The sequence below is a fragment of the Lathyrus oleraceus genome, chromosome 1, assembly GCF_024323335.1.
Source record: "Lathyrus oleraceus cultivar Zhongwan6 chromosome 1, CAAS_Psat_ZW6_1.0, whole genome shotgun sequence".
NCBI classification, from domain to species: Eukaryota; Viridiplantae; Streptophyta; class Magnoliopsida; order Fabales; family Fabaceae; genus Lathyrus; species Lathyrus oleraceus.
Window position 1 is genome coordinate 3644863 of NC_066579.1, and position 144179 is coordinate 3789041.

Genomic DNA, 144179 nt, shown 5'->3' on the forward strand with positions numbered 1-144179 from the left:
TTGAAAGTTTTAAGTTTCGAAAACGTCGATGTGACGCCCTTTTCTTTATATGCGTGCTTATTTACTCTGATTATATGATAAATAATTTGGGGTAGAAAAAGGGGTGTTACACATACACTGCATGTCTGGAATAGGTAATCATGTCCTAAAATTTCTTTGCATATTTTAATACAGACAGGTTGCCTTGCTTGAACTGCTAAAGCTTACATTCCTTCTCTGCACACAGACTTTTATGATAGTATTTCTCCAAGAAAGTCGTCTTGAAATACCGACAATGATTTGGAATTATCTAAGTCAAGTAAGCGGATGCAATATCCCACCAACTACCAATCATTCCTTCAATCATTTGGGCCGCAAAGATTACTTTCTCCTCTTATGTACAACTGATGGCCTATAACATTATTTCCATACCAAATAACCAATCATGAGCAGCTACTGGGTCTAAGCATCCTAGAAACTCGGGTGGTTTCATTATGAAGAATGCACAAAAGTCTGACCATGCTTTATTCTGAGGAACCATAGGAGGTTGAGGTTGTCCCTCTCTATCCTGCATCATCAACATCATCAACTGACTTTGTTGTTGCATTTGTTGCAATATTTGAGGCCATGATACCTCCATATTCCTAATTCCAACTTCTCGTACCGCCTTCAAGGACCTCTATGTTCATCATCCATTTTCATGTTTGTCCTACACATGGAATTAATTTGACCAGGCTCAATGCCATAAGTAAGACATAAGGAATCATGCATACAATTACATGGATGAGGCATAACCGAATGGGCTTATAATGTTTCATGGCTAAGATGAGAATCGACATGCTCTAATACCAACTGTAACACCCCATACATATATGTATAGAATAATATGTAGTGGTGTTATAAATGTGGTACATGAAAGTCATACATAAGCAACGAGAATAACATAAGTATTAGTACAAGGAACAAAAACAGAAAAAGTCATGGCCAAAATACAACATCAAAAGTACTAATACATAAAATCCAATAAAAGAACGCTAAAGAGCTCAAAACGAAACAGATGATAAGCCACATAAACATCTTTAAGCCGACTATGACATCTTACCCTTGCCTTTGTCCTACTCAAGCAACTAGAAAAAGATAAATAATATTGGGGTGAGATTACTAAATCTCAGCGAGTCCCCCTATCTTATGGGTCCACTCGGCTCTACAGGATGCATAATCATATACAGATCCACGATTGACCAGAGGTTTCCTTACTTACCATTTCAAGAATGCACAAATATCACATAGTATCGGATTGGAAGTCCCTTGACTATCCTATCCCAAATCACCAACATAACATCGAATTGGAAGTCCATTGACTACCCAATTCTATATATCTCTAACATACAATAAAGTTAGCACAATCACATATGCATACCTTTACCTGTGTAAGAGAAAATTCGAGAGTAATAATACACCTTCTACTAGGCCACGCAAGCACACCCTCGATGAGTAACCAATTGCATAGCGTCAAGAGACTTGAACAAGCTCACCGCACGATAAATCAGATGAGTAACAAGAGGTTTATGCATAAGTGGCTACAAAACCCCATCCGTGATGAGTAATGAAGTGTCGTTTCCTATACGACGACAAAACCCCATCAATCATCAATACATAAGTGAGTAACTTCAAGCTCAAAAATGCATACATGACTGCACAAGCCCACCGGGAGATAGCGTTGGCGAGTAACGATCGATTTACACCTAAATGGTTACACAACCCTGCCAGTGGCGAGTAATGAATTGTCATTTCCTGTGTGGCAACACGACCCCACCATACCGATACTCAAGGTGAGTAACCAAGTGAGTAATACACCTCGTCAGAACCCACGAGCCACCTTATGAATAACTTTGGTGTGTAAACGCAGGCAAATTACCATCTAGTACCACAAGCCCACTCCGAATTCTAGCATACTCAACCAAGTCAAGTATGAACATTCAACCGGAAATAACGGACAATGGGGAAAGAAGTGGGAAGACACCATAGTCTCCACTAAGTTATAGCACTCTAAGTTAGCTTTGCAATGCAAGAAACGACACTCTGATCCAAGTTACGGAACATAAGTTATGAAGAAAACAAAAACAATATTTGGACAAAATCTGCCTCATCATTCGAATGAAGTGTAAAATTTGATTTGAATCAATTCAATCAGTGGCGTGACATCATTCCATGATTCGAATCAAGTGTTAAATTTAATTTGAATCAATTCAACTAAGGATGCGATAACAAAAAATGAATCGAATCAATCCAACTAGAACAAATCCATGATTCAAATCATTTTACCCAAAATCCAAACAAAAGGCTTCTGATTCGAATTAGAACTTCTCTGATTCGAATCAAACCTGCAAAATTCCATATTTTGCATATTTTCATAGTTTTCCCGGTCCAATCCAAGGGAAACACCTACAACACAAATTTTAAGGGTATTAACATGTTAGGGCAAGTTATAAATCAGACATACAATCAGCTTTTAATGCATTTTTCAAAGAATCATCTCATAACCATTTATCATATTCATAGATGCATAGACCATATTATGAACAAGATTCAAATTCCAATATGCAAGTATACTTTAGGTCACCTTTGGACAATAGAATCAACAAGAATGACATATTTCATGGTATTACTCATAGACCTCATAGTTGATGTTGAATGAATATGAAAATAGAGAGCTTGAGTTGGTCTTGTTGCGTGCAATGTAATCAGGTTGAGGTTAATGCTAATCTTCTTGCTTCTTGCTCCCGTGTGTCTCTTTACTCACTCTCTCCATAAATTCTATTTTTGTCAAGGAAGAATGAGAAAAACATCTTAACACCATCTCAAACTCTTATTTAAAAGGTAAATGTCACTTATGCCTGTTATACTTACTAGCCATTCAATTGATCATACTAACTAGATCATTAGCGCATTAATGGATTGGTAGTTGTGGGTGTTACATATTACACTTTATATATCCTCTGACTTGACTGGATATTTATTAAAGTATTACAAAAATCAAAATTTATTTGTTATAAATAGATGATATTTTCTTTTTTTAATAGGTCAAAAATATTGTATTTTTATTTCAGAATTAAAGCATCCTAACATCAATAGAGTGACTATTCATCCCAACTATATTGACACCAATTTCTATCCCAATCAATCACTCGTCTCTAACTCATATATTAAATTTAAAGTATATATATTTACTAGGGGGCTATACCAAAACCTAGAGCAAAACAAAAGTGAACAATAACACTACGAAAAAAGATATATTTGAAAACCTAACTTATCTCTCAAGACTCTACCTTTTTGAAGTTAGAGAATGTATTCCACCAAATTGTTGAAGTAATCAAATGGCCATAATTTACAGCTTATCCCTAGTAGAACCACCTTCTCTAAAAACAATGGGAATAATTAATATTCGTCATAATTTGTGAACATGAATAACTTTTCAAGGCAATTTTAGACCCCCCTTATGTTCCAATAAAGCAGCTTCATAGATGCATTTGACAACGTACCAGTTCCTTTACCTTGTTTTTCCTCATTTAAAGGCATATTTTTCTGCATTCTGTTACACACCTTGACTGAATGATCAATGGACTTCTACTGCCTTAGAGTTCCTGACCCCGTGCAAGAAAGATTTAGAATATTTGCGGCGGCCTGCGCCACATGATTCAATTAATTCATGCACTTGCATGCTTATTGAAATTATTGCTTTAGGTAGCATAATAGAATGACATTGAGTATTGTAATTAATTGTGACGATGAATAAGGAAGCAAATTTTTGTAGGTAACTTGTTTAATGTGTTAATTTATTGGAAAAATATTTTTAAACTAGATCAATTTATAAAATATTTTATTATAGCATAAATCTAAATGAAGAAAATTTGACTAGGTTTGGTTTAATTAAAATATTTGGTGTTATTAAAATTACTTGATTGGCTGAATATTGGGTTTGTGTAATTTTTTTTTTTAGTATTGGACTTCTAGCTGGAGCACATTTTATACATAAATATAAGGTTCTCCTTATTTGAAGATTTATGTTTTTTAATAAATATTTTATATGTCTTGTAATAGTATATCTTTTTAGTCTTTGAGTTTTTTTTTTAATACTCAATCTCATAGAGTCTTTCATATCTAAGAAAGATAGAATGTTTGATCTGTAATTGTGATTTATATCACATCATAAATCATTGGTTCTTGCGAACACTTAATAAAGTGCTTGAGTGAAAGTGAGAAATCTCATACTCAAAGGGAATTTGAATTGAAATTCACGGATAATATTAGGAAAAAGAAACTGAACTAGAAGCGTTCAGATGAGACTGTTATGTACTATTGACTACTTAAATTAATGAACTTCATTTTCTCTGGATTGATACTCTCCAGAAATAGATAACGTTGCAGTTTAGAGAGGATGAAAATCGTGCTGGAAATTTCATGGATGTTTTTGGGCTAAGAGAGGATGAAAATCGTGCTGGAAACTTCAGAAAAACAGAAATTTTTTAGTAACGCATTCGTGCACGATTTTGATCATAATTTTGAACTCGTAAATCATTTTGGGACGGGGTTTGAAGTGTTGGGTATCTGAAACAGAGGAAGTAACTTTGTTTTAGAGGTAAAATATTTTGGGTGATAATTTCATGGACGTTTTTATGGTTGGAGAAGATGAAAATCTTGAGGGAAATTTCAGAAAAACAACAACTTTTTAGTAACGCCTTCGTATACGGTTTTGGTCATAACTTTCAACTCGTAAATCATTTTGGGACGGAGTTCAAAGTGTTGGGTAACTGAAACAGAGGTCTATAACTCTGCTTTAGGGATAAAATGTTTATAACGATTTTATTAGAGGTTAATAACATGTGGGAAAGAAGTGTATGATGTGACGAATATGGACGAAATTTGTATCGGTAATTTAATCGTTGTGTCACGAATGATTGGCATGTGTGTTAATGACGTTAGTGGTAGTCCAGAATGATTAACTATGTATTAGATAAGTTTATTGAGTGATCAATGATGGACCATGATGTATTATAATATTTGCGTGTGTTAGAATGAATCATAACGAAGTTCGTATCATTAAATTGTTGTGACATGGTGCGTCATTTGAATTGTTTGTTCACTTGTGATTGTGATAATCTAGAAGGGTGGATTATGTTGTGCATGGCTGTAGTTGTATGATCGACTATGGATCACGATATGAATAATGATAAGTATGTCAGTTGCATATTTTCCATGCCATGCATTCACAAATTGTTGAGTTGAGGAGACAAGTTTAAGTTTGAATGGGAACATTAAACTTATCCGGAACTTCAAAGGGGAAGTTCGGGATTCCGAAGGGGGAATCGGGTTCGTAATAAGAACCAAATGTTAAATTAGTACCACATGCATATGAGTCATTGTCATTGTCGTGAGTCGCATAGCATGAATGAATTATATGCATGAGATATGATTGTGTGTGATGATGGTGTTGTTGTATGTGATGCTGATGATAATTTAGGCGTGAGAATATGATATGTTATTATGCATGATGATATAGATGTTGTACTCTATTTTATATTCTATGTTGTTATTATTGAAAAAATTCCCACCTCATCTATTTGAATGTTGCCTTTACATGGGCATCGTGCAGATACTTATGAGTAGAGACGCCGCTATGAGTGGAAGTTAGCTCGTGGAACTATTTATTTTAGTTTATTCGTGTTAGCTTTAGTTATGCTCTGATACGTAACATTGAGGAGAGAATTATTTATTTTTTGTTGATATTTCCTAAGAGATAATGCATGCTCTCGTATTTATTTTATGTTTTGGTGTGATAGCACTTGGAGAAGACTCACAAGTTGATGCTTTTAATTTTATTATGAAAACTATTATGAGATTTTAAATTGGTATGTTTTTTATTATGATTTCACTGCAAAGATATTCAGATAAGTTGGAGGTCGTGTAAACATCTTAAGTGCAAATGTATGCAGTAAAATGTTTTGTTTTAACCCGTGTTATAGAGCAGGCTATAATTGTTGTGGGTGGCACCCTAGTGTGGCGGTTAAACCCAACAATATTTACACCAAAAGAACACCATTATTTTTAATGTATATTATGGCGGTTTTCACGGAGGTCAATGTAGAACTACGTTATAAGCATTCATGCCATTTTCGTTAATTCGGTTGTAACCGTCACAAAAGCAGTTTTTAACCATCATAATTCTATTTTTTTTGTTGTCTATAGTTGTTATAAGTAATTTCCTCAAGTATCTTGAAAAATATGGAGTAGTTGATTGGATTTATTATAGTTCACAAGATTAACTTTCAAATATCATGTCCAAGCCTTTAAACCTTAAGTTATTTTGCAAGTTAGTAAAGAAACTTGGTGTAGCGGTAAATTCATGATCATCAAGCTATGGATAAGCTAGACATAAAATAACAAGAGTCGCCACCGCGCTTTTATTGTTTCCAATGGAAAAGGGAAAAGTACAAACAAAATCCATAAATAAGAAGTTTTCAAATCAAAACTAATAAAATGCCAGAGATTACAGGTAAGGGGGTTGGTTACACAGAGGGAAGGTGTTAGCACCCAAAGTGTCCTAGGTACTCATATGGAGCCCTTTTTTGTGTGCATATGTGTTTTTGTACAAATGATGTTAGCAAGCACATAGAATGGGGGGATGAGAAAAGAATTTATTAATTATAATTTTGTGTTTGACAAGTCCTTCGGACTTGTGCCTATGTACCAACATAAAAATGAGAGATCAAAACCTCGTAGTTCGTGGTATAAATTTCAAAATGGATGCATTGCTTTTAACAAAATTTAAGTTTGAAAGGCACAACGGTCTAAAATGGTTTGAATGAGTTAGTCTTTTTTGGCTTTTGAAAATTTTAAGTCAAGTATAATTAAGTATATTTACATGTTTGATTAGGAAAATGAATTTTAAAATGCAATGGCATAAGGCCAAAGTTTCTAATTTGCAAAATGGTCTAAGTTTAGAAAACAAACACAAGCAAAGAAGTTTTTTAAAAAGGAGGGAGAGATTTTGAAATTAAATAAATGGGGAGGAGATGGAGAGACTAATCCTAAGCATAAATTTAAAAGTTGAGAGTTGAAAAGATCTGACCAATGAACTGCAATCCAATAGACAAGAATGTCATATAGAAACCCAAATTCCCTTGGACATTAGAATCAAGCAACAAACAATGCATAAAATATCAACATGAAGAGCAAGGCATAAAATAAATATAGTCACATCCAAGCTTAACAACTCCATGATCTTTCTTCAAATTTGCCCATGTAGCAGATGAATTTCAAGATGCCATAAGTCACAAGTTCAAAATAACAGCTTCATAATGATCATGTTGCAGATGAACTCAAATGGACCTCCAATGATGTATCAGATGAAGTTTCAAATCATAAACACTTAGTTACATAAAAGTTGGCATTGGCCAAGTCCTTTGCATAGAGAGTGTTGCCTAAATTATAAGTCCAAAAGTCTCAGATCAAACCAAAAGTCCACCCAAGATATTTTTTAGGGTTTTTGTTTTTATTATGTACATTAATGGTCAAAGACCACACAAACAAACACACTATACACAAGCGAAATATATCACAAAGTATGGTCCAAGTGGACAAAGTGAAAATGACATTAACATAAACAATTAGAATGGTATGAATAATGGAAAATGAATAAGGCTTAAAATTAAATTGCATTGAAAGTAAATGACTTGAAATTAAATGTTAACTGTTAATAAGTTAGAAGTTAGTATTGCTTTTGTTTTTTTTTTGTTTAAGTCATTCTTTGGAGAACACTCAACCCACTTATCACAAGCATTGATCCTTGAACCAAGACATCTTCCAAAGGAAGGAAAAAAGACCAAGTTTCCACACAATACCATGAAAGAGGGGAGACTTACAATCTCACTAACTAGAATGCTATGCCTTTTGTGTCAAAATTTAGCGATATGTTAAGCAATCGTAATTGGACTTATGTAGAAGTCACAACTATTTGAGGTCAGGCAATAGAATTTTGGTGTTAATACATGTTAGAGACATAGTATAATGGACTATGCTCATGAAACATACCACACACAAAAAGAATATGCAAAAATGGTGGTCTAATCTCATCCATACTCATGTTGATTTTGCAATCAACTAGCCTTAGGATATAGAGATATCATAGGACCATGACATGAATGCATAAAGAAGGGGAGTGAGATGAAGAGGGAGGAGAAGTGGATCAAACTCAAATTGGACAAAGGAGGACTTTTACCAAATTAAGATCATTCATTCATTTTGGGAGATGGAATGTATATTCCATCAATCCCCTAAATCCAATGATCTTAACCTAGCAAAGTCAAATCAACCTTGACCAAGACCCAACAACACAAGTCAAACTTACAAAAATCAATCAAAATGGCTCAACACAATTATTTGGCATTTATTCAATTTCAAAAATACTAAAAATAATGCATTAATTTAAATATGGTTGGTCAAATTCCTAAAACCTCATCAAAGCACTAAAGAAATGGCCATGAGACTTATCATAGGTCAAACAAGGTCAAAGGACCTTGGAGAAATTTTTTCAAAATTTTTGGAAACTTAAAAGTATTTTTAAACAATTAAAAATAATCACAATATCAACTAAATCATGAAAAATATTAATAATGATCCAAAAAATAATTTTAATTCAGAATATGAAAGAGGATTTTATTTTAAAATTTTTGGTGAAACTCTCATATTTTTTGGATCAATATTAAAATTAATATGAATTAATGAAATGAAAATGAAAATGAAAATGAAAATCAGAAATTACAAAAAAACGTGGACCACTTGATCTCCCTCATTAATTGAGGTGGCAGATCAAGTGGACACAAACGCACATTCCATGATGGAACTCAGGCAGCGCGCCACACAAGTGGTAATCGAAACCAACGCTTGTGATTAAAACAAATTGAAATGGATCAATGGTTCTGAACCGTGCCACCTCACTGGTGGAGCCAAAGGTCGGTCACCTTCTCAGGAGAACCTCACTGGACTGGTTCAACCATCACCATGATTAAAATAAAATAAAAAGGACATGATCTGAAATAGAAAATGGTGTTGAGCATGAATCTGACCTCAATTTTAACTAACTCCAAATATATAGAAAGATACGAGGAGTTGAATTTTGAGGTGTGTCAACTGAGTTGCTTCGATTTGACCTCAAAGCAACTCAATCTTCTTGCCTATATTGGTAGGACTTCAGACAACCAAAGATCCAAGAGAATTGATGAGAATTGAGTGAGAATTGAAGAGAAGAAAAAATCTGGAAAATACCTTCAATGTTGTGCAGAACTTGGTGTCTCTTGCTTCAATTCACGTTTGATCTTGCTCCAATAGCTTGCAGAAGTGGTTTATGATTGGTACAAAGCTTTGGATTTTTGAATCTCCAAACAGTGAGATTCAAACTCAGTTTTCAAGTGAAAATTATCAGGTTTTCCTTTGAATTGTGAGGGTTTGAAGAGTGGAGGCAAAGATGGTGCGCAAGGATCCCCTCAAATGAGCTTAGATGGTCTCTATTTATAGCAAACTTAAGTGTTATTTGCACACTTGAAATTTCTTCCAAAATTGGCAATGTCATGTTCATGCTTGCATGGGCGTGTACATGCCCATGAAGCAATGCACTAAGGTCCAAATTCAACTGTGCTGAAGTTTGAATGATGCTTGAATGTCAAGGCAAAGTGAAATGGTCATTTGAAGTTTTTATTTTTCCAATTGATGCAAGCCAGTTAACACCATGCGCATCCCTAGAAAACCTCATCCAAAATGAATGAATTAGGACTTTTTAGAAAGCTTAGATCAAGAGGAACAACTCTTATGTTGAACATTTTTTCATTTGGAACTTGGATCATGATGAATGTTGAGGTGGAAGTTTGGAAATTTCAACATGTTGAAAACATTTCTAAGTGTCAAGTCATATACTTCAATATTCCACCTTGCTTAATTTTTTATGTGAGCTCCAAATGAGAAAAGTGTCTGCATCAAAGTTGTATCTATTTCAAAGAAATTCAAAATTGTCACCAATTTGACATAATTTGGATTTAGAATGAGAGAGTTCTGCATTTTTGAAGTTGAGGAAAATCACTTGTTCAATGGTATTGGTCCAAAATGACCTATAATGTATCCTCATATCACATGCTCATAAAAGTTGATTTAGCTTTCACTCCAAACATAAAAGTTCAATTATACATCTTGAATTTGATTGTGAAACTTGGAAATCTTTCATATCAAAAAAAGTGAGCAAGTTATGGCTTTGGGAAGTTGACTTTCAAATTAGGGTTTCGACAAAATGACCTATAACGTTTCAACATAGAAAATGACTTTCCAAGCAAAACTAGCTATAGACCTCAACACTAGAGTTGTTTTGAATGCCATTTATAGTAACTTTTCTCTTGGAATCATTTGCATAGGATGAAAAATATAGGAGATAGGGTCTAGGGAGACCCAGTTTTGATCAGATGAATTCATCTGGTCAACCACCATCAACCAACTTGCTAACTTGCAATTATCTTGACTTTTTAGGCTCATGGTAGATAATATATGCATAAGATGATTAATTTTGAAGTGCCCCTTGAGGAATTTGATCAATTGATGAGGAAGCTTGTTGAAGAAGTTACTCAAGATACCCAGACAAACTAGGGTTTCCAAGGCAAACCAACTCCAAAATCTTGAAGAAATCCTGATCAAAACAACATGCAAAGATCATTGGGACTCATATATTATGCTTAGAGAAATTGTGGATTATTCCTTGGTTGTGCTCTTAGCCATGAGGGTCTTAAACCCTGGATATGAACTTGATAAATCAATGGGGATCATGCTCTACCTACAAAAGAGTTAGACAAATGCAAAGACATATTTTTGGTTTTTTGGTTAGTAAAACGATAATGTACAAGTATGATACAATCACATGGTGCTTGGTGATCTCTCCCAAAACAAACCCAATGAAAGAGGGGTAAGGAGGATGCCAATGTGTGATCCCAATGTTAGTGCATATGATGAAATTGCATGAGGGATCTTAGGGTCAAAATTGGGGTCTTACACTTGGCATATGATATCTATCAAGTTTAGATTGATTCATAGTATTGTCTAGTTTATGGGTGACTTGTTAGGATTAAAATTTAGTTAACTTGTTCGCTACTTGTTTGGGATATATCTACTTACATGTGTTATAAGTTATACTTACTTAGCTTTCAAGATTCTTTTCTTGTGATGGTAACTTAGCTTTCAAGTATTGCCTATACCCACGTTCCATATGAAAGAAGAACAAAGCTAGATGACAAAAGTGAGAAGTATGTATCTATGGGTTACGACTCAAGCTCCAAAGGTACAAGCTCTATAATCCAAATAGTGGAAAGATCATCATAAGCCGTGATGTGGAGTTTGAAGAAGAAGATTGTTGGGATTTTAGTGTTCAAGAAGATAGGTATGATTTTCTTCCTTACTTTGAAGAAGAAGATGAAATGAAACAACCAATGATAGATGAACATATTACACCACCGACCTCATCGACACCAAGGTTGGATGAAACAAGATCAAGTGATATGACACCACATATAAGGAGTATTGAAGAGCTTTATGAGGTAACCGAAAATAGAAACGACATTAACCTCTTTTGTCTTTTGAGTGATTGCGAGCCTCTAAGCTATCAAGAAGCAGTTGAAAATGTAAAGTGGAGAGACACCATGGAAGAAGAAATCAAGTCAATCACGAAGAATGATACATAGGAACTTACTACACTTCCACGAGGACACAAAGCAACCGGAGTAAGATGGGTGTAAAAGGCGAAGAAGAATGCAAAAGGAGGTGTGGAGAGATATAAAGCAAGATTGGTGCATAAAGGCTATAGTCAAAGACAAGGAATGGACTATGATGAGGTATTTCCCCCCCGTTACTCGTCTTGAAACTATTAGCCTGATCATTTCTTTGGCAGCCCAAAATGAATGGAAGATCTAACAAATGGATGTGAAGTCGGCCTTCTTGAATGGTTTTCTCGAAGAAGAAGTTTATATCGAGCAACCACAAGGCTATAACTAAAAGGACAAGAAGAAAAAGTCTTGAAGTTGAAGAAGGTGTTGTACGGACTCAAGCAAGCACCGAGAGCTTGGAATGTTCGAATCGACAAGTAATTTCAAGACAAGACCTTCATCAAGTGTCCATATGAGCATGCACTATATATTAAAGCACAAAGTGGAGATATTTTGATTGTGTGCTTATATGTTGATGACTCGATCTTCACAAGGAACAATTTAAGCATGTTCGAAGAGTTCAAGAAAGACATGTCAAATGAATTTGAGATGAAAGATATGGGTCTCATGGTATATTATCTTGGCATTGAAGTAAAGCAAGAAGACAGAGGAATTTTTATCACTCAAAAAGGTTATGCCAAAGAAATACTTAAGAAGTTCAAGATGGATGGTGCTAATCTAGTTGGCACCCCGATGGAATGCGGCATCCAATTGAGTAAGCATGAAAATTGAGAGATTGTGGATCCAACTCTTTACAAAATTTTGGTTGGAAGTCTGCGTTACTTGACAAGTACAAGGCCGAATATTCTCTATGTTGTAAGAGTCGTAAGTCACTACATGGAAGCTCCAACAACAACTCACTTCAAGGCGGAAAATAATCCTTTGATACATCAAAGGTACAACAAACTTTGGCTTGCACTATTACTCTTCTAACAATTACGAGATTATTGGCTATAGTGATAGCGCTTGGATGATAGAAAGAGCACTACTGGTTTTGTGTTCTTTACGGAAGATATTGCTTTCACTTGGATGTCAAAGAAGAAACCTATTGTCACACTGTCAACTTGTGAAGCTGGGTATGTCACCTCTACATCATGTGTTTGTCATGTAATTTGGCTAAGGAATTTGTTAAAAGAGTTAAAAATGCCACAAGAAGATCCAGTGGAAATATGTGTTGACAATAAATCAACACTTAATTTGGCAAATAATCTTGTATTTCATGAAAGAAGTAAGCATATTGACACCCGTTACCACTTCATAAGAGAATGCGTCGAGAAGAAGAAGGTGAAGTTGAAGTATGTGATGTCTAGAGATCAAACTGCCGACATTTTCACCAAGCCACTCAAGTTGGAAATTTTCGTGAAGCTAAGGAATATGCTTGGAGTCACAAATCAAGTTTAAGGGGGGTGTTGAAATATTAAACTTGATTTGGGCCTAACCTTATTATTTGATTTTTGGGCTTAGTTATTTTGGATTTAGTTTATTTTGGGTAATTATTCTAGAAAACTCTTGTAGTATTTGGAGTGTCTAGATATTTCTTAGGATTGTAATATTTTCTATAATATTCTTTGAATGTCTAGAGTTGAGAACTCTCTAGAATTAGTGTGTCTGAAGTTCTCCTTAGAGTATATTGGAAAAAATAGGTAAAAGTTGTTATATTTTATTCGTCATCCTTATGTTGGTTTATATAGTGAGGATACAATTATTAAAATTAATTTTCTCCTTAATGGAGAATAAAGAAAAATAAAGATAATATTAAAGGCAATAGTAAAATCGGAAATAATATATTTTCCACCCCCCCCTCAAGTTGGTGCATAGATATCTATCATGCCCAACTTGTCTATCAAATACTCAAAAGTAGGTTTTGTCAAACTTTTGGTTAGGATATCCGTAGTTTGTTGACTTGAAGTCACAAAGGGTAGACATATGATTCCCGCATCTAACTTTTCCTTTATGAAGTGTCAATCAATCTCGATATGATTGGTTATGTCATGTTGAACTGGATTTTGAGCTATGCTAATAGCAGCTTTACTGTCAGAGTACAATTTTAATGGAAGCTCAATTTTCATCTTAAGTTCTTCTAGGACTCTAAGGATCCATAATCCTTCACAAATACCTTGAGAAATAGCTCTAAACTAGGCATCTCCACTACTCCTTGCTACAACTCCTTGTTTCTTGCTCCTCCGTGTCACAAGATTACCCCAAACATAAGTATAATATCCAGAGGTTGATCTTCTATCTGTGACTGAACCTGCCCAATTGCCATCGGTGAAGATAGACACATTTCTTTCACTAGTCTTCTTAAAAAATAATCCTTTTCCAGGATTTCCCTTCAAATATCTCAGTATCCTATAGATTGACTGAAGATGTTCCTCGATAGGAGAATGCATAAACTGACTCACTACACTAACTGAGAAAGCAATATTAGGTCGGGTGTGTGACAAAAAAATCAATTTCTCAACCAATCTCTGATATCTCCCACTATCAACAGAAACATTACCTTCTCCCCAAAGTTTAGCATTAAGATCCATAGGGGTATCTGCCGGAAGACATTCCCTCATTCCTATTTCTTTCAACAAGTCTATAATGTATTTCTGTTGTGAAACCATAATACCATTTTTTAACCGAGCAACCTCCATACCTAGAAAATATCTCATGAATCACAAGTCCTTGATTTCAAAGTCTACTGCCAATTTCTCTTTTGCTCTTGCCATTTCCACTGTATCGTCTCCAGTAAGGACAATATCATCAACATAAACAATCAGGACATCAACTTTCTCATCATGGAAGAATTTTGTGAACAAGGTGTGATCAGTCTGTCCTTGGATGTACCCTTGTTCCTTCATGGACTGAGTGAATTTTTCAAACCAAGCTCTAGGGGACTTCTTTAATCCATACAAATACTTATTTATTTTGCACACATTTGATCCAAATTTTTTTCAAATCCAGGAGGAATGTCCATATATACTTCTTCTTCTAGATCGCCATTAAGAAATGCATTCTTAATATCTAACTGATGCAAAGGCCAATCCATGTTAGCAGCAAGAGACAAAAGAATTCTGACAGTGTTTAATTTTGCAACATGAGCAAATGTCTCTGAGTAATCTATACCATAGGTCTGAGTAAAGCCTTTAGCCCCCAAGCAAGCCTTGTACCTTTCAATTGACCCATCTGAATTATACTTCACAGTAAACACCTATTTGCATCCAACTATCTTCTTGCCATTTGGTAGTGACGTAACACTCCAAGTTTTGTTCTTTTCAAGAGATTTCATCTCCTCAAGTAAAGTTTCCCTCCATTTTGGAATTTCTAGAGCAACCTGTACACTCTTTGGAATTTCTACACTAGACAATTTTGAAGTGAAGACAGACATAGATGAAGACAAATTTGAATATGATATAAAATTGGACATGGGATGTTTAGTGCAAGATCTGACAGGTTTTCTAATGGCAATAGGATCATCTATATCAGGATACAAAATACGACTCTCAGAAACAAAGATAAACTTACCTTTTCTTATGTTAGGAAATTGATCATTCCCGGGCTCAGATTCCTAATAGTGTTGAGATGTGGACTGACCCTTTCCTTTATGGTGCTTTTTTACAAAAACCTTTCCTTTCCAAATCTTGTTTTCTAATTCAAATTTGTTTTGTTGGAGTGACTCATTATTTTATGGCATTTCAATTAGATCATCATTATCATCGTTTTCAGGATTCTCATTGTTTTCTACAAGAGAAAATGTAGGCTCGGATTCACAAGGTTCCTTACTCATAACAGGAGTAGGATCGGAGAAAGAATCATGGCCATTTTCTGTTGGTGCAGGTGTAAAAATCTCAAAATTTTGTGATACTGGTAAAGATAAGTTATTTAAAAAACTCATGTCCTCAATTTGAAACGAGACTTCGTTTATCTCCCCCCCTTGAAGATGAGTGTCATAAAAGAAATGTTTATTTTTAAAGAATGTAACATCCATAGTGACAAATATTTTCTAATTTTTTGGATCAAAACATTTATATCCTTTTTGGGTTGGGGAGTATCCAACAAAGACACATTTTATAGCATGTGGCTTAAGTTTTCCAACATTTTCATGTTCATGAACAAAGGCTGTGCAACCAAAGATTCTTAAAGTCAAATAAGTTAAAACACGAGTACTAGGAAAACATTCTTTGAAGACATTAATAGGAGTTTGAAAATTCAGAATTTTGGAGGGCATTCTGTTAATTAAGTACGCATCTGTTAAAACAACTTCGTCCCACAAATAATTTGGTAATTTATTTGAAAAAGTAGACTTCTAGCAACCTCTAGTAAATGTTTATTTTCCTTTTGGCCACTCCATTTTGTTGAGGAGTATTAGGACATGAACTTTGATGTACAATCCCATTGTTTAGAAAAAAATCACCCAGGATAGTGTTAAAATATTCTTTGCCATTATCACTTCTAAAGACTTGGATATTTGTTTGAAATTGGTTCTGCACCATTGAAAAAAAAATCTTTACATCCTGACAAATATCTGATTTCCTCTTTTACAAGTACACCCAACATACTCTTGTATGATCATCTATAAATGTGATAAACCATTTTTTTAGAGAGAGTGTACTTGTACGGTTATGGCCCCAAACATCACTATGAATAATAGAAAAAAAGTTTTGATGGTTTATAAGGCTGTATTGAAAACTGGGAACGATGATGCTTTGCAAACTCACATGCTTCACATGTAAATGAAGAAAAGTTTTTATTGTGAAATATCTTAGGAAATAAGTGTTTTAAGTAACGAAAACTAGGATGACATAATCTTAAATGTCATACCATAATGTTGTCATCTTTATTATTCAAAACAGAAAAAGACTCAAAGCAGAAACTTATTATTTTTTAAGGTAGTTGTGATGCAGATCCATTGTCAAGGTAGTAGAGTCCTTCACTCTCCTTAGCACTGCCAATCATCTTTCCCGAGTTCAAATCCTGAAAGACACAGTGGAATCGGAAAAAATTAGTTTGACAATTTATATTTTAGGCTAATTTATTGACGAACATTAAATTACAAGATAAATTTGGAACATGAAGGACATTTTTAAGAGTTAATATTGGAGACAACACAACCGACCATTTACCTACAATGGCTGAAAAAGAGTCATCTGCGATTTTTATTTTTTAATTACTTGCACATGGACTATATGAAGAGAACAAAGTAGATTCATCTGTCATGTGATCGGAGGCACCTGAATCTACTATCCAAGTATGACTGGGACTAACACTAAGAAATGCAGAATTATATTTTGTTGCTATAGAGCAAGAAGGGGTTGTAGACTCAAGGAGTTTGTACAGTCTATCTAGTTGCTTCATAGTGAGTGGAAACTGAGACGGAGGAGGTTACTGCCCTTGATCAGAATTACTAGCCTGAAATGCACGACCACTTTTCTTCTTCCAGTTAGGAGATTTACCTTTGAGCTTCCAACAAGTTTCACGTGTATGTCATTCGCGTTTGCAGTGATAACACCAGGGAAATTTGTCTGATCTTCTTCCCTCGTCAAAGTTCCTAGTTCGTACGCCGTTTCTGCGGCCGACGTCTGACTCAGGTTGTAGTTGTTCGCCATGGTTGGATCCAATGTAGGCCTGTGATGGGGAAAGCCACCTGTTGTTGTTATTCTCCATAAGAGGCTAAACGGATATGTGAATCGGGTCGAGTAAGAAAGCGGGTCGAACAAAATAATATTGAGGAAAGCTTTATGGTGACCCCTAACCCAACAAAAATAGGTTGAGAAAAATTTTATGGTAATCTCATAACCCAACAAAAATAGGTTGAAGAAAGTTTTACGGTAACCCCTAACCCAGTGCTCTTAACTCAATAACAATAGATTGAGGAAAGCTTTACGGTAACCCCTAACTCATTGCTCTTGATACCATATTGGAAAAATAGGTAAAAGTTGTTATATTTTATTCGTCAGCCTTAAGCTGGTTTATATAGTGAGAATACAATTATTACAATCGTTTTTCTCCTTAATGGAGAATAAAGAAATATAAAGATAGTATTAAAGGAAAAAATAAAATCAAAAATAATATATTTTTCAACAGAGTACTATAAATAGAGATGTAATCCTACACTTTTGTATCAAGCAAAAAATACAAACTTCTCTCTTCCATAAATAATTCTTCTACCTATCAAGTTTCTATTCAAGCCTCTAATATTCCCACACAATTTCCCTAAACATAAAAAGGGTTTATTTGCAACAACCACAACCAAACACTCCGAATCAAAACAGTCACAAGGTTTCGATTTCTGTTTCGAAACAAACACAATAGGAACACAATTTCGATAGCGACCAAGTGGGTTGTCGTTGTTAAGCCAAGGTTTCACATGTTAGATCAAAAACATTTTTGTATCATGTCATAAATTCCAGCTTCACGCCTTTTCTCATTGTATTCCTTCTGTTTATAACAACATGAACATTTACATAATTGATTAAAAAATGTTTTATATTTGATTTTCTAGACTATTCTAGAAATGGAAAATATATACAAGTAAGGATGACTAAATCATTCCTTATATATCTGATTTTCCAATCTATACTATGAATGGAGAAAATATTATTATCTGGGAGAGTTTTCCATGTTTATATGATGTCTTTCTAGCTAGGACTTGGCATTAGATTGTGTACTCTATTTGAACATATCGGAATGATGATGTTTTTTCAAATACAACAATTAATGTGATGGATCTTAAAGACAAGAGCATTTTCTTTGTTTGGAAATATATATTGGAATGTTTATGTTTTACTTAGGTCCTTTCTCCGTCTTCCTTAAAAAATCTATACTCTATTTGAGTCTCTAGCGATTTGAGAGTCTTTGACCTCGTTCTTAGGGAGCGAAGTTTTCTTATTGTCTTTTCTAAGGTTAATGTTCATGTTGATGGTGATTCTTAGTGCTAAGATCTATCATGTATTTTCGACAATGGTGCAATGATTTTTGGTTTTGGCCTTTCCTTTTGGTGAGTGGTTATTTCATCTTTTTTTTATTGTTTTTTTTTTAGTTTATGTGATTTTTCTTTTTCTTTTTTTGGTGTTTTTTTTTCCTTCTCTTGTCTTGTCGTATGTATTTTTCAGATTTTTTTTTTGTCCCTTACACTTATATATAATAAATTTGCTTTTAAAATATTTAAGTGAAAGAAAACATTATTACTCCTAAGAGATTCATGTTTCTAATTAGAATATGATATTTTTAACAATATAATAAAATTCACACATTATATCACCTTACAATAATTAAGTTTTTATGTTTCCACTTTACGTATAATAATTTGAGCACCATATTGTGGCTGAAGAGTAACCACAGGGGATGGAGCATGAGCATAGGTTGGTGAAAGTTCAAATGAGAAATATTGCAAAATCATTGCAATTGCCATCTTTGCTTCCAGTAGGGAAAAATTTTGTCCGATGCAAATTCTAGGACCCCATCCAAATGGAAAAAATGAAACTCTACCATTTGTTGCTTTGGAAATTCCTCCAGAAAATCTCTCAGGATTGAAAATCTTAGCATCATCACCCCAAAGTTCACAGTCATGGTGAAGCAAAAGTATTGGTAAGAAAACTTCCACTCCAGCGGGTAATATTAGGTTTCCAAGTTTCACATCTTTCTCAATATTTCGAGAAAGACCAACTACTGGAGGGTATAACCTAAGAACCTCGTACAAAATCATGGTCACCTGTCACAAAAATGTTCACGCCACCATTAAGTATTAAGGTTATAAGCTTACAATCTTCAAATTATAGTAGAATACTTACAATCTTCAAATTATTTAGGCCATCAAAGTCTGGTTTTTTGTTGCCAAAGATTTGTAACACCTCCTCTCTTGCACGTTGTTGCCAATTAGGGTATCTACTCAACAATATCATTGTCCAAACAAGCAAAACTGAAGTAGTCTCTTGTCCTGCAAAGTAGAACAACTTGCATTCTTCAACTACATCTTCAAGAGTCATTCCCACATTTTTGTTGTTTGCATTTTCTTCAATTTCTTTGTGATTTGATTCAAGAAGAATACTCAATAAGTCATTCTCAGTAGATTCGCCTGTCTTTAGTGCTTTTTCCCTTTTGTTAATTATATCTTTAAGTGAAGATTTTATATCTCTGTCAATTTCATTCATCTTTCTATGGACAATAGCAGGTAGGAACCTACAAGCAAATTTACAAAGATTATAGAGAAAAAATGAAAATACTAAATGAATAAGTATACAATAGTTAAAAATTAGTCTTACATCCATGATGGAATGACAGATTTTGTTACAACTTTTATCAGTAGTTCAGCTAGCTCTCTTTGAAGTTGAAATATTCTTTTTCCTTCTTCATAACTACTTCCGAATGCTGTTCGAGAAATAGCATCACTAGCCAAATTCTGAAGTGAAGGCCATATGTCTATTTCACATGACCCATCTGAAGACAGCATTTTTTTCCATTCGCTAATCATGTCATTGCAACTTGTGAAGAAAGATGGTGTCATGATCTGTGTGTAATCATTAAAAATAACAAAGTTTAAACTACACGTCAAACTGAGTGCATAAATACTCATATTCTAAAGCATATTTTTTATAAACAAAACTATGTAGTATGGACAGTGTACTTCGCATAGTCAATCACACAAACTTTGTCACAGTTGAATACATTTTTGAGGGAGCAACACAAAATAAAACTGAAAAATAGACCTCATTGCATATGTTCATGCACAATTTTAAAATGCTTATTAAAGGAAAATTGTTAGAGATATGAGAAGTTGTAGAGAATTTTTTTTTTGTTATTAATTGGTTAACTTATATAAAGACTTTATTTCATTAAATATAGTTAATCTTTTTAGATAACTGTTATATTTTAATTAGTTAATAGAAACATAACATCCTAAAAACATAAATATTAAAGGAAATATAAAATTAGGTAGAGTATTTTTATAATAAAAAATAGTATACCAAACTTTTGTGAAGCAAGGGGAATAGAAGAAACTTTAAATTAAATATATTTACCTCAGTTGAAAAAAGAATTATTATCGGCTTCCACAATAACTCTCTTATCAGATATTCAAAATATCAATGTCTTACAAATTAATTACAATGTGTGCACATTGTTTAAAGACTTGATACATGGTATCATTTATCCTCTTGGATAATTTTTATCTAATAAAAGATGCTGTCGTTACCACTAATTCCTCGTATGGACTAAACAGAACCTACAAAAGGTGTGGGATGAGTCACAAAAGTTGGCACTTAGAGTGTTTGTGGAGGTTTGCCAAACTTGTTGTCAAATTTGAAAATTAGTTGATTTGACTTACTAATAGATCTCACTAGTTATCTCATTTTCATTAAGTAATTACATTTAGAGAGAAAATTTTAGTATTAGTTATGCGTTGCTCAATGTTAGATTAGAAGTAATCTATATTAAGTAGTAATAGTAGTATTAATTTTGTTGAGTTAAACCTAATTAGTGTGCGTTAGTATTTTCGTCTATGTGACATTATTATTTGTGTATATAACAAATGTAGGTGCCAATAATGGTGTGTGTAAGCATTTGCTATAATCGTTTGAAAAATGATAGAAATTTGTTATTTCAATTCTCTCTCTTCTTCCATCTTCATCTTCTTTATCTTGTGCACCAACACTCAACAAAATCAAAGTGCGTTACTTAATGTATAAAAATATATTAATGTAAAAGAGATAAAAACGATATAGATAAATTCCCTTATCAAAAGATTACAAAGTATAGACAAACCCTAATCATATCTAGATTGTGGTGGCCTAAAAAGTTTAACCTTGTTTTCCTGTTTATGCAAGTAGTGCTGTAATCCTCTTTTATGAGTAGAAGCAAGGCCGACACAACTCATTTAGAGGCCTAACTCTTTTTTTAAAAGTCAGTCCTTTAAAATGAAAATAAAACTAATAATTTTGATGGGAACCAGGAGTTGAATTCAAGACCAAATATACGAGACATTCTTTTTACCAACCCAAATACGATTAAATCCTCAAGGTTCCTGTTAGATAAAATTTTATAACACTAATATATTTGTTTATATAGAAATTATTTTAGGGGCATATTAAATCTTAATATTTTGGCTAAATTTCACCACTTTCAACAAATTAGCTATTAAAAAAAGTAACAACTTACATGTAAAGTTTTCCTATCTTTTTTATCTTATTTATAAAAAAAAAGAAATTTAAACTCATTTAATAACTGATATATTTGATTTATATTTTGTCCAAATATATTACTTATTCAATATATTTAAAAATAAACTTTTTTTTTACAAATAAGAGCAGCGATAGTATTATAATATGTATAATAGAAACTAACCTTCAATTTTTCTAAATGGAAAGCAGGGTTGATCAGTCTTCTATGTTTGCTCCACTTTTCTCCCTCATGACTAGCAAGACCACTGGCTAGTAACTTGAAAATTTTATAATTAGTCTTTGGAAATTCAGATATCTTGTTCAATACATCTTTTATTTGCTCAGGTTCTGTGAGAGTCACCCTTGGTTTTGTTCCAAACCAAATAAAAGAATTCTTCCCTGCATGCAATTATCAATTCTATAAGATTGGAAAACGTTGAAAAAGATATATACAAGGAAACAAAAGAACAAACATACCATGAATTTTAACACTCTGTTGGATGTAAGGACTGACACGTGGAATAATATCATCGTAGAGATTCATGGGTTTGGATTTAGCTTCCTTTTCCATCTTAAAAAGATCCTTAACATCCCCAACCAAGATCCTATATGAATTACCATGAAGACCTTGTTCTCTTAACAGCTTCTCCAGCTTCCTTGGCCTAAGCCACAACCAATTCAACAACTTCCAAGCACATATCAAACCAAGTGTCAATAGGATGAAAATTATGCCTGAAACCCATTCCATTTCTATGAAAGTTATTGGTGATGGAAAAGAAGATAGAGAATGAAACAAAAGGAAGTGAGGGTGTTTACATATTAGTAAATGAGGACCATGTATTTTTATAGAAATTGGGTGGCTAAAACTATGATATCCGGCACTACTCTCTATGTTATCTTTTTGTTGTTTTCTCTTTGACTTTGTTGTTTTGTAGTAGCGAATAAGGATCCACGTAACAAACAATCGTCAAATTAATAAGTTTTTTTTTTTGTTTTTTTCCTCATATTTTATTGTGAACCTTGGCTATCCCACGATGAATTAGGAGTAAAACATATCGGCGATGATGTGTGATTCGTGTTTGTAAATTAAATTTTATTTATTTTTTATTGAATTATAATTATGTTAAAAATTTATTATTTTTTAAATAAATATGATCGATAATTTTATATTACTAATTTTGTTAAGAATTATAATAAATTTATTAAATTAATTAATTTAAAAAATTTAATAATTTAATAAGACGTCACTTGTGCTTTATATGATTATTTTTTTTAATTTTGATTCTCATATATTTTTAATACTTATTTTTTATTAAGATATTTAATTTTAAATTGTTAATGATATATATTTAATATTAGTTCTGAGTAAAGTTTAAATTTTATTTGTAATTATTCTCGAATAAAATTTTCAATTTTTTTTCAAATTTATATTTATATTATCAAATATTAATAGTATAATGAATAAAAGAGTTTCAAAGTTGATTATCTTAGTTTTAAAAAAAAGAATTATTTTAATTTATTATGAATAATATTGTAAAATATTTATGTGATTTTGTTATTTATATTAGTTGAAATATGAAAGTTATTTAGAAATTACTCTCCTTATTTTTTATTATATTCATTGAGATCATGATATGAAGAATGTAGAATAGAAAAAATTTAAAATTATTTTAGAGATATTTTATTTAAACGATACATCAAAATTGATTTTCTTTCATTTTTATAATTTAAAAATAACTGCAAGAAAATATAAATATTTTTTTTATAAATTTTAGGAAAATAATATATATCAAAGTATTTGTTAGGTTAATATATTTTTATGCTATTTTTCTAAAAATAATTATCTTAATTTCTTAATAATTATATCGTTAAAATTTTATATGATTTTATTGTTGATACTAGTTGAAATATTAGAGTTCTTATTTTATAAATTACTATCTATTTTTTTATTATTATACTCACTATGATCAATGTAAGGAAATAAATTGTACAAATTATAAATCAATTTTGACAAATTATATATCTTTATACGTGAGAAATCAAGAATGTTGGTATTTGTCTTTAATTTATTTGTCCAACGTGATATGAAGAATAGAAAATAGAAAATAAATTTGAAAATATATATCAAAACTTATTTCCTTTAAATTTTATAATTAAAAAATAATTGCAGGAAAAATAAAAAATAATATTATATGAGTTTTATGAATACAATATGTATGGAAGTTAATAAGTAATTGTTATCTTAATATATATTTTGCATTTGTCGGAACTTGAACCGCTGACCACTAATACTATGTGATTGTGTCTTTTGAGAAGTGAAGATCAAATTGCCACATAGGAATAATGGCGACGTGGTACAAATTATGTTGAAGTGTTAGCATCATAGTGTGTGATTCTCATTTAATATATTATAATAGATAGATAATACATATATAAATTAAATTTTACTCTTAGGTAAATTTTATTACTTTTCAAATTGATGATTTCTCGACAAGTGTACCGATAATGTCGGAGTAATAATAAGATATTGAATTCACATAGATTGATATTTAACAAAACAATAGTTGTGCAAGTAGTAGAAAGTAACAATTGGGGGGTAGAGTTTGAATGTGAAAGATAAAAGTTGTTGTGAAATAATGCGAAAGCAGTCAAGTTTTGTATAGAATCATTTATTTATTCTCTGCCGATGTTTAATGCATTACACGAATAATAACTTTGTTATATTTCCATGATGAGTTAACAGAACCACTATACCCAATCCTTTGGTGTATAGCTCACTAATTCCTACTCAGGGTCTCACCACTATTCAACCACCGTAAGTAAAATTAGGCAATGCAACAGTGCGTTAACTCAAAAGCCACTACTCGGATTGTCATATCTCTATTCAACCAGCATAAGCACAATAATTGCCCTAGTTCCAACGCATAGACTAATGGTCAGTATTCCATGTGCACCCATGATCAGATTAAAAGAGTATCTCACATAAAAGGCATTACGCATAAGAAGTAATTAAATAGAAATATAACTTCGATTATTCATGCAATGACAAATTAAACATATGTCCCAACAGGTTCAAAATAAGTTCATCAAACAAAACCTAACTTAGAGATGTTTAGTTACTCATAACAATATAATAAAATACCAAGCAATAAGATGAAGATTACATCTAAAAATCCTTGAACAACTGACCTCTAATGGCTTCCAATGCTCTCAAAATCGCCCTTTTGGTGCTCTTTGTCGTCACTTTCAGTCAAAATTTGCAGAACCCTTGGAAAGATGCCAAAAACTCCCTTTTATAGATGTCAAATCAGTTCAGGACGTGTTAGAATAGGCCCAGAAAGAGGCCTATTGTGCGTGTCATCCTTTTCATCATGTGCGAGATGCTGACAAAACAAATCTATCACGTGCACGATGTTGCACATGATTATTCCAGTAGCTGCATGTTTTTTGCTCCTTTTTCCATCAGATTTTCAGTAAGTTCTTATCTCTTCATACTTTGTCATTTTTGCATATTTCCTTCGTCTTTAATCTTTACTTTATCTCCTCTTTGACTGGTTTTGATTCGTTTCTTCGACCGAAAATATGCAATGGCAGAGTGTCATCACAATCCCAAACTTGAACAATTGCTTGTCCTCAAGTAACTTGTTCTCACTGCAAATTTCAAACAGAAAATAAGTTGCAACATGACAATTGAACATCATCATATGAAAATTTCTTTATCTGACCATCATTCTAGCTTCAAACTACAATCCGACAAATTCAAAAAACCACCTCAATCTTTGACAAGTACTCAACATGTCTCTCATATCACCATGACTCACTCAATTAATAAGGTAGTCTCTCAATCAACATGCAAAATAGTTTATACTGTGTTTGATTATGTTCTAATAGAATTCGTCAAAGCAATCCAAACACACACATATGAGGACCTTCTCGGTTGTATATTGGCTTACGTTCGGGTATGACATTTTTGGGAAAGTAGGTTTAAACCTTTGGAGTTAGGTGCCTAGTTCTCCTTTTGTTATCATACCACTCTTTTCCTTATTAATGGTACTTGTAAGACCCCAATTTTGACCCTAAGATCCCTCATGTTATCTCATCATATGCATTAGCATTGGGATCACAACTTCGCATCCTCCTCACCCCTCATTCATTGGGTTTGTATTGGGAGATATCACCAAGCACTTTTGATTGTATCATATTTCATTTTTACTAACCAAAATATCAAAAATATGTCATTGTATAGTTTGTTGCTTTTGTAGGTAGTGTCCATGCTCACCTATGCTCTATTTAGATCATATATAGGGTTTGAGACCCTCAATGCAAGGAGCTCAATCAAGAATTAGTTTACCTTGGCTCTAAGTGTCATATATGGATCCCCATGATCTTCACATGTTATTTTGATCAAGAAATCATCAAGAGTTTGGAGATTGTTTGCCTTGGAAACCCTAACTCATCTAGGTATCTTGTGTGACTTCTTCAACAAGTTTCTTCAACAAATTGACCAAATATTTTAAGGGATACTTCACATTACATCATCTTATGCATATATGATCCTCCATGATTCCCAAAAGTCAAGGGAATATCAATCTAGCAAGTTGGTTCATGGTGGTTGACCAGAGAAAGTCAACTGATCAAAACTGGGGTTCCCTATACCCTATCTCCTACAATGTTTGTCATATGAAAATGATTCCAATATTAAAGTTACTCTAAATTAAATTCCAAACAACTTTAATGTTTAGGTCTAGATCTAGTTTTGCTTGTAAAGTCATTGTTTATGGTGAAGGATTATAGGTCATTTTGTCTAAACCCCAGTTTAGAGGTCAACTTCCCAAGACCATAACTTGCTCATTTGTTATTATATGAAAGTCATTAAAATTTCATGATCAAATTAAATATGTCTACTTCGACTTTTATGTTTGGAGGAAGTGCAAATTCAACTTGAAAATGCATGTGCCAAGTGAAAACATTATAGGTCATTTTGGGTCAATACCATTGAACAAGTGACTTTCCTCAACTTCTAAAATGCATAGCTCCCTCATTCCAAATCCAAATGAGGTCAATTTTTTTTACCATATTTAAGAGGTTTTAAATATATACAACTTTTATGAAGGAACATTTTTCATTTGAAGTCCCTAGAAAATGTTATTCAAGGTGGAAGAAGTGAACATTTGACTTGGGACTTAGAAAATTTTCAAATATGTTTGATTTCCCAAACTTCCACCTTAAAATTCATCATAATCCAAGCTTCAAATTAAAAAGTGTTCAACATGAAAGTTGTTCCCCTTGATCTCAACTTTCCAAAACATCCAAGATCATCTCATTTGGATTAAAATTGAAGGACTTGCACATGGCTTCATTATGGAAAGTGTTTTGGCAACATTGGATTTCAAATGATCAAATTCTTTTGCATGCTTACACATGATACATTCAGTACTCTTTACACATGAATGGGAAGTGGATTGCATCATTCTCAAGGCCCAAACCATTGCCCATGCACCCATGCAATAAGGTTTCCAAATTTATCCAATTTTCAAGTGGTGCAAATATTAAGTGCATTGCCTATTTAAATAAGCTTAAGGCTTCAGATTCATCATCAACACCTTGCCCAAACTTTGCTAGAGCATTTCAAACCCTCACTGCCATAGAATTTTTGAAGGTTTCTCTTGAAATCGAGCTTGAACTTCATCTTCTATTTGGAAGTTCAAACTCCATAAATTCACTTCCTTTTTCATCTCATTTGGTTTCTACAAGCAAGAGGAGGAGAAAGCAATCAAATCCAGATCAAGATCAAGTGGAATTAGATCAACTCGAAGGTGATTTTTCAAAAACTTCTTCTCTTCGATTCTCTCTTAATTCTCCACTATTCTTGTTGATTTTTGGTTTGCTGAAGTCCTACCAATGTAGGCAACAAGATTGAGTTGCTTTGAGGTCAAATCGAAGCAACTCAGATCATGATCCTCAAAATTCAATTCCCTGTATCTTTTCATATACTTGGAATTAGATAAAATTGAGGTCAGATTCGAGCTCCTAAGCATATTTTATTTGAATCCATGTCTTGATTTTTCATTTTGGTGATGGTTGAAGGTGGACGAGTCCGGTGAGGACCACCGGAGCTCTGGCTCCGGCGATGTGTTGGAAGCATGTCAACCATAGAATCCTTTTAAAATGTTTTAATCTTGGGCGTTGCTTCTGATTACCAGGCGTGCATCTCATTTAACTTAGGCATATATGGAACGCACGCTCTGATCCATATGATTTGCCACCTCAATTAATAAGGGAGATCAGATGGTCCACGTTGTTTTGATTTTTTTGAAATTTCTTTTAATTACTTTATTTTCATTAATTCATATTAATTTCATTATTGATCCAAAAAATATGGGACTTTCACCAAAAAATAATCAAATATTTTTCTCTTTCACTTTCTGAATTAAAATTATTTTTAGGATCAATATTGATATTTTTCATGATTTAATTGTTTTTGTGCATATTTTTAATTGTTTAAAAATACTTCTGACTTTTCAAAAATGATGAAATTTTTTCTCCAAGGTCCTTTGACCTTGTTTGACCTATGATAAATCTCTTAGCCATTTATTTGGTGTTTTGAAGAGGTTTTAGGTTTTTGATCAAACATAATTTAATTTAATGCATTTTAATTTGATTTTTAATTGTTTAATTGTGTAGAAATTATGTTGAGCCAGTTTTATTGACTTGTGAAGTTTGACTATGTGTTTGGGTCTTAGTCAAGGTTGATTTGACTTTTGTTGGATTAAAATCATTGGATTTAGGGGATTGATGAAATGTACATTTTATCTCCCAAAATGAATGAATGATTTTAATTTGATAAAATTGCTCCCATGATCAATTTGTGTTTGTCTCATTTCCCCTCCCTCTTCATCTTCAATCCCTTTTTATCCCATCCCTCTCATTGACCAATGACATATCAATATCCTAAGGCTAATTGGTTCATCAATAACTTTGTGTTAGATGAATCAATACAAGTATGGATGAGATTAGGTCCATCCTTTGATCATTTTCTTTTTGTGTGTGGTATGTTTTAGGAGTATGGTTCATTATACCATATCTCTAACATGCATTAACACCAAAATTTCTTTTGCCCGACCTCAGATATTGTGACTTTTACATAAGTCCTATTACGATTGCTTAACATAACGCTAAATTTTGACCCAAAGGCATAGAATTCTAGTAAGTGAGATTGTAAGTCTCCCCCCTTTCATGGTATTATATGGAAACTTGGTCTTTTTTCCTTCCTTTGGAAGATGTCTTGGTTCAAGGATCCATGCTTGTGAATAGAGGGTTGAGTGTTCTCCAAAGAATGACTTAAACAATTGAAAAGCAAAACTCCACTAACATCTAATCAACTAACTTTTAATTTCAAGTCATTTACTTTATGCACTTTAAATTCAAGCCATTTATCATTTGCCATTATACATATCATTTAACTTGTTTGTTTTAGTGCCATTTTCCCTTTTGATCACTTGTACCATATATTGTGATTGTATATATTTGTTTGTATATTTTGTTTGTGCTTGTGGTCTTAGGACCTTAAAATACTTAATAAACAACAAAAACCTCTAAAAAATGTTTGTGTGGACTGTTGGATTTGATCTGAGCTTTGGACTTAGAATTAGGTAAGATTCCCTATGCAAAAGGACTTGGCCAATGCCAACATTTTTGTAACCAAGTTCTTGTGATTTGAATGCTCATCTGATGCAAGTATTGATATCCATTTGAGTTCACCTGCTACATGGTCATGATGCAAATGTTATTTTGAACCTGGATCTAATGCCTTATTCTGAGCCATTCAAGGAGTATGTCATCTGTTACAAGAGGAAGATTATGAAGAAGACTATGAAGTTGTTAGATTGGATGTGACTATCTTTATTTGATGCCTTGATCTTCATTGTGCTAATTGGTTATTGATATTTCTTTATTTAAAGTCCAAAAGTGGGTTTCTATATGACATTCTTGTCTATTGGATTGCATCCCATTGGTCAGATCTTTTCAACTCTTAACTTTTAATTTTTGCTTAGTATTAGTCTCTTCATCTCCTCCGACTTCTTAAATTTCAAATCTCTCCCCCCTTTTTAAAACCTTCTTTGCTTGTGATTTCTAAACCTATACTTTATTGAAAATTAGAAACTTTGGCCTTATGCCATTGCATTTTTCAAACTCTCTTTTTCTTAATCAAATTTGTAAATGAACCTAACCATATTAGACTTAAAATTTCAAAAGAAAAAAAGAACTAACACTCATTCAAACTCTTTTAGGCCTTTTGTGCCTCTTTTAAACTCAAATTTTTGTTAAAAGCAATTCACTCATTTTGAAATTGATACCACGAACTACGAGGTTTTGATCCCTCATTCTTATGTTGTCACGTAGGCACAAGTCCGAAGGTCTTGTCAAACACAAAAATATAATTAATGAATTCTTTTCTCATCCCTACACTTTATTTATTGCAAACATCTTTTATACCAAAACACATACACACATAAAAAAAGGGCTCCATAGGAGTACCTAGGACACTTTGGGTGCTAACACCTTCCCTCTGTGTAACCAATCCCCTTACCTGTAATCTCTGGCATTTTATTAGTCTTGATTTGAAAACATCTTATCTTTGGGTTTTGTTCGTACTTTTCCCTTTCCCTTTGGAAACAATAAAAACGCGGTGGCGACTCTAGCTTTATTGACATTAAGTTTATCCATAGCTTAATGGTCACGAATTTACCACTACAGTACTAGAGATATTTCTATTATGGTCTTCAATATTCATTTTACATTCTTTTTATCTATTTTTTAATAAGTTATTTTTAATTCCTTATTTTCTCAATATTTTGATTTTTTACCCATTTTTTCTCTAGTACCCCAACCCCAAACTTAAACATTGCTCACTTCCAAGAGCAACCCCAACTTATTCTTTTTCATACAACTTTAGAACTAAATATTTATACCTAACTCCAAAGAGAGGGTGAAAAGATGAAATATTTTAAGTCATATGGCTAATAAATAAGGCTAAGTCACTGAAAGAAGGGATAAGCTCAAAGTGGTTACAACAAATGTAACATATTACTACGGAGTGGTTACAAAGGCTCAGAGTTCAAAGCAAACAACTGCCTCAGTGTGTGTAAATCAAACCAGACAAATTGAACTAGAAATAGTTCAAAGCTGATAAGGCAATAATACATGGATACACTCAATGAAAGGAATAGTAAATAATGGACTTTATTTGGCTCAAACTTTACAAGTTGGGGTACATGAATGTTGAGTATAAGTCTCTTGATTCCTTTTTCATCCTACACTTTTAATTTATAAGTCACTTTCCTGATGATCAATTTTCCTCGAATGGTGCTTTTGGTTTGTTTGTTCAATGCTAAAGTTGCAATTTTTGTAAATTTTAAAGAAACAAGCAGTAACAAATTCATTAATTAAAGACAAATAGAGGTAGTGTTAGAGAAACGTGTGCGAGCGGCTAATTCCTCTTATTGAATCTAACTACCAACATAAAGTAAATTCTACACACACACACAAAAATTGGTTAGTAAAGATGGGTTGCCTCCCATTAAGCACTCTTTTTGTGGCATTAACTTGACTGCTGGATTCAAGGTTCCAAAAGTATCAAGGAAACTTCTTCATTTGGAATTTACCCTCCATAATAATGCTTTAAACTGTATCCATTTACTTAAAATCTCCTCATATCATTTGGATCTTGAATTTCAATGTCACTGATTTGACACACTTCTATTACAACAAACGGTCTCGACCACTTGGATTTCATTTTTCCTAGAAACAGTCGCAATCTTGAATTAAATAGTAAGACTTATTGCCCTACTTTAAAATATCGTCTTACTAACTTTTTATCATGATATCTTTTCGTCCTTTCCTTGTAAATTAACGTATTTATCATAAGCAGATAATCATATCTCCTCCAATTCATCTAATTTCAAAATCCAGCCAGCTTTTCGTCAAAGTTCAAGAATTTAACCACCCAATAAGCTTTATGCTCCAGTTCTACAGGGAGGTTGCATGATGTACCATAGACAAGTTGATACAAAGAGAATCTTAAACGTGTCTTGAAGGTTGTTCTATACGTCCAAAGAGAGTTATCCAATTTTTTTGACCAATCTTTTTGTGATGCTACAATTGTTTTCTCCAGAATTTGTTTCATTTTTCTGTTCGACACTTCGACTTGGCCACAGGTCTGAGGGTGATACGGAGTTGACACTTTATGTTTAACATTATATTTTTCTAGCAATCTTTCCAAATATCTGTTGCAAAAATGTGTCTCTCCATCACTGATCAATACCTTGGTTACACCGAACTAGCTGACAAAAATATTTTTTTTTAAAGTTATTAGTAGTGCCAGCGTTATTAGTACTGCAAGCAATTATCAACCCATTTGGTAACATAATCAACATATATGATAATATAAAGATACATATTTGATTGGGAAATGGATCCATGAAATTGATTCCCCAACAGTCAAACGGTTCAACCTCAAGCATAATATTCAAAGGCATCTCGTCTCGTTTTGAGATGTTACCTGTTTTGTTGCACTCAGGGCATGTAGACACATATAACTTACAATCGTTAAATCGAGTCGGCCACCATAACCCACTATGCAGTATTTTGGCTGCAATTCTCTCACCATTATGATGTCCTTCGTATGTCGAGCTATGGAAATGCCAAATAATGTTGTCTACTTCTTTACCTGCAACACACCTGCGAAGTAAACCATCGGGACTTATTTTAAACAAGTATGGATCATCCCACAAATAAAAAAATTCTTCTTTATATAAGCGTTTCCATTGCTACCAAGTGTATTCTTAGGGTACCGCATTTGTCGCCTTATAATTTTCCATGTTCGCAAACCAAGGTCTTTCACTGATTTCCATTAGATGCTCGTCAGGGAATGTCTCTATGATTATTTGCTTATTTCTTATTACTTCAACATTCTTTAACATGGAGAGGCGATCTGCAACAAAATTTTCTACATATTTCTTATCTTTAATTTCCAAATCAAATTCTTGCAGCAACAACACCCATCGAAGATATCTTGGTTTTGAGTCACTTTTATTGAATAGACACTTCAAAGTTGCATGATCTGTATAAATAATAACCTTTGAACCTATTAAATATAAGCAGAATTTTTCAAAAGCAAATACTATTGCTAGCAATTCTTTTGCAGTAGTAGTGTAGTTAACCTGATTTTCATTTAAAACTTTTCTTGCATAGTAAATTGCATGGAAATATCTTGCGTGTCGTAGGGAAAACATTGCGCCAATAACATAATAGCTTGCATCACACGTAATTTCAAAAGGTAGTTCCCCATTGGGTGACACAATGACTGAGGCAGTTATCAATTTGATTTTTATGACAGAAAAAGAGTGCAGACAATCTCTATCGAATTTAAATTCATTTTCTATGATCAACAGGTTACATAGAGGTTTTGCAATTTTTGAAAAATATTTAATGAATCTCTTGTAAAAACCTGCATGATCTAGAAAAATCCTGACTCCTTTAACACTTACGGGTGGGGGAAGTTCTTCTATCACTTCAATTTTGGCTTGTTCGACTTCTATTCCTTTAGCATAGATTTTGTGCCCGAGAACAATGCCTTCAGTCACCATAAAATGACATTTTTCCCAATTCAAAACTAGGTTTGTCTCGGTACATCTCTTTATGACATTATTCAAGCGATCAAGACAGCAGTCAAACGAAGTACTGAATTGGGTTTTCAATCATGTTGGAGAAAAATAGAAAACATGTATCTTTGGAACGTTTTCAGAGCATTACATAATCCGAAAGGAATCCTTCGATACACAAAGACTCCAAATGGACATGTGAATGTTGTTTTCTCCTGATCAGCTGGATCTATGGCAATTTGGTTGTACCTTGGGTATCAATCCAGAAAACTGTAATAGGTTTGCCCTACTAGTCTTTCAAGTATTTGATCCATGAATGGCAAGGGAAAAAGATCCTTACGTGTAGCGAGGTTTAATCTGCGATAATCAATACACATTCTTCATCCTGTAACAATACAAATTAGGATTAGTATAAATTTTCATTATGTGTAACAGTAGCACCTCCTTTTTTTAAACCACATGGACTAGGCTCACCTAAGAACTATCAGAAATAGGATAAATCATACTTGCTTCAAACAATTTAAGGACTTTTTTCTTGCCACTTCTTTCATTTTTTGATTTAATCATCGTTGAGGTTGTACAATCGACTTGAATTCTTCCTCGAGCTTGATTTTATGCATGCAATATATTGGACTAATCCCTTTCAGGCCTGATATTTTCCATCCCAGTGCTTCTTTATTTTCTCTTAGCCCTCGTAACAACTTTTCTTCTTCGATATTTGATAATGTGTTACTGATTATTACTGGGTGCCTGTTTCCTTGACTTAAAAAACATATTTTAAATGTCATGGAAGCTCTTTTAGTTTAGGATCCATTGGTTTCTCCTCACTACTGCCTCATAATTCTTCAAAAAAATTATGAGCACGCTCAAGTTGTGCAGCTTGCAATTGTAGCACCAACTCATTTACCTCGACAGTATCTTAGCCTTCACCTGTTTTTCAATAGACTGCACTAATAATTTCTCAATTAGAGAGGACAGACCCTCTCCCGAGACATTGTCTATCAATTTATCAATTAAATCAATTTGGTAACATTGCAAATCTTCATGAGTGTGTTTCATGGCTTCAAACATATGAAATAATGACTGCTCTTATTAAACCTGAGAATTGATTCTCCTATTTCTACATCAATCAACGCTCTTCTCGTAGTGAGGAAGGGTCTCCCTAATAATAATGGTGTTTCGGCATCTTCAGGCATATCCAAGATGACAACATCAGCGAGAAAAAGTAAATCATCAACCCTTACCAACATGTCCTCTAGTAATCCATAGAGATATGTGATTGATCTACCGACCAGAGTCAAAGTCATTTTTGTAGGTTTTGGCTCTCCAAAATTTAATTTCTTCATCATGGACAGTGGCATCAAGTTGATGCTCGCCCCTAAGTCACATAGTTCTTGGCCAATTTTTAATGAACCTATAGAACAAGGTGTTGTACCCCTAAATTTTCCCTCCCCTTTCTCACCTATGCATCCAATCACTGGATCAGGAGATGACTTGCATACATTCATAATTCATCCACATGCATCATCCATCATGGATTCAGAAGAAACTTGGGCTCATAAAGCTAGGGTTTACACAGATATCAAAGTCCAAAGGCATGGTTTGATCACATCATCAGCATAGGGGATGTGAAACCCTAATGATGGTGGTGAAGGTGATTTCAAAAAAGGTGTAGCCAGTCACTCTAGGGCCTTCAAAGCCCTAATTCCTCAAGGCATGACTTCATGGAGCTTCCCCCAGGCCTTATCTTGGTCTCCAAAACCCTAATCAAGGAGGTGATGAATCTGATGGACTTGGTGGCTTGACTTTTCATTTTGTGACATCCAAAACCCTAATTTCACCCACTTTTCACCCATTGATTGATTGGTATTATCTTGATCCTTGTCCTTTTTTCTTGGCTCAAGCCTATGGTCCCATAGCTTCCATGCTTGGCTCCACCCTTGTCATTTCACTTGATCACTTCAAGCACTTGGTCCATGTTGGTTTGGTTTCACTTGTTCATTGATCTTGAATCCGATTCATCTTAGTCTCAATGCCTTGTTATTTTATACATGGATTGTTGGTGCATTCATGGTTTTGTCTGTCCAAACAACTAAAACCTATTATATCACAATCCAATTGGAGGTTATGTCTATTAATTCATGGATGGGGTGTCACTCAAGCCTTAACCTTACTACATCAAGTCATAGCTTTATTCAAAAACCATGTTAACAGGTTCATACCATTTATAAGCCAAGTCATGACTATCTCATTCCAAATTCAACCATACACATACAAATAAAAAACAATTTGAAAAACACTTTCAACCCATTTTCAATCCAATCCATTCAAAACATACCAAGCTCATTCATTACATGGTCATAAAATATCCAAAATATGAAAAATTACAAAATTAGGAAAGTTTGACCAAATGTTGACTTTGGTCAACAATTGACTTTTTGGTCAACTTTGACCAAAGTCAACCAAAGTCCCCAAAAACCTAAATTACCATCTTAAACTATAATCCATCATTCATTGTTCATGCTTGCTTGATTCCATCATGATTTCTTCATTTGCTAGTTTATCTTTGACCAACCATGTTCATGTCCATGCCATGCCTACAAAGTCAATCAATATCATTACCATACAAACTAACAGGTTGTCATGAACTTCAAACAAAAACAAATTAGCACATTGCTTTTGATTCTAAAACAGAAGTAAGCCATAGAGCCCACTCATCCAAACATGGCTTCATGACATGACCATTAAAAGTCCAGGAACCCTCACTTAACCACTGTCCAAGTTCAAGGCAAATCTGACATCAAGTAACTACACACAAATAAATTGACAGCATTACTTTACCTGCCAGGTAATACCAATTGGAACATGTTGCAGAACCATGTCCAAACCATTGGGACTGACATCATAACATGCTCGCACCTGCATCAACTTAGACAAGAGTAGATTAAGTGTAACACACATCAATCTACCAAGAAATGCACCTTGGACCTAGTAGGTACCTCAATACCATGATATGGTAAGCTTACCTTGCAGATTTGTTCCATGAACATCCTACAATGCAAAATCCACAACTGGACTGCATCATGCCAGCATACCACAAACCTATTTCAAATTCGAGCCAAACAAGGTGGTCCTGCAACATGATGCAAACCAGGACCACTGTACGGATCAACAACCAACAATTTACCTGCAAAAAGACCAATCAATCCACACTTCTTAACCAATACAAGTCCAAGAATACCTTGCAATAAAGGCATGCAGCAAGACCAGGAAACACCACACCAATTTGCTAGGATCCATCATTTGTTATGCAGCATGGGTACCAGATTTTGCAATGCCCTTCTTGGATCAGTTTTAAGTACACCACCTGCAGTAGTAGAGCAGAACATCATCCTACAGTAGAACCACCATGAGCTTGCAACCACAATCCCATTCAATCCCAGTCTGGCAGCTCATGGCAAACAACACCAGTACACAAGCCCAAATCCTGTAACAAACAAAGTTGTTCAAAATTTCCTGCATCAGGTCACACACCATGAGATACATGCCAATAGGGCCTCAAAATTTGTAAGGCATCATAAGCCAATAACATTGTTCCAAAGTCTGCAATACCATGCCAATCATGCCACACTATGTGTTGTCTTTCTACAAAGCCAGTACAGAAATATGCAGCCATGAGGAGCCAACTACTGCAGTATGACAATGGACCTGCAGACCACAACATGTATACAGCAGTTCATCACAAATCCTGCCAAAAGATCATTGGTTCATACATGTATCAGTTCCAAACAACGACCTCCTGCAACAATGTGAAGCTTGCATCAAGCTACCAAAACCTATCATCAAGCAATGCTAGCAACAATTTCACAAACCAACACAGTGGACTTGCAATGAATTTGCTTGTGTTGCAACAATGTACATTGGTCATGACATTACACCAAACTGAATACAAGTCCTGCACCATAAAACCCATAACACAATGTCTAAACAAGTCACAACAATCCAATGCATTTCAAAGGAAACAAAAGCAAGCATATGAAAAATAGTAGAGACCTAAACCTGTATGGGCTTGCAATGTATACCAGCCAAACTAATAACATAACACTTGCCTAATCCAATTCACTAACCAAGTGGGAACCTGTTCTACAAGTCACTAACCAAGTTGCAAGGCCAACCCCAATCCTAATGTAACCTGCAATAGCCAGTCAAAAGCATAATTGGACTTAACACTCGATGAGCTAACCAACTAATTTGGATTCATTAACTAACTCCCTAACTAACTGAGTTTGGAGTTAACTCAGTGAGTTCATTCTAACCAACTCCAAACCTCACCTAACAGACTCCAAGACAATTCCCAAACCTAAAACCTATTTAAACAATGCACCTCACTCATTTTCAGAACCCTTGGAACCCTGTGAATTTGTGCACACTCTCTCTGTAACTTTTTCCCTCACTCTCACCAAAGCTCTCTCACTCTCTCACAGAAAAGCCATTGAAGCTTCGCATTGAAGCTTCAATATTGCTTGAGCTTAACCACTGCCATTCCATTTCTGTACTCACGATTCTCAAGTTCAAAGGAATAAGAAGGAGAAAGAGGAAGAATGAAAGCGTGCAAGGCAAAGTCAAGAACTCACCGGCGAACCGTTCTGATCGTCTTCTCCGGTATGTAGTTTTGCTTCACTTGTATTTACTTGCGCTGAGCTCACCTGTTAGGAGATTTTGGTATGAGAAACAGAAGCCCTATAGTGTAGGAGTCTAATTGATCACCAATGCCATTTAATTCTCACTTAGAATTCTAGGGTTCTTCCCAAGATCCTCTTGATTCGGTTGATCCATGAATCTTTCCCCCAAATGGACCCCATTCTTGTCACCAGCGCGTCTTTGCGCATAATTTGGCAATGGGAATTTAGGTTTTGGATGCCACCATCGGCGGCGATGGCCGCCGACGTGGTGGTCCATGGTGGAAGAACAGTGAGACAAGGTTGAATCTGTTGACTTGAATGAGTCAACAGGGTGGATAGTTGGGCTTAATACTTCTAGCCCATTGAATTTCCTTTCATACCCTGCCATTCCTAATACACCCCCCAGTGTTTACAAGGAAAGTGAGTCTGGGCTTAACATTGTAGGCCCACTGAGTTACTCCTTATACGTGTGGTTCCGCTAGTGCACCCCCTATTTGGAGTGTTGGGAGTGTTTGGGCTCCAGAGGCCCAGTCACGCTTCTACTGTTCGCACCCCCCAGTTTTTTTTATTTTCGCTAGTGGAACAAAAACTGTATTGGGCTCATTCTGAAGCCCATCAACCCAATTCTGTTTTTGCACTCCCATTGTCAATCCACACCTCCTTTTAATTTGTTCTCTTATTTGTTTTTTTCTTGTAATATAATTAGAATATAATTAGGATTAATTCACATATTAGAATATAATTAGGATTAATTCACATATTAGAATATAATTAGGATTAATTCACATTTTAGAATATAATTAGGATTAATTCATATTTTAGAATATAATTAGGATTAATTCACATTTTAGAATATAATTAGGATTAATTCACATTTTAGAATTCAATTAGGATTTAATTAGGACTTTTCATTAGAATTTTAATTAGGACTTTTAATTAGAGACGTTTAGGTTTGTTCAAATTTAGAATTACCTCATTTTCTCAACATTAGGTTAATTTCTCAACTTTAGGGCCATGATTAAAATTAGACATATTTTCATAATTGACCATTTTGCCCCTTATGGGCTTATTTTGGTAATTTTGTGTTAAAATTGCATGTTCCCCTTAGGATTAGAATTCAATTATTTCCTAATAATTGTAGGACTTAACATAGAATTTTAATCATGATTTTGATCAATATTTTGACATGCTCCCTTAGGATTTCTAACTTCTAATTTAGAATATTCAATCAACTCCTAATGCATGATCCCTTAGGATAGTTTCTAACAAGTACTAACTTCAATTAGATCCAGAATTAGTTCCCTTCAAAACTAAAACCAAACCCTTGATTAAATTGATCAAAAACAATTTTGATTAATTAAATCCTTTGAACTTGTATAATCCCCCAGTCTAAATTGAGGGACCGAAAGACCCTTGGTCACTTAATAGGACTTTTTCTTTCAAGCTGTGGAGCTCAAGGCCTCAAGACAAGATCTTCAATTAAGGCATCCTCAATCATATCAAGCAGCGGATTATTCAAGCAAATCAAAGGTGGCGTCTTCAACTTTCAAGCACATCAAAGGTGGCGTCTTCAACACTTGTTAAATCAAAGTTAGAAGAGTGTGACACGAGCCTTAAGTAATGGAGAAGGAATGGGACTGGAGTATTCCTACCCCCATTCTGAGTATCTTTGGGTATGGGACGTATGACCCAGCACTCATCATATTCACCTATATTCATAGACTTTAGCACAATTCTAATCATACGATTAACAAGTCTATCTTCACAAAGCAAAAAACAATAAAAAGCAAGGACAATAATCAACAACTTATCAATCATGAATCAAGTTGTACGATACGAGCCTTAAGTAATGGAGAAGAAGTGGGACTGGAGTATTCCTACCCCCATTCTGAGTATCTTTAGGTATGGGATGTATGACCCAACGCTCATCGTATTCACCTCTATTCATAGACTTTAGTACGATTTGAATCTAACGATTGATAAGGTCTTCTTCCATGCAAGAAACAACTATAAAGACTCTTCTCCCTCCACTTGAAAGTTAGTGTGATTTTCAGCATCCAGTAACTATCAAGTCTATCCACTCAGTCATTCCAATCTCAATCATCCATTTCTTCTTGCCTCTAATCAATTTCTTTTCAGCCCTAGTGGGCTGAACTACGAAAGCTCTGATTTCCTTATTGTACTATAAGGGTACGTAGGCAGGAGAACCCAGTTTCTTCGCGAGCTATCTTATTTATCAATCTACCTAATCTATTGCTACTCCATTCATGCAATCTATACCGTCTTTTGAGATCAATCATACTTCTTCTTGGACTCCTTATCCATCCTTTTAGGACGTCCTGATGACAGTCCAGCTCTTCAATCAAGAGTTGTTTGGGCAAACAACCCCAAACACTTAATTCAGTTTTTCTTTTTGGCTTTACCTTATAGTGGCGGCCTGCTAGTCCATGTATTGGTGAATGCATACCTTACTCTTTGATTAAGAGTCTATCCTTCTCTTGGATCTAAGATATTATCCTGACTTGATCTCGAATTGTCGATTCCCCAGCAAGTGACACATAACTCCTTGCACTCCAGTACCACAATCGTTCCTTGACTTGGTGTCGTCTTGTGAGACCCTGTTGCTTAGACAAACATCTCTCTCTTTCTATTCTCGTAGTTTCGAACTACGATTGCTCTGACTTTCTCATTGCACAATGAGAATACGTAGGCACGAGGATGCGAATCCTTGGCGAGCATACTTTTAATTATTCCTCCTCCGCCTTAGGGCATCATCCATATCTTTCATAATCCATTATCAACCTTCGATCATAAATCGTTCATCCAGTGACATACTGTCTCTTTGACATCGAAATATACTTTCTTTGGAATTCCATATACACCCTTTTAGGACACCTGATGTAGTCTACCTTTTTACCTAGAGTTGTTTGGGCAAACAACCCCTATCACTTAATTCCTTCCTTTTTAGCCAAAACCCTACAGTGGTGGCCTGCTAGTCCACGTATCCGTTAACGATGTTTCCCTCTAATCCCACTTCTCTTATGGATTCCAATACACTTTCACCTTTTGATTTCAAACAATACTTATCCAGTCACTGGTTACCAAGTTCTTCTATTATGTGACTTCGGTCACTTCATTCCGTTCATCCCATGATACCTTCATACTCTACCTTCATTCACTCCATGTGATATACCTATTCTTTGAGCCAAATACACTATACCTTTGTGCTCCATCTTGTACCCCTTTTTGTGAACCAAGAGCCGATTTGTTCGTCTTGTCAGACCCTGTAGCTTAGACGAACATCTCCTTACTTACTTTGCAGCCGTACTTAGGCAACCCTTTTCTTTTCGGTTATTCCAATACAATGATACAAGTGTTATACGTCCTCACTTGTTGGTTCACACCAGTTTCACTCTTGGGTTCACATTTTCACCCCTTGTTGGAGTTCAAACAACATTATTCTTTGGCTCAAGTCATACTTCTATCACTCTCCTTTCCACCTCTTGCCTCTAGTTCCTTGAACTACGGAGCTCTGAATTCCTCATTGCACTATGAGGATACGTAGGCATGAGGGCCCCAATCCTCACTGAGCACTTTATCTATTTCCCTTCCTTTCCCTTCATTCTTTTGCGAGTATCCTTAGATCACACCTATTCGAGCGAGAACAATCAAAACGGTTCTCATGGAGTACCATGGGTGTTTGGGGTGCTAATACCTTCCCCTTGCATAAACGACTTCCTTATCCATTATATCTCTTTCCCCCGGGTTTTATCGACATTTTCCCTTCCCTTTGGGGATAAATAAAGTTCGATGGCGACTCTGTTGTATGTTCAAGCGTGCGATGCGTTCGGGTATATTTTCGCTAGCTTCACAAGGGATAGTAAATTTACATGCATCTGTTAGTATGGGTGGAAATTTACATTGAATGATTGGACTATATTCTTCAGCTAGAGCAACATTTTAATCATCCTTAAATTTGTGTTTACCATTTAGAAGCTCTTTCATGAATTTGGCATAGATGGGCATTTGCTCCATAGCATCACAAAATGGAATATTTACTTGTAATGATGTGAGCATCTCCATTAACTTTTTAAACTGACCCACTTCTATCTCTCTCTTCAGTTTCTTCTTAATGAAAGGGTAAGGTGGTTTAATGTAATCGGGTAAGTCAGAGGTTGGTTCATTGTTGATTTATTTTTTAGTTATCCTAAAAGGCGAGTCTTTATCAATGAATTTGTCAAGTGTCTCTCCCCTCACAATAGTTTCGCTCGAAGCTTCATCCTTTGTAGGTTTGGTTTTTATTTCCTCATCTTTCTCACTACTTTGTTCCATGATTCTCTTCTGCTTTTTCACACTAGGAACTGAGGGAACTATGTGATTTCTCAATTGTATCACGTCACAATTTCCTCTTCCTTTGCTAGTGATGTGATTTGTTGCGATAGATTTGACATATGCCTTTCAAGTCTTTTCATTGACTCCTCGTGCTTTTCGTTCAACAAGTTTTGTAATCGATTAACCTTCAAAAATCCATTTTGTACTACCAATAAATTGAGTCAGTGTTTCTTCCAACAATGAGATCATGACTTCCACGTCCGTTTGTCGTGATCCATGACGGGAATTTATGGTTATAGCTTATACTTCTCCTATAAGTTTTCCTTCCCCAAAATTAGCACACAATAAGAATACTACCTCATTTGAATACTCATGAGTTGTACTTGTTACAATCAACTTTTGATTCAACAATTCTAACTTTTTTTAAAGCTCTTCGTAACCTCCTAAAGCTAACTCAATATGTGATATGCTTTTTGTTTCCACATATTTAAGGCCTATTGTATTTGAAAAGTTGTATTCATCTAAGATCATTTTGTCTATCAGCTCTTTTACCTGAGGTTCGGTCAATGTTTTGATTGTACCCCCGGCGAATGCATCTAAAACCATTTGTGCTTGCGTTTGTAAACCCTTTACAAAACTATGCATTTATTCCATAATGCTCATATTGTGATTAGGACATTTGTGTATTAATAGTTTAAACCTCTCCCAAGAATCATAGAGAGATTCCATTTATTGTTACTCAAAGTGTGTAATTTCAGCCTTCATCTCTATGAATTGTGTTGTAGTGAAGAATCTTTCCAAAAAATTATCTTCCAATTATCTCTATGTTTTGATTACTCCATTTGGAAGGCACAATAACCAATCCTTCGCTCTTCCCACCAAGGAGAAGCTGAATAGTTTCAGTTTAACCTGATCCTCTATAATATCTTATGGTTAACACATCAATGTTATCTCGTAGAACAACACTAGATGTTAACATGGGTTACTTGTTGCATTCTTGTCAAATTTCTCATCTCTAAGATATGAAAGAACAATGTATTTGATTTTGTAATTTACTAGAGATACTGGGACGAAACCCAAAGAAACTTGTGTTGCATTAGTAGGCCTGCAGTAGTCCCCCATAATTTGTGTTGTCGGTTCTACCATGGTGGATTTATCTATGCCTTAAACCTGAAATGTGCACCAATAGAAAACAAACACCCACATTAGTGTTGCTTGACAATAGTATGCAAAAATAATAATATAAATGCTATAAAATTATAACAAAAGGAATTAAAGCATTGCACAAGTGTTTCCATGTTGAAATTATAAACAGTCTCCGATAACATCACGAAAAACTTTATAACATTTTGGAAAGTGTATCGATATTTTCGTAGTAATAATAAGACATTGAATCCATGGGGACTTCTATTTAACAAAACAATAGGTGTGCAAGTAGTAGAAAGTAACAATTGGGGGAATAGGGTTTCGAGTTTGAATGCGAAAGATAAAAGTTGTTATGAGATAATGTGAAAGTAGTCAGGTTTTATATAGAATCCTTCATTTATCCCATGTTGATGTTTAATGCATTACAAGAATGATAACATCATTATATATCCATAATGAGTTAACAAAACCACTATACCCAATCCTTTGGTGTATAGCTCACTAATTCCTACTCGGGGTCTCTTATCCTTATTCAACCAGCATAAGTGAAATTAGGCAATGCAACAGTGCGTTAACTCAAAAGCCATTACTTGAGGTCTCCTATCCCTATTCAACCAGCATAAACACAATAATTTCCATAGTTCCAACACATAGGCTAATGGTCAGTATTCCTTATGCGCCGAAATTAGACTAAAAGAGTATCTCACATAAAAAGAATTACGCATAAGAAGCAATTAAGTAGAAATATAACTTCGATTATTCATGCAATGACAAATTAAACATATGTCTCAACATGTTCAAAATAAGTTCATCAAACAAAACATAACTTAAAGATGTTTATCTACTCATAACGACACAATTAAATACCAAACCATAAGATGAAAATTGCATATGAAAATCCTTGAAGAATTGGCCTCCAATGGCTTTCAATGCTCTCAAAATCGCCCTCTTTGATGCTCTTTACCGTCACTTTCAGTTAAAATTTGCAGAACCTTTGAAAAGATGCCAAAAACTCCCTTTTATAGTTGTCAAATCAGTCCAGGATGCGTTAGAATAGGCCTAGAAAAGGACATATCATGCACATGATCCTTTTCATCATGTGCGCGATACTGACAAAACAAACATATCACGCACACGATGTTGTGCGTGATTATTCCAGTAGCTGCACATTTTTTGCTCCTTTTTCCATCAGATTTTCACTAAGTCCTTATTTCTTCATGCTTGGTCAGATTTATATCTTTCTTTGGTCTTTAATCTTTATTTTTGTTCTTCTTTTACTTATTTTGATCCATTTCTTCGACCGAAAACATGCAATGACAGAGTGTCATCAAAAACTAATTTTAATAAATTTATATTTTTTTATTTCTTAAGGTTTTTGAGTTTGCAACACAAGAACAAACTCATCCTACTGAAGCTCAAACTGCAACACAAGAACAAACTCAATCTACTGAAGCTCAAACTGTAACACAGGAACAACCATAACCTAATAAAACTCAAATTGATGTTGACCCTGAGTTTGTCATGCTTGCTGCAAATCTCACAGCAACATTTGAGGCAACTCAAACTCAACCAAATATTGTTGTCAATGGACCAATTGAATTTGCACCAAGTCAACCAAATCATAGTGCACCAGTTACATCAACTCGTGGTGAACCTACTACATCTTCACAAACTGATGATGCACCTGACTATATTTTGAGTGCACATGTTCCAATAACTGATGATGTACCTGCTGCACATGTTTCTACCACCCCTAGAGTTCTTAAACCAGTTGAATTTAATATACCACTTCATAATGATTTGGAATTATTATCTTAATGTCTTGCACCTCTAATATTCTATATTTTATAGAAAAAGAAGACATACAAACCAATAGTTGCAAGAAAATTAGAGTTAAGGAGAAGTGAGAGGACAGGGGTTCTAAGATGAAAACACCTAAAAGGAGAAGGAAGTAATCAATCACAACCTATGGATATGGACAAGACTCCATAAGCATCTTATTGGTGTCTTGCACCTTTATTGTATTTTGAGACTAAAGTCTATGCCCTTTGACTTTATGTAATTCTGAGACATATAACATCATTATGGTTTATTTATGGTGTGTCTTTGATGTACTTTAATATAAAATTATTTGCCTTTTGGCTTTATGTAATTCTGAGACATCTTTATGGTTTATGTATGGTGTGTCATTGTTTTATTTTGAGATAACTTTATATGACTTTATGTTCTACAATATTAAGTAAACGCATGAAATACAAGGATGACATAGAAACATAACATTAAAAAATAGGGATGTAATACAAAAAGATACAAACATATAGGGACATAAATTAAAAAATTAAAACGTTCTGATTCATTCAATAATTAATCCTTACAGGGACAAAATTCAACAACTACCCTTCTTCCAGGGACTAAAATAAAAAACAAATTACAAACACCATGAAAATGAAAATCACTACCATTTATGGTAAGCAAAAAACAAATACCATGAAATAGTCAACAAAAACTTGAATATTTTGGTCTTCTTCCTTTCGTTTTCCAACTTCAATTTCATCTTCTTCTTTTTCCTCACTTCAAGATCTTTAATGATGCAGCCTAACTCCTGAACTACCTCTGAGCAACTGCGTCCGATTGCGTTTTTGTGTTCAGTTGATGTGTTGTGTTCAACTTCATCATCCCTTATGAAAAAGGAGCAACATAATCTAGAATTAGAACACTTCCAGAATCTTCTTTTAGAGTTTTTATTTGAATTTAAGATGAACATCACCATTGCTTTATTACAACCACAAACTAGGATTTCAGACTCAGAGAAATTACCTATAGATGATGTTGCCATGGTTGAATCTGCACTAGATTTGAAGTTTTGAACATAAGAAGAAGAAGCAACAAAGATTTGAAGAGAAGAAGAAGAGATGCAAAATGGTGTCTTTTTTAGGATTTAGTCTTCCTTTTCAATTCCCCTCCACTAGATTTTCCACATATTATCCCCAGAAATTTATAAAACAATTCCATGTGTGCGCCATTTGCCAAGTCGCATTTTTTTAATGGATGTCTAACTCCAGGGACTAAAGTCAACACAAAAATGAGATATATGGACTTAGACAAAAAAAAAGATACAAGGACCAGATTCAAAAACACACCAACTTACAGGGACTAATAGACTATTTAAGTCATATATTTATTATAAAATTATAATTATGAGAATTTTATCTCTTAAGTCAACGAATTGAGTTTTTGAATCCATTAAAGATTTATTTTTGGAGTTATTCTTAAATTAACTAGAAAATGAAACTAAGAAAACAAAGAATTATATATATATATATATATATAATATATATATATATATATATATATATATATATATATATAATATATATATATATATATATATATATATATATAATATATATATATATATATATATATATATATATATATAATATATATATATATATATATATATATATATATATATATATATATATATATATATATATATGGGTTGTGTATTTGGTATCTCTTTGTGTTTTGTTATTTTTTATCACCTTGAGTATTTACTCAATGATTTAATTTTAAAAATAAAATATAATCTATGTTATAATTGTTAACTTGACTTATTTTAAAATAGTATTATTAGAATCCATCCAAACCCCACCCACACCTAAGTAGTACTTAAAAGTAAGATTTATATCTATTTATATCTATTAAATCCAGGACATCAAACTATCTTGCAATATTTCACCTTCTTTTTGTGTCACATCATTTATAATTTCATGTGACATCTCTCAAAATTCATCTTTAAATTCATTGCATCAAACTACCTTGCAACATTTCAACTTTTTTGTGAAACATTAATTATTTTATCACGTGTCATTTCTCAAAATTCATTTTCAATTTTCAAAAATTCAAAACATACTGTTACTCTTTATAAAGGTCTTGGGTTCGAATCCTGATATTGGATTATAAAATGTGTTTATTTCAAAAAATATCATATTGGTTTACTCACAATAAATTTATTATTATTATTATTTTTAATAAAATACATTATAAAATAAATATAACTAAATTTATATTAAATCACAATGAATAATTTTCAATATACAACTAATTTTCATATATATATATATATATATATATATATATATATATATATATATATATATATAATATATATATATATATATATATATATATATATATATATATATATATATATATATATATTATTTTCCTAAAGTTTATAGAATACTATCTATATTTGTCTTACAATAATTTATTTATTATAAAAATGAAAAAAAAAGTTTACTTAGTGTCTCTTTTAGAATCTTTCAAAAAAAGAAATAAATGACATAGTACTTCTTCATCATATATTTTATAATAAAAAAATACTAAATTTAAACAGTTTATTTTATTTAATATTTAATTTTAAATATAAATATTAAATTTATAAAAAATAGATAAAATATATTATGTTATAAGATAAAAAAAAAGAGATAAATTCATAGAAAAGAGATAAAATTAAAATTAATAAAAAAAAGAGATAAAACTAAATTAAATTTAGTTATTTTAAAAATTATATATTTAACATAAAAGATATATAAATAAATTTAAATAAAATTTTATGAAATTTAGAAAGTATAAATTTAATTAAACTATCTTGCAACATTTATACTTCTTTTGTGCCACATCATTTAATTTCCCACGTGACATCTTTCAAAATCCATCTTCAATTTTCAAAAGGTCAAAATATATTGTTACTCACTATAAAAGGTCTTGGATTCGAAAATGTAAATATATAATAATCTGATATTTGATTATTAAATTTGTTTACTTCAAAAATATTACACTGATTTACCCACAATAAATTTACTATTATTATATTTTATAAAATACATTATAAGACAAGTATAATTAAATTTTTATTAAATCTCAAAGAATTGTTTTTAATATACAACTAATTTGCTCATATATATTACTTTCATAAAGTTTATAGAATACTATTCATATTTGTCTTACAATAATTTATTTATTATAAAAATGAAAAAAATACTTTAAGTTTTTTTATTTAATGTCCCTAAAATAATTTTAGAATCTTTCAATTTAAAATAAATAAATGACATAGTACTTCTTTTTATATTTTACAAGAAAAAATATTAATATTTAAGTACTTTATTTTATTTAACATTTAATTTAAAAACAAAAAAATTAATTAGCTAAATAATAATATAAAAAAATATATACAATATATTATACTATAAGATAAAATAATATAAGTGCATAAAAAAGAGATAAATATAATTTATATACATTAAATCCAATGCATCAAACCATCTCGTAACATTTCAACTTCTTTTGTGTGAGATCAATTATTCTCCCACATATCATCTCTCAAAATCCATCTTCAATTTTCAAAAGATCAAAACATAGAGTTACTCTGAATAAAGGTTGAGTTTGAATCCTGACAAATACAAAATTAAAATAACCTGATATTTGATTAGTAAATTTGTTTATTTAAAAAAATATCTTATTGATTTACTCACAATAAATTTATTTTTATTTTTTTAATAAAAGAAATTATAAGACAAATATAATTAAATTTTTACTAAATGTAAATGAATAACTTTTCAATATATAACTAATTTTCTCATATATATATATATATATATATATATATATATATATATATATATATATATATATATATATATATATATATATATATATATATATATATATATATTATATATATATATATTATATATATATATAATATTATATATTATAATATATTTATTTTCACAAAGTTTATAGAATCTATCTATTTATATCTATTAAATTCATTGCATCAAACTATCTTGCAACATTTCAACTTTTTTTTTGCCACATTATTTATTTTATCATGTGGTATCTCTCAAAATTCATCTTCAATTTTCAAAAGGTCAAAATATATCGTTACCCTCTATAATGGTCTTCGGTTTGAATCCTGATAAATGCAAAAATTTATAATCTAATATTTAATTATTAAATTTGTTTATTTAAAAAAAATATCATATTGATTTACTCATAATAAATATATTATTATTATTTTTAATAAAATAAATTATAAGACAAATATAATTAATTTTTTATTAAATCTCAATGAATAGTTTTTCAATATACAACTCATTTTCTCATGTATTTTATTTTCATTAAAGTTTATAGAATAATATTCATATCTGTCTTACAATAATTTATTTATTATAAAAATAAAAAATAAAAATATTAATTTATTTTCTTAGTGTCTCTTTTAGAACCTTCCATTTAAAAAAAATGACATAGTACTTCTACATCATATTTTTTACACTAAAAAATACTAATATTTAAAACAAAAAATAAAATAAAATAAGGCATAAAATATATTATAAGATAAGATAAAAAAAGATAAAGGCATAAAAAAGAGATAAAATTAAAATTATTAAAAAAAAGATAAAATTATATTATATTTACTATATTTTAGAAATTATATATTTAACATAAAAGATATATAAATAAATTTAAATTATATTATATTAAATTAAAAATATATAAATTTAAAATAAACTATCTTGCAACATTTCAACTTCTTTTATATCACATCATTTAGTTTCTCACGTAACATCACTCAAAATTCATCTTCAATTATCAAAATGTCAAAATATATTGTCACTCCCTATAAAAGGTCTTGGGTTCGAATATTGATAAATATAATAATATAATAATCTGATATTTGATTATTAAATTTGTTTATTTCAAAAAATATTATACTGATTAACTCATAATAAATTTATTATTATTATTATTTTAAAAATACATTATAAGACAAATACAATTAAATTTTATTAAATCTTGACGAATATTTTTTAATATATAACTAATTTGCTTATATATATTATTTTTCATAAATTTTATAGAATATTATTCATATTTGTCTTACAATAATTTCTTTATTATAAAAATGAAAAAAAACAATTTAATTTTTTTATTTAGTGTCCCTAAAATATTTTTAGAATCTTTTAATTTAATATATATATATATATATATATATATATATATATATATATATATAATATATATATATTGACATACTACTTCTTCATCATATATTTTACAATAAAAAAATACTAATTTTTAAATATTTTATTTAATTTAATATATATTTTAAAAACAAAAAATTCAATTAACATAATAAAAAAGTTAAAATCTATAATATTATAAGATAAAAATAGATAAGTGCATAACAAAGAGGTAAAATCTATTTATATCTATTAAATTGAATGCATCAAACTATCTTGTAACATTTCAACTTCTTTTGTGCCCTATCATTTATTTTCCCATGTGGTATCATTTAAAATTCATCTTCAATTTTCAAAAGGTTAAAATATATTGTTACTTTGTATAAAGGTATTGGATTCGAATCCTGCCAAAAACAAAAATATAATAATTTGATATTTGATTATTAAATTTGTTTATTTCAATGATTTACTCGCAATAAATTTATTATTATTATTTTTAACAAAATAAATTATAAAACAAATATAATTAAATTTTTATTAAATCTCAACGAATAGTTTTTCAATATACAACAAATTTTCTCATATATATTATTTTCATAAAGTTTATAGAATATATCTATTTATATCTATTAAATCAATTACATCAAACTATCTTGCAATATTTCAATTTTTTTTTGTCTCACATAATTTATATTACCATGTGCTATCTCTCAATATTCAACGTCAATTTTCAAAAAGATCAAAACATATCGTTACTCTTTATAATGGTCTTGGATTTGAATCCTGACCTATGCAAAAATATAATTGTCTGATATTTTATTACTAAATTTGTTTATTTCAAATAAATATCATATTGATTTACTCACAAAAAAGTAATTTTATTATTTTTAATAAAATATATTATAATTCAAATATAATTAAATTTTTCTTAAATCATAACGATTAGTTTTTCAATATACAAATAATTTTCTCAAATAAATATTATTTTTATAAAGTTTATAGAATAGTATTCATATTTGTCTTAAAAAGATTTCTTTATTATAAAATTAAAAATAAAAATTTTATTTTATTTTACTTAGTGTCTCATTTAGAATCTTTCAGTTAAAAAAAATGACATAGTACTTCTTCATCATATTTTACACTAGAAAATAGTAACATTTAATTTAAAAACTAAAAGTTAAATTAATTAAAAATTCATAAAAACAGAGATCAAATATATTATATTATAATATGAAAAAAGATAAATACATAAAAAAGAGATAAAATTAAAATGAATTAAAAAATATATAAAACTCAATTATATTTAATATACTTTAAAATTTATATACTTAACATAAAAGATATATAAATAAATTTAATTATATTATATGAAATTTAGAAAATATAAATTTAATTAAACTCTCATGCAACATTTTAACTTTTTTTGCCATGTCATTTATTTTCTCAGGTGGCATCTCTCAAAATCCATCTTCAATTCTCAAGAGGTCAAAACATATTGCTACTCTATATAAAAATCTTGGGTTTGAATCCTGACAAATACAAAAATATAATAATTTAATACATTATAAGACAAATATAATCAATTTTTTCTTAAATTTCAACCTAGTTTTTCAATATACAACTAATTTTCTCATATATATTATTTTCATAAAGTTTATAGAATACTGTTCATATTTATCTTACAATAATTTCATTATTATAAAAATTAAAAAATATATTTTGATTTTATTATTTAGTGTCTCTTAAATAATTTTAAAATATTTAAATTTAAAAAAAAACAAAATAGTACTTCTGCATCCTATATTTTACAATAAAAAATACTAATATTTAAATACTTTATTTTGTTTAATATTTAACTTTAAAACAAAAAATTAAATTAACAAAAAACAAAGAAATAAAATATATTATATTATAAGATAAATAAAAAAGATAAGTGCATAAAAAAGAGATAAAATCTCTTTATATCTATTAAATTCAATGCATCAAACTATGATTTTTTTTAAAATAACCATATTTTTCAAAAAAAAATACGAAAATAACTAACTTTTCAAAAAAAATCCAAAATAACCATGTTTGGAGGAGGATGCACCGGAGGAGTTGGCGCACCCAAAAAAATAAGAGGAGGCGCCAGATGCATTGGCGCACATGCATTGGGCCTCATGAAGAGGCGTCAATGCTTGTGGCGCCTGCATGGCCCTCATAGAGAAGGCGCCAATATTTAATGAGCCATTGTTCTTAGATCATAAGAGAAAGACACTAACTTTTTATTTTAAATTTTAATATCTTAAATATATGAATTATATTCTTCAATATTTATATAATTTATTTATAATCAATATAAATTGCTATTTCCATTTTAAATTATATGTTACTCCTATTTTGTAAAATATTTTGTTTTATATTTTAAGTTGTTTTGCAATATAAATTAAATATTAATAAGTTTTTCTTATCATACTATCTACTATTTATATTATTCTTTTATTTCATCATCTTTTCATATCAGTAATAAATGATATATAATTTATTTATTTATAAAATTAATTATAATCTAAATTTGTGTGAAATATCATAAAGAAATTATTATTTATGACGAAGAAAGTATCTCATTTAAGTTATGCACGATTTTTAAAAAATAATTGATAGTATTTATTTTATTATTAAAATAAATCTGATTTATTATATGTTTTATTTTTAAAAATATATTGTTCTTTTTTCATTTTATTAATTTTATCTCTAGTCTTTAATTTTTAAAAATATTATATATTAATATATTCAAATTAATATTCAATTATTTTGTGTTTTATTTTATAATGTATTTATATTTTATATTTTAAATATTTAAGTATTATTTTATATAACTTAGACATGTATTAATATATTATATTATTTATAAAAAGTAATATAATATTTAAAAATATATTATATTTAAAATAATATAATTTTTCAATTGTATTTATAATAAATATTATGAAGTTTTATTTGAATTTTTGTGTAAAAATTAATATAAAAAATAATATGTTTAAGGTTGAATAATTCAAAAAATTTAAAGAGGGGTAATAATTTTTAAACGCATAATACAATGTAAACAACCCTATAAAATCCAAGATAGTTTGAATTGGTGTATTTAATATCGAATAATTTATTTTTGATGTATTTAATATCGAATAATCCATTTTTGGTGTATTTAATATCGAATAACTCGTTTTATCAGCTATACATACTCGATCGAAAGGTGTTGGATAGTTTTATATTGATTATAAATAAATTATATAAATATTGAAGAATATAATTCATATATTTAAGATATTAAAATTTAAAATAAAAATTTAGTGTCTTTCTCTTATGATCTAAGAACAATGGCTCATTAAATATATGATGAAACAAATTAAGATGAAGGGTCTGTGGTGCAATGATAATGTGTTTTACTATTGATCCAAAGATTGTGTGTTCGATTGTTGTTGGTTGCAAAATTGAATTTTATTTTCAAAAGAAACACACATAGGCGCCAATGTTTCGGTTCGAATCCTGACAAATGCAAAAATATAATAATTTGATATTTGATTATTAATTTTTTTTATTTAAAAAAATATCATATTGACTTATTCACAATAAATTTATTATTATTTTTAATAAAATAGATTATAAGACAAATATAATTAAGTTTTTATAATTAAGTTTTTATTAAATCTCAACTAGTAGTCTTTCAATATACAATTAATTTTCTCATATATATTATTTTCAAAAAGTTTATAGAATCAATTTTTATCTATTAAATCCAATGCATCAAACTATCTTACAACATTTCAACTTCTTTTGCGCCACATCATTTATTTTACTCTGTGACATCTTTCAAAAGTCAAAATCCATCTTCAATTTTTAAAAAGTCAAAACATAATATTTCTCTCTATAAACGTTTTGGGTTTGAATCCTGATAAATGCAAAAATATAATAATCTGATATTTGATTATTAAATTTGTTTATTTCAAAAAATATTATATTAATTTACTCATAATAAATTTATTATTATTTTTAATAAAATACTTTATAAGACAAATATAATTAGATTTTTGTTAAATCTGAACGAATAATTTTTCAATATACAACAAATTTTCTCATATATATTATTTTCATAAAGCTTATATAATACTATTCATATTTGTCTTACAATAACTTATTTATTATAAAAATGAAACAAAATTATTTTTTATTTTTTTACTTAGTGTCTCTTTTAGAATCTTTCAATTTAAAAAATAAATAAATGACATAGTACTTCTTTATCATATATTTTACAATAAAAATACTAATATTTAAACACTTTATTTTATTTAACATTTAATTTTAAAACAAAAAATTAAATAAATTTAAAAATTTAAAAATTAAAAAAAAGAGTTAAAATATATTATATTATAAGATAAAAAAATATAAATGCATAAAAAGAGATCAAATTAAAATTTAAAAAAATGAGATAAAATAAATTTATATTTAATATATTTTAAAAAAATTTAACATAAAAGATATATAAATAAATTTAAATAAAACATAGAACAAATATAATTTTTTTGAGCGATTAGCAATTTTCTCTGGCGATTTTCGGCGATCGAAAAAACCTTGCTAGCGACGTTTTCAGTAGTGGAAGAATGAATCGAAGTGATTTTAGAAGGTCCAAGATGTATGAAGACTTAGATTGTGGACGACAGAAAGGATGTCAAAGGGACGGGGACGGTCGAGAAAGAGGGCAACTCAGTCATCGGAGTATGGCCATGGAAGCGGAGGATCCAAGGTTATGACGGAAGTGGGAGGATCGAGGGAAGGAGTAGAGTCGGAAGTAGAGAAGGGTGGAGACGAAATTGAAGAGACACCTAAGGTATGGTTTGCTGAAAAACCCAAAATTGAGAAACAATTAGAATCAGAGACGAGGAAGATGGAGGACGGAGGTAAACTCTGGGTTTTTATCCAGCTTATTAGATGCTTACACAACTGTAAGCCAGTTGATAAAGCACCCTGTTAGGGACCAATTATCACTACTTTTCATATATTTTTATTGGTCCCTTTTACCATTTTCTTATTGAATTACACACTTTTATCCTCACAATTTAGTAAATATGCAATTAAGTTTAATTGATTATATTTTGAGTAGATATTTCTCTTAGTTGTTAGTTTTGTAGAGTTTTTGGACCAGAGAGCATTGGATTGCATAAGCATAATTTGGAAGGAGTTTGAATGGCATTTTGGAAGCATTTGAAGAACAAATCTTGGGAGAAATAGTTTAAAGGAAGCTTGCAAGGCAAAGAAGCTGGAATTACTTCAGTTCGCGCCGCGACCAAGGTTGGCGCTGCGAACCTTGCGAAAACAGCAAGCTTGTTATTTGGTGTGGGCCACTTTGTATGCTTTGCACCCAACTTAAGTGTGATAGTTTTAGATTATTTTTAGAGTACTTTTCAGTTTTAGACCAAAATGAGACATTTAAGGAAAGGATGAACTCTTTAAACACACAATGGGAGAAAAGGAAAGATTATCATTCACAAGTTGGAGAAGAAAAATAGAGCTTATTTTTGTATTTCATTTTGCTGTCAAATATGATGATGAGGAGCTAAACCCCACTTTGTCAAGTTTGGAGGTAGTAGTTATTCCTTATTGTTTATGTGTTCCTATTGACTCTTGTATATGACAAAAGATTATTGATGTTAAGATTGATATTTTTGCCCTGTGTTGAATATTCAGATTTGAGTTATTGTTGAGAAAGATTATTCAAGTCTTGACTTAAAATATGCTTTCAAGTAGTGAATAAGTTCTAGAGATAAATTTATACACTACTCTTCTTTTGTATCAAACATTAAAGATTGCTATATTAATAGTTAGGTAGAGAAATCGTTTAACGATTAATATAGTGATTATCACAATCTCATTTAGAAATAAATGTTATTGAGAGGATACTTGAATATCATCAATAATTTTAAGTCCATATAGTTGTCATTAAGGAAACATAAGAAATTTGGGTAGTGAACTCCAATCTTGCCAAGCCTTTTATATTTGTAAAACTATTTTCATTGCCTTAGTGTCATTTTACTCAAAAGATAATTATTCAATCAAAACAACTTGGTTACATTTTAAACTTATAACAATTGGAATTATAGAACGGCGGTAATAACAACCAATCTTTGTGGATACGATATAAAAATATTTGTCGGAAATATACTTTTCAACAAATTGACGCCGTTGTCGGGGATTGGTGTTCGATATTACAAGCATTGCAATAATTCATTATTCTAAGTTTTTTTATTTTTTTTACTATCACTCTTGTGTTTCACTTGGTTTGTTAGTTTTGTAGATTCTAGTGCATGCGAGGAAAGGCTACCGAGGAGCAATTTCAATTCGACCCCGAAATTGAAAGAACACTTTGAAAGCTCAATAGCAAAACACGAAGAAGAAGGAAACTAGCCGAAGAGAGGAACCGGAGAGAAGAAGTATCTACTTCTTCACTTGTTCAAATCAAAGAAGTGGGTGTAGAAACTTGTGAAGGAAACATGGCGGATGAAACTCCTACCGAAATGTCCGCTAATAGTCCAAGGCGGAATGCCCAATTGGCTCGTGGTGGAAGGAATACGGAGATGAAAACCGGAATCCTCCAACTCCTTTATGCAAATCCATTCACCGGAATGGATCATGAAGATCCGTATCCCCATCTCATCAAATTCTATGAGATTGCAGGTTCTACGAGAATAAAGGAAGCGGATGAAGAAGCATTATTCAAGAGAATGTTCTCATATTCCTTAGTGGGAAAGGCAAAAGAGTGGTATCTTGATCAAGCACCAAGAGTCATGACGGATTGGAATTTATTAGAAGAAAAGTTTCTAGAAAGATATTTTCCTCAATCCCGATTCATGGAAGCCAAAACGGCTATTGCGGTATTCACTCAAGGGAGCAATGAGTCTCTAAACGAGGCTTGGGAAAGATTCAAGTCAATGTTGAGAAAATGCAAAGGCCATGGTTTTGATGAACTCACTCAAATCCACATTTTTCTAAATGGGCTCCAATCGACTCACAAAAGACTTTTGGATGCTACCGCGGGTGGCTCTCTTATGTCAAAGAATGCGGAAGAGGCGAAAGTCATTATTGACCGGATGACACTCAATGATCGTCAAAGTCAACATGATCGTAGTCCTTCACAAAGGAAGTCGGGAGTTCTTGAATTAAATACCAATGATGTTATTCTTGCCCAAAACAAGCTACTTTCTCAACAAGTGGAGTTGCTCACTCAACAAATGTCCGAACTTCCACAACAAATGAAGGAAATTCAAGGATCTCAAGCTAGACATCAAGTAGCATGTTGTGAACTATGTCAAGGAGATCATCCAACCGGTTATTGTCCTCCATTGGAAGAAGTGAATTATGTGAACAACCAAAATCAAGGTTATCAAAGGCAACCTCCACCCCACAACAACTCATATCAAAGGAACAACCAAGGCTACCAACCATCAAGATTCAACAACCAAAATTTTCAGCAACAAAGTCCATATCAAAATCCAAATTCTCAAGGACAACAATCGCAAGGCCGAAGTTCAAAGCTAGAAGATACTCTCACACAACTCATGCAAGCCTCCATGGCAAATCAAAAGAGCAATGAGGCAGCTATCAAAAATTTGGAGAATCAAGTAGGCCAACTTGCGAAGCAATTGTCTGAACAACACGCGGGTTCTTCGTTCTCCGCCAACACTCAAACCAATCCAAAGGAGCATTGTAAAGCAATTGTTACTAGAAGAGGTAAAGAGTTGACAAGTTGAAGAAGTGAGGAGATTACAGTAGAGAATGATATGAATGTTGTACCTGAAAATGAGGACGTGGAGTGTGAAAAGAAAAAAGAGGCAGAAACTGTTCAGTTCGCGCCGTGATCTCCTTTGGCGCCGCAAAAAGAGCAGGAACAGAATAGCTCAGCAGAACAGCAGGTTGAAGTGGGTGAGAAGAAAGAAGCAGAGCCGAGAAAAAAAGAAGAAATTAGACAAAGGAGTGAGTGCCATTCCAGCTCAACATCTACCTTACCCACACGCACCATCAAAGAAGGATAATGCTAGACACTATGCACGGTTTATGGATATATTTAAGCAACTTCAAATAAATATTCCATTTTCCGACGCATTGGAGCAAATGCCAAGGTACGAAAAGTTCATGAAGGATATTCTCACAACGAAGAGGAGATATGTGGAAGACGAGACAATCTTGCTTGATGCACGTTGTAGCGCCATAATCCAAAAAACTCTCCCAAGGAAGGAATCCGATCCGGGCCGAGTTGTTTTACCGGTAACTATTGGAGGCACTTACATTGGCAATGGTTTAATCGACTTGGGATCTAGCATCAATTTAATTCCCTTATCCATTGTTAAAAGATTGGGGAATGTTGAGATTAAATCTACAAGGATGACTTTACAACCAGCCGATAAGTCTACCACTTCACCATATGGAGTTGCTCAAGATATGCTAGTGAAGGTGGAAAAATTCTTGTTTCCGGTAGATTTTGTGATAGTGGACATGGATGAGGATCGTGATGTTCCTCTAATTCTTGGAAGACCATTCGTGAAAACAGCCCGAATGATGATTGACATTGATGATGGACTCATGAAAGTAAGAGTGCAAGATGAAGAGGTAACTTTCAATCTTTTTGAAGCCATGAAGCATCCTAATGACAAGCTTGATTCTTTCCGAATCGATGCCACCGAGGAGGAAATCGTGGAGGTTGTAAACCAAGTTCATTTTTCTAATCCGTTAGAGAGATCTCTTATCGGAGCTTACAATGTTTTAACCGAAAATGAAGAAAAAGAAATTGAAACAATTTTGTATGAATTGGAATCTTGTGGAGAGATTGCTTCTCATGAGGAGAAAAATGAGGACTTGGATGTGAAAAATAAAGTGGAAGAGCCAAAGCTAGAGTTGAAAATGCTACCTACACACTTGAAATATGTGTTCCTTGGTGATGATTGTACTAAACCGGTGATCATTAGCAATGCCTTGTCCACAAAAGAGGAGCATAAATTGATACAAGTGCTGAAAAAGAATGAAGGTGCAATAGGGCGGGTATTATCCGATTTAAAGGGTATTAGTCCGGCCTATTGTATGCATAAGATCACGATGGAAGAAAATTTCAAACCCGTTGCACAACCTCAAAGGCGCTTAAATCCATCGATGAAAGAAGTGGTGAGAAAAGAAGTTGTCAAACTCTTGGAGGCCGGAATGATTTATCCTATCTCCAATAGTGAATGGGAGAGTCCGGTGCAAGTAGTTCCAAAGAAGGGTGGTATGACGGTTGTCAAAAATGATAAAAATGAGTTGATCCCAACTAGAACGGTAACCGGATGGAGGATGTGCATTGACTATAGGAGGCTAAATCAAGCTACAAGGAAATATCACTTCTCGCTATCTTTCATGGACCAAATGTTGGAAAGGTTGGCCGGCAAGAATTTCTATTATTTCTTGGATGGTTATTCGGGTTACAACCAAATTTCGGTCAATCCGGCGGATAATGAGAAAACGGATTTTACATGTCCTTTCGGCATTTTTGCTTACCGAAGAATGCCTTTTGGATTGTGTAATGCACCGACAACATTTCAACGGTGTATGCAAGCAATATTCTCGGATTTGATCGAAGAATGCATTGAGGTGTTTATGGATGACTTTCCCGTCTATGGGTCGTCCTTTGACTTGTGCTTGAAAAATCTTGATGTGGTCTTGGAAAGATGTGTGGAAACAAACTTAGTGCTCAATTGGGAGAAATGCAATTTTATGGTCACCGAAGGTGTTGTTCTTGGTCACAAAATCTCTTCCGAAGGGCTAGAAGTTGATAGAGCAAAGGTGGAAGTCATTGAAAAGTTACCACCTCCAACAAACTTCAAAGGAATAAGAAGCTTTCTTGGACATGCCGGATTTTATCGAAGATTCATCAAGGACTTCTCAAAGATAGCAAAGCCCTTGAGTAATTTGCTCAACAAAGGTACGCAATTTCTTTTCGACGAGTCGTGTCTAAAAGCATTCCTTGAGTTGAAAGAAAAGTTAGTCACCGCACCCATAATCGTTGCACCAAATTGGACACTTGATTTTGAACTTATGTGTGATGCAAGCGATTATGCGGTTGGTGCGGTTTTGGGTCAAAGAAGAGCTAAAAAATTTCATGCCATCCACTATGCTAGTAAAGTTTTAAATGAGGCGCAAGTCAATTATGCGACAACCGAAAAGGAGTTACTAGCTATAATGTATGCATTGGAAAAGTTTATAGCTTATTTGATCGGGTCCAAAGTTGTAGTTTACACCGACCATTCGGCAATCAAGTATTTGCTAACCAAGTCGGATTCCAAACAAAGATTAATTCGTTGGATTTTGTTATTACAAGAATTTGATTTGGAAATCCGGGATAAAAAAAGGTTCCGAAAACTTGGTAGCGGATCATTTGTCCCGTTTGGTTAATGTGGAAATTACAAATAAAGAAGAAGAAGTACGGGAAGAATTTTCGGACGAAAATCTTTATAAGAAGGTGTGTGACACTTGAAGAGTCAAAAGACATCCTTTGGCATTGTCATAACTCTCCGTACGAGGTCATTATAGCGGTTTGCGAACAGCCACTAAAGTCCTCCAAGCGGGATTTTATTGGTCGTCCGTGTTTAAAGACGCACATGAACACGCAAAGAGTTGTGACACATGCCAACGAAGCGGAGGGATAGGCAAACGAGATGAAATTCCCCTAACAAACATGTTGGAAGTAGAAGTTTTTGATTGTTGGGACATTGATTTTGTTGGCCCATTCCCCTCTTCCTTCTCTAATTAGTATATTCTTGTAGCCGTTGACTATGTGTCAAAGTGGGTGGAAGCAATTGCTTCACCTATGGCCGACTCCAAAACCGTGATAAGATTTTTAAAGAAAAACATATTTTCACGTTTTGGTGTGCCTAGGGTGTTGATAAGCGATGGGGGATCACATTTTTGCAATACACCCTTGGAAAAAGTTTTGGAACATTATGGTGTAAAGCATAAGGTGACTACTCCTTACCATCCACAAGCAAATGGTCAAACGGAAGTTTCAAACAGAGAAGTGAAAAGGATACTTGAAAAAATGGTTTCGAGTTCAAGAAAAGATTGGTCATCAAAATTGGATGAAGCTTTGTGGGCGTATCGTACCGCCTATAAAGCTCCTATTGGACTAACCCCATTTCAGATGGTTTATGGGAAGACTTGTCATCTCCCGGTAGAGATGGAGCATAGAGCACTCTGGGATCTTAAATTCTTGAACTTTGACTCCACTCTAGCTGGAGAGAAAAGAAAAGGACAACTCCATGAATTGGAGGAATCAAGGAACAATGCTTACCATTCAAACAAACTTTACAAGGAGAAAGTGAAAGCGTACCATGATGGAAAGGTACGTCACAAAGAGTTCAAAGTTGGACAAATGGTGTTGCTTTTCAATTCAAGATTGAAGTTGTTTCCGGGTAAGTTAAAGTCCAAATGGTCGGGACCGTTTGTAGTAAAAGAGGTGCGAAACTATGGAGTCATTGTGGTTGAGGACCCAAAGTCAAAAGAAAGCTGGACTGTGAATGGGTAAAGACTAAAAGTCTACCATAGTGGAGAAGTGAATCAAGACGTCTGTGTCATTTTGCTCGCCGGACCGTGAAGTATCATTGAACCGTCGAGCTCAAAACGACGTTAAACAAAGTGCTTGTTGGGAGGCAACCCAACTTCGTAAGCTTGCATTTCAATTTTTGTTAATTCAGTTGTGAAATTTATTCTATTTTGGTTTTCTAGAGAAAATGGAGTTTTGTCCAATGTCCAAACAATTTTTGAAAATTCCTTCAGTTCGCCCCGCGAACTGAATGGAAAACTTAAGTTTGCGCCGCGAACTGAGAGTGGCAGACCCTTTTAAGTTCTGTTTTGTGTTATTTCTATTTCCTTATCATATTTTGTAACTTCACACTTCTCTTCATCACTTTCACTATCTCACTTCCAAATTCAAACTTAACCCTCTCCATTTCAATAATCCCAAACTTTTTAGCAAGAATCAATTCAATCTCCTTCTCTTAACAAAGGTATGTGTAATCTTTCTTCCTTTTCCTTCTTTGTTTCTCATTAAGGTGAACTAGGTTTTTTTTTAGAAGATGATTTAATTTCGGAAACTCACCTTGCATGTGTAGAGATGATTCGAATTAGGATTGGTTAAGGGTTTGTGGTATCATTGTTAAAAAAAATTTAAGTAGTAGGAACCCTAGGGGCTGCTGAGTTTTTCTGGTTCACAGGGATCGGGCCGCGAACAGGCCATCGCGCCGCGAACTGGAAAATCTCAGCTTCATTTTTGTTGATTATATGCTGACTTCAATCATGGATATTGTGTGGTTGTTTGTGGTTTTATTGCAGATGTCAAAACGTACCAAAACAACGAGCTCCGGTCCTTCAAGATCCGTGCGAAGATTCACTAGTGATGAGCACGAGGAAAGATTTGAAAAACTGATTAAGAGGACCATTCAACCAGAAAGATTCATTCGTTTGTCACCGGGTGGCAATTATAGGAAGCTGGTGGCAAACTTTGAAAGTAGAAAGTGGAGCAAACTCTGTGAGCCAGAATCGGAGCTTAACTACAACATTGTGCGTGAATTTTACGCCAATGCTCTACAGTTGGAGGAAGGAGTAGCATATCATTACCAAACCAGGGTGAGGGGAAATATCATCACCTTCAGTAGGGATGCGATCAACATTTATTTGGGTAATCCTCTCACTTTGGCGGATAACGGGCGGTGTGAATACTGTGCCAAAGAAATGGCCAATGATTGGGATCTTCCTACCGTGAGTACTCATTTGTGCCTTGAGGGAAGGATATTTGATTTGAATGATCAAGGATTTCCAAAGTCGTGGAAGAAGGAGAATCTGAATTTGGAAGCAAGGGCTTACTTGGTGCTTTTATTGAACAATATTCGGCCACGGAGCCATAACACCACCATTCCATTGGACGTCGGATGCCTCTTGTACTACATCATGATTGGTAAATCAGCGGATGTGGCATCCATCATCACGGGGGAGATGCGCAAAGTTGCGACTAGTGGAACCAAGTTCGGTGGGAAAGTCGGTGTTCTAACATATCCGGGGCTGATTATGGGACTTTGCCGAAGGGAAAATGTGCCCATTTTGGATGAGGTACACCTGTCCATCACTAGTGTAATTAATGATGCTTATTTGAACAGGTTCTGCCATAGCCAAATGGATAGAGCTGAAGGAGCAGACACTTCTTCCTCTAGATCCCGCACCCGCAACACACCAACTTTTGATCAGATGGCGTTCGCCACCTACTGCTGTGAGAGTTTTGAGGCTTCTAGGAGGTCTCAATCATTCATTTTTGACGCTATGCAGCAGCAGTTTCAGAATACCTTTCTTGCGCCCGAAGCCCTCACTTTTCCGTCCCAGACGGAGTATGCTTCTTATTCTAATTGGCCTGAAGGTAGACCAACATTTACGGGGGGTGCAGGAGGTGGTGGTGTGGCCCATGATGATGACATGGAAGATGTCCTTGGATTCGTAGGTGGTGGACATGATGAGGAGGATTGAAGACTTTGTTTTGAGTAGTAGTAGATTTTTATTTTGAGCTTTTTATTATTATTGTTTTATGTTTTAATTATGATTGTACTTTTGGTGACTCTTGTTTCACCGTAAACTTTGGTTTTGTTAATTGCATGGATCTTTTGTTAGATTTAATTGTGTGTTGCAATGAACTTTGGTATGCCCCATTTGTTTGTTTAATTTTTCTTATTCTTAAGTTAAGCTTGAAGGAACCAAGTAATGCTTGCAAGGAAGGAAGCGTAGGACACTTCGAGTGGTGATGATAAGAATTGGTGTCGGCATTTCAAGGTACACTTTATCGCTTTCTAGACTTAACATGAATGGTTTGATGGTGTGTTGCAAATTTCATATCATAAATTCCTTGAGATACATGTCATTTTTGAATCAAAGTAGAACTTAACCAATTGTGAGGTAGCTTTCCATTGTGCACTAAATGCGGGAGATCGGAAATTATTTCAATTCATTCTTATCATGCTAAATCATGCATTAATCTATTTTTGTGAAAATTGTGAAAATGATAGAGGCATTGTTTGTTATTGAGAAAAATCACTGGGCCAAAAAGTTTTGAATCAACTAACCTTGTGAGGAGTGATCCTTAGTTAACCCCTTTGAGCTTGTTTTAGGATTCATTTGTTTGATAAGTGTAAATTCCATTGAAAATTTTGCAAATAAATGAATCCTAATTTCTTTCGTTTCAATTGAACCTTCAACCGAGTTTGTTTGCAAATTTTATCTTTTGCCTATGTCTAAGTAGGGAGCATTATTGAATAAATTTGGTCTTGAAATCTAAAGTTGGGGAGAGTAAATTAGAAGAGTTGATTAGAAACTTGGAAAAGTGATATTTTAGAAAAGGTGAAAGTGTGAAAAGAAACAAGAAAAAATAAGTCACCTTTGAAATTATGGAGCAAAGAAAAAGAAAAGAAAAGAAAAAAAAAACAAAAAGAGAGCTCATGGTTGTGTGGATGTTGAAAAATAAAGAGAGAAAAATTTTGGATCAAAAATGGAATTTGTTGTTGAGTTTGAATTTATGGGAATGCTCCCTTGGGATAGGCATTTTTGTTTGAATTCTCTTAATGATATCCTTTCTTGTAACCCAAGCCACATTACAACCTTTCAAAGACCTCTTGATTCTCATTTTTCACATGATCTAGTGTTTGCTTTGATGACCGCATGATTCGAGTTGTTTTTGATTTAATTGTTTGGATGAGTGAAAGAAAACCCTCATGTTTATTCATCATTACTATGATGTGTGTGTAAGTTTGATTCAATTTTGACATGTATTGCTTTGAATTTCTTGGTATGTCATTGTAACACCTCAAAATTTGCCCTCCTCTCTTGGGACTAGTTTAACATATTGCATATCATTTTAGGTCATTAGGCATTGCATATTGCATATCATATTTTAGGTCATTAGGCATTGCATATTGCATATCATGTGGTTACATTGTGCAAGTCATCCTCCTAAGTCATGATCAGAAGATGGAGAGGTTATGTGCAAGCTAGGGTTTCATTGGATTGGATCACTAATCATCTGAGGATATGGTGGTTCAAATTAGGGTTTTGATTTCTCAAAGAGATTGAGCTACATCTTGGTTGAGGTGATACATCATTATTGTCAGGGTTTTGATATCATCCAGGAGGTTCAAGTGATTGATCATATACCTTGAGATTAGGGTTTTGACCACTGGTCAACCCTAATCAGTTGCATTGGGCCAATCAGGGTTTGTGCAGGAGATGGGGTCTGTGATGGATATGGGGATCATTTCATGTTTGTATTGAGCTTATGGAGGCTAGGGTTTCACCATTGAGCCATTTCATCAGAGAATTGGGGTTCAGATTGATCAGTGCATTGCCAAATTCATCTATTAGTTGAAAAAGTCAACTGTGGTCAACTGTGCTTGATTTTATGGATTTGGAGGTGGGAGAGAGTTGGATACACTTCATTCATGTTGAAATAAGTTTCATTTGACATGTCAAAGCTCAAGAATGAAGAAAATAAAGTCAGGACAAAAATTGCCAAAAATGGAAAGTGACTTGTAATGGAAGTTTCCAAAAATGGAAAGTTTTTCACCATAAAATTACATGTCCAAAAAAGCTTCAAATGAAAATTTGTTCAACATGAAAGTTGTAGGTCTTAGTCTCACCTTTCCAAAAAGTCCAAGAACTTGAAATTCCCATGTATGGTTGGCAAGTTATGGTCCATTCATTTTCCAAAAAGACCTATAATCAAAGTGGCATAACTTTCACATGGAGTGTCCAAAATGAGTGATCTTTTTATGAGCAAACTCCATTTCACATGTACTTTCATGGTGCATAATCAAAATTCATCAAAATTGGTCAATGCAAAAGGTCAATTTTCAAGTGCACTAATTAAAATCCAAGGGCAAAATGGTCCAACTTGCAAAATAATTGGAATTTTGACATGAGGGTTTTTGCAACACATTCCAAATGCAAATTGAAGCTTGTTCCAACTGTCATGAGCTGTCATATGGTGATATTTGGCAAGGTCATTTTGGAACTTTCATTAAAAGTGCAATTAAGCTAATTTCATTTCTTATTGCTAATTGGTGATTAAGAAAGTGATTAAGCTGGGGTATAAAGTTCTAATCATAACTGAATTGCAAAAGAAAATCACAATTCACAAGGTTTGTAACTAACTTTCCCTCCAAATTCACAAAAACTCTTCAATCTTCATCAAACTTTTTTCACCAAATCTCCATCAAATCTCAACCAAATTGCAAAGTTCTTGTTGATTCGTGTTCCTTGAGCATTCTTCTCCAACTGTTTTGATGAATCCATTGCCAACAACATCAAAATCACGACTGTTCATCATATGCTCAACAATGGCATTTTGAGATTTCTTTCAATTGGAGTAACTTTGAGCTAAGGCACGAGTGGCATTCACTTTCCTATACCTCGTGCTCCATCTGTTTTGGAAAATTGTGTTCAAAAGCTTCAAGATCCATGGCTGCCATCACCTTAAGGTTAATTTTCGAATCTCACTATTCTTTGAATTGAGATATGCTTTTTGAAGTTCATTCATTGTAGATCATCGTGATATGATTAGTTTTTTGATTGGTGAATTGATGAATGAGAAATGTTGATTTGAATGTTTGTGTTCATAACTTAAAATGATCGATCCCTTCGCTGTAGTAGGAATTAGGAAATTTGAGTTACATATCTTTGTTCCTTGTGGAAAGACGGTTCCATTGATTATGAGTTTGTTAATTTTGGTGACGATTTGATGTTCTTGATTTTCTGGAGATTTCTGGAAATGTTTTGCTCAAGAACGATGAATAGTGGCTGTTTGATCCAAATATTCGCCTTGCCTTGTTCAAATGTTGTTTACCGCGCCTTTCAACCAATAAGGAAGTGCCATGGCATCTGTTCGATACGTCGTCGTTTTGGCTAATGTGTTAAATATTACAATTGTGCCATTTCCGGATTTAATTATATATTATTGCATTTGCTTTTTTTCATTTTTATTTTCATTTGTTATATGAACTTCAAAAATTCATAGAGGCTTCAAATTTCATCCAAATTGAGTGAGACATTTTGCATTGTTCTCATGATGATGTGTAGAATTTGATTATGATTTTTGTGAAATTTTTGCACGTGTGGAAATTTAATTGGCCTAGGGTTTGTTTCAATATGCTCATTTTGTACACACCTTACCAAAACCTTCATGAAATAGTGATGCTTGCAAATAAATGGATGAAAATTTTTGTGCTTGTTCTGGACATGTTGATGGTGATTTACATGTATAGTTTGTGAATTTTGGATCTCTGGTTGATTAGATATGAGTTTTTGAATAGAGGTGTGACAATTTGTGTCACACCAAGCTAGGTCAACTTTCTGATTTTATTTGCCTGGCTTAGGAATGTTTGATGGTTCCAATTTTTTGTGTGGATGATCATTGATATGTCAAGATTACATGAGAATTTTTCTGGATTTGTTGGTTGCATTTTCTAATTGATTGATAATTTTCTTCTCTGTGTGCTCATTTGGTAACCTTGTGTGATACATGTTGGCATTTTGTTTGTGAAATTCTCATATTGTATTGGATGAAGATGAAATTTGGTGTTAGCATTGTAGACACATTATAGGACATCATGGTTTTGATCCCATTCATTTCTAATATGTTGTCACTGTTTTATGATTTATTGAAATGGATGCTTGTTTGGATGTCTTGAATTGGCTTGTATAAATGTGTCTGGACTTCTTGATTTTCATTGACCTACTTCCTTTTGTCCAATTGAGCTGAAAATTGACATGCTATACCTTGAATGTGTCCTGTTTAGGTGTGCATTTTTGTGGAATTTATTGAATTGATTTGGTATGCTTTTGAGTGAGATAGTTCTGTTTGGTCTTTTGAAGTTGCAAATTGCATGATTGATGTTAAATTGTGCATGAAATGATAATGGTGATTGATATGAGCATGGGACCAATTGCATTTGCTTTTAATTTGTTTGAATGTGATTTTGGTTGGTTTTCACTTGCTGTTTTGATTTTTTTATCCCCTTTGGACCCTAGGCTTGGCCTAGTGGTCTAGTTTCTCACATTTGGTGTGGATTTTCAGGTTGAAATGCAAAAGGCTTAAGGAGAAAAACTCAAGTTGTAAATTGAGTTTTGTTTGATGTTGTAAACTAACATGATTTTGTTTTGTAGGGTTAGAAGCTTGAGTTTGAGCTCATGGCTTGCACTTATGTGCGTTAACTTGTGTTGTCTGCATAGATTGACTTTTGCTGTTTATTGTTGGTTTGTCTGAGTACTGATGATACTTGATTGATTTCAGGTACATTTAGTCGCTTACAGTTCTTTAAGAACTTGCTTGCTGTTGCTTGGTTTTTAAACCAGTTGAGGTAGAATCTCTATACTTCATGTAGTCTGGAAGACCTGGCTTGTTATTTAGCCAGGCAACTGTCTGAAGTCCTCCTTAAGAGGCGATGATTGTGATTGTTTACTTTTGTGCCAAGCAGGTGAAGACCTCTATGAGGCAATTGGCGGAACCCAAGGGATATGCAATCTATCCCCCGCTATTCTGTTGAGTCGTCCCTCTGCTCACACCACTGTGTTGATGCATTGGGACACAAACCCAAGATCTTGTGCTGTTGCACAATCGAGTCAGAGTCTTTAAGCGTAGAAGGGTCCCTCCATTCTGGACCCACACTCCTTTGTCTGAAGCTCTCCCTGATCAGGGATAAGAGCTGTGAAGTCTAATCTTCCCTCACCTCTCATCAGCTTCACCTTAGCCTCTCAATGGCAAGGTTAAGAGCTAACTCTACCTTGTACAGATGACTTGCCTCGGCAGTCCACCCTTGTTTGAGCCTCACTTGACTGGATATAGTGTGTGCTATATGAAATGTTTGTTTTATTTTGATTGATGCTTGCATGCTTGCTTTCTTCCTGGTTAGGATTAGCTTGCTGTTGTGCAAGTAGGTAGAAACCACAACATAGGGCAATGATGCATGATAACACTAGGCTCGAGTACAGCTCCCTGGTAGTGTGTCTTCCCTTGGTTTCTGGCTAGAATTTCTTTCCCTTTCAGGGGAACTACATCGCCCTGATCCTCGTTCCAGACGAGGTATGTAGGCAGGAGACCGTGCGAGGTCTCTCCGGGCACTTTTTTTCTTTTTGTGTGTGTTTGCTTGTTATCTTCTTGTGTGTGTTTGGTTCGGATGCCGATGTAAGTCCAGTGATTGGCGGTCGGGCTCCACGTTTGCCTTCTGGTGTGCGTTTTGGTTCGGATGCTGATGTAAGTCCAGTGATTGGCATTCAGGCTCCATGTTTGCCGGTGTGTTTGTTTGTTTGTTTGGCGTGCGTGAGCCGAACTACGGCAGCTCTGATTCTCGTTCCAGACGAGATACGTAGGCATAGGATGCGATGTCCTATCGAGCTCTCTTTCTCTTAACCCCATATGTGTTGTCTTCGGTGCGTGTGTGTGTGTGGTGTTTTAACAACCTTTTCTTTTCTTAGAGCGTGGATCCCGTCGAGTACGACGGACGTGAGGGGTGCTAATACCTTCCCCTTGCGTAACCGACTCCCTTACCCTTTCTCTTTGGTCGCGAGACCATGCTTTTTCCAGGTTTCTCTGAGCGTTTCCTTTCCCTATCTTGGGATAAATAACGCGCAGTGGCGGCTCTGTGGTTTTTTGTTTCAGCCCGCCGGTTGTTTTTTCGCGGATGCGACAGTCATTTGCACCCAACCATTGTTCTTATTCATGTTTTGTCTAGCATTGAGGTAGGTGGATTGAGAAAGTGTCGTACACTTTTGAACCATTTGCATGTCTTTGGTTAATACTTGTTTCAATCTATTGTTTCATTACTTTGGTTGTCTTTGTGAAAACTTTTGTTTAGGGACAAACAAAATGATAAGTTGGGGAGAGTTGTTAGGGACCAATTATCACTACTTTTCATATATGTTTATTGGTCCCTTTTACCATTTTCTTATTGAATTACACACTTTTATCCTCACAATTTAGTAAATGTGCAATTAAGTTTAATTGATTATGTTTTGAGTAGATATTTCACTTAGTTGTTAGTTTTGTAGAGTTTTTGGACAAGAGAGCATTGGATTTCATAAGCATAATTTGGAAGGAGTTTGAATGGCATTTTGGAAGCATTTGAAGAACAAAGCTTGGGAGAAATAATTTAAAGGAAGCTTGCAAGGCAAAGAAGCTGGAATTGTTTCAGTTGGCGCCGCGACCAAGGTTGGCGCCGCGAACCTTGCGAAAATAGCAAGCTTGTTATTTGGTTTGGGCCACTTTGTATGCTTTACACCCAACTTAAGTGTGATAGTTTTAGATCATTTTTAGAGTACTTTTCAGTTTTAGACCAAAATGAGACATTTAAGGAAAGGATGAACTCTTTAAACACATAATGGGAGAAAAGGAAAGATTATCATTCACAAGTTGGAGAAGAAAAACAGAGCTTATTTTTGTATTTCATTTTGCTGTCAAATATGATGATGAGGAGCTAAACCCCACTTTGTCAAGATTGGAGGTAGTAACTATTCCTTATTGTTTATGTGTTCCTATTGAATCTTGTATATGACAAAAGATTATTGATGTAAAGATTGATATTTTTGCCCTATGTTGAATATTCAGATTTGAGTTATTGTTGAGAAAGATTATTCAAGTCTTGACTTAAAATATGCTTTCAAGTAGTGAATAAGTTGTAGAGATAGATTTGTACACTACTCTTCTTTTGTATCAAACATTAAAGATTGCTATATTAATAGTTAGGTAGAGAAATCGTTTAACGATTAATATAGTGATTATCACAATCTCATTTAGAAATAAATGTTATTGAGAGGATACTTGAATATCATCAATAATTTTAAGTCCATATAGTTGTCGTTAAGGAAACATAAGAAATTTTGATAGTGAACTCCAATCTTGTTAAGCCTTTTATATTTGATTAAAACTATTTTCATTGCCTTAGTGTCATTTTACTCAAAAGATAACTATTCAATCAAAACAACTTGGTTACATTTTAAACTTATAACAATTGGAATTATAGAACGGCGGTAATAACAACCAATCTCTGTGGATACGATATAAAAATATTTGTCGGAAATATACTTTTCAACACGCCCCTCCATATTATAAATAGCACAGTGAATTAGTTGGTAAGTACTAACGAAGCTTCTAACCTAAATTCTACTACTATCCCATAGGATCCAAACTCTACCATTTACATGTTTACTATAATTGTCAATCATTGACCAGTTACCTCTAATCATATTACTTCCAGCATTCTTCTATTTTATTCTAGTTTCTAAAAGAATAACTATCTCAGGTTTGAGCCTTGAGAGACGGGAGCTTACCTCTCTATTCTTGGCTCTCTTATTCAGCCCCCGCACATTCCCATGAGATAATCATCTGTCCACCATACCTTAGGGTCCTTCCAAACACCCAAGGATTCAAAACCATTTTGGAAAACCATATGTTTCATTTGAGACTCACTCATAACCTTCTTACCATGATCCCTTGTTTTCCTACTAACTTCAGTCCACTTTCCAACATCATTTGATGTGGTTATGGAATGGTATTGAGGATATAGGACAAAAGCAAAATAGGCCTTGGAGTATTATGGGGAACTTTAACTATGTCTTGGGCATACAAGATAGAATAGGAGGAAAACATGTTCAAGACTATGAGTTTGTTGATCTTAGGAATATAATGGAGAATGCAAGACTTTTTGAAGTTGAGAGTGGAGGAGACAAATATACTCGGTTTAACAACCACACTGAAGGGGCCATTTATTCTAGAATTGACAGTTATTGGGAACCTTGAGTGGATGCAACAAAACTTATAAAATACTATATATGTGATGGATGTTGGAATATCATACCATGATATGCTCTGCATCAAGGATGACAAGAGAAAGAAGAACCAGGGGTTTAAATTCATAAATAAAGTGCTTGAGATTGTGGGGAACAATGACGAGGTTAGAAAGAGTTGGAGGAGTGTTAAACATTTCCTTCTTTTAAATAACTAGTGGACTAAGCTTATGAGGCCGAAACCTATAGTGAAGAGGCTTAGCAAACCTCTCATGGGCCTAGGGCATCAAATTGAGAAAGCAAAAAATGCTCTTGCTGAAGCACACTAGTAATTAACTCAAGATAAGATTAATGTGCAATCTATTTTGCAGGTGAAAGGAAACCCTGATGCATTTGAATGATACAAAAGAGCATGTCTTGAGGCAAAATGCTAAGATAAAGTGGATTCGGTTGGGAGATAGGAATAATTCATATTTCCATGCTTCTTTGAAGAGTAAACATCAAGGAACAAGACTGAACTAGTTATACAAGGAAGATGGAATTATGCTCACCACTCATGAGGAGATTGAAGGAGAGGTGCTAAACTTCTACGGGAACTGTTCAACATACTACAAATTATATAGATATTAATGCTATGAGAAGAAGGAAGCAGATAACAGTGGAGTAGAGGAATATGTTGAGGAGTCTTGCTAGTGTGAAGGAGGTTGAAAATGCCCTAAAAAGCATTGGTGACCTTAAAGTCCCTGGAGTGGTGGCTTTGGGGAAAAGTTCTTCAAAAAGTATTAGAGTATTGTGAAACATGATGTGTTAAACACTCTGTTGGAGTTCTTCAAGACTAGACAAATGGATAATATATTCAATAGAACATTGGTTACCTTAATACCTAAGCATAACCAGGAAAGGACGATAAGAGAGTACAAACCTATATCATGTTGCACTATTGTATACAAAATCATCTCAAAGGTGATGGCCACAAGGTTGAGCAGAGTTTTGAGCAACATAATTAGTAGAAGTCAAGCAGCTTTTGTTCCTGGTCAAAAGATTCATGATCATGTGTTTTTAGCATATGAGCTTATTAGAAGTTATAACGGGAAAGGAGGGATGCCTAGGTGTATGTTGCAGATGGATGTGCAGAAAGATTATGACTCAGTAGATTGGCATGCTTTGAAGATGATTTTGGGTGAAGTAAGGTGTCCTAGATTATTCATAAAGTGGATTATGGAAGTTGTCACAACTGTGTCGTATCAGTTCAATGTTAATGGAAGGAACACCAAAGTGATGATAGATAAGAGGGGCCTAAGGCAAGGGGATCCCATATCCCCTTAGCTTTCTATTATTATAATGGAGTACTTACATAGGAAGATTTAAGAGTTAAGCATGATCCCGAATTTTAATTTTCATAGAAAGTGTGATAAGGTGCAGATAATTAATGTGAGTTTTGTAGATGACCTGCTTCTGTTCAGCAAGGGTGATGTGATGTTTGTGCAGCTGATGATTGACAAGTTCAATGACTTCTCTGCATCCACTGGATTGTATGTTAACCTTGGCAAATGTAAGATATATTATGGAGGCGTGACTCATAGCATGGGAAATATGCTTGCTAACATCATTGGTTTTAGTGCAGAGACATTACCTTTCAGATATTTGGGAATTCCCTTATCCAGTAAAATGCTAACCAACAATTAATGCATTAGCCTTGTGGACAAAATTGGAGTGTGCATTAAGCATTAGGGTGCACACCTTTTTAGTTACTCTAGTAGGATCCAGCTCATCAAAAATGTTATTTTTGGAACTCTAAATTACTGGTTGTAGTGTGTGCCTTTTCCTAAACGTGTCATTATGAGGATTGAGGCAATATGTCGAACTTTTGTATGGACATGTACTAGCAGTGTTTCAAGAAAGAGCCTGATACTTGGAGCAGAGTATGCACCCCTAAAAATCAATGGGGGGTGTAAATGTTGTTTACATTAAAGGAGTGAAACAAATCATGTCTCATCAAGCTATTGTGGAACTTTAGCAAGAAGGAAGATAACTTATGGGTCAAGTGGGTTCATGCTTACTATGTTAAAGAAGATGATGTCATGATTGTTCCTATTAAAGGTAGTTGCTCATGGATGTTGAAGAATATCTTGAAGCATAAAGAGGAGGTGCGGGTTATGAGGCAACGTCAAGAGCTCAGGGTTTCTCAAAAGTCTCTCCCCAAGAAGTTCTATTATGGGTTAATTGAGAAACATGATCAAGTGCCTTGGAGGAAGGTGTTTTTTGATAATAATGTTAGACCTCATGCGTGTTTCATTTTATGGCTTGCGTGAAATGATTGTCTAGCAACAAAATAAAGTCTTATGAGGTTTTATATGATACAAGATAACCGTTTCAACTTATGTGGCAATGTTGAGACATTGGACCACCTGCTTTTTTATTGCAGGAAGTTGAAGAATATTTTGCTAGAGGTGTTACATTGGTTGAGCATTGAGCATCAACCTTAAAATTGGAATCAAGAGTTGAAGTGGATAATACATGTGAGCAAAAGCAAGCATTGGAGAGGAAAAATCCTCAAGATAGCATTTAAGTAAATTGTGTATGAGCGATGGAAACATAAGAATGAGATAGTGTATAATAATAGTGAGCAAAGAGAAAATAGTGATAAAAATACAAACATTGAAGAAAAGATAGTTTATATGGTTGTTCATAGGGTTTGGATGAAACCTCACCTTATAGATCATGTGGCTCATCTCCTAATAAGTTAGTGTTTTTTTTAGGTGTGGTTTAGGTTATTAGCTAGACCCCATGAGTCTCTTTTGTAAGACCCCAAATTTTGACCCTAAGATCCCTCATGCTATGCATTATCATTGGGATCATACCTTGGCATCCTCCTTACCCCTCATTCATTGGGTTTGTTTTTAGAGAGATCACCAAACACTATGAGATTGTATCATACTTTGTATTTTGTCATATTTACTAACCAAAAATACCAAAAATATGTATTTGCATTTGTCTAACTCTTTTGTAGGTAGGGCATTTGATCACCTTTGATCTATCAAGCACACATCTAGGGTTAAAACCCTCATTGCTAAGAGCTCAACCAAGAACTGATCCACAATGGCTCTAGGCATCATATATGAGCCCCCATGATCTTTTCATGTTATTTTGATCAAGAATTCTTCAAGAGTTTGAAATTGGTTTGCCTTGGAAACCCTAGTTCATCTGGGTATCTTGTGTAGCTTCTTCAACAATTGATCAAATATTTCAAGGGAAACTTTAAATTTCATCATCTTATGCATACATGATCTCCAATGATTCCAAAAAGTCAATAGGATTGCAAGTTAGCAAGTTGGTTGATGATGGTTGACCAGAGGAATTCATCTTATCAAAACTGGGGTTCCCTAGACCCTATCTCCTACAATTTTTATCATATGAAAATGATTACAAGAGAAAATTTACTCTAAATGACACTCCAAACAACTTTCATGTTGAGGTCTAGAGCTAGTTTTGCTTGAAAAATCATTTTTTATGTTGAAAGATTATAGGTCATTTTGTCTAAACCCTAATTTGAAGGTCAACTTTCCAAGGCCATAACTTGCTAAATTTTTATGATATGAGAGATTTCCAAGTTTCACAATCAAATTCAAGGTATCTAATTCAACTTTTATGTTTGGAGGGAGATCTAATTCAACTTTTATGAGCATGTGATATGAGGATACGTTATAGGTCATTTTGGACCAATACCGTTGAACAAGTGATTTTCCTCAACTTCAAAAATGCATAACTCATTCATCCCAAATACAAATGAGGTCAAATTTGTTACCATTTTGAAGGTTTTTGAAAGAGCTATAACTTTTATTAAGACTCTTTTCTCATTTGAAGCTCACATAACAAGTTAGCCAAGGTGGAATAAGTGAACATATGGCTTAACACTTAAAAAAAAATTGACATGTTGAAATTTCCAAACTTCCATCTCAAAATTCATCATGATACAAGATTCAAATGGAAAAATGTTCAACATAAGAGTTATTCCTCTTGATCTAACCTTTCCAAAGAGTCCAATTTCATTCATTTTGGATAAGTTTTGAGTGGTCTGCGCATGGCTTGAACATGGCCTCATCATTTGGCAAATATCAACTTCAAACAGCTGCACACTTTTGCCTTGCATTCCAATCCACTTTCAGACTCAATTACATGTGATTATGGACTTAATTGAGTAGCTTCATAGGCCTGTACACGCTCATGCAAACATGCATCACTCAATTGCCAAATTTGGAAACAACTTTGAAGGTGCAAATATCACTTGCTTCAGCTATAAATAAGAGTCCCTTACATCAGAATTAGGGACCCTTGCGTGCCAACTTTGATCCAAGACCTCTAACCCTCACATTTGAAAGGAAAACCTGAGAATTTTCTTTTGAAAATTGAGTTTGAATCTCACTGTTTAGAGATTCAAAACTCCAGGGATCCAAAGCTTTGTTTCAATCCTAAGCCACTTCTGCAAGCTTCCTGAGTAAGATCAAACAAGAATCAAAGCAAGAGAGATCAGGTTCTGCACAACATTGAAGGTATTATCCAGATTTTTTCTTTTCTTTGATTCTGTCTCAATTCTCATCAATTCTCTTGGATCCTTGGTTATCTGAAGTCCTACCAATGTAGGCAAGAAGATTGAGTTTCTTTGAGGCCAAATCGAAGCAACTCAGTTCATGTACCTCAAATTTCAACTCCATGTATCTCTCAATATACTTGGAGTTAGGATGAATTGAGGCCAGATTCGTGATCAGTGCCATTTTTACTTTAAAATAATATCCTTCTTTTTCATTTTTGTGATGGTGATGAGAGAACCAGTCTGGCTAAAGTCGTCTGAGAAGACGACCGGTGCTTTGCTCCGGTGATGAGCCATAGGATCAAGTCATTTTGTTTTAATCACGAGCGTTCCTTTTAAATACCATTGGTATGGCGCGTTGACTCGAGTGTATGATGGAATGCGTGTTTTGGTCCACTTGATCTGCCACCTCAATTAATGAGGGAGATCAAGTGGTCCACGTTTTTTCTGATTAATTGATTTTCATTTTATTTGTTTTATTTTCATTAATTCATATTAAATTTAATATTGATCCAAAAAATATGAGAGTTTCACCCAAAAAAATTAAATAAAGTCCTCTTTCATTTTCTGAATTAAAATTATTTTTTGGATCATTATTAAAAATTTTCATGATTTCATTGATTTTGTGAATATTTTTAATTATTTAAAAATACTTTTAAGTTTCCAAAAATTATGAAAAAAATTCTCTAAGGTCCTTCGACCTTGCTTGACCTATGATAAATCTCATGGCCATTTCTTTGGTGTTTTGATGAGGTTTTAGGAAATTGACCAACCATAATTTAATTTAATGCATATTTTTCTTATTTTTAATTGTTTAAATGCCAAATAAATTGTGTAGAGCCATTTTAATTGACTTTGTGAGTTTGACTTGTGTTGTTAGGTCTTGGTCAAGGTTGATTTGACTTTGTTAGGTTAAGATCATTGGATTTAGGGGATTGATAGAATGTACATTTCATCTCCCAAAATGAATGAATGATCTTAATTTGGTAAAAGTCCTCCTTTGACCAATTTGTGTTGAATCCATTCCCCCTCCCTCTTCATCTCATTCCCCTTCTTTATCCATTCATGTCATGGACCTATGATACCTTTATATCCTAAGGCTAGTTGATTGCAAAATCAACATAAGTATGGATGAGATTAGGTCCCCCATTTTGCATATTCTTTTTGTGTGTGGCATGTTACATGAGCATAGTTTATCATACTATGTCTCTAACATGTATTAGCATCAAAATTCTATTTCCCAACCTCAAATAGTTGTGACTTCTATATAAGTTCAATTACGATTGCTTAACATAGCGCTAAATTTGTGACACAAAAGGCATAGCATTCTAGTTAGTGAGATTGTAAGTCTCCCCTCTTTCATGGTATTGTGTGGAAATTTGGTATTTTTTCCTTCCTTTGGAAGATGTCTTGGTTCAAGGATTCATGCTTGTGATAAGTGGGTTGAGTGTTCTCCAAAGAATGACTTAAACAAAAACAAAGCAAAATCAATACTAACTTCTAATCAACTAACAACTAACATTTAATTTCAAGTTATTTACTTTTAATGCACTTTAATTTTTAAGCTTTATCCATTTGTCATTATTCATACCATTCAAGTTGTTTACTTTAAAGTCATTTTTCACTTTGCCCATTTAGGCCATATTTTGTGATATATTGTGTTTGTATATACTTGTGCATTTGTGTGGTCTTTTGACCTTAATGTACCTAATAAGAACAAAAACCCTAAAAAACACTTTGTGTGGACTGTTGCTTTGATCTGAGACTATTAGACTTAGAATTTAGGCAACACTCCCTATGCAAAGGACTTAACCAATGCCAACTTTAATGAAACTAAGTACTTGTGAACTTTCATCTGATACAAAACTGAAAATCCATTTGAGTTCATCTGCAACATGATCATTGTGAAGTTGTTATCTTGAACTTATGTCTAATGCCATCTTTTGAAGTCATCTGATATATGGACAATTTTTGAAGAAGATCATGGGGTTGCTAAGCTTGGATATGACTATCTTTATTTGATGTCTTGCTCTTCATCTTGCTATTTTTATATTGATTGTTGCTTGATTCTAAAGTCAAAGGGAAATTTGGGTTTCTATATGACATTCTTATCTATTGGATTGCAGCCCATTGGTCAGATCTTTTCAACTCCCAACTTTTAAATTTATGCTTAGGATTAGCCTCTTCATCTCCTCCCCACTTCTTTAATTTCAAAATCTCTCCTTTTTTTTTAAATCTTCTTTGCTTGTGCTTGTTTTCTAAACTTAGACCATATTGCAAATTAGAAACTTTGGTCTTATGCCATTGCATTTTCAAACTTCTTTTCTTAAATAAACTTGTAAATAAACTTAATTATACTTGACTTAAAATTTCCAAAAGACAAAAAGAATTAACACTCATTCAACCCATTTTAGGTCTTTGGTGCCTTTGTTCAATTTAAAATTTTGTTAAAAGCTATATACTCACTTTGAAATTGATACCACGAACTACGAGGTTTTGATCCCTCATTTTATGTTGGTACGTAGGCACAAGTCCGAAGGTCTTGTCAAACACAAAAATATACTTAAGGAATTCTTTTCTCATCACCACACTCTATTTTATTACAAACATAATTTTGTACAAAAATACATATGCATACAAGAAAGGGCTACCTAAGAGTACCTATGACACTTTGGGTGCTAACACATTCCCTTTGTGTAACCAACCCCCTTACCTGTAATCTCTGACATTTTATTAGTTTTGATTTGAAAACTTCTTATCTTTTTTGGATTTTGTTCGTACTTTTCCCTTTTCCCTTGCAAATAATAAAAGCGCAGCGGCGACTCTGATTTAATTGACGTCTAGCTTATCCATAGCTTGATGGTCATGAATTTACCGCTACAGCTTTATACGTATTTTTTTGATATATACATATATATATATATATATATATATATATATATATATATATATATATATATATATATATATATATATATATAGAGAGAGAGAGAGAGAGAGAGAGAGAGAGAGAGAGAGATTATTTTTATGCACTGTCAGTGTAAAAGATTTTACACTGTCAATACATCACAATCATGCGTTTGTGTTACTTTACATGTGATTATAGAAAAAGTCAAATTTCTCTAAAAATATATATATATATATATATATATATATATATATATATATATATAATATATATATTAATATATATATATATATATTATATATATATATATATATATTCCAAAATAAATTATATATATTTAATCCAATGCATCAAACTATCTTGGAACATTTCAACTTTTTTTCTACCACATCATTTATTTTTCCATGTGACATTCCTCAAAATCCATCTTTAATTTTCAAAAGGTCAAAACATATTGTTACTCTCTATAAAGGTTTTGGGTTCGAATCCTGACAAATACAAAAATATAATAGTCTGATATTTGATTATTAAATTTTTTTATTTTAAAAAATATCATATTGATTTTACTCACAATAAATTTATTATTATTGATTTTAATAAAATACATTATAAGACAAATATAATTAAATTTTTATTAAATCTCAACGAATAATTTTTCAATATACAACTAATTTTCTCATATATATTATTTTTATAAAGTTTATAGAATACTATTCATATTTGTCTTACAATAATTTATTTATTATAAAAATGAAGAAAAAAGTATTTTAATATTTTTTTACTTAGTGTCTCTTTTAGAATCTTTCAATTTAAAAATAAATAAACGACATAGTACTTCTTCATCATATACTTTAAAATAAAAATATTAATATTTTAACACTTTATTTTATTTAACAATTAAATTTAAAACAAAAAACTAAATTAAATAAAAAATAATAAAAAAGAGATAAAATATATTATATTATAAGATAAAAAGAAAGATAAATGCATAAAAAAGAGATAAAACTAAATTATATTTAATATATTTTAAATATATTAACATAAAAGATATATAAATAAATTTAAATAAAATCATATGAAATTTAGAAAATATAAATTTAATTAAACTATCTTATAACATTTCAACTTCTTTTGTGTCACATCATTTATTTTACCAGGTGGCATCTCTCAAAATCCATCTTCAATTTTCAAAAGGTCCAAATATATAGTTACTCTTTATAAAGGGTCTTGGGTTCGAATCCTAATAAATATAAAAATATAAGAATATGATATTTGATTATTAAATTTGTTTATTTCAAAAAATATTATACTGATTTACTCACAATAAATTTATTATTATTATTTTTAATAAAATTTTATCATAAGATAAATATAAATAACTTTTTATTAAATATCAACGAATATTTTTTAAATATACAACTAATTTACTCATATATATATATATATATATATATATATATATATAATATATATATATATATATTATAATATATATATATATATATATATTATATATATATATATTATTTTCAGAAAGTTTATAGAATCATATTTGTCTTACAATAATTTCATTATTATAAAAATGAGAAAATACTTTTATTTTTATTGGTGTCTCTAAAATAATTTTAGAATCTTTCAATTTAAAAAAAAGTAAATTGCACAATACTTCTTCACCATATATTTTGCAATAAAAAATACTAATATTTAAATAATTTATTTTATTGAACATTTAATTTTAAAATAAAAATTAAATAAATTAAAATGTATTAAAAAAAGGGATAAAATGTATTATGTTATAAGATAAAAAAAAGATAAGTGCATAAAAGTGATAATAATTAAATTAATAAAAAAAGACATAAAATAAATTATATTTAATTTATTTTCAAAACTAGATATTTAACATAAAAATATATAAACAAATTTATATTAAATTATATTAAATTTAGAAAATATAAATCTAATTAAGTATACGAATTAAATTATTAAAAATAATTTTTAAAAAATAATGTATTTATTTTTATATATTTTAATATTAAAATCACATTGCAAAAATTTAAATATCATACAATACATCTATTCTTTTATTGCTTATTGATTAATAGTTTGGGGTTCAACCCGTTATAATTACTCCAATTAAATGTATTATTCAAAATTTTAAAAGTAAAAGTGATGCTCAGATCCACACACTTTAAAATATTTTTTGTTTTCTCAAAATCATAGCAACAAAAGAAACTTTTGAAAAATAACTTTAATGTTAAATTATATATTCCGCAATTTCTCAGAGTTAAATTACTCTCAATTGATCTACAAATATAATAAAGAATACAACATTATTTATATATATATATATATATATATATATATATATATATATATATATATTATATATATATATATATATATATATATATATATATATATATATATATATATATATTATATTTTTCTTATAATATCACATAACTAAATTAAAAACAAACAACAAAATTCTAAATTTCTCAGGTATAACTAAAATTTGACGTTATACACTTAAATTTATATTATTGCTAAATGTTTTATTCAATAATAATTGAAAATAAAGTTTAAGTTTTTATTTAAGACGATACATATTTTTAGCAACTTATAATTAAATATCTAAAAGAGAGAAAAATATAAAAGGAAAATAAATTAATCAAAATAAAAAATAAATCGTTAGAGATATCTTTTAAAATTATTTAAAATTATAAAATAAAATCATGTATGTCACTCTCAACTTACAAACATCCAATTTTTTTTTTATTTGTGATAAGTCCATATCACTGTCTCAATTATAATTCATAATAAATTATTATAATATAAATTTGTTGTCCATATTTCCTAGATAAAAATTCTTAATATAATTAAAACTCGATACAAAATAAATAAAAATTAATTAAAAGTCGTGCATCCCCCATGTCTAAATCTAGTTTAATTTAATTGTGAAGGTGTAAATTTAGTGGATAAAGATTATCAGAGTAGTGCTTTAAAGACTATTGTTGTCAAGGTAGATGGTTCTCATTTTTTATTAACATGCTTGTAATTGTTGGTTTAATGTAATTTTCATATTATGTTGATCTATGTAATAATTGTGAAGTGTGATTTATTTGGTACTTATTGAATGTTGAAATGTTATACTTCGTATTGATGTTCATATTATAATTATTTATGGAATGACTGTGATACATGAATAATTAGTTCTTGTAGAATGTTAAAATATTGTGCTTTGTATTTTGTAACTTGGGGTTACCGTTTTTATGATATTGCCTCTAGTATGGGGTTAGGATAATATTGTGTTTAACGGATACTCCTTATTAGTGTTCTTTTTCTTATTTAATTTCACAAGGTAAAGCATTCATACATACATACCTATTGTGTTGTGTAGGTATCCATGGTGTTGGATCCTATTGTGGTGCATCCATGGTGTTGGTGTCCACGATTCTAGTGGGGGATCATGCAAGCATACCGTGTTGTGTATGGACCCATCGGGTTGGAACCAGCAGTGGTGTATCCATGGGGTTGGACCCCATAATCCTAGCGAGGATCATGCATGCATATTGTGTTGTGTAGGGGCCATGGGGTTGGAACCTATAGTGTCACATCCATGGAGTTGGAACCTACGATCTTGGAGGAGTATCATTTTCGTCATGGGGATGCTTGCTCTCCGAAGTGTTGATATCCAGACCATATAAACTAGCATATAAAATGAACTCAGGAACATTTGACTTCATTATGTTTGATCTCATAAATTTCGGTTTTAAATTATATTTGTATTTCGAGTGTAAAAGTTTAACGGTTACATGTTTTATTGTGATAAGTTCGTCAACATTCAATATGTCAGTTATGTGTAGTTGTTCCATATTTTCCTATGTTTTGGAGTTGATCCTTACACCTTTGTTCAGATCACCAATTCACTAAATGAGTCGTGAAGAGAACAATGAGATGTAGTTTGAGACTTCGAGAATCAGGGACTCTTATGTTAGTCTTGTCATAATTTTTCTCGCAAGCATCCCGAATTATGACCAATTAAGATTTATACTTAGGAAGTGAAAGATCGTAAGTTTTGGTCATATGAGTGTTTATGTTAATTTTATGTCTTCGACTTATTTGTTGTAACACAAATCTAATTTACATTTTTCAAAAAATATAATACAACATTCTATATTTATTTACTTAAAAGCCAATTGTGTTTTATTATAAAAATAACTAAAATAATCTGCCTTTTTCTATTATAATTTTAAAATTTAATGTCTCAAAAATTGGGATCTTTCAAAATGAAAATCCAAATTTCTTGTTTAATCTGTATTTAATTAAGATCTTCTCTAAATAAATATATGATTTAATTAATTTTTTTCTAAACTGATTTGAATTAAAATACTTCTCAACTTCAACAAATTTTTGGAAGAATTAAAATTAAAATATATCTTGAATAAAATTTGAAGTGAATCAAACTCCAATTTGAGTAGCACGCGTATAATGATGTCACACAACATGTGCATGGCATCTTACTCAAAATGTTGCTTACACAATTTTTCAATCAAATCTTTCTTCTAAAGTAACTTTAGGTGAATCATTTGACTGAACAAACCTAAACTAAATCTTGTAATAATAACCTATGGAATAAACACAGAATAAAAAAAAACAAGATGTGCTTAATATCTTTCGCGATATCTAACTTTTTAGTTTTTCTATAAAAATAAGTCAATCCAAATGTAATAACAACAAGAAAATATAGGTTTAATCTATCCTAAAACTCACTCATATCAATTTAAGAGTCTTTGACCAGGTTTGTGGGGGGAAGTTTTCTTGTTATTTTTGTAAGGATTATGTTTCCGTTGATGAAGGTTCTCATTGTCGAGATCTAGAATGTCTTTTCAACAATGGCATTGTTATGTTATTATTAATATTATTACTAATTGTTATTTGTTATATGTTATTGACTTGGTCTCTACTGATGTAAGAGGATCATGTTTGTTAGTTTTGATTATGCCTAAATTGTAGGGAGTCTAGTAGGACTTAGTGGTCCTGCTTCTTAGGAAGCATTCAATTTCAATTTTCTTTTTGTAATTTATTTATATAACATTCTTTCATTCTAATAACAAGTCAGTTATCAAATTTTCTAATATCTGGTATCAGAGCGAGGAAGACTTCAAAAGTGTGAGGGATCCAAAAGTGTTTCTTGAGAGGAAAGAACTCACAAAGTACCACAAAATAGAGTGTTTGGGGGTATGGGATCCGAAGAGAAGAATGGTGGATTTTCTATACCCTCCATTTCAATATTCAATGGAGATTACGATCATTGGAAGATGGTTATGGAAAATATATTGAGATCCAGAGAATATTGGCTTGTGGTGGAGAACGGTTACATGCTTCCCAAAGAAGGGGAAGTGCAAACAAATGCGCAAAGGAAGACCCTGGATGATTTGAAGCTTAAGGATTTGAAGGCGAAGAATTATTTGTTCCAATCCTTGGAAAAATCAATATTGAGAACCATCACCAAGAAGGACACCTACAAGCAGTTGTGGGACTCCATGAAGATGAAGTACCAAGGAAATGATCGGGTCCGATGTGGTTAGCTTAATCGAGTCCGACGAGATTTCGAGGTGTTGGCTATGAAACAAGGGGAGTCAATCAATGACTACTTCGGCAGGGTGATGACCATAGCCAATGACATGCGAAATTACGGTGAAGACATGACATATAACAAAATCATAGAGAAAATTCTGCGAACATTGACAGAGAAATGGAATTACATTGTGTGTTCCATTGAGGAAGCTAACGATGTTGATGAGCTCACAATTGGTGCCTTGCAAAGTTCCCTCTTGGTCCATGAACAAAATTTTAAGAGGGAACCCGATGAAGAACAAGCTCTGGCAGTTTCTTATGGTGACACAGGTGATCGGGGGAGAGGGAGAAACGACTTGAGAGGAGGAAGAGGTCATAGATTAGGCCTCCAAAGCTACAACAAGGCAACAATTTAATGTTACAAATGCCACTAATTAGGTAATTTTCAATATGAATGCCCTAATCTCAAGAAGACGGTTAATTATGATGAGATGAGCAAGGATGAAGAGATGCTTCTTATGGCTTATATTGAAGCATCATAGGAAAAAGGACAGATTTCATGGTTCTAAGACAACGAGTGCAGCAACCCCATGAACAGAGAAATCTCTCTCTTTTAAACTATGGAGGAAGGGTTCAAAAGAGAAGTCAGTCTAGGGAACCATATGAGGATGAAGGTTATGGGCAAAGGGAGTGTTCGATTAAATCTTGGCGTTGTCTGTCATGTTGTTCAGGAAGTGTTATATATTCCAGAATTGAAGAACAATTTACTAAGTATCAAACAGTTGTAGGAGAAAGGCTTGGCCTTTCTAATCAAGAACAATGAGTGTAGAATCTATCATCCATTATAGGGCCTTATCCTTGAAAGTAGAATGACACTCAACAGAATGTTCATATTGCTCCCGAAGACCTCCTCAGCCACCAATGAGTCAAGTGAATGTTGCTTCCAAACTGACATCCCAGAAATTGCTCATCTATGGCCTACAGGTATGGCCCCCTTAGCTATACTGGACTTCAAACTTTGGTAAGCAACAACATGGTTAAAAGCTTTCCAAATCTTGGAGAAGTCATTGCTCCTATAGAAACTAATGTTATATGCATTGAGTGTTTGAAAGGAAAACAACACAGGGAGATCATACCAAGAAAATCCATGTGGGGAGCTGAAGCCCGACTAGAGCTTATACATGCCAACATATATGGTCCCATATCCCCAATTTCACATGGTCAAAAAAGGTACCTCATTTTTTTTATTGACGACTCTAGTAGGAAGGCTTGGGTGTATTTGATTGCTTATAAGAGTGATGCATTTTCTATATTCAAGCAATTTAAAAGTCGGGTAGAAAAGGAGTCAGGTTTATTTGTGAAATGTTTGAGAACTGATCGTGGAGGTGAGTTTACCTCACACGAGTTTACTGATTATTATAGACAAGAAGGGATAAAAAGACAGCCCACCGCAACATACATGCCACAATAGAATGGAATTGCCGAAAGGAAAAACCGAATTGTCATGAACATGTCCAGAAGTTTACTGTCGAGAAGGAAATGCCTAAGATTTTATGGGCTAAAGCATTTAATTCGGAGTTCCAGGTGCTTAATAGAAGACCCACCTCTGCTGTAAAAGGAATGACTCCTGAAGAGGCTTGGTATGGAGAGAAGCCCACAGTCGAGCACTTTAGATTTTTTGGTTGCATTGCTCATGTCCATATTCCAGATCCTCGAAGAGTCAAGCTTGACGACAAGAGCATGAAGTGTGTTTTATTTGGAGTAAGTGTTGAGTCGAAGGGATATAGGTTATACGACCCCATTAAAAGAAAGATCATTTTTAGCAGGGATGTCGTGTTCGAAGAAAATAAGAAATGGGATTAGAACACAAGTCACTCAGAGTTCAACAAAGATCGGCTTGATTATGGAGATATGGATACTATTATTGCTGACCAAGAGAGTGATACAATGACACCACAAGATCAATCAAAGCATGAAAAAGCCATCGGGTACAATGGAGATACAAGTCACTCAACAACTGAGAATGAGGAGCTTGAAATGCAGCTGGGATCGAGATTTCTACAACAGAAAAATCTACAGTAGTCGGCCAACATAACAGAAGAGCTCCAAGGTGGATGAAGGATTATGTGGTGAAATTTGTTGTCTCAAACTCTGATGTTGCAGCAAGTGTTAACCTCCAATCCTTTGAGGAAGTTATGCTAAAAAACAACTGGAAGAAAGCCATGGATGCTGAAATTCAGTCCATCAAAAAGAATGGAACCTGGACTCTAGTTGAATTACCAAAGGGAGATGTAAGCATAGGGTTCAAATGAGTGTATAAAACAAAATTGAATCAACATGGTGAGATTGAAAAGTATAAGGCTCACTTAGTAGCAAAGGGATATGTGAAACAACATGGAATTTATTATGAAGAAGTATATGCTCCAGTGGAAAGGCTAGACATTGAGCGTATGATCTTGGCTATTGTTGCGTAACGAAGTTGGGTTGTTTATCAGTTGGACGTGAAGTCTGCATTCTCACAAGGTGAACTTACAGAGGAGGTGTACGTTGATCAACCAAAAGTCTATGAAGATAAGCATGAGAAGACTAAGGTATACAAGATTCATAAAGCTTTGTACGACCTTAAACAAGCATTGAGAGCTTGGTTTAGCAGAATTGAAGCATACTTCAGAAACATGGGCTTTAATAAAGAAGCAAGTGAACAGACCTTGTTCACCAAGATCAATCAACAAGGAAAACATTTGATTGTTAGCCTATTTGTTGATGATTTGATTTATATCGGGAATGATGAAGATATGTTGAAGGAATTCAAACAATCAATGATGGAGGAATTTGAAATGTCTGATATGGGAAGAATGCACTACTTCCTTAGCTTAGAGGTTATGCAGCTTGATAGTGGAATCTTCATCTCTCAAAAGAGATATGCCAAGGAGGTCTTGAAGAAGTTTGGGATGGAGAAAAGCAACTTGGTCTTAAATCCTAATATTCTTGGGGTTAAAATTGATAAAGATGATACGGGTGTGAGAGTAAACAACCCCATGTTCTAGCAGCTTGTTGGCAGGTTGATATATTTGACCACTACCAGGCCAGATCTGATGTATGCAGTTAGTGTAGTCAATAGATACATCTCCAAGCTAATTGAGATGCACCTTATGGCAACAAAGAGAATATTGAGGTATGTGCAGGGAACTATATGTTTTGGAGTTTTCTATCAAAGATCAGGCAATCAGGAGCTTGTCGGATACATAGAAAACGACTATGTCGGATGTATCGATGACAGGAAAAACACCTCGGGTTATGCCTTCATACTTAGCAATGCAGCGATGGCATGGTCATCGAGGAAACAACCTATAGTCACACTCAGCACCACCGAAGCAGAATTTGTAGTTGCGTCAGCTTGTGCCTGCCAACTGGTTTGGATGAAGAGGGTGTTGTCTGATAGAAACTCATAATACAATTAGAGAAAACAGTTGAAATTCTGTTGTTGTATTTCATGATGACAATAATACAATGACCATTCTATATAGAGAGAGTGGGAAGCTGTAACAAACTGAACAAACTAACAGACTAAATACAGCTCAGCATTAGACTAAATCCAGCTCAACATTGTTAGGCATTAAACTAATAAGTCCCTATCTATTCTATATTTATCATTCCCCCTTAGAAGCTAATTATGGTCTTGTCAAGTCATTCTTGTTGAACACTCTTAGCTTTGCACGCAAGGGAATGAACTTTGCTGCAGATAGGGGTTTAGTCAGTGCATCAGCCCATTGATCCTAAGCTGGAACATGAGCCACAACCAGGCTTTTGCTGAGAACTTTCTCACGCACAAAAAAGATATCTAGCTCCATATGCTTGGTTCTGTTGTGGAGAACAGGATTGTGAGCAAGAATGAATGTGCTCAAATTGTTACACAAGATTTTAGGCACTTGGAAAGGACAATGAAGTTCCTTAAGAAGTGATTGAACCCATATCAACTCTGCAACCAACTGAGCCATATTGTGATACTCTGCTTCTACACTAGATTTGGCCACAAGTTGTTGCTTCTTAGACCATCATGACACCACATTAGGACCAAGAAAAACACATGCACCTGAAATAGATCTTCTATCATCAGGGTCTGATGCTCAGTCAACATCACAGAATCCTAGTAACTGCAGAGGCTGCTTGGTAGATGTTGGTTGAATAAGGAGGCCATGATGAATGGTGTCACTCAAGTACCTTAAAACTCTCTTGACTACCTTCCAATGTTCCTCCAAAGGATTTGAAAAAATTTGGAAAACCTTATTGACAGAGAAAGAAATTTCAGGCCTAGTTAATGTTGCATACTGCAGAGCACCAACAATAGACCTGAACTAAGTAGGGTCAGCAACTGCAGTAGAGCCCACTTTTGAGAGTTTACTGCTGGAAATCATAGGAGTGGGCATGCCATTTGTATTTAACATATTCACTTTGGCCAATAAGTTAGTGATATACTTTGTTTGGGAGAGAAGTAAGGATGCATTAGGCAAATGTGTAACTTCAATGCCTAGAAAATAATCTAGTTTTCTCAACTGCTTGAGAGAGAATTTAGCATTAAGGTTCTTGATCAAGAAGTCTATAAAGGATGCAGAGTTGCCTGTGATGATTATATCATCCACATAGACAAGAAGCATGATGTGAAGGCTTCCATGATTAAGCAAAAACAAGCTAGGATCACACATGTTGGCCTGAAACGCATGCTAAAGAAGAGTACTCTTAAGTTTGTCAAACCAGGCCTTGGGAGCCTGTTTTAACCCATAGATAGCCTTATTTAGCTTGCATATTAGAGACTTATCAGCTGACTGAAACCCAGGCGGTTGCTGCATGAATACTTCCTCCTCAAGAGTGCCATTAAGAAAGGCATTATTAACATCAATTTGTTGAATGGTCCAGTTGTTGGTGACTGCAAGAGTTAAGACAATCCTGACTGCAACAGGCTTAACTCAGGTGAAAATGTTTCAGTGAAATCAGATCCAGCCTTTTGATGAAAACCTTTGGCCACAAGTCTGGCCTTGTACTTTTTTATAGAGCCATCAAGATTTTCTTTTGTCCTGAAAACCCATTTGCAGCCTATGGGCTTTCTGGAATCAGATGAAGCCACCAATGTCCAGGTCGGATTTCTCATCAGTACTTGATACTCTTCTTTCATTGCCTGAAACCAGTGGGGAGCAGCCAAGGCTTGGCCAACAGATGTTGGTTCCATATCAGTAAGGTTCAGGGTGGGATTAAGTCTAGGTAGAGTAATGCCTCTTTTGGCCCTAGTTTGCATATTATGGACATTAAGGGGATTGATGAAAGGTTGATTTGTAATTAGAGAAGTATGGCTAGAACCAGGAGACAGACTTTGGGGTGAAGATGGAGAAATGGTGATGGCTTCTGCTGGATCATAAGTAATAAGAGCAGGGGAGGACTGGGAGGATGAATTGGGTGTGTTAGGAGTAGTAGATAGACCAGAAAGTGGCAAAGAGATGGGTGAGAACATAGGCCCAGTGTTGGATGGAATGGATTGATGGGAATTGGTTGAAGAAGAAGATGAGAGACTAACAGTCTGTAGAGGGACAGTAATAGAGGAGAGAAATGGCATAGACCAAGAAGATATAGTAGGAATGGAAGAGGAGGCTGGAGTAGATTGAGAAGTAGTAGGGAACATGGTGGAGTAAGGGAATTTGGACTTATGGAACAAAACATCTTTGGAGATATAAATGTGTCCATTAGATGCAAGACACTTGTATCCCTTGTGAGTTGTAGAATATCCAAGGAATATACACTCTTGTGACCTATAGTCCAATTTATAGGAGTTATAGGGCCTAAGAAAAGGATAACAGGAGCATCCAAACACTCTAAGATTGGAGTAGTCGGGTGGTTTGTTAAGTAGTTTGGAGTAAGGGGAGTGATTTTCAAGTGTGGGGCTAAGGAGTCTGTTAATAAGGTAAGCAGATGTGACAAAGGCATGATCCCAGAATTTTAATGGGAGGGTAGATTGAGCAAGTAAGGTTACGCCAGTTTCAACAATATGGCGATGTTTGCGTTCAACAATACCATTTTGATGGTGTATGTGTGGGCATGTAAACCTGTGAATAATACCCAACTCAGTGAGATACTTAGTAAAGGGCCTGAACTCACCCCCCATCACTTTCAACATATTTTATTTGACAGTTGAATTGAAGTTCAACCATTTTCTTAAATTGGGTGAATTGAGTTAGGGTGTCAGATTTGAGTCTAAGAGGAAACACCCAAACAAACCTAGAAAAGGCATCTACACAGGTTAGAAAATAAGTGTAGCCACCTGAAGATTTCATGGAACTAGTCCCCATAGGTCACAAATTACTAGTTCAAAGGGCTGACTGTACACTGTGGTGGATAAGGAAGTTGGCAGCCTATGGGATTTGCCTAAGCAGTAGGCAGTGCACAGTTCAGCAGGAGGTTTTGGGGGGATAGGTATGTGATACAGTTTTAAAATTTCAGTAAGAGCATGGTGATATGGGTGCCCTAATCTGGTATGCCACAAAACATATTTATTGTTGGCTATTGATGAAGAGTTGTTAACATGCTGAGAAGATAAATCAGTATTGTGAGTGGCATCATTGATATGGGAAGGATTGGAAAAATTTCTCATTATATTATTATTTAATAAGGCAACGTTACATGAAGGAATACAAGTAAACATACAACTTGAAGTATCATCACTATGTGCTAAAGAAGTACAACTACAATTATTCATAGAAGAAGATTGAGCTAGACATGTGTTAAGACTTGGAGTAGACTTGGATACTTGAGTGGCATGATTTAGAAACTTGTAGAGGCCATCATCTCCCACTAAACCACGAAGAAGAACTTCAGAAGAAGCCTGTGATTTGACAACACAGAATTTAGGGTGAAACTCAAAGAAAACATTGTTATCTTGAGCAAATTTGCTTACACTAATTAGGTTTTTGGTGATGTGAGGCACGAGTAAAAGATTTTGAAGGATGAGAGACAAGTTAGGATAGTTTGGTAAGGGGAAGGACATGGAACCAACAGAGTTAATAGAAAAACCTTGGCTGTTTTCCATAAAGACCTGCTCATATCCAGGTAATGAAATGGAGTCAGACAAATTTGAGGCATCAGGAGTAACATGGTGAGAAGCATCTGAATCTGGATACCACCATTTATTGTTGAAATTAGCTTCAGAACCTGCAAAGAAAGCTTGTGGTGCAGAAGCCCTAGAAGGAGTGGCTCTGGGAGCGTTATAACCAAAAGAAGGTTGATACATATGGTGCGCAGGCATTAGAAAAGGATTATAGGTAGCTCTCTGAGGTGGATACATAGTGGCAGTAGAGTTGGAATAACGGTGATAGCAGATAGAAGCATCGTGTCCAGATTTGTGACAAATTATGCATTGCATTCTACCAAAACGACCACCGCCACGGCCATATCGGCCACCTCCATGACCAGAGCAACCTCCACGCGTGTTGTAACCATGATTCTCAGCATTGGCTGTCACGTGACTCGTACCTTGAGGAAACGCTTCAGTGACAGAAGGATCAGTGGTAACCATCGTAGACGGTGGCTCTACCTGCATGAGATTCACAGTTGTTTGCTCAGTGGTGACAGCTTTACGATGCTTCTTCAATCGCGATTCATGCGGAAGAAGCGACGACTCCAGCTCATCAAGAGAACCTAGTTTTTCTTTGCTGTTAACAGCTGCAACAATGGAGTCGTAGTCTTCTGGAAGTGCATCGAGGACGATTTCAATTAGGTTATGAAGGGGAACATGATCTCCAATCGAAATCAGTGACTCACTGATTTCAGGAACTCAAACCATGAGTTCTGCAATCGTAAGTGCTCCTTTTGTGAGACGACGCAATTCCGATCTTAACTGTCGTGCTTGTGTGGAGAGAAGCATATTAAAATAACGATGAACTTCCGTCCAGACTTGCCATGAATGCTTGCAATCCACAAGCTTTGGTAGAAGCGAATCAGATATGGTGGATATAAGCCACGTGCAGATGAGTGCGTCTTGTTGTTCCCAATCAAGGTACGTAGAATTAGTAGAATTCGCACCGTGAGATGCTGAATCAGAATCAGACGGTGACCTTTGAGGAATCACCGGCACGGTGACAAACCGTTGCAGGCGATGACCACGCACAACACTGTCGATCGGTTGCTTCCACTGCTTGAAGTTCTTGTCATCAAGCTTTACTGAGATCAAGTGTGAAAGCTTCACTTGCGAAGATGGAAACAGAGGATCCATGGAAGCGTTTGGCTGGATCGTAAAAGAAAGCTCTAGATACAATGATAGAAACTCATAATGCAGTTAGAGAAAACAGTTGAAATTTTGTTATTGTATTTCATGATGAAAGTAATACAATGACCATTTTATATATAGAGAGTGGGAAAGTTGTAACAAACTGAACAAACTAACAGACTAAATACAACTCAACATTAGACTAAATTCAGCTCAACATTGTTAGGCATTAAACTAATAAGTCCCTATCTATTCTATATCTATCATTGTCCAAGTTGGACTACAATGGAAGCAAAAGTCCGGTGATTTTTTGTGATAACAATTCTACCATCAAGCTCTCAAAGAACCCGATTATGCATGGCAAGAGCAAATATATTGATGTGCGCTTTCACTTCCTCAGTGATTTAGTAAATGAAGGAAAGATTCAAGTTTTTCAAGAGCTCAAGAAGAAGCTTGGCGTATGTGACATCTCAGAGATAGACTAAACTATCTAATTTAGAGGGAGAATTGTTATGTTATTATTAATATTATTATTAATTGTTATTTGTTATGTGTTATTGACTTAGTCTCTACTGATGTGAGAGGATCATGTTTGTTAGTTTTGATTATACCTAAATTGTAGGGAGTCTAGTATGACTTAGTGGCCCTGCTTCTTAGAAAGCATTTAGTTTCAGTTTCCTTTTTATAAGTTATTTATATAGCATTATTTCATTCTAATAAACAAATCAGTTATCAGATTTGCTAACAGGTACGGTGGTCTGTTGGTGAGTGGATATTTCATCTTTTACTGGGACTTTATGTCACTTTTATTTTCCTTTCTTGTTGTATTGTTTTTTAGGTCGATTTGGTTCCTCTTGTGCTTATTGTCTTATCTTTCGTATGAACTTTACAAAACTTTATTTTGTCCCTTATATTTATAAATAATATATCTGCCTTTATAACATTTAGGCGAAATAAAACATAATGATTTTCCCTAAGAGATTCATGTTTTTAATTACAATGCGACATTTTTGATAGTATATGATAAAACTCACACCTTATCACCTTATAATAATAAAGTTTTTATGTTTCCACTTTACGTATAATAATTTGAACACCATATTGTGGCTGAAGAGTAACCATTGAGGATGGAGCATGAGCATAGGTTGGTGAAAGTTCAAATGAGAAATGCTGCAAAATGGTTGTTATTGCCATCTTTGCTTCTATTAAGGAAAAGCTTAGTCCAATGCAAATTCTAGGACCCCCTCCAAATGGAAAAAAGGAATGTCTACCATTTGTTGCTTTGGAAATTCCTTCAGAAAATCTCTCAGGATTGAACGTCTTAGCATCATCACCCCAAAGTTCACAGTCATGGTGAAGCAAAACTATTGGTAACGAAACTTCCACTCCAACAGGTAATATTAGGTTTCCAAGTTTCACGTCTTTCTCAACATTCCGAACAAGTTCAAGTACGGGAGGGTATAACCTAAGAACCTCATACAAAATCATGGTCACCTGTCACAAAAATGTTCACGCCACCATTAAGTATTAAGGTTATAAGCTTACAATCTTCAAACTATAGTAGAATACTTACAATCTTCAAATTATTTAGGCCATCAAAATCTGGTTTTTTGTTGCCAAATATTTGTAACACCTCCTCTCTTGCACGTTGTTGCCAATTAGGGTACCTACTCAACAACATCATTGTCCAAACAAGCAAAACTGAAGTAGTCTCTTGTCCTGCAAAGTAGAACAACTTGCATTCCTCGACTACGTCTTCAAGACTCATTCCCACATTCTTGTCGTTTGCATTTTCTTCAATCTCCTTGTGATTTGATTCAAGAAGAATACTCAGTAAGTCATTTGTAGTAGATTCACCTATCTTTAGTGCTTTCTCCCTCTTATTGATTATATATTTAAGCGAAGATCTTATATCTCTATCGATTTCATTCATCTTCCTATGGAAAGTAGTAGGTACAAACCTGCAAACAAAAATGTTTAGAGAAATAACTATATATATTAGAGAGAAAAAACTGAAAACTAAATGAATTAGTCTTACATCCATAATGGAATGAAAGATTTTGTTACAACTTTTATTAGCAGTTCAGATTGCTCTTTTTGAAGTTGAAATATTCTTTTTCCTTCTTCATAACTACTTCCGAATGCTGTTCGAGAAATAGCATCACTTGTCAAATTCTGAAGTGAAGGCCATATGTCTATTTCACACGACCCATCTGAAGACAACATTTCTTCCCATTTGCTAATCAAATCATTGCAACTTATGAAGAAAGATGGCGTCATAATCTGTAGTGCAATCGTTAAAAATATCTTTCAAACAATTAATGTAACTCCGCCATTTTCAACCAATTAGCTATTAACAAAGTAAGAACTAACATTTAATGCAACTTTTTATTATATCTTTCATAGAAACTAACCTTCAATTTTTCTAAATGGAAAGCAGGGTTGATCAGTTTTCTATGCTTGCTCCACTTTTCTCCCTCATGAATAGCAAGACCACTAATTAGTAACTTGGAAATTTTATAATTAGTCCTTGGAAATTCAGTGATCTTGTTCAAAACATCTTTTATTTGCTCAGGTTCTGTAAGCACCACCCTTGGTTTTGTTCCAAACCAAATAAAAGAATTCTTCCCTGCATGCAATTATCATAAACTCTATAAGAAGGGAAATCATTTTGCACTTCATAATTGAAAGACAAATTTGGCATGCATGCACATGAATCAAAATAAGGTACAACACAAGAAAATTATGTAACATTAGAAAAATGACATGGCATGAGTTTTAAGAATAACAAGGTTGATGAAAGAACAAACACACCAAGAATTTTAAGACTCTTTTGGAGGTAGGGACTGACACGTTGAACAATATCATCGGAGAGATTCATGGGTTTGGATTTAGCTTCCTTTTCCATCTTATAAAGATCCATAACATCCCCAACAAAGATCCTATACGAATTACCATGAAGACCTTGTTCTCTTAACACCTTCTCTAGCTTCTTTGGCCTAAGCCACATCAAATTCAACACCCTCCATGCACATATCAAACCAAGTGTCATTACGATGAAAATTATGCATGAAATCCATTCCATTTGTATGTTAGTTATTGGTGATGCAAAGAAGATAGAGAATGAAACAAAAGCAACTAAGATTGCTTACATATTAGTAAATCAGAAGCATGCATTTTATAGAATTTGGGTGGCTATATCTATGAAATCTAGCACGACTCTCTATGTTATCTTTTTGTTCTTTTCTTCCGACTTTCTTGTTTTATAGTGAACAAGGATTAACGTAGGAAACAAATGTCACACTAATGAATTTCATTTTTTCATTTTTTTCTCATAGATTCTCATATTAATATTTTATTTAAATATCATTTCTCTTTTTCTTTTTCTCATCTCAACTATATAGGTTTTTCTATATGTTTTCTATACAGAAAAATCAATATATATTTCCTACTAAGACATTATTTGACTAGTGTTTATAATATAATTTTTTTCATTGAAAACTTGTAAAAACAAACCACGCATACACACAACTATTTGTTTCATACACACATTTTGATCAAACACGGATGGGTTATCACGAGGAGAAAATATTCACATTTGATCAAACATTTCTTTAAACATCAAAGGCTCACCCAAACAATTGAGAGAGACACCATATATTCATCCAAAATCTTAAGGTGGTATATGTATGGATCCTTTTATTTATAAAGTACTCAACCTCCACTTTACTAATTAAAATGAGACTTAGAATTCACACTTGCTTCTCAACATAACTCACACTTGTTTTTCAACAAAATGAGTTATCTCTCTTATAAATCAAACATTCCACCTATTCATAGGCAATCTGTGTTGAGAGTCCGGGAAAATCGAAAACATCAATGGGACTAATGCTCAAGGAGCACAAGAGAGAGAGATGCCACATTTCAATGCAAAATCTTAAGGTGATAGGTGTATAGGTTCTCTTACTTATAAAGTGTTTGACCTCCATTTTTCTAAGCAATGTGAGACTTATTAGAACTCACTTATTTCTCAACACAACTCACATTTGTTTTTAAACAATCTTCCCTCCAAGTGTGAGTCCATCCACTATGCTCCCCCTCAAGCGGAAGCTCTTTCATCCACATGTTTGTACCCTCATTGATAGACACCATTATCTCGTCAGAGGCACTTCAACGGAATACACCTCCTGACCACCATGTCAGGAAGTCTTTCGACACAAACAGTTGATCCCTTACTCGAACTACGATTCTAATACCACTGTTGGGGAGTCTGAGAGTATGTGATGAGTATTTGAAAAGAGAAACATAATCACAACACAAGAATATAATGTGGAAACTCCAAAATTATAGAAAAAATTACGGTCGTTGTCAATAGACAACTAAAGAATAATATTATGTGAAAATTGCCACTACACATAATATACCCTCAACTAACCCAGACCCTCAGTACATCCACACTCTCTAAAACAAATATTTAACTACATCTCACAACACTCTAATACAAAAGTATAAGAGAACAAAGAAAGTCAAATACAAGTTTAAAGTGTTTTTGAATGGTGCATCTTGGAATGAATAACTTGAATCTTATATATGACATTCGACTCCATCTTCCTTGATAAAAAACTAAACGATGTGAGGCTTTAAAGAATTTGTATCCTATATATAGCATTGGACTCTCTCTTCATTCACAGAACTAAGGGATGTGAGACCTCTTCTACATGTATATTTTCAACCAACCCCAACACAAAGTTGGGAAAAATAGAAAGGAAATGAGATATGATCAGGAAAAGGTAATTATAATGGCGGATTTTTTTTCAGTCATCAAATATGGTGGATTTTCTACTATGAAAGCAAAAGTGTTATCAACTATAACCAATGTAAACTTTAAGTTGATGCTTATCTCTTTATGCATGGACGACCTTGTATTCTTCCAATGTTCAAGATCATCCCTATTTATGATTATGATGTCCATTTCCAAGGGTAAAACAGCATTTTGTGACTTGTTTCATAACGCGTTGAAAAAACATAAGTAAATTAATCTATATTGTTTGTAGTTGATGAAAATAGAGTGAATAATAATGAAAAGGAAGTTTAACAAAGGAGAAAATTGTTTCCAATTTTATAAGATATTGTCCCCCTTATCTCTAGTTTTCATCTCTAGGGTTCTTCCAACTTTATATGGTTGGTTACAAAGGCGTGGCAGATTGCATATTGTTAAGAATAAGATAAGTATGCAGAGGAAAAGTAGTAGGTTGGACAATGCGAGTGGAGAGCACAACAAGAACAGATATCATGAGCAAGTCATAAGTTCCTTCTTCTTCACATCTTTCTCAGATACGTTTTCTGCAAGAGACGTGTTTGAAGAGTTTAAGAGCTTTGGAGAAATAAATGAGGTAATCATCCTTTCAAAAAGGTCGTCGGTGCAACAAAACTCAGCTGAAGAATTTGGTTCAACAAGTGCTTATGTTGAGAAGCCACCATCTCCTATTCTGCAGTTCACCATTGAAGACAAAGAGGAGTTGATAAAGTTTCATAATGCTTATGTGGGGGTGGTGGTGAATCCGGGGCTAACCTACAATATGCAGGAAACTTTTAATATGGAAGGCTATTTAGCGATTAAGGTGACACCCCTTAGAGCAAATCTTTGCCTACTAGAAGAAAGGGGAAATGAGAGATTGCATAACTGGTTGCTATGGAGGAGGGTGGTTGAACTAGTGGTTGAAGGAGGTCAGACAATGGAAACCAAAGGATGATAATTTGGAAAGACTTGTGTGGATAAGGTAATATGGAATCCCCCGTCATGCATGGTAACATTAGTTCTTTGAACTTATTTCCAAATTCTCATTACAAGAAAATTGACAAGTTCCTACTGTTAATTTTGGAAATCTACGGAGGTTTGAACCGCCTCAAAAGGAGAGTTGGGACAAATGTGGTTCTGTTGCAAAAACGTATATCGCCATGCTGTTGCAACTATTTCTAAACCCTTCATATCAACCATCGTTATAAATTGCGGCAGGTAGGAAACTGACGTAAATTACAAGTTGCGTCGTGAATTTCAATTTGAATTCTACGAATTATTAAAGCAGTTGATAACACTAAAAAAATACTATTTGTATTACTTAGACAGTCAATGTTCACAAGTTTGGACAACAATGAAAAAAAACGTGTTGTATTCAACTAACAAACTAACCATACGATCTATACTATAGGAAAAAAAAATTAGCAAACAACAACAACAAAAACCAAACTTGTGCCGACAGAAATTGCTATAATGGAGAACAAAATTATTTAAACGCTAGCAAGTCGTAACGTTCATAAATAAGAGTGACACACGTTCAGGAGGCTGAGCTAGTTTCCGGTTTTCTAGAGACATCATTTCTTTCTTCAATTGCAGTAAACTATCTTCCATTGCAGACTCTCTTTTCCAATTAGCAAGCATGGGAAACAGATTTGGCTTAGCCTGTAAATTTAGATATTTATTAGAGTATATTCAATCACTACAGTATAAGTTAGTAAAAAGATTAACTACCACTCCAGATTCTTGGTTCATGCAAGTCATGTTGATAAAAGTACTTCAGGAATTTTGCAAGCACAAGTTGACATGGATGATGTACATTGTGAAAAAAAAGGAACTGTAGAACCACGCAAATCTTAGAAAAGTAATAAATTCTACAATGTTGCAAAAGGTTTCCATTGCATTTGATTAGACAGTGTGCATAGAATATAACAACTTACATCAGGGGGGCCAATAATAGTACCAACCCATGACTGCATGAATATATTGTCGATCTTATTTAGTGAAACCAGTCCATATCCCATAATTTTCTTTATCAGGGATTCATTCTCAGAAGAATGGTGGAGCAACCATGAGTTTCACCTGATAATAAAAAAAATTGAAAAAAAAGTTAGACAATGTGCTGCAACTTCTCTTCAATTCATAACATTAATAAAATTGAAAAAACAAAATCATAAAGACCTATCAAAATAAATAAATAAATAAAAACCCGTGGAAGTATCAAACTAGCATAAAATTACAATGTTCCTAAATCATGATTCATCACCCTTATTTCTTCGGCAAACATTTGCACTATTATTTGAAAAGTTTCAGAACACCATCCAACATCAAAATTAATTCAACCATGACACTTAAATGTCCACTTATATTTAGGTAACACCATCCAGCATTAAGAAACTGAAGAGCTTTTAGTATGTTGAACTCTTGAAACCCCTTATATAAGGAATAATGAAGTTTGTGGCTAACTTCCAACCAAGTAGTAAAAACAGAAGAGAAGATGTGAGTCTTCCTTCCAAACAAAGAATCGAAGCGGTTAGTCTCCTTTCCATAAGAAATTTGAAGCGATTAGTCTATAAGCTTCAAACAAACCTTTGGGGCTTTTACCATAAAGATGAGATCACGAACCTAAACTTGCATTTACTCCAGACTATCCAAGAATCTGTGAGATTTTACCACCTGGATGATCTCGAGCCGAAAGAATTCTTTGACATCATGCTGAGCTTTATCCAAAACTTGGTTTTATTGCTGGCTAACCAAGAACATATGAGATTTTATCACGGACTGATCTCGAACCTTGAAATCTTTTGAACAAGCTAAACTTTCTAACCTAAAACGAAGACTTGATTACACAATCCGCAAACCAAAGTTTTTTACGGATTTAGCTTCAAACCAAAACAAGCAATCCCTAAGTGGATAAAATGTTCAACCAAGGTAAAAAAAAACTTCCTTGTTGAACTGGTCCCCATAGGTCACAAATCATCTTCGATAAGTGTAGCCACCTGAAGATTTCATGGAACTGGTCCCCATAGGTCACAAATCACTAGTTCAAAGGGCTGACTGTACACTGTGGTGGATAAGGAAGTTTGCAGCCTATGGGATTTGCCTAAGCAGTAGGCAGTGCACAGTTCAGCAGGAGGTTTTGGGGGGATAGGTATGTGATACAGTTTTAAAATTTCAGTAAGAGCATGGTGATATGGGTGCCCTAATCTGGTATGCCACAAAACATATTTATTGTTGGCTATTGATGAAGAGTTGTTAACATGCTGAGAAGATAAATCAGTATTGTGAGTGGCATCATTGATATGGGAAGGATTGGAAAAATTTCTCATTATATTATTATTTAATAAGGCAACGTTACATGAAGGAATACAAGTAAACATACAACTTGAAGTATCATCACTACGTGCTAAAGAAGTATAACTACAATTATTCATAGAAGAAGATTGAGCTAGACATGTGTTAAGACTTGGAGTAGACTTGGATACTTGAGTGGCAGGATTTGGAAACTTGTAGAGGCCATCATCTCCCACTAAACCACGAAGAAGAACTTCAGAAGAAGCCTGTGATTTGACAACATGGAATTTAGGGTGAAACTCAAAGAAAACATTGTTATCTTGAGCAAATTTGCTTACACTAATTAGGTTTTTGGTGATGTGAGGCACGAGTAAAAGATTTTGAAGGATGAGAGACAAGTTAGGATAGTTTGGTGAGGGGAAGGACATGGAACCAACAGAGTTAATAGACAAACCTTGACTGTTTTCCATAAAGACCTGCTCATATCCAGGCAATGAAATGGAGTCAGACAAATTTGAGGCATCAGGAGTAACATGGCGAGAAGCACCTGAATCTGGATACCACCATTGATTGTTGAAATTAGCTTCAGAACCTGCAAAGAAAGCTTGTGGTGCAGAAGCCCTAGAAGGAGTGGCTCTGGGAGCGTTATAACCAAAAGAAGGTTGATACATATGGTGCGCAGGCATTAGAAAAGGATTATAGGTAGCTCTCTGAGGTGGATACATAGTGGCAGTAGAGTTGGAATAACGGTGATAGCAGATAGAAGCATCGTGTCCAGATTTGTGACAAACTATGCATTGCATTCTACCAAAACGACCACCGCCACGGCCATATCGGCCACCTCCACGACCAGAGCAACCTCCACGCGTGTTGTAACCATGATTCTCAGCATTGGCTGTCACGTGACTCGTACCTTGAGGAAACGCTTCCGTGATAGAAGGATCAGTGGTAACCATCGTAGACGGTGGCTCTACCTGCATGAGATTCACAGTTGTTTGCCCAGTGGTGACAGCTTTACGATGCTTCTTCAATCTAGATTCATGCGGAAGAAGCGACGACTCCAGCTCATCAAGAGAACCTAGTTTTTCTTTGCTGTTAACAGCTGCAACAATGGAGTCATAGTCTTCTGGAAGTGCATCGAGGACGATTTCAATTAGGTTATGAAGGGGAACATGATCTCCAATCGAAATCAGTGACTCATTGATTTCAGGAACTCAAACCATGAGTTCTGCAATCGTAAGTGCTCCTTTTGTGAGACGACGCAATTCCGATCTTAACTGTCGTGCTTGTGTGGAGAGAAGCGTATTAAAATAACGATGAACTTCCGTCCAGACTTGCCATGAATGCTTGCAATCCACAAGCTTTGGTAGAAGCGAATCAGATATGGTGGATATAAGCCACGTGCAGATGAGTGCGTCTTGTTGTTCCCAATCAAGGTACGTAGAATTCGTAGAATTCGCACCGTGAGATGCTGAATCAGAATCAGACGGTGACCTTTGAGGAATCACCGGCACGGTGACAAACCGTTGCAGGCGATGACCACGCACAACACTGTCGATCGGTTGCTTCCACTGCTTGAAGTTCTTGTCATCAAGCTTTACTGAGATCAAGTGTGAAAGCTTCACTTGCGAAGATGGAAACAGAGGATCCATGGAAGCGTTTGGCTGGATCGTAAAAGAAAGCTCTAGATACAATGATAGAAACTCATAATGCAGTTAGAGAAAACAGTTGAAATTTTGTTATTGTATTTCATGATGAAAGTAATACAATGACCATTTTATATATAGAGAGTGGGAAAGCTGTAACAAACTGAACAAACTAACAGACTAAATACAACTCAACATTAGACTAAATTCAGCTCAACATTGTTAGGCATTAAACTAATAAGTCCCTATCTATTCTATATCTATCATTGTCCAAGTTGGACTACAATGGAAGCAAAAGTCCGGTGATTTTTTGTGATAACAATTCTACCATCAAGCTCTCAAAGAACCCGATTATGCATGGCAAGAGCAAATATATTGATGTGCGCTTTCACTTCCTCAGTGATTTAGTAAATGAAGGAAAGATTCAAGTTTTTCAAGAGCTCAAGAAGAAGCTTGGCGTATGTGACATCTCAGAGATAGACTAAACTATCTAATTTAGAGGGAGAATTGTTATGTTATTATTAATATTATTATTAATTGTTATTTGTTATGTGTTATTGACTTAGTCTCTACTGATGTGAGAGGATCATGTTTGTTAGTTTTGATTATACCTAAATTATAGGGAGTCTAGTATGACTTAGTGGCCCTGCTTCTTAGAAAGCATTTAGTTTCAGTTTCCTTTTTATAAGTTATTTATATAGCATTATTTCATTCTAATAAACAAATCAGTTATCAGATTTGCTAACAGGTACGGTGGTCTGTTGGTGAGTGGATATTTCATCTTTTACTGGGACTTTATGTCACTTTTATTTTCCTTTCTTGTTGTATTGTTTTTTAGGTCGATTTGGTTCCTCTTGTGCTTATTGTCTTATCTTTCGTATGAACTTTACAAAACTTTGTTTTGTCCCTTATATTTATAAATAATATATCTGCCTTTATAACATTTAGGCGAAATAAAACATAATGATTTTCCCTAAGAGATTCATGTTTTTAATTACAATGCGACATTTTTGATAGTATATGATAAAACTCACACCTTATCACCTTATAATAGTAAAGTTTTTATGTTTCCACTTTACGTATAATAATTTGAACACCATATTGTGGCTGAAGAGTAACCATTGAGGATGGAGCATGAGCATAGGTTGGTGAAAGTTCAAATGAGAAATGCTGCAAAATGGTTGTTATTGCCATCTTTGCTTCTATTAAGGAAAAGCTTAGTCCAATGCAAATTCTAGGACCCCCTCCAAATGGAAAAAAGGAATGTCTACCATTTGTTGCTTTGGAAATTCCTTCAGAAAATCTCTCAGGATTGAACGTCTTAGCATCATCACCCCAAAGTTCACAGTCATGGTGAAGCAAAACTATTGGTAACGAAACTTCCACTCCAACAGGTAATATTAGGTTTCCAAGTTTCACGTCTTTCTCAACATTCCGAACAAGTTCAAGTACGGGAGGGTATAACCTAAGAACCTCATACAAAATCATGGTCACCTGTCACAAAAATGTTCACACCACCATTAAGTATTAAGGTTATAAGCTTACAATCTTCAAACTATAGTAGAATACTTACAATCTTCAAATTATTTAGGCCATCAAAATCTGGTTTTTTGTTGCCAAATATTTGTAACACCTCCTCTCTTGCACATTGTTGCCAATTAGGGTACCTACTCAACAACATCATTGTCCAAACAAGCAAAACTGAAGTAGTCTCTTGTCCTGCAAAGTAGAACAACTTGCATTCCTCGACTACGTCTTCAAGACTCATTCCCACATTCTTGTCGTTTGCATTTTCTTCAATCTCCTTGTGATTTGATTCAAGAAGAATACTCAGTAAGTCATTTGTAGTAGATTCACCTATCTTTAGTGCTTTCTCCCTCTTATTGATTATATATTTAAGCGAAGATCTTATATCTCTATCGATTTCATTCATCTTCCTATGGAAAGTAGTAGGTACAAACCTGCAAACAAAAATGTTTAGAGAAATAACTATATATATTAGAGAGAAAAAACTGAAAACTAAATGAATTAGTCTTACATCCATAATGGAATGAAAGATTTTGTTACAACTTTTATTAGCAGTTCAGATTGCTCTTTTTGAAGTTGAAATATTCTTTTTCCTTCTTCATAACTACTTCCGAATGCTGTTCGAGAAATAGCATCACTTGTCAAATTCTGAAGTGAAGGCCATATGTCTATTTCACACGACCCATCTGAAGACAACATTTCTTCCCATTTGCTAATCAAATCATTGCAACTTATGAAGAAAGATGGCGTCATAATCTGTAGTGCAATCGTTAAAAATATCTTTCAAACAATTAATGTAACTCCGCCATTTTCAACCAATTAGCTATTAACAAAGTAAGAACTAATATATAATGCAACTTTTTATTATATCTTTCATAGAAACTAACCTTCAATTTTTCTAAATGGAAAGCAGGGTTGATCAGTTTTCTATGCTTGCTCCACTTTTCTCCCTCATGAATAGCAAGACCACTAATTAGTAACTTGGAAATTTTATAATTAGTCCTTGGAAATTCAGTGATCTTGTTCAAAACATCTTTTATTTGCTCAGGTTCTGTAAGCACCACCCTTGGTTTTGTTCCAAACCAAATAAAAGAATTCTTCCCTGCATGCAATTATCATAAACTCTATAAGAAGGGAAATCATTTTGCACTTCATAATTGAAAGACAAATTTGGCATGCATGCACATGAATCAAAATAAGGTACAACACAAGAAAATTATGTAACATTAGAAAAATGACATGGCATGAGTTTTAAGAATAACAAGGTTGATGAAAGAACAAACACACCAAGAATTTTAAGACTCTTTTGGAGGTAGGGACTGACACGTTGAACAATATCATCGGAGAGATTCATGGGTTTGGATTTAGCTTCCTTTTCCATCTTATAAAGATCCATAACATCCCCAACCAAGATCCTATATGAATTACCATGAAGACCTTGTTCTCTTAACACCTTCTCTAGCTTCTTTGGCCTAAGCCACAACAAATCCAACACCCTCCATGCACATATCAAACCAAGTGTCATTATGATGAAAATTATGCATGAAATCCATTCCATTTGTATGTTAGTTATTGGTGATGCAAAGAAGATAGAGAATGAAACAAAAGCAACTAAGATTGCTTACATATTAGTAAATCAGAAGCATGCATTTTATAGAATTTGGGTGGCTAAATCTATGAAATCTAGCACGACTCTCTATGTTATCTTTTTGTTCTTTTTTTCCGACTTTCTTGTTTTGTAGTGAACAAGGATTAACGTAGGAAACAAATGTCACACTAATGAATTTCATTTTTTCATTTTTTTCTCATAGATTCTCATATTAATATTTTATTTAAATATCATTTCTCTTTTTCTTTTTCTCATCTCAACTATATAGGGTTTTCTATATGTTTTCTATACAGAAAAATCAATATATATTTCCTACTAAGACATTATTTGACTAGTGTTTATAATATATTTTTTTTCATTGAAAACTTGTAAAAACAAACCATGCATACACACAACTATTTGTTTCATACACGCATTTTGATCAAACACGGATGGGTTATCATGAGGAGAAAATATTCACATTTGATCAAACATTTATTTAAACATCAAAGGCTCACCCAAACAATTGAAAGAGACACCATATATTCATCCAAAATCTTAAGGTGGTATATGTATGGATCCTTTTATTTATAAAGTACTCAACGTCCACTTTTCTAATTAAAATGAGACTTAGAATTCACACTTTTTTCTCAACATAACTCACACTTGTTTTTCAACAAAATGAGTTATCTCTCTTATAAATCAAACATTCCACCTATTCATAGGCAATGTGTGTTGGGAGTCCGGGAAAATCGGGAACATTAATGGGACTAATGCTCAAGGAGCACAAGAGAGAGAGACGCCACATTTCAATGCAAAATCTTAAGGTGATAGGTGTATAGGTTCTCTTACTTATAAAGTGTTTGACCTCCATTTTTCTAAGCAATGTGAGACTTATTAGAACTCACTTATTTCTCAACACAACTCACATTTGTTTCTAAACAATCTCCCCTCCAAGTGTGAGTCCATCCACTATGCTCCCCCTCAAGCGGAAACTCTTTCATCCACATGTCTGTACCCTCATTGAGAGACACCATTATCTCGTTAGAGGCACTTCAACGGAATACACCTCCTGACCACCATTATCTCTAAAACAAATATTTAACTACATCTCACAACACTCTAATGCAAAAGTATAAGAGAACAAAGAAAGACAAATACAAGTTTAAAGTGTTTTTGAATGGTGCATGTTGGAATGAATAACTTGAATCTTATATATGACATTCGACTCCATTTTCCTTCATAAAACTAAACGATGTGAGGCTTTAAAGAATTTGTATCCTATATATAGCATTGGACTCTCTCTTCATTCACAGAACTAAGGGATGTGAGACCTCTTCTACATGTATATTTTCAACCAACTCCAACACGAAGTTGGTAAAAATAGAAAGGAAATGAGATATGATCAGGAAAAGGTAATTATAATGGCGGAATTTTTTCCAGTCATCAAATATGGTGGATTTTCTACTATGAAAGCAAAAGTGTTATCAACTATAACCAATGTAAACTTTAAGTTGATGCTTATCTCTTTATGCATGGACGACCTTGTATTCTTCCAATGTTCAAGATCATCCCTGTTTATGATTATGATGTCCATTTCCAAGGGTAAAACAACATTTTGTGACTTGTTTCATAACGTGTTGAAAAAACATAAGTAAATTAATCTATATTGTTTGTAGTTGATGAAAACATAGTGAATAATAATGAAAAGGAAGTTTAACAAAGGAGAAAATTGTTTCCAATTTTATAAGATATTGTCCCCCTTATCTCTAGTTTTCATCTCTAGGGTTCTTCCAACTTTATATGGTTGGTTACAAAGGCGTGGCAGATTGCATATTGTTAAGAATAAGATAAGTATGCAGAGGAAAAGTAGTAGGTTGGACAATGCGAGTGGAGAACACAACAAGAACAGATATCATGAGCAAGTCATAAGTTCCTTCTTCTTCACATCTTTCCAGATACGTTTTCTGCAAGAGACATGTTTGAAGAGTTTAAGAGCTTTGGAGAAATAAATGAGGTAATCATCCTTTCAAAAAGGTCGTCGGTGCAACAAAACTCAGCTGAAGAATTTGGTTCAACAAGTGCTTATGTTGAGAAGGCATCATCTCCTATTCTGCAGTTCACCATTGAAGACAAAGAGGAGTTGAGAAAGTTTCATAATGCTTATGTGGGGGTGGTGGTGAATCCGGGGCTAGCCTATAATATGCAGGAAACTTTTAATATGGAAGGCTATTTAGCGATTAAGGTGACACGCCTTAGAGCAAATCTTTGCCTACTAGAAGAAAGGGGAAATGAGAGATTGCATAACTGGTTGCTATGGAGGAGGGTGGTTGAACTAGTGGTTGAAGGAGGTCAGACAATGGAAACCAAAGGATGATAATTTGGAAAGACTTGTGTGGATAAGGTAATATGGAATCCCCCGTCATGCATGGCAACATTAATTCTTTGAACTTATTTCCAAATTCTCATTACAAGAAAATTGACAAGTTCCTACTATTAATTTTGGCAATCTACGGAGGCTTGAACCGCCTCAAAAGGAGAGTTGGGACAGATGTGGTTCTGTTGCAAAAACGTATATCGCCATGTTGTGTTGTAACTATTTCTAAACCCTTCATATCAACCATCGTTATAAATTGCGGCAGGTAGGAAACTGACGTAAATTACAAGTTGCGTCGTGAATTTCAATTTGAATTCTACAAATTATTAAAGCAGTTGATAACACTAAAAAAAAATACTATTTGTATTACTTAGACAGTCAATGTTCACAAGTTTGGACAACAATGAAAAAAAAACGTGTTGTATTCAACTAACAAACTAACCATACGATCTATACTATAGGAAAAAAAATTAGCAAACAACAACAACAAAAACCAAACTTGTGCCGATAGCAATTGCTATAATGGAGAACAAAATTATAAAAACGCTAGCAAGTCGTAACGTTCACAAATAAGAGTGACACTCGTTCAGGAGGCTGAGCTAGTTTCCGGTTTTCTAGAGACATCATTTCTTTCTTCAATTGCAGTAAACTATCTTCCATTGCAGACTCTCTTTTCCAATTAGCAAGCATGGGAAACAGATTTGGCTCAGCCTGTAAATTTAGATATTTATTAGAGTATATTCAATCACTACAATATAAGTTAGTAAAAAGATTAACTACCACTCCAGATTCTTGGTTCATGTAAGTCATGTTGATAAAAGTACTTCAGGACTTTTGCAAACACAAGTTGTGTAGATGTTTGATTGGCTGCATTTTGTGTTAAAACACTAACTGTACTCTGATGTCTTGACTGATGTCATGACATGCTTGAGTAGTATGCTGCAGGATTAGCTAATACAAGATTTACTGAATGTCAAACTGGATGTTATGACATTCATCCATGACAGCAGATACTGAACTATATAATAGTTGGTTTTTCTGTTATAGCTCAGTAGTCAGTTCAGTCTGTTTTTCAGGAGAGTAACAGACCTGGCACATAGCCTATTGTTTGAATGTCAAACTGAATGTTATGACATTCATCCTTGACTGTAGATATTGAATTATAGGCAGGTTGGTTTTTCTGGTACAGTTCAGTATTTATTTCAGTCTGTTTTTCAGGAGAATAACAGACCTGGCATATGGCCTATTAATTAAATGTCAAACTGAATGTTATGACATTTATCTCTGACAGCTGATACTGAGTTATAGACTGGTTGGTCTTTCTATCACAGTTCAGCATTTAGTACAGTCTGTTTTTCAGGAGAATAACAGACCTAGCATATGGCCTATGTTCTGGACGTCAAACTGAATGTTATAACATTCATTCCTGACAGCATATGCTAAAGTGTAGGATAGTTAGTTTTTCTATTTCAGTATTTTTCTCAGGCTATTTTTCAGGAATCTAACAACTGAGCTAAAATCCAGGAAACTAACAACTGAGCTACAATTAATGAACCTAACAAATAGCCTATTTGTTAGCACCCTAATATGTGGAAATTAGGTTAACTTGCTTAACCTTAATTTTAGGAAATACAAGTACAAGGCCCAAGTGCTGCATTATAAAAGGAAGGCAATCCTACTTGCAACAGCTCAGGGGTTTTAAGTGTGAAGCATTCATTGTACCATCATACTTCACTATTGTATTTTTATTTGTGTCTTGTATTAGGTTTAACTTGTGAGCCAAGAAATTACCACCTAGATGATTGCATTGGACTAGGGTGTTCATTGAGTTGTAAGTGTTGTGTCACTCTAAGCTTTTAAGCGTGAGTGTTGTGTTTCTTGATTAAAGCTGTTAAGCACAATCAAGAGTTGTTTGAAGTGTAACTTCGCCATTAACTTTAAACAAATTAAAGGTTGTAATCACTGTGGTGATTGAGGGGGAGTGAGTAGGAACTCTGGTCTTAGTTTAGATTGAAATTACATTGGGTAGGTATTAAGTGATAGGATTAAACAATTGGTTTAAGGCCTGAATTAATACTGCTAATAGTGGATTTTCTCCCTGGCTTGGTAGCCCCCAAACGTAGGTGTGTTTGTCACCGAACTGGGTAAACAATTCTACGTGTTATTTACTGCACTTTACATTTACTTGTTGTATACATTCCTGTCTGCGCAGAATTGGATGACCTAACATCCAGTGTGACATTGAAAGTCTGTTAACTAGAATTTCAATTAGCATCAGAGCAGGCACCCTGCCTGTTAATTTCTGGGTGAGATCTAGGGACGTTACTTTCTAGTACCATGGACAAGGATGTAGGATTCTCAAATAGACCACCCATGCTGGATGGTTCTAACTATGATGACTGGAAACCTCGTATGATAGCCTTCTTGAGGTCTCTGGATAGCAAGGTCTGGAGAGCTGTCAACAAAGGATGGGAACATCCAACGAAGACAGGTAAAGATTGAATCCTTATGCAAATTCCTGAAGAAGAGTGGGACAAGGAGCAAGAGGCATTAGCCCTTGGAAACTCTAAGGCCTTGAATGCACTGTTCAATGAGATAAATAAGAACATCTTCAGACTGGTGCATCACTGTGAGCTGGCTAAAGAAGTTTGGGATACTCTCAAAACAACTCATGAAGGTACCTCCAAGGTAAGGATGTCTAAACTTCAGATGCTGACTACTAAGTTAAAAAATCTGAGGATGAAAGAGGATGAGACTATTCATGACTTCCACATGAGTGTTCTTGAAATTGCCAACACTTCTGGAGGCTTAGGAGAGAAAATGTCTGAAGAAAAACTTGTAAGAAAGATTCTCAGATCATTGCCCAAGAGATTTGCCATGAAGGTTACTGCTATAGAAGAGGCTCAAGATATCTGCAATATGAAGGTTGATGAGCTCATTGGTTCTTTCCAAACTTTTGAAATGGGCTTGTGTGATAATGTTGAAAAGAAAAACAAAGGCATAACTTTCGTATCAAATACTGAAGAGGATTCAGAAGAGGGGAGTATTGGAGGTGATGAAAGCATATCAGAAGCTATAGCCATGCTTGGAAGACAGTTCAACAAGTTCATAAAGAAGGTTGATCAAAAAGGTAGACCAAATGTCAAGAAATCTTCATCTGACATCAGTAGAAGATCAAAATCTGAAGAAAAGTTCAACCAAGGCAAGGGAATCCAGTGTCATGGATGTGAAGGTTTTGGACACACTAGAGCTGAATGTCCTACCTTCCTCAAGATGCAAAAGAAGGGACTATCTGTCACCTGGTCTGAGGGAGACTCTGAGAGTGAATCAGAAGGAGAATCTGCAAAACATGTCACTGCACTAACTAGTGTTTGTGCCTCTGATGATGACTCAAGTGGAGATGAACTTACATTTGATGAACTTGCTGCTTCATATAAAGAGTTATGTGTCAAAAGTGCAGAAGTGTGTTTTCAAGGAGAAAAGCAGAAGAAACTCATCAAGGAGATGGAAGCTGAGAAGAAGAAGCATCTGACAGTCATAGATGGTCTAAATGGTGAGATAACCTTGTTGTCCTCTAAGCTAGATCAAATGACAAAATCCATCAGAATGCTGAATAAAGGAACTGACACTTTGGAAGAGATTCTAAAGGTGGGTCAGAAATCAGGAACCATGTCTGGTTTAGGCTTTGATAAGAAATCCTCAACTGAACTCAAAAGCTCAAAGGCTGAAGTTCAGAAAATCAAGCAGAAGTCACAACCAATGTCACAACTTCAGGGAAACAGGAGGAGTAACCATCAGAAGAAGAAATTTCAAAGATGGAGATGTCACTACTGTGGTAGATTTGGTCACATAAAACCCTTCTGTTACAGGTTTCATGGTTATTCTAACCAGACCCCTCAAGTCAGACCTAAGCAGAAGGCATCTAAGCATAATGCCCCCATCAAGAAACAACAATGGGTTGCTAGATTAGCTCACATATCTCTAAGGGCATCTACCAGAGAAGAATGGTATTTTGATAGTGGTTGCTCAAGACATATGACAGGGATGGAGAACTTATTGGTAGATATACAACCTCATACTACCAGTTATGTGACCTTTGGTGATGGAGCTAAAGGAAAAATCAAAGGTGTTGGTAAGCTGGACAGTCCTGGAGTTCCAGAACTGAATAATGTGTTGTTAGTAAAAGGACTAACTGCTAATCTCATAAGCATAAACCAACTATGTGATCAAGGCTTCAATGTGCAGTTCACTAAGGAAGAATGTGTTGTGAAGAATGGAGAAAATAAGGAAGTTATGAGAGGATCCAGATCCAAAGATAACTACTATCTATGGGAACCTGACGTCTCAAACTACTCCTCAATGTGCTCCTTAGCCAAGGAAGAACAGGAGGTGAAGTTGTGGCATAGAAGACTTGGACATCTTCATTTAAGAGGAATGAAGAAGATCATATCCAAGGAAGCAGTTAGAGGAATCCCAAAGCTGCTTATTGATGAAGGAAAAGTCTGTGGAGAAGGTCAGGTTGGCAACCAAACCAAGATGTCACATCCTAAGCTTGGACATCCTAAAACATCCAAAACTCTGGAACTTTTGCACATGGACTTAATGGGACCTATGCAGATTGAAAGTCATGAGTTGTCCTCATCTATTATTCCTCATCAAAATGGTGTAGTTGAAAGGAAGAAACAAAATTGTGTATCATTATCCACTACAGAAGCTAAGTACATAGCATCTGGTAGCAGTTGTTCCCAACTGGTATGGATGAAAAAGATGCAGACTGAGTACAATGTCACTCAGAATGTCATGACATTGGATGCTACTCAGTTTGAAAATTTAAGGGGCAAAGTGGGAACATGTCTTTCTGAGGAATTATTGCAACTAATGATGTTAGGAATTTACTGTTTAATATTTCAGATTATTAAACAATTGAAAGTGTGCTCTGATTGGTCAACAAATACTAGTTATTTCACTTGCAACAAGTGTTATGAGATGTTGGTAAAGGAAGTTATTGTTAATTTGTGTGAAGAATGTGATGTGGCAAAAGATGTGGTGTTGATGGTTGGATGCTTGCAGTTCTCATTGATGCCTGTTTGTAATTTTTTGGGCTCTGAATGAGTTCCTTGAAGTTGTTCATTATCTCAGCTATCACAGTTGTGTATGATGATGGTTTGCACTGCTTAACTATTATGTTTTAACATGTTTAATGTTATAACATCTGTCTTAACATTCTCTGATAGACTAATTGATATTTATTTTGTCTAATTGGTCACCTTTGGTCAATTTTGACTAAAAAGGGGGAGAAGTGTTGATAAGTGTTGATGTGGAATATGGAAGCAGTTGTGTATGTAGCTAAACTGAATGATAGCTATTATTGAAGGAAGTGCACAGGTGTTAAAACAAGAATGTTGCTCTGTTTACAGATGTCAAAGAGGATGTCTGATATGGTGCACAGGTGTTGATGTTGAAGCAGATGTCAGAATGACATTCTGGATGGTACAAGTGCTGTAGTTACAATAGTTGTTGTTCTGTTTACAGATGTCAAAGAGGATGTCTGATATGGTGCACAGGTGTTGATGTTAAATCAGATGTCAGAATGACATTCTGGCTGGTACAGGTGCTGGAGTTACTGTCATTTGATGTATGCATAGATTTAGGAGGAGAAGGAGTACCCTTGTGCATTTGTGTGTCTTACTAGTTGCATCCTTAACTAGTAATTCTGTTTTTGTTGCACAAATTTAGGGGGAGGAGAAGTACCCTTGTGCATGTGTGTATTACTAGTAACTATAATGCTAGTAATAATGTTGCTTCTGCTGCTGTTTAAACTACTGTTATGTTGTTTAACTGCTGATAGTTTACCTTGTGAACAAAAAGGAAAGATATATGTTTTAGCCAAAATTTGCCAAAGGGGGAGCAATTTTGGTAAAACAAAGAGTGTTCACAAGAGGTTATGTGTGATGTCTTAACATAAGATATCCTATGTACCTGCTGGAGTTCAAAAACATGTTCAGGCAGTATTTGTTTCAGAATGTCATACACAAGGTCATGGCATCTGATATGATATGTACCTGCTGGAGTTCAAGAACATGTTCATGCAGGAGTGTTTCTAGAAGTCATACACAAAGTCATGGCATCTGATATGATTGTACCTGCTGGAAGTTATAAAAGGAATTATGGAATTATGCAGGATTTTTCCAGGATGTCAGACCCGATGTCATGACACCCTGTACACAGAACATTCAGTGTGAATGTCTGGTGTTTTGTGATTGCACACTTAATGGAAATCTGTGTTTGATTGAAGATCTGATGTGTGGCTGAAATTCGTCACTCTAAAGCTGTGAAGCAAGAGTGTGTGTCTATTTGATCAAAGTTGTAAAGCAAGATCAAGAGTGTGTATTCTTGATTGAAACTGTGAAGTAAAATCAAGTGTGTGTATTCTTGATTGAAACTGTGAAGTAAAATCAAGTGTGTGTTTCTGAAATTTGCTTGTAATTTTATTTTTGTTGGTCTGTAATATTAAGTGTTGCTTTGGCAACATTTTTGACAAAAAGGGGGAGTAACAAATGTACCCCAGGACAACAAATTTCATTGAAGGTCCTCTAAACAAGAGGTTATGGTGTTGTGTGCATTCTACTTGTGTTGTTGCTGTTGGAAGTTTAACTTCTATGAGTGTTAAGTGTATTAGCTAATTTAATTCTCTGCTTGGATGTGTGTTTTCCGCTGCTGTGAACTCTGTTGTGATGCCAAGTTATTTTAGCCAAAAATTTGCCAAAGGGGGAGTTTGTAGATGTTTGATTGGCTGCATTTTGTGCTAAAACACTAACTGTACTCTGATGTCTTGACTGATGTCATGACATGCTTGAGTAGTATGCTGCAGGATTAGCTAATACAGGATTTACTGGATGTTATGACATTCATCCATGACAACAGATACTGAACTATAGAATAGTTGGTTTTTCTGTTATAGCTCAGTAGTCAGTTCAATCTGTTTTTCAGGAGAGTAACAGACCTGGCACATAGCCTATTGTCTGAATGTCAAACTGAATGTTATGACATTCATCCTTGACTGCAAATACGAATTATAGGCAGGTTGGTTTTCCTGCTACAGTTCAGTATTTATTTCAGTCTGTTTTTCAGGAGAATAACAGACCTGGCATATGGCCTATTGTTTAAATGTCAAACTGAATGTTATGACATTTATCTCTGATAGCTGATACTGAATTATAGACTGGTTGGTCTTTCTGTTACAATTCAGCATTTAGTATAGTCTGTTTTTCAGGAGAATAACAGACCTAGCATATGACCTATGTTCTGGACGTCAAACTGAATGTTATGACATTCATTCCTGACAGCATATGCTAAAGTGTAGGATAGTTAGTTTTTCTGTTTCAGTATTTTTCTCAGGCTATTTTTCAGGAATCTTACAGCTGAGCTAAAGTCCAGGAAACTAACAACTGAGCTACAATTAATGAACCTAACAAATAGCCTATTTGTTAGCATCCTAATATTTGGAAATTAGGTTAACTTGCTTAACCTTAATTTTAGGAAATACAAGTACAAGGCCCAAGTGCTGCATTATAAAAGGAAGGCAATCCTACTTGCAGCAACTCAGGGGTTTTAAGCGTGAAGCATTCATTGTACCATCATACTTCACTGCTGTATTTTTATTTGTGTCTTGTATTAGGTTTAACTTGTGAGCCAAGCAATTATCACCTAGATGATTGCATTGGACTAGGGTGTTGATTGAGTTGTAAGTGTTGTGTCACTCTAAGCTTTTAAGCGTGAGTGCTGTGTTTCTTGATTAAAGCTGTTAAACACAATCAAGAGTTGTTTGAAGTGTAACTTCGCCATTAACTTTAAACCAATTAAAGGTTGTAATCACTGTGGTGATTGAGGGGGAGTGAGTAGGAACTCTGGTCTTAGTTTAGATTGAAATTGCATTGGGTAGGTATTAAGTGATAGGATTAAACAGTTGGTTTAAGGCCTGAATTAATACTGCTAATAGTGGATTTCCTCCCTGGCTTGGTAGCCCCCAGACGTGGGTGTGTTTGTCACCGAACTGGGTAAACAATTCTTTGTGTTATTTACTGCACTTTACATTTACTTGTTGTATACATTCCTGTCTGCGCAGAATTGGATGTCCTAACTTCCAGTGTGACATCGAAAGTCTGTTAACTAGAATTTCAATTGGCATCAGAGCAGGCACCCTGCCTGTTAATTTCTGGGTGAGATCTAGGGACGTTACTTTCTAGAACCATGGACAAGGATGTAGGATTCTCAAATAGACCACCCATGCTGGATGGTTCTAACTATGATGACTGGAAACCTCGTATGATAGCCTTCTTGAGGTCTCTGGATAGCAAGGTCTGGAGAGCTGTCAACAAAGGATGGGAACATCCAACGAAGACAGGTAAAGATGGAATCCTTATGCAAATTCCTGAAGAAGAGTGGGACAAGGAGCAAGAGGCATTAGCCCTTGGAAACTCTAAGGCCTTGAATGCATTGTTCAATGGGATAAATAAGAACATCTTCAGACTGGTGCATCGCTGTGAGCTGGCTAAAGAAGTTTGGGATACTCTCAAAACAACTCATGAAGGTACCTCCAAGTTAAGGATGTCTAAACTTCAGATGCTGACTACTAAGTTTAAAAATCTGAGGATGAAAGAGGATGAGACTATTCATGACTTCCATATGAATGTTCTTGAAATTGCCAACACTTCTGGAGGCTTAGGAGAGAAAATGTCTGAAGAAAAACTTGTAAGAAAGATTCTCAGATCATTTCCCAAGATATTTGCCATGAAGGTTACTGCTATAGAAGAGGCTCAAGATATCTGCAATATGAAGGTTGATGAGCTTATTGGTTCTCTCCAAACTTTTGAAATGGGCTTGTGTGATAATGTTGAAAAGAAAAACAAAGGCATAACTTTCGTATCAAATACTGAACAGGATTCAGAAGAGGGAAGTATTGGAGGTGATGAAAGCATATTAGAAGCTATAGCCATGCTTGGAAGACAGTTCAACAAGTTCATAAAGAAGGTTGATCAAAAAGGTAGACAAAATGTCAAGAACTCTTCATCTGACATCAGTAGAAGATCAAAATCTGAAGAAAAGTTCAACCAAGGCAAGGGAATCCAGTGTCATGGATGTGAAGGTTTTTGACACACTAGAGCTGAATGTCCTACCTTCCTCAAGATGCAAAAGAAGGGACTATCTGTCACCTGGTCTGAGGGAGACTCTAAGAGTGAATCAGAAGGAGAATCTGCAAAACATGTCACTGCACTAACTAGTGTATGTGCCTCTGATGATGACTCAAGTGGAGATGAACTTACATTTGATGAACTTGCTGCTTCATATAAAGAGTTATGTGTCAAAAGTGCAGAAGTGTGTATTCAAGGAGAAAAGCAGAAGAAACTCATCAAGGAGATGGAAGCTGAGAAGAAGAAGCATCTGACAGTCATAGATGGTCTAAATGGTGAGATAACCTTGTTGTCCTCTAAGCTAGATCAAATGACAAAATCCATCAGAATGCTGAATAAAGGAACTGACACTTTGGAAGAGATTCTAAAGGTGGGTCAGAAATCAGGAACCATGTCTGGTTTAGGCTTTGATAAGAAATCCTCAACTGAACTCAAAAGCTCAAAGGCTGAAGTTCAGAAAATCAAGCAGAAGTCACAACCAATGTCACAACTTCAGGGAAACAGGAGGAGTAACCATCAGAAGAAGAAATTTCAAAGATGGAGATGTCACTACTGTGGTAGATTTGGTCACATAAAACCCTTCTGTTACAGGTTGCATGGTTATCCTAACCAGACCCCTCAAGTCAGACCTAAGCAAAAGGCATCTAAGCATAATGCCCCCATCAAGAAACAACAATGGGTTGAATAATGTGTTGTTAGTAAAAGGACTAACTGTTAATCTCATAAGCATAAGCCAGCTATGTGATCAAGGCTTCAATGTGCAGTTCACTAAGGAAGAATGTGTTGTGAAGAATGGAGAAAATAAGGAAGTTATAAGAGGATCCAGATCCAAAGATAACTGCTATCTATGGGCACCTGAAGTCTCAAACTACTCCTCAATGTGCTCCTTAGCCAAGGAAGAACGGGAAGTGAAGCTGTGGCATAGAAGACTTGGACATCTTCACTTAAGAGGAATGAAGAAGATCATATCCAAGGAAGCAGTTAGAGGAATCCCAAAGCTGCTTATTGATGAAGGAAAAGTCTGTGGAGAAGGTCAGGTTGGCAAGCAAACCAAGATGTCACATCCTAAGCTTGGACATCCTAAAACATCCAAAACTCTGGAACTTTTGCACATGGACTTAATGGGACCTATGCAGATTGAAAGTCATGAGTTGTCCTCATCTATTATTCCTCATCAAAATGGTGTAGTTGAAAGGAAGAAACAAAATTGTGTATCATTATCCACTACAGAAGCTAAGTACATAGCATCTGGTAGCAGTTGTTCCCAACTGGTATGGATGAAAAAGATGCAGACTGAGTACAATGTCACTCAGAATGTCATGACATTGGATGCTACTCAGTTTGAAAATTTAAGGGGCAAAGTGGGAACATATCTTTCTGAGGAATTATAGCAACTAATGCTGTTAGGAATTTACTGGTTAATATTTCAGATGATTAAACAATTGAAAGTGTGCTCTGATTGGTCAACAGATACTAGTTATTTCACTTGCAACAAGTGTTATGAGATGTTGGTAAAGGAAGTTATTGTTCATTTGGTGAAGAATGTGATGTGGAAAAAGATGTGGTGCTGATGGTTGGATGCTTGCAGTTCTCATTGATGTCTGTTTGTAATTTTTTGGGCTCAGAATGAGTTCCTTGAAGTTGTTCATTATCTCAGCTATCACAGCTGTGTATGATGATGGTTTGCACTGCTTAACTATTATGTTTTAACATGTTTAATGTTATAACATCTGTCCTAACATTCTTTGATAGACTAATTGACATTTATTTTGTCTAATTGGTCACCTTTGGTCAATTTTGACTAAAAAGGGGGAGAAGTGTTGATAAGTGTTGATGTGGAATGTGGGAGCAGTTGTGTATGTAGCTGAACTGAAGGACAACTATTATTGAAGGAAGTGCACAGGTGTTAAAACAAGAATGTTGCTCTGTTTACAAATGTCAAAGAGGATGTCTGATATGGTGCACAGATGTTGATGTTGAAGTAGATGTCAGAATGACATTCTGGCTGGTACAGGTGTTGTAGTTACAATAGCTGCTGTTCTGTTTACAAATGTCAAAGAGGATGTCTGATATGGTGCGCAGGTGTTGATGTTGAATCAGATGTCAGAATGACATTCTGGCTGGTACAGGTGTTGGAGTTACTGTTATTTGATGTATGCACAAATTTAGGGGGAGAAGGAGTACCCTTGTACATTTGTGTGTCTTACTAGTTGCATCCTTAACTAGTAATTCTGTTTTTGTTGCACAGATTTAGGGGGAGGAGAAGTACCCTTGTGCGTGTGTGTATTACTAGTAACTATAAAGCTAGTAATAATGTTGCTTATGCTGCTGTTTAAACTACTGTTATGTTGTTTAACTGCTGATAGTTTACCTTGTGAACAAAAAGGAAAGATATATGTTTTAGCCAAAATTTGCCAAAGGGGGAGCAATTTTGGTAAAACAAAGAGTGTTCACAAGATTTTATGTGTGATGTCTTAACATAAGATATCCTATGTACCTGCTGGAGTTCAAAAACATGTTCAGGCAGTATTTGTTTCAGAATGTCATACACAAGGTCATGGCATCTGATATGATATGTACCTGCTGGAGTTCAAGAACATGTTCATGCAGGAGTGTTTCAAGAAGTCATACACAAAGTCATGGCATCTGATATGATTGTACCTGCTGGAAGTTATAAAAGGAATTATGGAATTATGCAAGATTTTTCCAGGATGTCAGACCCGATGTCATGACACCCTGTACACAGCACATTCAGTGTGAATGTCTGGTGTTTTATGATTGCACACTTAATGGCAATCTGTGTTTGATTGAAGATCTGATGTGTGGCTGAAATTCGTCACTCTAAAGATGTGAAGCAAGAGTGTGTGTCTACTTGATCAAAGCTGTAAAGCAAGATCAAGAGTGTGTATTCTTGATTGAAACTGTGAAGTAAAATCAAGTGTGTGTATTCTTGATTGAAACTGTGAAGTAAAATCAAGTGTGTGTTTCTGAAATTTGCTTGTAATTTTATTTTTGTTGGTATGTAATATTAAGTGTTGCTTTTGCAACATTTTTGACAAAAAAGGGGAGTAACAAATGTACCCCAGGACAACAGATTTCATTGAAGGTCCTCTAAACAAGAGGTTATGGTGCTGTGTGCATTCTACTTGTGCTGTTGCTGTTTGAAGTTTAACTTCTATGAGTGTTGAGTGTATTAGCTAATTTAATTCTCTGCTTGGATGTGTGTTTTCCTCTGTTGTGATGCCAAGTTGTTTTAGCCAAAAATTTGCCAAAGGGGGAGTTTGTAGATGTTTGATTGGCTGCATTTTGTGTTAAAACACTAACTGTACTCTGATGTCTTGACTGATGTCATGACATGCTTGAGTAGTATGCTGCAGGATTAGCTAATACATGATTTACTGAATGTCAAACTGGATGTTATGACATTCATCCATGACAGCAGATACTGAACTATAGAATAGTTGGTTTTTCTGTTATAGCTCAGTAGTCAGTTCAGTCTGTTTTTCAGGAGAGTAACAGACCTGGCACATAGCCTATTGTCTGAATGTCAAACTGAATGTTATGACATTCATCCTTGACTGCAGATACTGAATTATAGGCAGGTTGGTTTTTCTGCTACAGTTCAGTATTTATTTCAGTTTGTTTTTCAGGAGAATAACAGACCTGGCATATGGTCTATTGTTTAAATGTCAAACTGAATGTTATGACATTTATCTCTGACAGCTGATACTGAATTATAGACTGGTTGGTCTTTCTGTTATAGTTCAGCATTTAGTACAGTCTGTTTTTTAGGAGAATAACAAACCTAGCATATGGCCTATGTTCTGGACGTCAAACTGAATGTTATGACATTCATTCCTGACAGCATATGCTAAAGTGTAGGATAGTTAGTTTTTCTGTTTCAGTATTTTTCTCAGGCTATTTTTCAGGAATCTAACAGCTGAGCTAAAATCCAGGAAACTAACAACTGAGCTACAATTAATGAACCTAACAAATAGCCTATTTGTTAGCACCCTAATATGTGGAAATTAGGTTAACTTGCTTAACCTTAATTTTAGGAAATACAAGTACAAGGCCCAAGTGTTGCATTATAAAAGGAAGGCAATCCTACTTGCAGCAACTCAGGGGTTTTAAGCGTGAAGCATTCATTGTACCATCATACTTCACTGTTGTATTTTTATTTGTGTCTTGTATTAGGTTTAACTTGTGAGCCAAGCAATTATCACCTAGATGATTGCATTGGACTAGGGTGTTGATTGAGTTGTAAGTGTTGTGTCACTCTAAGCTTTTAAGCGTGAGTGCTGTGTTTTTTGATTAAAGTTGTGAAGCACAATCAAGAGTTGTTTGAAGTGTAACTTCGCCATTAACTTTAAACCAATTAAAGGTTGTAATCACTGTGGTGATTGAGGGGGAGTGAGTAGGAACTCTGGTCTTAGTTTAGATTGAAATTGCATTGGGTAGTGTCGCAACCTGAAAAATACAGTGTGCGGAAAAACAACCGGCGAAAGAAAATGACAGAAGAGTCGCCACCGTGCGTTATTTATCCCAAAGGAGGGAAAGGAAACGCTCGAAGTAAACCTGAAAAAGGAAAGGACAAGACGGGGTCTCGCAACCAAATCTTGGGTTCGGGAGTCGGTTATGCGAAGGGAAGGTATTAGCACCTCTACGCATCCGTAGTACTCTACGGGATCCATTTTTGTAGTTCTTGTCTAAAGGGTGTGAGTTTATCTTGTGTTGTTTACCAAAAAAACGTTAAATGAAAATGACTCGCGCGGATGTCGCATCCACTGCATACGTATTCTCATCTGAATATGAGAATCAAAGTCTTCGTAGCTCGGCTGACCTATGGGTTGGGGGGATGTGTGCTCGCTAAGACATCGCGTCTTATGCCTACGTATCTCATCTGGAATGAGAATCAGAGCAAGCCGTAGTTCGGCTAACTACGGGGTTATGGAGTGAGTTTTGGACGAACGACGTTACTACGCAATCTATCGGATGCTCGACCTTTGGAGACTTACTCACCTGTAGTAGAAGGAGTAAACGTGTGTTTAGGAGAAGAAAAATCAATGAAGGGTTAGGGTTTGGTGAACTCATGCAAAAAGCAGTCCTTGACGAAGGAACCTGTAAAAAACACACAAAAACATTGCCTCCTATCGAGGTCTTCCAGCTAGGAAAGCAGTAAAATGCGGGAAAAATGTAAAAGTACCACGCGGATAAAGATCCGAAGTAACAGCAGTTAGAGGAATGGGAAACCCAGGGATCCTTCCAAGCTAAACACCATCAAAGAAAGTGAGTGAGTACAGGTAATCAGAATAAAACCTCCAGGGGGTATCCCACAAATTAAGTGGAAAACCACACAGGTTATCCCTGCAAAAGTCATGTGAGCCCTCACAAAAACTCAACAAACAGGTTAGAGACAAAAAAAAATAGGGTAATCAAGGGTTGCCCCCAAATCAAAATGTAACCACATGAATCATGCCATTAAAATTCACAAAAAAACATGCATCAAAAGGGTATCAAATTCACCCATAATAGCTCATACATTTAGAGCATTCAAATTAGAGGCATAAAGATGATGGATATAGGGCAAACCTAATTGGAGAGCTTGATTGAAATTGAGTTGCACCCGTGAGGTTTACAAAACAATCTTTAGGGTTGATGTGAGGCAGAGGTGATTCTGTGCAGTTGAGTTCCCTTCAGGGTTTGGAGGCTGCTCTGAGTTCTCTGTCAGGTTTCTCTCCAGGTTTTGTCCAGGGTTTTGTTTCAAGGGAACCCCAGAGTATTTTGCTTCTCTTCCTTTTTCTCAAGTGAAGCCTTGGTATTTATAGACTGGATTTCATGGCTTTGTGGGCTCAAATGAGAGAGACCCAAGTCCAAAATTTTTTGTTATATTTCATTTATTTATTTATTATTATTTTTATTTATTTTTTTTCTTTTTTTCTTTTTTTCTTTTTTTTCTTTCTTTTTTTTCTTTTTTTTTCGTTTTTTTTTTCGTTTTTTTTTAAAATAAAGCTTCTTGGATCTAATTCTGATTGACATGATGAAATGCAATGTATCTAATGTTAAATGACCTAAAAATGAATGCATGCATGAGGTGTAAAGCGTATGCTTCCAGGAAAAATGAAGGGTAAATTTTGGGGTATTACAGCTGCCCCTATTCAATCAACTGGAGACCTGGAAAGAAGATAGCAGCGGCTTTCGTGCTTTCGAGGTATCAAGGGATTGAATACAATAAAAGCCCAAAAATTTGCACTGAAGTGAAGTGAAGTAACAATGTCTGTCAGAATCGGCAAAGAGGTGGTCTTGAAAGAAGAATCCGTCTGGTACGGTGAGAGTCAGTCTGAATACCGAAAAAGAATGTTAACTTGGATACCAAAATAAATGGTAACACAGAAATAACCATGGCCTGAATGCCGCTCATCAGTCTGAATACTGGAAATGACTTCGATCTTAACATCGGGAGATATGAGATTATTAATATCAGTCTGAACACCGAGAGGCTGGCCTGAATGCCACAAGTTGCGTCGACCTGAACGTCGGAGACTTCCTCGATCTGAACATCGGAAAATTGGCCTGAATGCCACAAGTTGCATCGACCTGAACGTCGGAAACTTCTTCGATCTGAACATCGGAAATTGGCCTGAATGCCACTTCGGTCTGAATACCGGAAAATTGGCCTGAATGCCACTTCAATCTGAATATCGGAAATTGGCCTGAATGCCACTTCGGTCTGAATATCGGAAATTGGCCTGAATGCCACAAGTTGCATCGACCTGAATGTCGGAAACTTCTTCGATCTGAACATCGGAAAACTGGCCTGAACGCCACTTCGGTCTGAATACCGGAAATTGGCCTGAACGCCACTTCGATCTGAATATCGGAAATTGGCCTGAATGCCACTTCGGTCTGAATACCGGAAAATTGGACTGAATGCCACTTCGATCTGAATATCGGAAATTGGCCTGAATGCCACTTCGGTCTGAATACCGGAAAATTGGCCTGAATGCCACTTCGGTCTGAATACCGGAAAAACTTCATGCCTGTCAGCATCGACAGAAATAGGGAAAGATAATAGAGGCGGCGCATGGGCCAATGACACTTGCTGGGGATAACAAAGGTAAGTCATGAACAATCTTCAGTCTGAGTACTGGAAACAACTTCTAGCTTATCACTTGGGATACCGAGAATGTTTTATGCTTACATGCGTATGTTTGAATTTTTCAATGGCGTAATGCTCCATGAAAATGGAAATGCTACGCGATTTGGAAGGATGCAATGCAATATGATTCTATATGCAGGGATGCGAAATGTTGGGTAGAATGCCAAGCTGAGGCAAGGGGATCTGCTGGGGAAATGATCACCATCTTCTGGACCCTGGCAAGGCTGCTGGAGATGCACAGCACAGAGAATTATGTGGGGAAATGACCCGCCACACGGTGTTCTAGCAATGACGAAATGCCGAGATTCAGACTGGGGAGAGAACGACACTGAAAACCTGCTGTTGGGGAAAGCGATAGTGGTTCTGGCAACCACGATATGTGAGAGATGACTCAGCAGGGGAAGCAAACACTGATACGGTACCGAGGTTCTGCTTCAAGGAAAGAAACCATGGATTTGGCATTGGGATTATCAATCTGGCCTCGAACTCTAAGGAGCAGCCACTTCTGCTGGGAAGATACAGTTTGGCACTGTCAACTCCGCTGGGGATATATAGTCTGGCACTGTCAACTCTACTGGGGAGTGTATGTCCTGAAACAAACGCTTGGGGAAGTACAGTGGTGAGAACCTGCTGGGGATTGAAGAATCCAACACTCTGATCAGCTCTGCAGGGATAAGACACCGGATTCAACTGTTGGCGACTTCACTGGGGAAGATATTCACGATCATCTGCAGGGGATTTTAAGGAAATGCCCCGAGGGTATCTGTTCTGAATAGACGATCCAAAGCACTTAAAATTTACAGTAATTTTAAATGTTTATTAAGCATGTACCTGTAAGCCCTTATGTGTCATGATGCAATGTTTATCAAAAATTCGGACGTCATTTTTGCAAACAAAACAGTAAAATGAAAATGAAAACAGAGATATACTGAATAACATGATTTTATTGATTGAATGGCCTCTGAATAGGCATTTACATCAGGGAGAAATCCCTGGAAAGAGGTAATCGCACAAAAGATAAAAACAGAAATTAATCTAATGGCAATGTGAAATGGGTTTCTATTGGGTTCCAATTCTGCTATGACTTGCCCGTCTTCAAGATCCTCCAGATGATCAGCCTTCTGAAAAGGTGATTGGACTGTTTCCTACCTTTCGAAAATTTCCAGTCATCGACATGAGATGAGATTCAGAACTAACTCAGAGCGCAGTCGTTCGCTTAATCCCTAACTTTTGCCTGGATCGCCCTTTTCGGGTTTTCAATCCACCGGGATACCCATTTTTGCCTAAGTTGCCTTTTCAGGTTTTCAACTTACCGGGTGTACGATCTTTTCATTTTCAATCCCTAATTTTTGCCCGAACCTTTTCATTTTCTTGGTTCGTCGAGATGCCCATTTTTGCCTGGACTATTCTTTTTACTGTCCAGCGGGTCTATTTTATGCGAAGTATTTCTTAACTGCGTCTGAGTTCACAGGGGAAGTGAAGTTTTCACCATCCATAGTTGCAAGCATTAAGGCCCCACCATCAAAAACCTTGGTGACAATATACGGTCCATCATAGTTAGGAGTCCACTTGCCCCTGTGATCTGTCTGAGGAGGAAGGATCCTTTTCAACACTAAATCTCCGACTTGGAAACAACGAGGACGCACTTTCTGATCAAAGGCTCTCTTCATCCGACTCTGATACAACTGCCCATGACAAATGGTTGCCATTCGCTTCTCTTCGATAAGACTCAACTCATTGAACCTTGTCCGAATCCATTCGGCTTCGTCTAACTTGACATCCAACAGGACTCTTAGAGAAGGAATCTCCACTTCAACAGGTATGACTGCTTCCATACCATACACCAGGGAGTAAGGGGTTGCCCCAATCGACGTACGTACTGAAGTACGGTACCCGTGCAAGGCGAAGGGTAGCATCTCATGCCAATCTTTGTACGTGACGACCATCTTCTGCACAATCTTCTTTATGTTCTTATTTGCCGCCTCAACAGCGCCGTTCATCTTAGAGCGGTAAGGGGAAGAATTGTGATGCTGAATGTTGAAGTTCTGACACAACTCCTTCATCATTTTGTTGTTGAGATTAGAACCATTATCAGTAATGATTCTTTCGGGAATCCCATAGCGACAAATGATTTCTTTCTTGATGAAACGGGCAACCACATGTCTGGTGACATTCGCGAACGACGCTGCTTTGACCCACTTGGTGAAATAGTCGATGGCAACAAGGATGAAGCGATGCCCATTGGAAGCAGTCGGCTCAATCTTTCCAATCATGTCAATGCCCCACATAGAAAACGGCCACGGCGAAGTCATCACATTCAGAGGATTTGGCGGCACATGCACCTTATCAGCATAAATCTGGCATTTATGACACTTCCGAGCATATTTGAAGCAATCTAATTCCATGGTCATCCAATAATAACCCGCTCTCAACAATTTCTTAGCCATTGCATGTCCGCCGGCATGAGTACCGAAGGAACCTTCATGAACTTCCTGCATTAACATGTCCGCCTCGTGTCTGTCCACGCATCTGAGCAAAACCATGTCGAAGTTCCTCTTATACAGCACATCGTCTTTGTTCAAGAAGAAACTGCCTGCCAATCTTCTCAAAGTCCTTCTGTCATTGTTGGATGCCCCTGCAGGGTACTCTTGATTCTTCAGAAAGCACTTAATATCGTGATACCAGGGCTTGTCATCGACTACCAGTTCAGCAGCAAACACATACGCGGCCCTGTCAAGGCGCATCACATCGATCCTGGGAGCATGGTTCCAACGAATTACCTTGATCATGGAGGATAGAGTAGCAAGTGTGTCTGCCATCTGGTTCTCATCACGAGGTATATGATACAATTTTACTGTTGTGAAGAAAGTCAACAGTCTTCTCGTGTAATCTCTGTAGGGGACCAGAGTGGGCTGGAGAGTATTCCAATCACCATTCACTTGATTGATCACCAGAGCTGAATCTCCGAAGATGTCCAGAGTCTTGATTCTCAGATCAATGGCTTGCTCAATACCCAAGATACAGGCCTCGTATTCAGCTTCATTATTTGTGCACTCAAAAGTCAAACGAGCGGTGAAAGGCATGTAGGCACCTTTCGGAGTAGTAATGACAGCGCCAATTCCACTTCCTCCAGCATTGACAGCCCCATCAAACAACAAAGTCCACTTTTCGTTTGGATCAGGTCCCTCCTCAACAACTGGCTCTTCACAGTCTTTCATCTTGAGGAACATGATGTCTTCATCTGAAAAATCAAACTTCATCGGCTCATAATCATCAATCGGCTGCTAAGCAAGATAGTCTGACAGAATACTCCCTTTGATGGCTTTCTGGGATGTATACTGGATATCGTACTCTGTCAGTACCATTTACCAACGAGCCACCCTTCCGGTGAGAGCTGGCTTCTCGAATATGTATTTGACTGGATCCATCTTGGAGATCAGTAGGGTTGTGTGAGACAGCATGTATTGTCTCAATCGCTTAGCAGCCCATGCAAGTGCACAACATGTCTTCTCAAGCATTGAGTATCTCGACTCGCAATCTGTGAACTTCTTACTCAAGTAGTAGATGGCATGTTCTTTCCTACCTGTCTCGTCGTGTTGACCGAGAACACAACCCATAGAATTGTCAAGTACATAATCAGCGGTCTCCCTGGGACTGGAGGCATAAGGATAGGAGGATTCTGCAAATACTCTTTTATCTTCTCGAAAGCCCTTTGACAATCTTCATTCCACCTGATAGCCTGATCTTTCCTCAGCAATTTGAAAATTGGCTCACACGTGGTTGTTAGGTGAGAGATGAACCTTGCAATGTAGTTCAACCTCCCTAAGAAACTATGGACTTGCTTCTCTGTTCTTGGCTCAGGCATTTCATGTATTGCTTTCACTTTGTTAGGATCCACCTCAATCCCTTTTCCGCTAACAATAAAACCCAACAATTTTCCCGATCTCACCCCGAAAGTGCACTTGTTCGGATTAAGTCTTAGTTTGAATTTCCTTAACCGTTCAAACAATTTCTGCAGATTCACCAAATGTTCTTCTTCTGTCTGAGATTTGGCAATCATATCGTCCACATAAACCTCGATTTCATGATGAATCATATCATGGAACAGAGTCACCATAACTCGTTGATATGTTGCTCCGGCATTTTTTCAGACCAAACGACATCACCTTGTAGCAGAAGGTGCCCCATGGGGTTATGAAAGTTGTCTTTTCCATGTCCTCTGGTGCCATCTTGATTTGGTTATAGCCAGAAAAGCCATCCATGAAGGAGAATACCGAAAACTGAGCTGTATTATCCACCAAAACGTCGATGTGAGGTAATGGGAAATCATCTTTAGGGCTAGCTCTGTTCAGATCCCGGTAGTCGACACACATCCGTACCTTTCCATCCTTCTTAGGTACTGGGACGATGTTTGTAACCCATGGCGGATAATTGGTGACTGCTAGAAACCCTACATCCAACTGCTTTTGCACTTCTTCCTTTATCTTGACAGTCATCTCTGGTCTTGTTCTTCTGAGCTTCTGCTTAACCGGAGGACAGCCTTCTTTGAGAGGCAAGCGGTGTACCACGATGTCTGTGTCCAGCCCGGGCATGTCCTGATAAGACCAGGCGAAGATGTCAACGTATTCTTGCAGCAATTCAATCAGCCCTTTCTTCACATCATCTCCCAAAGCAACCCCTATCTTGATTTCTCTCTTGGCGTCCTCGGGGCTGAGATTAATCACTTCAGTAGGCTCTTGATACGGTTGAATGACCCTTTCTTCCTGTTTTAAGAACCTGGCAAGTTCTTCAGGGAGTTCACAGTCTTCATCACCCTCTTTTTCAGCTTGAAAGATTGGATTTTCAAAGTCGAAGCGAGCCATAGCAGAACCGTTATCAATAGGATCTGGTGACGTGCATCTGCATGAGTGATGATATGTGCTTATGAGTGTGAAAGAAAAAAGTGGAAACTAAACAAAACATTGCCATTTTTTTTATTTTAAAAAAACTGCAAAATTAGAAAGACAGGGAACGAAATATTTGAATGCAAAAAGACGTCCTTTATTTATGATAAAAAAATGCAAGTGTCACATAGATGAGCCCTACAATGAGTCATTACGCCCTGGGCGGAACGTAAGACTTGGACATGCATGAATAAACAAAGAAAATTACTCCTTCAGAAAAGTGACTTGGACAATCTCCTCAGAAGACCAATTGTTGATGACTTCACCCGGGATCCTCGGACGCACCCAATTGTTAATGTCACAATCACTATCCCCATCTTCATTGTTGACCGCAGAGACCTCACTGGGAATCACAAAATTAACAGGAACAACATCTGCGAATTCATCAGTAGTATCTTCAAACACTTCTTCCTCAACCCCTTCCACAGACTCTTGGACAGACAAATCTTCAACCTGGAGGATACCTTTGTCGAGCAAGGCCTGGATACCCTGTTGTAGCTTCAAACAACCTCCACTCTGAGTGGCACAATCCAAACAATCCTTCCCACAACCGGGGAAAACATCGACCTTCAGCAAGCATCCTTTGATATCCAACAATGGAGTCTTCAACTTCAACACATCCTTAACGGACTTGGCTTTTCCTTCCATCATATTAATGTTTGCACCACCATGCTGCGGCATGGGATTGTTGACGACATTAGGAGCCGGTGCAAGGTTGATGGCTTTTGAATCTATGAGGTCCTGAACTACGTGCTTAAAAGTTTTGCAGTTCTCAATATTATGGCCAGGTGCCCCAGAGTGGAAGCTACACCTAGCGTTGGCGTCGTAACCCACCGGAAGTCTACCAACAGGAGGAGCCAGAGTGCGCAATTGCATAAGTTGTAGTTGTTGAAGACTAGAAAGCAACTGAGCGTACGACATTGGAAGGGTGTCGAAACGTCGGTCCATCATCCTTTGCCTCTGTTGATAGGCGGGTCTGTTACCCGGTTGTTGCTGCTGTTGGTACTGAGCTGGTTAAAGTTGTGGTTGTTGTTGTTGTGGTGCTGCAGCTGGAATGGTCACAGCCGTAACATACGGTTGTTGATGATAATTCTGGAAACTGTTCCTTCTAACACCTCTGTTCTGATAGGAAGTCAAAGAATTCACTCCCCCCTCTCTCTGCTTATGCCCTCCAATGAACGACTTTTTTACCCCTGATGAAGATCCAACTCCATTTTGGATCTTGCAGGTCTTCAGGTAACTCTCCACCCTCTCTCCGGTAGAGACCACATCAGCAAAGTTGGAGGCATTGCACCCCACCAGACGCTCCAGATAAGGTCCAGGCAGCGTATTCATGAACATGTTGGCCATTTCCTTTTCCAACATAGGAGGCTGAACACGGGAAGCTATCTCCCTCCAGCGTTGAGCGTATTCCCTGAAGCACTCATTGCTTTTAAGAGACAGATTCTGAAGTTGAGTTCTGTCCGGAGCCATGTCTGCATTATACTGATGCTGCTTTACGAAAGCCTCCGCCAAATCCCTCCAGCAGCGGATATGGGCTCTGTCCAGCCTCATATACCATTCCAGGGATGCCCCAGCTAGGTTGTCCTGGAAAAAGTACATAAGCAACTTTTCGTCATCAGAGTATGCAACCATTTTACGGAAATAGGCTTGCACATGGGTCTTCGGGCAAGAGCTGCCATTGTATTTGTCAAATATCGGGACTTTGAATTTCGGTGGCACTCTCACACCTGGGACCAGCCTCAAGTCAGCAACATCTACTCCCAGAGGATTCTGTCCTTCCACAGCTTTTAGCCTCTCCTCTAATCTTCTAAACATGGGGTCCATGCCATGGCCCATGCCAAAGTCTTCCTGAAGTAGGGGGAATTGATCGGCCTGATCATCATGGACGAGCTGTTGATCAAGGTTGACATGTGGGATCGGGATAGGCCCCGGTCCATTGGGACCATTAGCCTCTCCAGCTGGAGGATCACCCAATGTCTCTGGTTGAGTAGCGGCGGGATTCCTCTGCATCATCTGTCTGAGCTCTTGCTGTCCCTGAGCCACCCCTTGAACCACATCCATGAATTGGGTCATGCGGATCCTCATCTCAGCGAGCTCTGCTTATACACCTTCCATTGCTCTCTGTTGATTCCTTCGGGTACCGTATCGGTGAATGCCTGAGTCAGCTATCCTGCTGATGGAACACCAAACAACTAAGAACACTATGGCGGTACCTGTTATGCAAGACATGCGGATGACTATGCAAATGCAATGACATGTTTATCAATTCCAAAAGGCATTTTACCCCCTTGATTCCAGTCTCACATTTGATAAACAGTGTAAGAAGAAAACCCCGACTAGAATCAAGAAGAAGATGTAAACCCCCTAGAAATGGATAAACATGTGTTAAATGATATGAATGCAGAATGATGTGATGCAATGATGTGAATGCAACGCAGTGGCATGGAAATCAAGATTGTTGTATCTGCTTGAACATTTGTCGGGTTGCACTGTCTGAAGAGAAAACCCACTGAAGAATATAATATAAGATCAGATCTCTGCTCCAGAAAACCGGGTTGGTCGGAGGTTAAGGTTTCCTGAATTTAGCCTGCCCCTCACTGGTAGGTTCTAAGAACAGAAGTTCGTTAGTTTCAGCCCTTCAGTCGCGAATAATACGTTTACCACTGAAGGTTTGGTATTATTACGGGACAAAAGACCTCCATTGACTCCCCTCAACAGGACATCCTAATAGCAAGTTCCCAGTCTCGGGATCCTCGGATTGAGCAGCGAGAATGCGCCCACCAGAGCTAACATAATCACATCTCGGAGGAGAGGCCTCGACTGAGTTCTCGGGAAATGGTCACCAGAGTCGACGATTTCTAGAGGAACATCCTGCTGTTACGGAACACCCGTAAGACATAATATATCCAAAAGAAACCTCGTCTGGGTGTGGTTCTTCACGAACGACTTAACGTAGCAACACGCCACGCAAGCCTCATGATTATCCACTCTAAAACCTGTGTGTACACTCAAGCCTGGGTAATGGGCTTATCTCTCATAGAACACCCCATCCCAACAAACAAACAAACAGATCCAACAGATACAACAGATGCATGCAAGCAGATAAGCAAATAAATGTACAAAAGCATGAACACCCAATAAACAAGAAATCACACAAGCTAGGAGGGACTCGCTTAGGGAAGATGGACCAGCAAGAGGTCAACTTCTTAGTGTCCCCAGCAGAGTCGCCAACTGTCGCAACCTGAAAAATACAGTGTGCGGAAAAACAACCAGCGAAAGAAAATGACAGAAGAGTCGCCACCGTGCGTTATTTATCCCAAAGGAGGGAAAGGAAACGCTCGAAGTAAACCTGAAAAAGGAAAGGACAAGACGGGGTCTCGCAACCAAATCTTGGGTTCGGGAGTCGGTTATGCGAAGGGAAGGTATTAGCACCCCTACGCATCCGTAGTACTCTACGGGATCCACTTTTGTAGTTCTTGTCTAAAGGGTGTGAGTTTATCTTGTGCTGTTTACCAAAAAAAGGTTAAATGAAAATGACTCGCGCGGATGTCGCATCCACTGCATACGTATCTCATATGAATATGAGAATCAGAGTCTTCGTAGCTCGGCTGACCTATGGGTTGGGGGGATGTGTGCTCGCTAAGACATCGCGTCTTATGCCTACGTATCTCATCTGGAATGAGAATCAGAGCAAGCCGTAGTTCGGCTAACTACGGGGTGATGGAGTGGGTTTTGGACGAACGACGTTACTACGCAATCTACCGGATGCTCGACCTTTGGAGACTTACTCACCTGTAGTAGAAGGAGTAAACGTGTGTTTAGGAGAAGAAAAATCAATGAAGGGTTAGGGTTTGGTGAACTCATGCAAAAAGGTAGTCCTTGACGAAGGAACCTGTAAAAAACACACAAAAACATTGCCTCCTATCGAGGTCTTCCAGCTAGGAAAGCAGTAAAATGCGGGAAAAATGTAAAAGTACCACGCGGATAAAGATCCGAAGTAACAGCAGTTAGAGGAATGGGAAACCCAGGGATCCTTCCAAGCTAAACACCATCAAAGAAAGTGAGTCAGTACAGGTAATCGGGATGAAACCTCCAGGGGGTATCCCACAAATAAAGTGGAAAACCACGCAGGTTATCCCTGCAAAAGTCATGTGAGCCCTCACAAAAACTCAACAAACAGGTTAGAGACAAAAAAAAAATAGGGTAATCAAGGGTTGCCCCCAAATCAAAATGTAACCACATGAATCATGCCATTAAAATTCACAAAAAGACATGCATCAAAAGGGTATCAAATTCACCCATAATACCTCATACATTTAGAGCATTCAAATTAAAGGCATAAAGATGATGGATATAGGGCAAACCTAATTGGAGAGCTTGATTGAAATTGAGTTGCACCCGTGAGGTTTACAAAACAATCTTTAGGGTTGATGTGAGACAGAGGTGATTCTGTGCAGTTGAGTTCCCTTCAGGGTTTGGAGGCTGCTCTGAGTTCTCTGTCAGGTTTCTCTCCAGGTTTTGTCCAGGGTTTTGTTTCAAGGAAAACCCAGAGTATTTTGCTTCTCTTCCTTTTTCTCAAGTGAAGCCTTGGTATTTATAGACTGGATTTCATGGCTTTGTGGGCTCAAATGAGAGAGACCCAAGTCCAAAATTTTTTGTTATATTTTATTTATTTATTTATTTTTATTTTTATTTTTATTTATTTATTTATTTATTTATTTTTCTTTTTTTCCTTTTTTTTTCGTTTTTTTTTTCGTTTTTTTTTATTAAATAAGGCTTCTTGGATCTAATTCTGATTGACATGATGAAATGCAATGTATCTAATGTTAAATGACCTAAAAATGAATGCATGCATGAGGTGTAAAGCGTATGCTTCCAGGAAAAATGAAGGGTAAATTTTGGGGTATTACAGGTAGGTATTTAGTGATAGGATTAAACAGTTGGTTTAAGGCCTGAATTAATATTGCTAATAGTGGATTTCCTCCCTGGCTTGGTAGCCCCCAGACGTAGGTGTGTTTGTCACCGAACTGGGTAAATAATTCTTTGTGTTATTTACTGCATTTTACATTTACTTGCTGTATACATTCCTGTCTGCGCAGAATTGGATGTCCTAACATCCAGTGTGACATCGAAAGTATGTTAACTAGAATTTCAAGTTGACATGGATGATGTACATTGTGAAAAAAGAGGAACTGTAGAACCACACAAATCTTAGAAAAGTAATAAATTCTACAATGTTGCAAAAGGTTTCCATTGCATTTGATTAGACGGAGTGCAGAGAATATAACGACTTACATCAGGGGGGCCAATAATAGTACCAATCCATGACTGCATGAATATATTGTCGATCTTATTTAGTGAAACCAGTCCATATCCCATAATTTTCTTTATCAGGGATTCATTCTCAGAAGAATGGTGGAGCAACCATGAGTTTCACCTGATAATAAAAAAATTGAAAAAATAGTTAGACAATGTGCTGCAACTTCTCTTCAATTCATAACATTAATAAAATTGAAAAAACAAAATCATAAAAACATATCAAGATAAATAAATAAATAAAAACATGTGGAAGTATCAAACTAGCATAAAATTGCAATGTTCCTAAATCATGATTCATCACCCTTATTTCTTCAGCAAACATTTGCACTATTATTTGAAAAGTTTCAGAACACCATCCAACATAGAAATTAATTCAATCATGAAACTTAAATTTCCACTTATATTTAGGTAACACCATCCAGCATTAAGAAACTGAAGAGCTTTTAGTATGTTGAACTCTTAAAACCCCTTATATAAGGAATAATGAAGTTTGTGGCTAACTTTCAACCAAGTAGTAAAAACCGAAGAAAAGATGTGAGTCTTCCTTCCAAACAAAGAATCGAAGCGGCTAGTCTCCTTTCCATAAGAAAATTGAAGCGATTAGTCTACAAGCTTCAAACAAACCTTTGGGGCTTTTACCACAAAGATGAGATCACGAACCTAAACTTGCCTTTACTTCAGACTATCCAAGAATCTGTGAGATTTTACCACCTGGATGATCTCGAGCCGAAATAATTTTTTGACATCGGGCTGAGCTTTATCCAAAACTTGGTATTATTGTTGGCTAACCAAGAACATATGAGATTTTATCACGGACTGATCTCGAACCTTGAAATCTTTTGAACAGGCTAAACTTTCTAACCGAAAACGAAGGCTTGATTACACAATCCGCAAACCAAAGCTTTTTACAGATTTAGCTTCAAACCAAAACAAGCAATCCTTAAGTGGATAAAATGTTCAACCAAGGTAAAAAACAACTTCCTTGTTGAACTGGTCCCCATAGGTCACAAATCATCTTCGATAAGTGTAGCCACCTGATGATTTCATGGAACTGGTTCCCATAGGTCACAAATCACTAGTTCAAAGGGTTGACTGTACACTGTGGTGGATAAGGAAGTTGGCAGCCTATGGGATTTGCCTAAGCAGTAGGCAGTGCACAGTTCAGCAGGAGGTTTTGGGGGGATAGGTATGTGATATAGTTTTAAAATTTTAGTAAGAGCATGGTGATATGGGTGCCCTAATCTGGTATGCCACAGAACATATTTATTGTTGGCTATTGATGAAGAGTTGTTAACATGCTGAGAAGATAAATCAGTATTGTGAGTGGCATCATTGATATGGGAAGGATTGGAAAAAATTCTCATTATATTATTATTTAATAAGGCAACGTTACATGAAGGAATACAAGTAAACATACAACTTGAAGTATCATCACTATGTGCTAAAGAAGTACAACTACAATTATTCATAGAAGAAGATTGAGCTAGACATGTGTTAAGACTTGGAGTAGACTTGGATACTTGAGTGGCAGGATTTGGAAACTCGTAGAGGCCATCATCTCCCACTAAACCACGAAGAAGAACTTCAGAAGAAGCCTGTGATTTGACAACACGAAATTTAGGGTGAAACTCAAAGAAAACATTGTTATCTTGAGCAAATTTGCTTACACTAATTAGGTTTTTGGTGATGTGAGGCACGAGTAAAAGATTTTGAAGGATGAGAGACAAGTTAGGATAGTTTGGTGAGGGGAAAGACATGGAACCAACAGAGTTAATAGACAAACCTTGGCTGTTTTCCATAAAGACCTGCTCAGATCCAGGAAATGAAATGGAGTCAGACAAATTTGAGGCATCAGAAGTAACATGGTGAGAAGCACCTGAATCTGGATACCACCATTGATTGTTGAAATTAGCTTCAGAACCTGCAAAGAAAGCTTGTGGTGCAGAAGCCCTAGAAGGAGTGGCTCTGGGAGCGTTATAACCAAAAGAAGGTTGGTACATATGGTGTGCAGGCATTAGAAAAGGATTATAGGAAGCTCTCTGAGGTGGATACATAGTGGCAGTAGAGTTGGAATAACTGTGATAGCAGATAGAAGCATCGTGTCCAGATTTGTGACAAATTTGGCATTGCATTCTACCAAAACGACCACCGCCACGGCCATATCGGCCACCTCCACGACTAGAGCAACCTCCACGCGTGTTGTAACCATGATTCTCAGCATTGTCTATCACGTGACTCGTACCTTGAGGAAACGCATCAGTGACAGAAGGATCAGTGGTAACCATCGTAGACGGTGGCTCTACCTGCATGAGATTCACAGTTGTTGGCTCAGTGGTGATAGCTTTACGATGCTTCTTCAATCGCGATTCATGCGGAAGAAGCGACGACTCCAGCTCATCAAGAGAACCTAGTTTTTCTTTGCTGTTAACAGCTGCAACAATGGAGTCGTAGTCTTCTGGAAGTGCATCGAGGACGATTTCAATTAGGTTATGAAGGGGAACATGATCTCTAATCGAAATCAGTGACTCACTGACTTCAGGAACTCAAACCATGAGTTATGCAATCGTAATTGCTCCTTTTGTGAGACGACGCAATTTCGATCTTAATTGTCGTGCTTTTGTGGAGAGAAGCGTATTAAAATAACGATGAACTTCCGTCCAGACTTGCCATGAATGCTTGCAATCCACAAGCTTTGGTAGAAGCGAATCAGATATGGTGGATAGAAGCCACGTGCAGATGAGTGCATCTTGTTGTTCCCAATCAAGGTACGTAGAATTCGCACCGTGAGGTGCTGAATCAGAATCAGACGGTGACCTTTGAGGAATCACCGGCACGGTGACAATCCGTTGCAGGCGATGACCATGCACAACACTGTCAATCGGTCGCTTCCACTGCTTGAAGTTCTTGTCATCAAGCTTTACTGAGATCAAGTGTGAAAGCTTCACTTGCGAAGATGGAAACAGAGGATCCATGGAAGCGTTTGGCTGGATCGTAAAAGAAAGCTCTAGATACCATGATAGAAACTCATAATGCAGTTAGAGAAAACAGTTGAAATTTTGTTATTTTATTTCATGATGACAGTAATACAATGACCATTTTATATATAGAGAGTGGGAAAGCTGTAACAAACTGAACAAACTAACAGACCAAATACAACTCAGCATTAGACTAAATCCAGCTCAGCATTGTTAGGCATTAAACTAATAAGTCCCTATCTATTCTATATCTATCATTGTCCAAGTTGGACTACAATGGAAGCAAAAGTCCAGTGATTTTTTGTGATAACAATTCTACCATCAAGCTCTCAAAGAACCCGATTATGCATGGCAAGAGCAAATATATTGATGTGCGCTTTCACTTCCTCAGTGATTTAGTAAATGAAGGAAAGATTCAAGTTTTTCAAGAGCTCAAGAAGAAGCTTGGCGTATGTGACATCTCAGAGATAGACTAAACTATCTAATTTAGAGGGAGAATTGTTATGTTATTATTAATATTATTATTAATTGTTATTTGTTATGTGTTATTGACTTAGTCTCTACTGATGTGAGAGGATCATGTTTGTTAGTTTTGATTATACCTAAATTGTAGGGAGTCTAGTATGACTTAGTGGCCCTGCTTCTTAGAAAGCATTTAGTTTCAGTTTCCTTTTTATAAGTTATTTATATAGCATTATTTCATTCTAATAAACAAATCAGTTATCAGATTTGCTAACAGGTACGGTGGTCTGTTGGTGAGTGGATATTTCATCTTTTACTGGGACTTTATGTCACTTTTATTTTCCTTTCTTGTTGTATTGTTTTTTAGGTCGATTTGGTTCCTCTTGTGCTTATTGTCTTATCTTTCGTATGAACTTTACAAAACTTTGTTTTGTCCCTTATATTTACAAATAATATATCTGCCTTTATAACATTTAGGCGAAATAAAACATAATGATTTTCCCTAAGAGATTCATGTTTTTAATTACAATGCGACACTTTTGATAGTATATGATAAAACTCACACCTTATCACCTTATAATAATAAAGTTTTTATGTTTCCACTTTACGTATAATAATTTGAACACCATATTGTGGCTGAAGAGTAACCATTGAGGATGGAGCATGAGCATAGGTTGGTGAAAGTTCAAATGCGAAATGCTGCAAAATGGTTGTTATTGCCATCTTTGCTTCTATTAAGGAAAAGCTTAGTCCAATGCAAATTCTAGGACCCCCTCCAAATGGAAAAAAGGAATGTCTACCATTTGTTGCTTTGGAAATTCCTTCAGAAAATCTCTCAGGATTGAACGTCTTAGCATCATCACCCCAAAGTTCACAGTCATGGTGAAGCAAAACTATTGGTAACGAAACTTCCACTCCAACAGGTAATATTAGGTTTCCAAGTTTCACGTCTTTCTCAACATTCCGAACAAGTTCAAGTACGGGAGGGTATAACCTAAGAACCTCATACAAAATCATGGTCACCTGTCACAAAAATGTTCACGCCACCATTAAGTATTAAGGTTATAAGCTTACAATCTTCAAACTATAGTAGAATACTTACAATCTTCAAATTATTTAGGCCATCAAAATCTGGTTTTTTGTTGCCAAATATTTGTAACACCTCCTCTCTTGAACGTTGTTGCCAATTAGGGTACCTACTCAACAACATCATTGTCCAAACAAGCAAAACTGAAGTAGTCTCTTGTCCTGCAAAGTAGAACAACTTGCATTCCTCGACTACGTCTTCAAGACTTATTCCCACATTCTTGTCGTTTGCATTTTCTTCAATCTCCTTGTGATTTGATTCAAGAAGAATACTCAGTAAGTCATTTATAGTAGATTCACCTATCTTTAGTGCTTTCTCCCTCTTATTGATTATATATTTAAGCGAAGATCTTATATCTCTGTCGATTTCATTCATCTTCCTATGGAAAGTAGTAGGTACAAACCTGCAAACAAAAATGTTTAGAGAAATAACTATATATATTAGAGAGAAAAAAATGAAAACTAAATGAATTAGTCTTACATCCATAATGGAATGAAAGATTGCTCTTTTTGAAGTTGAAATATTCTTTTTCCTTCTTCATAACTACTTCCGAATGTTGTTCGCGAAATAGCATCACTTGTCAAATTCTGAAGTGAAGGCCATATGTCTATTTCACATGACCCATCTGAAGACAACATTTCTTCCCATTTGCTAATCAAATCATTGCAACTTATGAAGAAAGATGGCGTCATAATCTGTAGTGCAATCGTTAAAAATATCTTTCAAACAATTAATGTAACTCCACCATTTTCAACCAATTAGCTATTAACAAAGTAAGAACTAACATTTAATGCAACTTTTTATTATATCTTTCATAGAAACTAACCTTCAATTTTTCTAAATGGAAAGCAGGGTTGATCAGTTTTCTATGCTTGCTCCACTTTTCTCCCTCATGAATAGCAAGAGCACTAATTAGTAACTTGGAAATTTTATAATTAGTCCTTGGAAATTCAGTGATCTTGTTCAAAACATCTTTTATTTGCTCAGGTTCTGTAAGCACCACCCTTGGTTTTGTTCCAAACCAAATAAAAGAATTCTTCCCTGCATGCAATTATCATAAACTCTATAAGAAGGGAAATCATTTTGCACTTCATAATTGAAAGACAAATTTGGCATGCATGCACATGAATCAAAATAAGGTACAACACAAGAAAATTATGTAACATTAGAAAAATGACATGGCATGAGTTTTAAGAATAACAAGGTTGATGAAAGAACAAACACACCAAGAATTTTAAGACTCTTTTGGAGGTAGGGACTGACACGTTGAACAATATCATCGGAGAGATTCATGGGTTTGGATTTAGCTTCCTTTTCCATCTTATAAAGATCCATAACATCCCCAACCAAGATCCTATATGAATTACCATGAATACCTTGTTCTCTTAACACCTTCTCTAGCTTCTTTGGCCTAAGCCACAACAAATTCAACACCCTCCATGCACATATCAAACCAAGTGTCATTACGATGAAAATTATGCATGAAATCCATTCCATTTGTATGTTAGTTATTGGTGATGCAAAGAAGATAGAGAATGAAACAAAAGCAACTGAGATTGCTTACATATTAGTAAATCAGAAGCATGCATTTTATAGAATTTGGGTGGCTAAATCTATGAAATCTAGCACGACTCTCTATGTTATCTTTTTGTTCTTTTTTTCCGACTTTCTTGTTTTATAGTGAACGAGGATTAACGTAGAAAACAAATGTCACACTAATGAATTTCATTTTTTCATTTTTTTCTCATAGATTCTCATATTAATATTTTATTTAAATATCATTTCTCTTTTTCTTTTTCTCATCTCAACTATATAGGTTTTTCTATATGTTTTCTATACAGAAAAATCAATATATATTTCCTACTAAGACATTATTTGACTGGTGTTTATAATATAATTTTTTTCATTGAAAACTTGTAAAAACAAACCATGCATACACACAACTATTTGTTTCATACACGCATTTTGATCAAACACGGATGGGTTATCATGAGGAGAAAATATTCACATTTGATCAAACATTTATTTAAACATCAAAGGCTCACCCAAACAATTGAGAGAGACACCATATATTCATCCAAAATCTTAAGGTGGTATATGTATGGATCCTTTTATTTATAAAGTACTCAACCTCCACTTTTCTAATTAAAATGAGACTTAGAATTCACACTTGTTTCTCAACATAACTCACACTTGTTTTTCAACAAAATGAGTTATCTCTCTTATAAATCAAACATTCCACCTATTCATAGGCAATGTGTGTTGGGAGTCCGAGAAAATCGGGAACATCAATGGGACTAATGCTCCAGGAGCACAAGAGAGAGATACGCCACATTTCAATGCAAAATCTTAAGGGGATAGGTGTATAGGTTCTCTTACTGATAAAGTGTTTGACCTCCACTTTTCTATGCAATGTGAGACTTATTAGAACTCACTTATTTCTCAACACAACTCACATTTGTTTCTAAACAATCTCCCCTCCAAGTGTGAGTCCATCCACTATGCTCCCTGTCGCATTACGCGAAAAACCGGCGGGAAACGAAAACAACAGAGCCGCCGCCGTGCGTTATTTATCCTAAAAAGAGGGAAAGGAAACGCTCAGAGTAAACCTGGAAAAAGCATGGTCTCGCGACCAAAGAGAATGGGATCGGGAGTCGGTTATGCGAAGGGAAGGTATTAGTACTCGACGGGATCCACGCACAATAGGAAGGAAAATGGTTGCTAAAACACTGCTCAAACACACACACACTGGCTGAAAGAGACACAAGAAACACACAAGACTGACTCGGCAGGATCTCGCATCCTAGGCCTACTTAGTCTATCAGGCATAGACATCAGAGTCAAAGTAGTTCGGACTGGGGAAACGACACATGCTCGCTAGGATATCGTATCCTATGCATACGTATCTCCTCGGACAAAGGAGAATCAGAGCATTCGTAGCTCGGCTAACACGCACACAAACAAAACAACACGCAGGCAAACGTGGAGCCCGAATGCCAATCACTGTGCTTACATCAGCATCCGAACCGAAACACACACAGAAGGGCAAACGTGGAGCCCGAATGCCAATCACTGGACTTACATCAGCATCCGAACCAAACACACACAGAGAGTGTGGAGACACAAAGGTTAAAAAGAAAAGAAAAGGCGCCCGGAGAGATCAGCTCAATCTCCTGCCTACGTACCTCATCTGGTATGAGGATCAGGGCGACGTAGTTCCCTTACGGAGGGATACAGGACTAGCCTAACTAGATAACAGAGGGAGACACAACTAGGGAGACTACGACTCGAGCCTAGATGTTATCATGCAAATTCATCCCTAAGTTAAGGTTTCTAGCTAACTTGCACAGGAAGCAAGCCTATCCTGAACATGACTTGCACAGGAAGCAAGCCAAACCAAACCTAACTTGCACAGGAAGCAAGCCAAACTAAACCTAACTTGCACAGGAAGCAAGCCAAACTAAACCTAACTTGCACAGGAAGCAAGCTAAAGCAAACACACAAGCACAAGTAGCACACACTATATGCAAGCAATGGGCTCAATCAAGGTTAGGTTTTAGTCGAGGGGTCATATCAACCTCAACAAACAAACCACTGTAACTGGGTAATATTAGCTCTTAACCCCAACATTGAGAGTTAGGGTGAAGCTGATGAAAGGTGAGTGAAGATGAGACTTCACAGCTCTTATCCCTGGCCTGGGAGAGCTTAAGACAAGAATGTGTGGGTTCAGAAAGCGGGAACCCTTCTACACATTTGATACTGACTCCACTGTACAACTGTACAAGATCTTGGGTTAGTATCTGCAATGCATCAACACAGTGGTGTGAGCAAAGTAGATGACACACAGAATAGCAGGGGATGGGT

The 144179-nt window shown here is 35.1% G+C and overlaps 2 protein-coding genes across 4 annotated transcripts; both read right to left on the reverse strand.

The window, feature by feature from the left end:
• Positions 1-13906: 13906 nt before the first annotated feature.
• Positions 13907-14410, reverse strand: LOC127086638 (uncharacterized mitochondrial protein AtMg00810-like). Its single transcript, XM_051027434.1, has one exon. It carries the CDS (start codon positions 14408-14410, stop codon positions 13907-13909), a length of 504 nt encoding a protein of 167 aa, XP_050883391.1.
• Positions 14411-18925: 4515 nt separating this feature from the next.
• LOC127117203 (cytochrome P450 72A68) lies at positions 18926-106769 on the reverse strand. Of its 3 annotated transcripts, none has more exons than XM_051047436.1 (5): positions 106499-106769; positions 106099-106313; positions 20018-20262; positions 19547-19934; positions 18926-19467 (listed from the first exon to the last, which is right to left on the reverse strand). In XM_051047436.1, exons 1-5 carry the CDS (start codon positions 106767-106769, stop codon positions 19036-19038), a joined length of 1551 nt encoding a protein of 516 aa, XP_050903393.1. In that variant the 3' UTR covers positions 18926-19035. The 3 variants fall into 3 exon arrangements, with proteins under 3 accessions (XP_050903393.1, XP_050903386.1, XP_050903419.1); XM_051047429.1 differs by lacking the exons at positions 106099-106313; positions 106499-106769 and adding exons at positions 96364-96578; positions 96764-97050; XM_051047462.1 differs by lacking the exons at positions 106099-106313; positions 106499-106769 and adding exons at positions 22095-22309; positions 22388-22787.
• Positions 106770-144179: the final 37410 nt, after the last annotated feature.

Bases quoted from the DNA above. Each gene is read 5' to 3' on its own strand.
- LOC127086638 (XM_051027434.1), bottom strand. From the start codon at position 14,410: ATGGAGGTTGCTCGGTTAAAAAATGGTATTATGGTTTCACAACAGAAA.
- LOC127117203 (XM_051047436.1), bottom strand. From the start codon at position 106,769: ATGGAATGGATTTCATGCATAATTTTCATCATAATGACACTTGGTTTG. The intron at 106,314-106,498 runs GTGTGTTTGTTC...AATTGCATGCAG, and splicing joins AAAGAGTCTTAAAATTCTTG to GGAAGAATTCTTTTATTTGG. The intron at 19,468-19,546 runs GTAAGTATTCTA...TTTTTGTGACAG, and splicing joins GCCTAAATAATTTGAAGATT to GTGACCATGATTTTGTACGA.